The sequence below is a fragment of the Ctenopharyngodon idella genome, chromosome 9 (genome assembly GCF_019924925.1).
Source record: "Ctenopharyngodon idella isolate HZGC_01 chromosome 9, HZGC01, whole genome shotgun sequence".
Lineage (NCBI taxonomy): Eukaryota > Metazoa > Chordata > Actinopteri > Cypriniformes > Xenocyprididae > Ctenopharyngodon > Ctenopharyngodon idella.
In genome coordinates this window covers 42768-186946 of record NC_067228.1, presented here as the reverse complement: position 1 = coordinate 186946, position 144179 = coordinate 42768, and the positions used below count along the sequence as shown (strand labels likewise).

General features: G+C 37.4%; 3 protein-coding genes and 1 long non-coding RNA gene across 45 annotated transcripts; 3 read left to right on the top strand and 1 right to left on the bottom strand.

The window, feature by feature from the left end:
* Positions 1-30270: 30270 nt before the first annotated feature.
* On the bottom strand, positions 30271-44012 carry LOC127518746 (uncharacterized). The gene is made up of 6 exons (XR_007931636.1): positions 43893-44012; positions 34603-34624; positions 34409-34441; positions 34029-34055; positions 32682-32801; positions 30271-31717 (listed from the first exon to the last, which is right to left on the bottom strand). It is a non-coding gene; the product is annotated as an uncharacterized LOC127518746 (long non-coding RNA).
* A 16539-nt stretch (positions 44013-60551) lies between these two features.
* zmp:0000000936 (interleukin-1 receptor type 1) lies at positions 60552-123460 on the top strand. 42 transcript variants are annotated; one of them, XM_051905804.1, is made up of 12 exons: positions 61475-61856; positions 85408-85482; positions 86288-86377; positions 87254-87506; positions 111226-111406; positions 113416-113587; positions 115380-115442; positions 115792-115936; positions 116588-116733; positions 117526-117669; positions 117811-117975; positions 119358-123460. In XM_051905804.1, the coding sequence occupies exons 3-12, from the start codon at positions 86290-86292 to the stop codon at positions 119747-119749; spliced, it is 1749 nt and encodes a 582-aa protein (XP_051761764.1). In that variant the 5' UTR covers positions 61475-61856; positions 85408-85482; positions 86288-86289; the 3' UTR covers positions 119750-123460. The 42 variants fall into 42 exon arrangements, with proteins under 42 accessions (XP_051761752.1, XP_051761728.1, XP_051761727.1 ...); XM_051905802.1 differs by lacking the exon at positions 85408-85482 and adding an exon at positions 65331-65405; XM_051905805.1 differs by lacking the exons at positions 85408-85482; positions 86288-86377 and adding exons at positions 65331-65405; positions 66211-66300.
* Positions 123461-124603: 1143 nt separating this feature from the next.
* On the top strand, positions 124604-131858 carry LOC127518736 (interleukin-1 receptor type 1). The gene is made up of 8 exons (XM_051905807.1): positions 124604-124622; positions 124712-124828; positions 125889-126108; positions 126805-126967; positions 127931-128090; positions 130204-130260; positions 130485-130593; positions 131699-131858. The coding sequence occupies exons 2-8, from the start codon at positions 124771-124773 to the stop codon at positions 131847-131849; spliced, it is 918 nt and encodes a 305-aa protein (XP_051761767.1). The 5' UTR covers positions 124604-124622; positions 124712-124770; the 3' UTR covers positions 131850-131858.
* On the top strand, positions 131856-135649 carry LOC127518358 (interleukin-1 receptor-like 2; the record flags this gene model as incomplete). The annotated part of the gene is made up of 3 exons (XM_051904931.1): positions 131856-132057; positions 133252-133410; positions 134515-135649. Coding segments are annotated over 3 exons (738 nt in total), but the record flags the coding sequence as incomplete, so codon positions are not given.
* Positions 135650-144179: the final 8530 nt, after the last annotated feature.

Below are 144179 nucleotides of genomic sequence, written 5' to 3'. Positions count from 1 at the left end.
CTTCTTCCTCACTGTGAAAAATAAATCTGTGAAGTTTAAGAAAAAAAGGTGTGTTTTTCTGTCTTGTTTTCCAGCACAAATATCTAAACATTCTTAAATCAAGATACATTTACTGGAGAAGCAAAATATTAAGACTTGTTTTTTTTTTTTTTTTTTCTTCTTTTAAAAGATCAAAATGAAGTGAGTTTGTGCTTAAAACGAACAAATATCTGCCAATATATATATTTTTTTATCTTTGAATTAATTTTATATATCTTAGCACAGATTCTTCAAATTCTGGCTTTATATCACGCAATTCTGACTTTATATCTCGCAATTCTGGCTTTATATCACGCAATTCAGACTTTATATCTCGCAATTCTGACTTTATATCTCGCAATTCTGACTTTATATCTCGCAATTCAGACTTTATATCTCGCAATTCTGACTTTATATCACGCAATTCTGGCTTTATATCACGCAATTCAGACTTTATATCTCGCAATTCTGACTTTATATCATGCAATTCCGACTTTATATCTCGCAATTCCGACTTCATATCTCGCAATTCCGACTTTATATCATGCAATTCCGACTTTATATCTCGCAATTCCGACTTTATATCTCACAATTCCGACTTTATATCAGGCAATTCCAACTTTATATCACGCAATTCCGACTTTATATCCTGCAATTCCGACTTTAACTTTATAACTCACAATTCCCCAATCCGAGCGAGATGCTCCTCCATTGAAAGAGACCTGACTTTATAACATGTAATTCTGAGAAAAAAGTCAGAAACAAGCTTCCGTAGCTGACAGTATGTTGGTACTGCGTGTTCTCAGTGTCTATACAGAGAAAACATTAAACACATTAAACACGACTTTCCCTACAGTAAGTTACAGTATGTGTCGTTTGAACACTGTTGTGCTTGAGCACAGTTTAATGTAGACGGATTGAGAACTCAGTAACTCTCTAAATCATAAGAATCTTTTATAAGATCTTTAGCTCTGATTCACCATCAGAATTTAACACTATGTCGCCTTTCTAAGACATTCTAATGACTTCGTAAACATGCTAGTGTGAAGCGGTCATGTCCTGATCAATAATTCAGCTGGAAAGAGTTTAATCAATGAGAACAAGATGAGCGAAACTTTTGCATCAAATCGAACAGAAATCAATCATCATTATGCTTCTGATTAACATTAAAGAAACAGCCAAACTGCTTTTAAAGTGAAGTGTGTAATATTTTCAGTATTAAAATGAGATAAAACACACACTTCAGCTTTAAGTTTTAAATCATGTTTCAGTCAACAGCTCCACGTTTGATTCAGTGGGTTCTGTATTGAAGTCAATTTAAAGAACCTTCATGTCAAATCGGTTCTGTGTAAGGAGAATGTCTTAAATGATTGCAGAATACTGTCATGTTTAACAGGTTATTTCAGTTTATTCTAGTGATTAAAGTATGTAATCATAATATAAATACAGTACAGTCTTTATAAGGTAAATAATGAGAATCAAAAATGTTTGGAAATATTAAAGTAATGAGAATTTGGGGCAAAAATATGTTTAATTGTGTTGTAAATAATGTCACAAAACTGCTCCTAAAAATAAGCTTTCTTTATGCAAAAGATCACGTCTTGTTTGTGCCTTTTGGACATGTTTTCCTGACACACACCCATTAGTAGCAATAAGTCATTTTGCTCTTTACACAAACTCAATAAGGCAACAGTGCACATAAACTGTGTGAATCCCGTCAGACGCACATTTCATCATCTGTGTGTGATTGTCACAACTGAGAATGTGTTTTTGACACTACATGTATGTCGCTCCGCCGCGCTACAAACTAAAAATACAGATGAGTGAAGGAGAGCAGCGAGCGTGGCTTCAGCCTCCGTGGTTTGACAGGCACAGAAGCATCAGCGTAGATCAGACCGAATCGCTCTCCTGAAGCTACGAACGGCAGTTTGATCTCTTCACCGCCAACAGCACAGGTAGATCAAGGTCCGGCGGAGAGACGCCTTATAAAGGGATAAACAAAATCCTTTATCACAATCCAAGCAGCTCTCTCAAGTGCTTCAACATGTCCTTTACTGTATGCGAGCTGGGAAACTAGTTTGTTAGAGGAATCAGACACATACGAGGTGAAGAAACGTGACCTCAGTCTCTTCTGCTCTCCAAAGCTGCATTTATTTGATCAAAAATACAGTAAAAACAGTGAAATATTATTCCAATGTAAATCAGCTGTTTTCTATGTGAATATATAGTAAAGTGTAATTTATTCCTGTGATCAAAGCTGAATTTTCAGCATCATTACTCCAGTCTTCAGTGTCACATGATCCTTCAGAAATCATTCTGATATGATGATTTGAAACATTTATGATTATTATCAGTGTTGAAAAAAACATTATAAAAATGTTTATTTATGAATATCTTTTGAAAGCATGGCCTTTCAGTCATATTTCTAGATGAATTACATTTTTACATTTTTAAAAGCCAAAATAAATGCCCATGATGCAAGATGATGATGTCTTCAACATTTTTGGTCCATTAGGATAATAATGATGCAAACACCATTCCATCAAATCCTGCAGCTTTAAATCCATATTTACAGCTGCAAATGGAAAGCATGAATCCACATTAGGCATGTTCTGGATAACCCCAGTAATTATCCTGAGCTTAAAGCAATGAGATTCGCTCTCGCTGGGAGTCATTAAGCAGCTCAAGTCTTTGCTTTGGTTTCCTGACACTTATTAGTTGAGAATCCCTGTTAAAGTGAGCCGGAGTTTCCATTGGCTGATTATGTGCTTCAATAATTCGACGCCTGATGTTTGCTCGGGTTTCATTTTCACTTTTGGTGTCAATTCTCCACTCTCAATAGAACGTGAAATGGATTCTCTATTTACCGCTACACACTAATAGAACTTTATCATAATCAAATCTGGGAGGAATTGTGGAGAATAATGCGACTCGCGGATTTCCGTACGGACTTCTGTATGGAATACATATCAGAATCTGAGCATTTCTGCAAATCACAAAGCCAGGGAACAAACACCTTATATCAAGTTATTTTCCATTTGAAAAGCAGCGTGAATGGGTTTTTTTATTATTATTGTTATGATTTCACACAGCTTGAGGAGAAAATAAAAAGTTTCCAATGGAAACCTGTTCTATTCTTAAAAGTACAGTTCGTCTTAAAGGAATAGCTCATCCCAAAAATTAATTTATATATTTTTAAATTATATATATATATATATAATTTATATTTTATATCATTTATATTATTTTGTATTATTATTTTTTATAATTTATTATTTGATATATTTTATTTTTTATTATTATATATTTATCTTTATTATTACTACTATTATTTATATTATTTATTGTTTTATATTATATAATTGTTTATTTTATATTTGTGCTCATTTATTTTTTATTATTTTTATTATGTAATTAGTTATTATTTTATATCATTTACATAATTTATATTTTATATCATTTATATTACTGATTTCATTTTATTATTCGTTATTTATATAATTATTATTTTTATTTATTTGTTATTTTTATATTATTGTTTATTGTATTTTGTTTACTTTTACTATTTGTTGTTATTCATTTTATATTGTTTATATTATTTTACTTTTATTATTTATAAATTTATTTATTATTTATATTATTGTTTATTTTATTTTGTGTTTATTTCTTTTTTACTATTATTTATTTTTATTAATTTTATATTTATATTATTATTTTTTATTATATAATTAGTTATTATTTTATATAATTCACATAATTTATATTTTATATCATTTATATTATTAATTAATATTATTATTTGATATTTATATAATTATTATTTTTATTTATGTTATTTTTGTTATTTTTACTATTATTTATATTGTTTATTATTATTTTATTTTTTTTAATTTATATTTTTATATTACTTATATTATTATTTATTATTTTATTTTTAAGTATCATTATTTACTCATTTACTCACTCTCATATTGTTTTAAATCTTTTTTTTCCCCTGTTCTACAGAAAACATCACTTGGATTTGCAGTAAATGATGAATTCGCTTTATTCCTCTCAAATCATATGCTCAACCATCTCAGTCATCCATTATTGTTGAATGTCAGTGTTCCGTCTACAACTGGACCAGAATCCACACGTTCATCGCCAGTGGATCCCGTCCTGGCAGAGCGAGGTCTCTTTCAATGGAGGAGCATCTCGCTCGGATTGGGGAACAATTACAGCTTTATACACGGAGAAACATAATCTGTGAGAGCGTCGATACCAGAAACCCATCAAGGCCCTGACAAAACCCCTAATGAACTTGTTCGGGAAAAATCTGGGCTGCAATCTCAGCGACGCTGAGCAACTCCAGCCGGAGAATGACGACGGAGAAGGCCGACGGGAAAGGGACGGGGACTCGCGTAAGCAGCTTTAGCCTGTTTTTGGAAGAGGAAAGGAATAATCTCTTCAGACTGACAGGAGCTTCTCTTTCTCCGTTCTTTCTCTTTCTCCATGACCGTGGGAGTTCTGCTCCTCTCGCCCAACTCTGCAGGCTGGCATTTTCCTAATGTGCTATCAGTTTCAACAAGCGGAAATAAAGTTTAAACTGTCTCAGGGCATCCGTCTGTCTCGCTCGCTGATATCCCGTGCCGAGAGGAAGAGAGACGGTTGAGTTTTCTTAACCAGCTTACGTCGGAAGCAGGAGCTGACAAAGGTGTGAAGGTTTTGGGTTACGACTGCTGGCTCACCTGGAAGGAGTAGCCTGAGCCTCATGCCTCGTAAATAAGGAGATTTGTCATCTACGCTAAATGGGAGCCCTGTGGTAATCTGAAAATGCCAGACTTGTTCGGATTACATCTCTCGTGAGATGAAAATGAAAAGGATGAAGGCAGGTATCATTATAGAAGCCACTTTCTAACCATGATAATAGCTGTGACACAACAAAAAGCGCTGAAGAGCTGCGAGGCGAGGAAGAGAAGTAGGTCTCCGAGTTGAACCGAGTTACTTTACAAACTGTGCATCTGAAATAAGACGAGAGCTGTATGTTTTCTGACACTCCATCATATAAAGCCACAGGATTTGCTTCAGGAATCACACACTGAGCATCAAGTGGCAACACACACAGAACCAAATCTCTTTGTAGATTTTATTTTATTTGCAATAATTGGCACATTGTGGTCACACGAAGCAGTGCAAATAAACCTGTATTTGATGTTAGATGGCATTTTCCATGATGACGACCTGCTCATACTGACGAAACTCTACCAATCCTTGTGAAAAATTTAAATGTACACTCTAAAAAATCATTTTTGGCTCAACAAAAAACATTAACGAAGCAGTTTTTTTGAGTTATGACAACTTTGAGTGAATTTACCAACAAGATACACTGAGTTAGAGTAACTTAATAATTTGTAGCTTAAACACAAATTTTTAAATTGATTGCTCAAAAAAATTAAGTCGCTCCAACTCTCAGAGTTGTAGCCCTGGATTTAATAATGTTTCCTTCACGTGCTCTCGGAATTATCGTAAATACGAGTTTCCTGGCTAAAAAATTGCACATGAACGCCCTCTCATGTCGAAACTTAAATGCAGTGAGCTCGTAATCACGCTTTATTGCATTTACTTGCACTTCAAATCTTAAACATGTATTTTTTTAAAACTCTCCCTGTAGATAATATAATATCAATAAAATAAAGCCCTTTTCAGCCCAAACCATGAAAATGACATAACGACAAAATATTTGAGTAAAGTTTGTAAACAAAATAGATAGATAGATAGATAGATATTTAAAAATAGATGAAGATGAAGCTTAAATGAGTGGATGCTAGGGTGTTGTTATTCGGTTGCTAGGGTACTTGGGCTGGTTGCTAGGGTGTTGCTATGCGGTTGCTAGTGTATTCTGGGTGGTTGCTATGCAGTTGCTAGGTACTCAGGATGGTTGCTAGGGTGTTGTTATGCAGTTGCTAGAGTACTCAAGGTGGTTGCTAGGGTGTTGCTATGCGGTTGCTAAGATACCATGGGTGGTTGCTAGGGTGTTGCTATGCAGTTACTAGGGTACTCAGGGTTGTCGCTAGGGTGTTGCTATGTGGTTGCTAGGGTATGTGGGCTGGTTGCTAGGTTTTTGCTATGCGGTTGCTAAGGTACTCTGGGTGTAGCCACAAGTCTAAAGTAGTTATGTCAAAGAAAGCACACTTTTATGACTGTGTTGATTTTCAATGATGATTTGTTCGGAGTTTGACAGTGTTTTAGGCTCTACACGGATCGGCAACCTTTTTGCCATTTTTAGGTTTCTTAGTTATTCACTGTGCCAGTAATTCACACTCTTTGGCATTGCAAATCAACGATAGCATTGCAAAAACAACCTAGGGTTAAAATAGTGCTAAGTGTGAAATGTTAACCCAAAGTGGCCTTAACCTGGGCTTAAAGGAAAACCTTAACCCAGGGTTAAGTTTAGCGTGTGCATTTTTAAATATAACATTGTTATCAGTACTTTTTGATTATAAATATATCAATGTTTCTCATTTCATCCGCTATTTTTTCCACAAACTTTGACCATAAGAATTTGTATATTTCGCCAGTAAATCTGTAGATGAAGCAGAACACACGTGTCTTTGTGAGCACACGCTCTCATTACATCACGTCTCGTTACTGATGCTGTAATATAATGTTGTTCTCATTGTCTTTCCTCCGTCACCTTTATTCCTGCGGTGAGTGTTGAAGCTGTTAAACAGCATTAGCATTAGCGCTATCAGCTCCAATCATGCTCGGCTGGCTTTATCAATCACGTTCCACATGGACGGGTTGAATTTCCCAGAGTCAGGCTTACATTGTCTGCAGGAAGCTCGAATGCGAGCGATGGGAACCTGCGGCTAATCAGCGGATCGCGGAAGCTTTGCGGCATCCAACAAAAGACTGCGGAGTGACAGCGAAAATTAATTTCTAAATAATCTTCTAGATCACCATGTCACATCAAAAATGTAAATTGAGACTCTCCTTAGTACAATCCATGCATAAAACCACCATAAAAATGAGGGAAGTATTGAATGAGGAACTAGTATTATTCAAATCTGGCATTAGTCATGGTCAGTACGCTCAGAATCCGGGAAATAAACTGGTTTCCAGTTGAACGGAGTCCAGTGAAGATACTGTATGCCGAAAGTGCTTTGATATGCACATTAATTTAGGACTTCACTTGGCTATCTTAGATTCGAACATCAATAAATCAAACAAACATGAATTATTGTGCACCAACTCAGTATACTACACAGCGATTGGCTGAAATAAACACTGTGAAAGTGGCATTTAGTAAATTAACTGTTTCACAATTTTTTTGTGGGTGTTTGCAGGACACGCAGATGAACACATTTTATACTGCTACATCTTTCTGAAATTTTTTTTTTCTTCTTCTATACAGGGAAACGGCGGAGAGGATCACAGTCCACAGTGATTTCTGCAGAATTTTCTAGGCTTTTTAAGGCTTCAGGTCGAGACCTTCTGTTTTCCAGCTCTTCTAACCTCGGTTCGGCTCTCCTCCTCTCGCTCGGCTCAGGTTCCTGTCAATGTTCAGCACACACACATGCAAATGAAGGCAAATAGATTCACTTCAAAGCTCTTAATTACATTATATGTATTCCATGAATCATAAATTGTATGTTCCAAGGGGGTTTAGTGGCAAAATAATAGCTTTCTTTAATAATTGATTTTCCGAGCGCATATCAAATGGAAAATAACGATGTTACAGTGACACACATATTGATTGGAGTCAAAGGTTACGAGAAATATCAAGAATTCATTAATTTCGGTAAAACGCCTGGCAACAGCAGCATATAATAATATGTAAGTGAGAGCAATAGTAATAATTTTTTGTATAATCTTATTTTTATCTTTTCTGTGTGCAGCAGTGACAGCTGAAAAACTCCTCTCGAGTCAGAGACGCCACTTTAATAGTGCAGCGCTTTAAGTATTCTGTGCAACCGTCATCGTTCTGGGTGAGCTGTTATAGGGCACTGAAATATCTACATTTTTTTGTTGTTATTTATGCACCCTCTTGTTGTTGGACCCTGAGTTTGGATGGTTAGCTTCAGAAATTTAATAACTAACTATACCATAGTTTGTGCAAAAGGTATCATTCGACTTTGACAGAAATATATACATATATATTTGTATATATACACCGACCAGGCATAACATTATGACCACCTTCCTAATATTGTGTTGGTCCCGCTTTTGCTGCCCGGACAGCCCTGACCCGTCGAGGCATGGACTCCTCTAGACCCCTGAAGGTGTGCTGTGGTATCTGCACCAAGATGTTAGCAGCAGATCCTTTAAGTCCTGTAAGTTGCGAGGTGGAGCCTCCATGGATCGGACTTGTTTGTTCAGCACATCCCACAGATGCTCGATTGGATTGAGATCTGGAGAATTTGGAGGCCAAGTCAACACCTCAAACTCGCTGTTGTGCTCCTCAAACCATTCCTGAACCATTTTTGCTTTGTGGCAGGAGCATTATCCTGCTGAAAGAGGCCACAGCCACCAGGGAATACCGTTTCCATGAAAGGGTGTACATGATCTCAACAATGCTTAGGTAGGTGGTACGTGTCAAAGTAACATCCACATGGATGGCAGGACCCAAGGTTTCCCAGCAGAACATTGCCCAAAGCATCACACTGCCTCCGCCGGCTTGCCTTCTTCCCATAGTGCATCCTGGTGCCATGTGTTCTCCAGGTAAGAGACGCACACGCACCCGGCCATCCACGTGATGTAAAAGAAAACGTGATTCATCAGACCAGGCCACCTTCTTCCATTGCTCCATGGTCCAGTTCTGATGCTCACGTGTCCACTGTTGGCTCTTTCGGCGGTGGACAGGGGTCAGCATGGTCACCCTGACTGGTCTGCAGCTCCATACACAACAAACTGATGCACTGTGTATTCTGACACCTTTCTATCAGAACCAGCATTAACTTCTGGAGCAATATGAGCTACAGTAACTCGGTGTATATACATATATACATATATATAAATAATGCTGATGTGTCTAATATTTAGTACACCTGCTGTAGGATGTTTCTGTTCTTTTATCGTCATCTATAAAGCCTATTGTTGTTTGCTTATAATGAATCACTGACCTAAGTAAAATGGGGCAGAAATCAGTTTATTTGCATTAATGATTTTGCAGCGTCCCATTGTGTCTCTGTCCCGACCCTTCCTGCAGTGTTTCTGAGGAGGAACAGGAAGATGCACTAGACCCCGCTGGCATTTCTACTTTTGTTTTACATGTCATGATCTCACAGCGGTGAAGAAAACTGTGTGCAGGCGAAACCTCGGCCGATGGAAACCCTTCACCTTTATGCAAAACTCCCAGAGCTCCTTCAATAGCTCATCTGCATAACATTCTCTCCTTTTGTCTGGATAAAGAAGAGACTAATTGAATTTAAAAGATGGACTCTTGATGTCAGTGAATGTGAAAACATGTTAATTGGTTAACTGTAAGCTACCGTACCATACGGGACCATGACGGTTTCCACAGAAATATGAAGCAGCACAACTGTTTCAACATTGATAATAATCATAAATGTTTCTTGAGCATCAAATCATCATATTAGAATGATTTCTGAAGGATCATGTGACACTGAAGACTGGAGTAATGATGCTGAAAATTCAGTTTTGATCACAGGAATAAATTACACTTTACTATATATTCACATAGAAAACAGCTGATTTACGTTGGAATAATATTTCACTGTTTTTACTGTATTTTTGATCAAATAAATGCAGCTTTGGTGAGCAGAAGAGACTCTTTCAGAAACATTAACAAATCTTACCCCAAACTTTTGACTGATATATCCCACTGATATTATCAAACTAATTTGTGTAATTTGATTTGGAATGTTTTAGCGTGACACAAACCACTTGTTTTCCCACCCAAATTATGTCACTTCCTGGTGCTCAATGCGATTCAAAGAAAGCAAGTTTAAAGGGGTCATGACATAGATTTATATATATATGCAATTAAATAATAAAATATATACAGTATGTGTTCCTTGAGGTTCACTTATAATGTTAAAAAAGTTTTTTGCAGCAAAAAAACAAAAAACAAATATATATAAAATAAATGATTATTTTCAACCCTCAATCTGAGCCTCTGTCTGAAATGATCTGTTTTTAAGGTGCGGCTCCTTTAAGGCTTGTCAGTAAACGCACACTGTTATGATTGGCTAATTTTATTGTATAGAAACAGTATCTACACCCACTCACTATTGCACGAGCGTAAGAGTTTTGAAAACATTATTGACGTTTACACGCAGTCAACTGAACGCCAGTGGGCGGGGCCTGTGATGCGATGATGTGTAACTATTGGTCGATGTCTTGCTCTGGAGGCGGGCATATGTAAATGTTTTTGCCCATGTGATGTCACAAATCACCCAAAATCAAAACGAGCCGTGTTTAGAGCTTGATTAAATAAATGCTTTGCTTATAATGAGGAGGACGTTTTAAGCTCTGAAACTTGCAGGATGTTTTAATGGTACAAAGACCTCTAATATGTCAAACGTGATTTCTCATGCCATGACCACTTTAATATTTTATCCAGTATATTAAGGCATATATATATATAGACATGAGAATAGGAATGACCCGACTGCAGTGTGATTACTGGACTTGGATGCTGCTGTTGTTGAACGTCTCTGGTTTCAGCATCTCTGGCACTTAAGAATACTCAAAAGTGTGCTCAGTAATTCTAGTCCACGGCTGGAACCTTTAGATCACATTATGAGAGAATCAAAACCACACAGCGGTACAGTCACACTATGACTCGACATTTTAAGGACAAAAGAGCACCACTGAGTCACGTGGAGTATGTTTGAATATTCTGGAGCTTTAGAAGAATTTATTTTTACAAGAGGATGGTTGAGATTAGCAGAAATGAGAATGTAAGATTTAATTTAGCTCTTTAATTGCAGACGTTATCTTGTGCTGAAGTCATGATGTCGATCAGAGGGTTTCTGAAGCCGCTCAGATAAAGACTGTTATTATCACTACGAAACGACAGCTGATCCTGAACGTGTCACTATTCACAACATTACTGAATCTGTCTCAGCGTTAAACTATTAGCTAACAGCTGGTGAAGTCAAAACCACCACAGGTTACAGACCAAGAACCAGCAATGGCTCGGATTCTGGCGAAATTTTCGGGTATTTTAGATTTTTTTAAAAACCTACTTTTGCGAACTAGTTCTTGGTCTTTGGCCCGATCGGAACCAAACCAGTGCAGCGAGATTCTCTGGAGTCTGTCAATAATTATCAAAAAATGTTGAAATTTCGATTCACGGTCCCTAAGGGCCGTTTGAAGTGGACGGAGCCACTTTTGCTAAAATGGCTATAACTCGTGAACAGAATGAGATATTTTCACCAAACTTGGTACACCTGTGTAAGAGCTCATTCTGTGGTCACGTGCAAAAGGATACGGTTACTGGCCACTTGGTGGCGCTATAACATAAAAAAAACATGAAAACATCTATAACTACCGTACCATTAGTCCGATTAACTTGAAAATTGGCATGCAGTGTCTTCGTCCAAGGTGCCATGATTGTCTATGAGGACATTGACGCATCTCAAAAAACATGTCCACCATCGGCCAATGAAGTTTGAGCAGCTATCAAACAAGGTTAACGGAGGCGAATGAAACTCACTGGGCCTGTTTGACTCACGGCTCTAGAGGACTGTGAGAAATTTGAAAGAAATCGGCCACAGGGGGGCGCCTTCACGTTTTTCATGTGCGTAAATGATTTTATATTGCATGATTTTCGACGATTCCACAACATTCATACCACATGGTAGAACTCCTCATTCTGAGCAACTTTGCCTCTAGGACCGCCGTTGTCCATCGAATCGGTCGTTAAATATTGGAGATTATTTCAAAAACCAACTTTGGCGAACTAGTCCTAGGTTTTTGGCTCAACCTCGATAACTGTTAAAAAGCTTTAAAAACCATATATTTCCTATGGTAAATTGCCTGTATTTGCTGTAAATGGTCTTTTCCATCTACACTAAAAAATAACTGTAAAAAAACAAAACAAATTAACACAGTAAGATACTGTTTTCCATTGAAACAGTAATATAGCATAAAAACAATGCATTCTGGGTAATATTATTTTTCATTTTAAGAAAAGAGGCCTATAGGCTACTTTCTCAAAAATGACAAATATTACCCAAAATATTACCAGATCATATATGATTTAGATGGTTACAGGTTTACTAATTAAAACATAATAGCTTTTTACACGTGTGTTTAAAAGCGTTAAAGAGCTTGAACCCCAATAATTGCTGCTCGCAGCTCTATTTATTATTAAATGATTGCTATTTTTCACAGTATATGTATGTGTTTGTGTGTGTGTGTGCATAGCGAATACTTAAGTAGGCCTATTCAATAATGTGTTATTTATGCAATGAATGTTTATTCATAAAGCATAAAGTAAATAAACAAATTCAAAGTTAAAAAGTTAAAGTTATATATCATTAGCACTGTTTGTTGTCGCTGTATGCGCTCCTCAGAGGGTCATATGAGTACAAACACGCCTGCAAATTTCATCTGGGTGGGACGGCTGGGCTTGTCCTGGTCCTCTGGGTCCGCTAGTCGCCAGTTCCCCGTTTGATGTGCTCCGCACTGCCCTCTTCCCTCTTTATCACATCAGGATCGGGCCAAACCCTCCCGCGTTACACACAGATGACGGCGATAAGCCCTCGCTCGACCCCTCCTCGCCGCGAGCTGACATTCAGCCGTCCAAACGCCCCTCTTTAGGGCCGCCACATTAACAGGAGGATAAAAGCTTTGTATATAAACAGTTTAAATAAAGCATTATCTCTAATTGCTCCTCTGTAAGAAAAGAAAGCTACTGGAGGCATGCGATACTGAGCCATTGAAGGGAAAAAAGACAATTTGCATCACCGCTGACCCTAAGTGCTTTATTTTGTAGCAGCGATAGTATCGAGTCTTTGATGTCCAAACCGGTTAGGAAAATTCATGTTAATTGGCATGTTTGTGTGTCGTATTGATAGCGATTGTTGTTCCTTCCCAGAGGAGCGGAGGTCTCAGTTATGTTCCATTATCTACTTTGTCTCAGATGTGAATTCCTATAAGGAGACATAAAAACAGACTCCAGTTGATGCGCAGTTGGATTCAGAGATTCAGTGAGTGAGAATTTGACAAGAAATCTTTGAGTTCAATTGGTATCTTGGAAAATCTGAGCACAATCTGAGACATTTTGTTTTCTCAGGAGAAACATCCGAACAGCTTAAACATCATCATCGACTCTATTCATTTTCATAATTCAGCTTCCTGGTTTTATTGTGATTGATTCATTTGCATTTATGCATTTGGCATCCAAAGTGACATTTGATCAGTATTTCAAAAAGAAAAACGGTGTTTGAATCATTCATCAAAATATAATAACTTGCTCCACCTCTTTCTTTTTCAGTGTTTATAAATTTAAAACCAATTTCTTAGCATTGTATACTATGAATATAGTTGGCTCTGTGACGAATCACTTGTCGTTTTCCTCCTTTATAAGTTGCTTCAGATAAAAGCGTTTTTATTTTATAAGTAAGTATTGGCCAATAGTTTGGTGACATGTACTGATAAGATAAGAAATCTATTGACTGAAGTTGAGAGTTGTTTAAATGTAGGATTTGCCATTCTGACTCTTTTGATAATGTCATGGACTCAGATCTGTCTTCACACACTGTTTTACTCTGAAATACAGAGTAACAAATTTACTCTGATTGGTTTGAGAAAGGCGTTTCATATTGACTTTAAGCTAAACTCTGTATTTTCTCTCAGTAATATCACTTATGATTTTTTATTTCCTGCAGGTCATCTGCCCATGGTTTCTGTAGCTGACACTTGTGTGAATGTGTAAACAACACGACTGAATCGTCCTGAAGGCTCAGACTGAGACTCGAGGGTCAGCGGCACAAAGTCTCCTCTTTGTTCAAGGCAGCGACCCCATCCTTTTTTGTTGTGTTTGTGGCCTTTATTTCAGGATCTAAACACCCAGATGCCTGAGCTTTTCTTTCAGGGAATAACTATGGACATCCTTGTCTTTTTTCCCCCCCTTTTCACTTCATGAAGCTGCAGTCAATGTGTCATTGTGTGTGTTCAGAAGGACCCGACAGACACTTTGGTGGTCTCGGTCACTGTCTACACCGCTGCTGCAGTCGTCCGCGGATTACGCTATTGTGCGTTGTGAAAAGGTAAGAGAAGTCACTTATTTGAGCTCAGTGAAGCTGCTCCGTATAGAAATAAGAGACAGGCTTTTGAAACGGCCTCCGTTCCCTTTCCAATAAATCACAAGCACACTCTGGCAGAGATTGCCTCGATACGGCACAGAGACAGAACGACGCATGCAAACTTCACCGTGTGTTTACAGAGAAGAGCAGCTGTACAGATGACTGAGGTCAGCAGCGCTTCATTTCATATTCCTCAAGTGGAATCATTGATGTGTTTTGGTGTGCTGCCCCCTGTAGGCCATCAGCTCCAACAGCACCACATCAGAAATCTCCTGCAAGTCTCAACTAACATTAAAAAAGCAGCAAATGGAGACTTTTGTGTCTCAGATTGGTCTCTGAGCTGAGCAGTGTTATTTTAGTAATATACTGAGATACTATTATAGTTTTATAAAATATTTAATTTCAGTTTTAGTTATTTTAGTACATCAAAACTAAATGAAAATGAGAAATGATGACTAGGTGACTAGCTGAAATAATATAAGTTTTTTTATATTTTATTTTATTTCAAGCATCAAAAATGTTTTTTTTTTTTTTTTTTACGATTTTAGTTTTAGTGAAATATAATAACACTCTGAGCCTAAAATAAGTATAAACAAGCATAAACAACATGATCTGAATGGAAATACTGTGTAGCAAAATAAATTGGACATTTGCCTGACATCAGGTTTGTGTCTCAATTGTTTCTCCAAAAAAGCAGTGAGATTAAATGAGAGTAAATGAAGTCAATTCTTGTTTCTCCTGAGAAAAATATCACATAAATCTCACATTGCTCTCCTCTAGAGATTTCTGTTCATCTTACAGTGTTTTACTCTTGTTGTTTGATAAAAATCCACATATTTTTGATGCTTTCTACACTACCGGTCAAAAGTTTGATTTATCGGTGCACATCATTATTGTGTTAAATTCATGTTCCTGGTAATCTTGAATAAGAATATCTTCTCCTCTCTCTTGCAGCATCTCTTCTCTTCGCAACCTGTCACTCACATGAGATCCACCAATAGCAAACCACAACCATCCAATCAATTCCCCACAAACAAAATCAAGCCCCGCCCTACATTTGTTCTTGTTTGCGAAGCCGTTTTACTCAGATAGACGGCACAATAGAGAAGAAAAGTGCAACTTCCGTTTCTTGCTGACGTTAATGGTAAGTATGGAACACAGATCATCATGTGACAGGGGCGGTGGCTTCTGATAGCTGAGCTCATGAATATTAATTAGATCATCCACTGATATTTTAGCATAAATTCTATTTTTGCTATTTGTTTATTTCCAGGTCAACACTGAAAGGTGAGTAAATAATTTCGTTTTGCGCTCTTCTAAGGATGCTTGCTCTGGGAATGAAGTGCCGGAGGACCACGAGGACTCGTCACCAGCGTAATGACGCAAAAGCTTCTGTCAGGTAACAGTGATCAGGTGGAATGTTTCAGTGTGAATCAGCTCTGATGTGTTCAGAGCCTGAAGGAAGGCCATTCTTTCCTCATTCCTCTGTTTCAGCGTTAATGACAGGCGGCAGAGGAACCCGAGACTCATCCTGCTCCAGTTTCCTTACGCCAAATCCCACAAAACCGCTGGAGATCCCCAACACACTCTCAACGACAGCAGACTCTCTTGATGTTAGTACTTTTATTTCATTGTGATTGATTACTGCACATTATTCCAAAGATTAAAAGGTTTGTTGTCAAAACATGCTCTGAAACAACTTTAATTCCCAGCTGACATCACAAATCCCTTCAAGTGTTTTCATGCATGTGCATAGAGCAAGTTTCAATAAAAACACTTAACAATAAGGTGTCATTTGTTAACATTAGTTAATCCATTAGTTAACTTGAACTAACAACAAGCAATTTATTTTTACAACATTTATTAATTGATTGTTGTTTGTTAGTTCACAGTGCAATAATGTTAACATACGTCTTATATACAGTATTTTATATATATATATATATATATATACAGTCAAACCAAAATGTATTCAGACACCTTGAACATTTCATTCATTAATACAGTTTATTCACTATAGTTTAAAAAAACGGAAATAAAATATGACAAGATCTCAGAGTTAAACTGTGTCAGAAAAAATTAATCTTAAGTATGTCAGAAAACACTTAAGCAAAACATGGTCAGGTCAAAGTGTCGGAATAATTTTTGGTCCCAGATTTTTATCAATTTTACTGGTAGTCCACTGTATGAAGAATTTTTAAAAAATTACTATATGTCTGGCTTAAAATGAACCCAAAATATGTTGTAAATTAAAAATCAGACTCATAATTACTATAGGAAACAATAATAATCAAAAGGTGAACATTTATTAATAAGCCATTTTAATACATTTTTTATTGTTTAATTGTTATTTATTAAACTTATTAATAAATGATCATTTCCAACATACTTTGGGTTCATTTTAAGCAAACAATACAGTAATTTTTAACCAATAGTTGAGTTAAATAAAACTACCCAGCAGGTTGGGTCAAACATTTAACCAAACCACTGTGTTAAAACAACCCAATCGCTGGTTAAAACAGCCCAATCGCTGGGTTAAAACAGCCCAATCACTGGGTTAAAACAGCCCAATCGCGGGGTTAAAACAACCCAATGGCTGGGTTAAAACAGCCCATTCGCTGGGTTAAAACAACCCAATCGCTGGGTTAAAACAGCCCAATCGCTGGGTTAAAACAACCCAATCGCTGGGTTAAAACAGCCCATTCGCTGAGTTAAAACAGCCCATTCGCTGGTTAAAACAACCCAATCGCTGGTTAAAACAGCCCATTTGCTGGGTTAAAACAGCCCAATCGCCGGGTTAAAACAACTCAATCGCTGGTTAAAACAGCCCAATCGCTGGTTAAAACAACCCAATCGCTGGTTAAAACAACCCATTCACTGGGTTAAAACAGCCCAATCGCTGGTTAAAACAACCCAATCGCTGGTTAAAACAGCCCATTCGCTGGGTTAAAACAGCCCAATCGCTGGGTTAAAACAACCCAATCGCTGGTTAAAACAGCCCATTCGCTGGGTTAAAACAGCCCAATCGCCGGGTTAAAACAACCCAATCGCTGGTTAAAACAACCCAATCGCTGAGTTTGTCAATTTTCAACCCAACTTGGGTTGTTTTAACCCAGCGATTGGGTTGTTTTTAGCCCAGCATTTATTAGAGTGTAGAAATGAACATCAACTGAGATTAATGAATGCTGTAGAATTATGGTTCTTTGTTAGTTCAGGTTAATGTAGCTGACAAATGAAACCTTATTCTAAATAGTTGCCCAAAAAATATGTGCTGCCCAGAGTTAGTATTGCTGTAATGTAGTGTGTTTGCTAATTATACGGAGAGTAGGCCCACTATGAGCACACTTAATAGGATATAAGAGAGGCAAAGCTCGGTCGAGGGCCACACGGGGTCCATCCATTGACACTAACCCTGCTATTGTCTTCATGTTTCCCGAAGCACAGTCTGTGACAGTGGAAGCAACCTAGGATTTAAAGGTCACGTCAGCACAAAGGAGAAACTCTCTGCTCTGCCCGAGGTGCTTTATTTGACCTTGCAGTTCTTCTGGGTGCAGGCGAAATCTTTCAATACTCTTAAGTGACTGCTGAATGCGACCCAGGAGAAACACAATATTGGGGAGGCACAGGGTCGCTCCGCTTAAAGGAATCCCCCGCTGGCTGCGGGACGAGGCGAACGCACTGCAAACAAGGCGTTGGAAGGGCCCGGATAAGGATCCCGTTCCCCACGCCGAGAGGCCTCTCCACCGCAAGGAATAAAAGACCAAGCAGTTACGGCTTTTGTTAATGAAGTTTCATTTGATTCCCTCTGACAACCATTGAAACAATGAGCATTGGGAAATGTTCCTCAGCGCGGGCCGTAACAATAGTTTTCGGCGGCGTTTCTGACGAGGCAGAGCACTTTTCACATACAAAGCGAGAGGATCTTCCTACCTAAAAGAACTGAAAGAGTCCTCTATAAAAGGCACCTGCAAACAAGAGTTGAAAAGGGTCAGCAAATGATGCCACTTTTGTTCGGCCGCACAAAGCGTCCGTGATTTCCATTGTGACCCGAGAGCGCATTGTGCGTGAACAATACGTCACCGTACACAGAGTACACAGGAGTAATTGGCTTTATTCTGAGGCTCTTTTGACCAGTCAGTCTGGATCAGCAAAAGCCAGATTGTTGCAAATGGGGCAAATCGTTCAACTTCATTTGAGCGTCAGTGTTAGGAAGCATGTGAACGTTACATTGCAATGCAAACACTCTGAAGCAATGCGGTGGATAGTCAGAACTCAGAAAAGGTCAATATTTAATGCAGTGAAAGACCTCATTGTGTGCTGTAATCACGTTTGTTACTGAATTTCTCCAAACAAATACTCTGGAATATTTTGACTGTATACTTTATTCACGGACACATAAGGAGAAATAAAGTGTGTCATTATCTGATGTAAACAAACGCCATTGAATGTTTTCCAACAGGTTCCCAACTTTTTCGGCTTGCCATTGGTCACCGAACAGTCCCGGCCCAAGAGGATCTGACAGAAAACAGTAGGTGCATTAAAGATTTTTCTGATTTTGGCTCCTGCACCTGTAAAACATCTCAGAGAAAGACAGTGGAAATATAAACAATGAGAGAATGTATAATATGAGCGCGGCCGTTTTTGTTTCTCCTGGGACCGGTATCTGCCGCAAACATCTCTCAGCATTGTGGACGAGAGATTGGCTTTCAGAGCTGCTTTGTTCTGTTCTTTGGGTTTGGTTGATGTGCCACGCCTGCTACTCAACCTCTGAATATGTGCCAGACATTTCCCTCCTTTTGTGAAGTTCATAATACAGGAAGGGAAAAGCTTCAGCCTGTAGCACTGAACAGAGTCTTTCAGATCCACGGAGCACATATATGATACGGACCCCATCCTAAACTTTAAAACGCAGCTTTATATTTGTGTAAAGACCCTATTTATAAATATGTGTAAAATATTATTTGGAAAATATTTAGTTTACTAAGTATTAAGTACTTAATATAGTACTGTGCTGTGTATTATTTATTTATTATTTATTTTAATCTATTTCATTTTTAATTTAACGTTTGTCTGTTTTTTAAATTCATTTATTAATATAATTTTTTATTTTAATCTAATATTTATTTATTTTATTAATTTATATCAAATCTGCATTTTAATCTATTTTCTGTTTAAATCTTTTTATTACACACGGTTTTCCCGTGACCCAATAGCACTTCCTTGTGGCTCCTGAGGGTCCCGGATCCCGCTTTGACAAAAAACGCTTCCCTCTTTGACCTCTGTTTTACTCCCAGTGAGCTATTTTTTCTTTAGAATCAGCAATTATTATTCAGAACTTTTCCATTTAAAAATAAAGTAGCGGACATTGGGTTCCGTGTGGACCGTGTTTCCTGCGATACCGTTAAAGTACAGCAGCGCGACACAGAGATCGGTGTAGCTCGATTGTATTCCCTGTGTGTTTGATTAAAGTATTCCTGCATTTAGATCCACGTCCCTGCCTGCTCATTCACACCCATCATGACAGAATGACTCATGAGTCGGGTCTTTTTAGTGAATATAAAGCGTACAGCACATCTAGTCCAGTTCTAATGAGTCGGCTGTTTTTAATGAATAAAACACATCATGAAACTTACAGTGTTGTTAATGAATTTTTGTTTATATGACAAAGTGTAGTTAAATTATGCATTTATCCATTCTTATGCTAAGAAACTGCTGACTAAATACAATAAATATATATTTTTTATTAAAATTTTGATATCTTTCTCAGGAAGGAAATAAGCTAGGACAGCAAATCTTTTTTTTGGTAAAGTTTTTGGTGATAGCGTAAAGTAATCAAAAGTTACAGCATTTCAAACCTTTTTGTTCAGCCCTTGACGCCCCCTAATGGGCATTTTTAAAATCGTTCCTCCATGAGGAATATTTCGTGATCCATTGGATTTTGTTGATTTTGGACTCATTTTAGTCGTGTAAATATTGATGTGCCATTTCCCTCAATCAGAGCATGTTTCATGAAGTTATGAGCAAAAACGTGACATAAATGCAGCATCGGTTTATTATTTACATACGGATCTTGTGGTCCTTCATGTACAAAAACTCGCTCAAGCCCAAAACAAATAAGCTTGTTGTAATCTACTCCGTGATGCCTTTCAAATGACATATAACACATGATTATCTGAGCTGTATGATGTTTTTGACACATTGCAGTACAGTACAGAAAAGTATTTCATAAATTATGAAAACGCTTCTCAAACGCAGCCGGTCACCTGCCCGACAGTAACTCCCCTCACCTGGGCTGGGAGAGCGGCGGTCAGCAGGTTAAGATGAAGACGGGTGTGTTTGGAGAAAAGGGTGTGAGCAGAGCTTCTCAACTCTTCTCAACTCGAGCTCCACTTTCCTGCAGAGTTAGGGATAACCTCGATCAAACGCTCTAGTAATCCTGAAGAGCTTGATTAGCTTCTTCAGAAGCGTCTGATTACGGTTGGAGCAAAACAAGGATTGAGAACACCTGGTCTAGAGTTTTCATGACTGAATAAATCATGAATTTATTCATAAAAATCATAAATCAAGCAGAAATGTGTCCCGTCAGAACATGAGCAGAGCATTTCTGCATCAACCACATATATTTCTCTTTACTGACAGATCTATGCTTACAACTACAGTCTAAAGAATGCTGGGTTAAAAACAATCCAAAAAAGGACAAACCCAGCGATTGGGTTCAATGTTTGTCCAACCAGTTGGGCAGTTTTATTTAACTCAACTATAGATATTGATTTTATAAGCATAGTTTCTATAGAACTTATTTGCAAATTCTGATATGGACAACCGAATGAAATTAATTTTTTTACATTATAAGCAATTTATCTTAGATGATAACCACTGTGTGTGTGTGTGTGTGTGTGTGTGTGTGTGTGTGTGTGTGTGTGTGAGAGAGAGAGAGAGACAGAGCAGGACAGAGTACAAAGAAAAAGAAACAGTCAATGACTGTATTACATCAGATTGATCAGAGATACATCAGAAGAAGGGAGACAGATGGCATCATTTTACATTAGAGTATGCCATGTGATACTGTAAACACAGGCATTACCACGGTAGAGACACTGTAAGTCACACTTATAAAAGTAAACTACAGTATTGATTCAGTCATATGGTACAGTGAGATCATTTACTGCATTGGCAACAAACTCTGTTCTACACAAAACCTCATGACTGTGTCATACTTCATCACACCTTTAGATAACACTGAATAGATGCTATTACAAACATTATGGATTTTATGTCAATTATGTAATTTAAACAACAAGAAAGTTTTCATTCCCTTTTTATTTATAATGATGTTGCAGCTAGCAGACGATCTCTACAGTAAAGTTGTCCGCGCTCGTCACTCTTTAGCTCCGCCCACGGCACGCCTCCAGGAGCTCGGCTTTATCGGAAAGAATCGGTACAGTGTATCTATCTTTTATAAATATGATAAAACTAAAGACTTTTCGGAGATATGAAGGATGCAATATTACTCTATAGGTACTCAAGATTAACATGAGATTGGCCGAAACTGTCTGTGATACCTACCCTTTAAAGTTATTTTCCAACATACTTTGGGTTCATTTTAAGAAGGCAATAAAGTCATTTTTAAACAATAGTTGAGTTAAATAAAACTACCCAGCAGGTTGGGCAAACATTTAACCCATTAAACAACCCAATCGCTGGGTCAAAACAACCCAATCGCTGGGTTTGTCCATTTTCAACCAAAGGTTGGTTGTTTTTAACCCAGCAGTTTTTTAGAATTACTAAACATTTCTAGGCTCAGAATGTGATGAGAGGAAAACATTCACTCATATCTGAGTCCAACACAAGATCAGTGTTTTTATCAACAGAAAGATTTGATCACACATATATTTCACTGCATCTATTCTGTTGTATTTGTTCAAAGCCGACGATATCAGCTCATGTAGATTTACAGCTCTGTTCATAAAGCAGTTTCACCGATGCCATGAGGTCAAACTTCAGACTTCACCTCGCTCAACACCGTCGGTTCTTTACATCAGTCAATCATCGTCCAGTTGGTACAAGTTAAATAAAGAGCAATATCAGACAAACAGAGAGTCACATCTGAATTCAGCGGTGAATCAGTTTCCCCGTTGGACTCTTTTGTGTGAAAGCAAAGCGTCAAAGCATGAGCGTCGCTGTTCTCATCGCAGTGATGTTAATGCATTTGTCCATTACCTGTCACTGTCTCTGTAGTTTTTCCTCTGAAATCTCAGTGTTTGGATCTCTCTGTCTGTTTATGGGTTTATTTAAATTTACAACTTAATATGACTTGATCAGATCAGATCCATCTTGAATGCATCTTTGGGGAAATTTACACTCTCTTTGCCTTTACATAGTTAATATTATCAGTACTTTCCCAAACGCCCTCTTGTATACAATTTACTACATGTTTTCTGCCCCTTGTGGACTATCTGTGTGCTCGACAGGAAGTAGAAAGACTTTTATCTAATTTCCAAAATGTCTGCCTCTGATGCACTTTTTTTTTTCTAAATTTTTGCAGATTTTTATATAGTTATTTATTAACCCACTATATATTCAATCCAATATAAGCAACTTATACTTAATATTTCATTACATATTTATAGAAGATACTGTTGAAAATATGTGTATCAAATATAAAAACGGTATTTGAGGTATTTTCATTTTAATAAATGCATAATTTTAATGCATTTCAGGATGTATTATGGCACCACAACCATGATAATGACCATCAAAAAGCAATAATCAGTCAATTAAATTAATATAAAATTAAAATAATTTTATTAGTAATTTTACTAATAAAAAATAATATATATATATATACTTTTTCTTCAATGACATTTTATCATCAATGATATACTATTATACCTGTAGTTTTTATGTTTTAAATTAGATTTTATTTTTATATTTTCTGTTTTCATTTAAATCTTTTTTTTTTTTTTCATTATTTAAGTCTTTTTTTTTTTTTAAATATATCTATATTTTTTATTTACTTTCAGTTATTTTAGTACACAAACTAAACAAAATGAGATTTTTTTTTTCACGTTACTTTATTTATGTTAATATATATTTATTAATTTATTATGGATAACTCAGATTCTTGTTAAAATATTGAAGTAGAGATGGTCATTTCAGGCCTTCAGTCACAGCAGCATCAAGCCGTTCCTGACACTGAGACTCCCGGCTGAGATTTGCACCAGTTTCGGTCTTCAGCAGAGTCTGTCACACATCGAGCTGCAGACGTTACCCGTCCCGTCCCGTCCCCTGCTCGCGGCTGCAGATGAACACCAGCAGGGTTTGTTCACTATAGTGCGTGTGGCAAATTGTGGTTCCCTGTTGTAATCTAGATAAGGCCGTGGAGTGTGTGGAGCTCGGCGTGTGCTCCGGGTCTCGGAGGAGATCACAACACACCTGCACCTCCTTCACCTCCGGCTCTGATATATTCTGAAAACCCTTTCTCATTCTCAATGCCAGTGCGCAGCGGTCTCCCCGTGCTGCCTTTCAAGCAATTAAATAGAGGACAGAAGGCTTATATCAGCAGTCCAGCTCAACGCTGGCTTTATACAGGCGTCTGATATCAGCTTCAGCTGTGACGCGCCGCTGCTCACAAAAACAGGAAGGTCAGCATGATGCACGATTGCCATAATTCACCCCAAAAATTAACATTGTGTCATACTCATTATACAAATTGTTTGTTTTAAGCATGTATGTTTAAACAAGCCTTAATATCTGACACAATTTTGCTTCTTAAGTAAATGTCTTGTTTAAAGAATATTTAAAAATACTCTCCTCTGCTCACAAAGGCTTCATTTATTTGATCAAAAATACAGTAAAAACAGTGAAATATTATTCCAATGTAAATCAGCTGTTTTCTATGTGAATATATAGTAAAGTGTAATTTATTCCTGTGATAAAAGCTGAATTTTCAGCATCATTACTCCAGTCTTCAGTGTCACATGATCCTTCAGAAATCATTCTAATATGATGATTTGATGATCAAGAAACATTTATGATTATTATCAATGTTGAAAACAGTCATATTTTTGTGGGAACTGTCATACATTTTATTTTTCAGGATTCTTCGATGAATAGAAAGTTCAGCATTTATTTCAAATAGAATCTGTTGTAACATTATAAACGTATTTACTGTCACTTTTGATCAGTTTAATGCATCTTTGATGAATAAACGTATTTATTTCTTTAAAAAAAACTTTGAATGATAGTGTATTCGTGCATTTATGTATTTATTTATTCCTAAATTTATTTCTAAAATTAATTTTTAGATTTATTTTTTATGTAATATTTCTTTTTTAAATTTGTAACTGTGTTTAAAAGAAGCATTATGTTCAATATGTCCTATAGAAATCACACAGAAAATTCTATTTCAATAGAAGTATTGGCCTCGACAGGGTGTTGCATCAGAAAAAGTGTTTTTGTGCAGTCTTGTTTAATGCCGTACCTTCGGCTCTGTTTACATCTGCTACTAAAAATCCATGACATTAGATGACATGATTTGCATAACTTACTGTAAGGACATGGCAAAGCCAGATCTGTTTAACAATACTTCTAAAAAAAAACCAAACTATGTTTTCAAGTCTGCGCAAACAATGGCGTTCTGTATGCTGTCTTTGTCTGAGAACACATTCGGTGTCTTTTTCACCAGAAACACTGAGCTCCAGAGATCCAGAGCCCGTGACTCATTTGTTCTTGGCAGAGCGTGACCGAACTGTGCCGAGCAACTTGAAATAACCATAACCTTTGCAACTGAAAAGAGATCAGTGATGAAATAACAACAAGTTAAACAGAGCAAACAGTAGTCATGTCGCAGACAATGTAAGCACAATATTGGGTTCATAACTGAAATGAAGCATGCATGTTCTTCAAACACAGCAGACAAAAGCCAAGAGGACCCTGGCATCTGAACATGGCAGCGAGGTGCGTGAGAGGTTCAGCAGCATCATCTCCGCTGATATATGAGTGTGTGTCGAGTGTGTGTACTGAGGGAGGGTTCGACATATTCCTGTGAATAAGAGCAACACATTATATTTGTCTGTTGCATTAGTCACGCTGCTCTTACACTGACTCTGACAGGAAGAGAGATCACTACCGCCCTGAGCTTCTGTTTCAGAGTATAATGATGTACAATGCTGATAAAAACACACTTGTGATGCATATTGTCTAGTAAGGCAACCATACACAGCCTACAGTTACACTAATGCGCCCTAGTCAGGGTAGACATTTTATTTCATTTGATACAAATGACAGAGAGGCACTGAGGAATAGAAGAGTTCAGGCAGAGTTTACCTTGAAAATTAATGTTGTGTCATTACTTACTCAATGGTATGGTGAACAAAACGTGTAAGAATCTTAGTTGTTGATGGTCACAGAGCTTATTTTATGCAGTAATCCAAAAGAAAAATAGTTTTTTGTTGTTGAGGGAATACAGAAATATGGCATCACTCATCTCTCATAAAACTCATAAAACAACTGTACTTGGTGGCCTCGTGTTGATTATTACACGAATTTGAAATAGTTTTGGTGTTAGCATATGTGCTAAAATCCTGAAACATGCTGTACACATGTACACACACACGCATGTAGACGTGAATGTGTTGCTGTGGTCGAAACGAACCTCAAGGGCCGATGCCTGTCATCACGGCCTGTCACTCAGAGGGCCTTTCTGTGTGGAGTTAGCTTGTTCTCCTGAGTCTGTGTGGGATTCCTCCGGTTTCCCTCACAATCCAAAGACACGCAGTGTAGGTCAGTTGGAGACACTAAATTGTTCTTAGGTGTCTCTGTGTGTGTGTGTGTGTGTGTGTGTGTGTGAGCCCTGCGATGGACTGAGGGTGTTTCTCCGCCTGTGGCTCCAGCCCCCTGCCACCAGAATAAGGATAAAGTGGTTTGGATGACGGATGCCTGTCATTACCTCACGTGTTACACTCTAAAAAATCTTGGGTTAATTTTTTAGTGTTGAACCACTTGGGTCATTTTTTTGGGGTTATTTTTCCAGTGTTTGGGTAGTTTTTGTGTTACCCAGATCCTGGGTTGGACGAAACAACCCAGTGTTTTTTAGATGTATATTTATTTACCAAAGCGACTGACACTGCATTCAAGGTTTACATTTGATCAGTTTTATCTTTCTGCTATAAACATATTTGCAGTTTCACTAACTTGAAACAACAGCTGTCTCCATCCACCTATTTTTATGCACATTTTGGGATATCGCATAAAATAACGCTGGACAGAAACACCTTTACACAAAATTCTAAAAATGCGCTTAAAGAACTTGTATGTTTCGTTCAATTGAGGTGGATAAATGTTGAAAGCACATTTACTGAATAAATTTTTCATTAAACTCATGCGACTTTGCCTCAGCAGAGGCTGTGATTGGATAACTGGACTAACCAGCGGACCAATCACATCGCAGCATCTCAAATGTTGGTTTGGTGGTTCTGAAACGCCTGACATCAGAATGATTTGGTTTAATTCCTCCAGAAGCGTCTCACACGATTGTGTTCCCAAACACCAGCATCTGAACGCAAGAGCGTTTGTGTTTTGTCTGACGCTCTGAGACCAACTCATTTATGATGGAGGAAAAAACGTATTACTGATATTTTGTGCCAATTTCCCAGGAAGTGACGATTTTGTTCTCTTGAACACTTGGGATGGAAACACTGCTTTATTCGCAAATGTTTTATGCGATATTCCAGTTTTGTGTGTAAGTTAAATCCATAACTTTTAATGGAAACATAGTTGATGTAACTGATGAGAGCAATGAAATCAGGTCGAATCCTGCTTTCTGCACAGTAAAAATCCCATAAATCGAAGCGTTCATCCATCGGGCCTCACTGGCATCGACGAGCAGTCAGACAGAACATCTACAAACAACACGCGGCGATCCGGGCTTCTGTTGAAGTGCTCTTGTTTGCATTAAAACTGGGAGAACTAAAACAAGGCCCTAATGTCATACAGACCTAATCCCACATAAAGCCACGCCAGCTATTCAACACCCAGAAATTAAATTAGTTGTATTATTGTGTATTTATTATGAGTCATTAGAAGGGATGGGACATCTGTGAGATGTGACTGTGTGAGCGAAAGATTACAGGACAGCCTTGTGAAAATACAAGAGGGGCTCTTGACGATTGATTTGGTGTTTGAGAGCTTAAGTCAATAGTCCCATTGGAACAGATAAATTCCCAGAGCTCTGCTATCATAATCTCCATCAATAGTCGTCCGTGATGAAGGAGTCCCGTGTACACATTGAGACGGGCCGTGTTTGCGCAGATAAGCCCTTACAGTATCTCTCTGGGGTTCGGCGGCACTTGGATGAAGCGCTCAGGTCTGATGTTTGCTTAGTTAAAAGATCATGTCTGCTGACCCAATCCAAACGGCCGCAGCATTAACAGGATAATGCGATAATCAAAGAGCTCTGATACTGTGTACAATACATGTCTTACTCCATTTATCCAGCGCTGAAGAGCAAACTCGTAACCGTAGCTGAGCGCTCTGTCAAACGCTGCTTATTCATGATTCACCGCATTGTTCGAGCTCATGGATAACCGATAGCCTGCCTTCTGGAATATGACGGAGTGTCAGTCGGATTTGTCGGGCAAATAACAGCTGACTAGTTCCACATACGGGTCTGTTGACACGGGCTTTTCTCAATAGCCCTCTTGAATAAACGTTCACAACCTGAAATGATCCCACAGAAAACAGTGAGCGCAAACCAGCTCTGTGTCACGTTCGCTTGAGTTGCCACACAACTGTCAATTAAAATGTGTATTAAAAAGTATGTTTCTATTCATTTGGACATAATAATAATGATTACATTAACCCATTTAATCCCAGTGGTACAACTGTGACCACAATTTTTTCCTCATTTTTTACTGTGATATTAAAAAGCAACTCTTGTTAGCACATGTTCATTTATAATGCAAATTTATGATGTTTACATGAGTTCAGGGCAGGTCTAACATAAATTGGGTTGTTTGGTCATGTGACATTTATTTCCTGGTACTGCCATCCAGTGTTGGCAAGTCAGCGGTTTTCCTGCAGAATTGGGCTACTTTAATAGTGTTGCCACGGGTTGTTTTTCGTGTCTGCGGGTTGAAGCGACCCCAATAATGTGATATTTTAACCCCTGGAATGCCAGGGGAACCCCACCAAAAAACGCGGATTTTACCCCATAAGACACGATTTTTACCAGGATTTTGACACTGAGTTAACTGTTGCCAACAGTGACATTTGAACATTTTGAACTCACACATTTTTTGGAAACATCATCATGAAAGGGTTTTCTATACATGCATATTGAAATTATATTAATACATGGTTTATTCATTTAATAATAATAGGCTTACATTTGTATGTATAAAATGCTTTTCACAAATCCAAAGACTTTCAGATTCAACACAAAACTATTTCTGTAATAATTCCTGAGTCTTAGGGACATTACACTCTCTCTATTGCATTCTCATCTTCTCTTCTTTAACACACACTACATAAGGAACTAGAGGGCCATCTAGTGGAGCATAAATGTAAGTACATCACATATTCCCCTCTTGCTAAAATAAATTCTTCCTGTATCAGTAACTAGCATGAAATCAAAATAAGGCATCGAATCTGTAATGTAGCCACAGTTCACACGTGTCTGAAACATACTCTAAGCAGAATGAATGCAAAGAAATCATTTAAAATAATAAGCAATATGAACCAAACTACTTCCAAATCACTGTTAGTTCCTCAGTGTATGTGTATTTGTCAATTTCTGTACCTAATGAACATAATCCTTTAACCAAACTGGTTCCCGTCTTTGGTGTTTCTCTCTTGAGCAAATATCAGAAGAGACAGAATTTCCAGACACCATAAGAAAAACAACTTTCCATCATATGAAAAATCTTTTTTTGAATAATGATTTGGAAAAGCACTGAAAGACTCCATGGATTCAGTTTTTTACTTCTGTGGCTTTTAATCCATGACTGTCAGATTTAAGGGATGGCTTATAGTCTGATCAACCACAACATTAAAACCACTGACCGCTGAAGTGAATAATATATTGTCTGTCAATGGGTCAGATGATTTAGGCAGAAAGTGAGCAGTCAGTTCTTGACTGGTGTCAGGGTCATGGGTGGATAGAGAAGGCTAGCCGTCTGACCCGGTCACACAGAAGAGCTACTGCAGCTCAAGCTGATAAAAACTTAAAGAAAGGTGTTAGAACACACAGATCATCACAGTTTGATGGCATGATGGCATCTGTCCACCACTGAAAGCACCTACAGTGGGCGCTTGAGCGATGGAGCAGTGAAAGAAGGTGGCCTGGTCTGATGAATCATGTTTTCTTTTAGATCAGGTGGATGGCCGGGTACATGCATGTCGTTTACCTGCAGAAGTGATGGCAACTGGTAGAAACAGTGTTATGTTCTGCTGGAAAACCTCAGGTCCTGGCATTCATGTAGATGTTACTTGGAAACAAGACATCTACCTAAAGTTTGTCACAGACCAGATACACCCTTCATAACAGTGGTGTTCCTGGTGGAAGTGGCCTCTTTCAGCAGGATAATGTGCCCTGCCATACTGTTCAGGAATGGTTTGAGGGACATGATCAAGAGTTCAAGGGGTTGATCTCAATCCAATTCAGCATCTATGGGATGTGCTGGACCAACAAATCTGACCCATGGAGGTCTTAAAGGATCTTCTGCTAATGTCTTATATGATAATGTCTGTATATGTCAGATATCACAGGACTTATTCAGAGGTCTTGTGGAGTCCAGCAGCACGAGAGTTTACTCTAGCGCTCCTCCTCTCCTCCTCTCCATCCCTCGTTCATAGAAGAGTGGTTAAAGATATTCAAACCCAAGCCGTCAAACTGACGTCATCAGAGAGGAAACGCCATTGCTGAGCAGAAGCAAATTTTCAGATTTTGATTAAAGATTACCACGACAGACAACATTTTGATGATACATGATAAAAATGATTTCACATAATTTCTTGGTTCATTTGGGAACATTTTATTAAAACATTTTTTGGACACATTTTTTTTCATTAGTATACAGAATCAGAGATTTATTAACATATCATAAAAATACAAATCATAAGAAAAATCAAAATCACAAATCTTTTCTAATACATCAAAGGGAGGGAAAATAAAACTAAAGTAAAACTATCAACATGTCAGCGGGAATCTTACAGCTCATATCATCCTCTCATGCAGTTATAGATGTGTTTCACTGCAGTCATGTATTTCATCATTTAGGATTTTCTTTTGTAAGGAATGAAAACATATTTTTGATCTTTTTTTTTTTTTATTATCCACAATTATTTTTAAACGTAAGAGCTCCTACAACTGATTGTTTAGCTCAGTGTTTTCACTCTTCAGCTCAGTGATCTTCCTCTCCATTCCGCAGGAACGATTTATTGCAGGCGCAACATATAAATGTAGAAAAATGAAATGACTGGGGAAAAAAGAAATTAAATTAGTTGGTGGCGACAAGTAGTTGTCTTAACGAGTGAATCATTCAATCATTCAGTCAAACAGCTGATTCATTCAGGGACTGCATCTGAAAGCTGTTTCCTGTCAGGCAATGACTTTGCAGGCAGCGTTTGTGCACAAAGTACATCACGAAAATGATTTCAGAGACATCTGAGGCAGCATAATGGTTTAATTAGGCCTATCGACAACAAAATAGAACAAGCGTTGGTGATTACTGATCAAATATTTAAAATTCTGGCTAGAAAAAACATCAAAAGTGGAAAAAGTTGTTAAAAAAAAATGTAGGCACACATCCATATACAGATATAGCCTATGTGTTTTCAGCTCTGCACTGTTGTATAAAAGCAGTAGGCTTCACTTTTGCAATAGTGCTGATGTTCAAAACAACACTTAATATAAACATATAGATATGGGATATTATAAATATTAAAAAGCTTTTATAAAAGACAACAGAGAAAAGAGTGGAGGTGTATTTTTTCAAGCAAATAACCTACTAAATAAAGAGCTGTAAGATGTGATAATGTCTATAATAACGCTGAATTCACAAAACATTCTTAACCCTCTTCTGCAAACATTTTGATGGTACATCAACTGATTCCACATAATTTCTTGGTTCATTTGAGAACATTTTATTGACAAAACACAAAGCATTTTGAATGAAATATACTTCTGCTGAACGAGATGAGAACACATTTTTATAATTTTATGGGTCATGAAGGAGTCTGCATTTGTCATATATTTCATTCTACCTTTAATGCAAAATGCTGTAGTCGTGTATTTCGTCTCTCAGAAATTTTTAATTAAATAAGGAAATTAAATTGTGTATGACTCTTAGAAAATCCAGTCCCTTTCCAATGTATGAGATCTTCCCCAGCTGATTGTTTAGCTCAGTGTTTGTCCTCTTCAGCTCAGTGATCTCCAGCTGCTTTATAAAAAGAGCAATGTAATTATGTTCAGTCGTTCACGTAAAAAAATTCAGCTAATAAGCTATTATTATTATTATTAATGAATTAATAGTTTGTCAAGTGAAAAAAAATATTTTCAATATGTTTTATTAGGCACTATATTGTAAGAATTTTTAGTTATTATCTGAGGCCCTGTTACACCTGGTTTTAAGATGTGTTTTGGTCGATCGGATGACAAACAGACGACTCTAAATACAGGTGTAAACGGATCTAAATCATTTTGAGCTTGTTTACTTTCGACCACTTCCAGAGGTAAAGAAAACACATTCGACCGGATTGCTTTCGTAGTGGAAATGCTCATGTGGTCCAATGTGTTTGCTAGCTAGTCGGGATTTAAACTCTGACAACTGAAAAGACCCGTGTTATTGTAGGTTTGAAGACTAAAAACGTACCAAGCTCAATGTTCTCTCATCATTCCTGATTTCTAACACACACTCACAGCGTTCGGCCGGTCTCACGGCTGTCAGAGCAGAAACAAACTCTCTGTGTGTTTTTCTGTTGTCTCCGGTTGTGTTCATATGTTAATTGCGTTCATTTATTTCATCCATTAGATTGAAAGATCATTTACCCACCTATAGACTCTCCCCTCAAAGAAATCAGGACAGAAGTAGTTAAAGTGGACAGAAGAGACGGATTAAAACACCAGGAGTAAAGGGATATGTGTCTCCCTCATCTAACTGATCCGATTGATCAAACGGATCTTAATACCACGTGTAAACAGGGCCTGAAATACACAATCTTTCACAAACTAGACTTTTTTTGTCAGATTTTGTTGTTTTGAGTTTAAATTTTAATTTACGTGATTCATGTAATGCAGGAGATTTGACAAACAAGGTCAATGACTAAAAATCATACTACACTAGCAGAGTAATCGGCCTCCAAGAAAAAGAAGTCATGAGAGAAATAGTAGCTGTGAATCCTTACCTGGTTGATCAAGATATGTAATATAATTGCTGCCAACATGATCACCAGACTAATAATCATCCAGGTTGGTTTGCGGACTGTTTGAGACGAAGTGGAGTAATGATCTTTGGAGGTGCGAGTCTGCAAAACGAGGAACATTCAGTTCAAGAAACACCTCTCAAGGGAAGATGAGGGAAGTTGTGACTCAAAGGGCAAGAAGCCGGAAAAAAAAAAAAAATGGTAAAAAGGGCCAAGAACCAGAGTTTACTTGTATTTGATGAATTACCCCTTGGGAGATCAATAAAGTATATCTAATCTGATCTAATGATCTCAGCAAGGTAATATTCAGGTACTTTAAGAATACTAGGTTTTGTTATGCGTTCATCAAATGGAAATAATCTGATGAAGCTGTTTAAGAAATGCAAATGAAAATTCTATCATTTATTGACCTTGTTTTTTTGTTTTTTTTTATCCAGCACCATTATTAAAGCGATAGTTCACCCAAAAATGAAAATTACCCCATAATTTACTCACCCTCAAGCCATCCTAGGTGTTTATATGACTTTCTTCTTTCAGTCGAACACAATCAGAGTTATATTAGAAATATCCTGGCTCGTCCAAGCTTTATAATGGGAATGAATGAAGGATGTTTTTGAAGTCCAAAAAAGTGCATCCATCGATCATAAACATACTTCACATGGCTCTGGGGTGTTAATAAAGGCCTTCTGAAGCAAATTGATGTGTTTGTGTAAGACAAATATCCTTATTTAAAACTTTATAAAGTAAAATAACGAGCTTCCGGTGCTTACGCATTCGACTTGAGTCCAAAAAGCATTAATTTCTGTGACTTAGTACAAAATGCCATGACGTTCTACGCTATGTTGTACATCAGGGGTGTCCAGCCCTGCTCCTGGAGATCCAACCCTGCTCTAACACACCTGTCTGTAATGATCAGGCAGCCCTGAACACCTTGAGTAGCTGCTTCAGGTGTGTTTGATTGGGATTGGAGCTGAAATCTGCAGGATGGTAGCTCTCCGGGAGCAGGGTTGAACACCCCTGTCCTACATTATAACGCATAGAACGTCATGTCATTGTGTAATAAGTTAAAGCTTTTTCGACATAAGTCATATGGCTGTTGCACTGAAAGCTTGTTATTTTACTTGGACTTCAAATCCTCCAATCACTCCCATTACAAAGCTTGGAAGAGCCAGGATATTTCTAATATAACTCTGATTGTGTTCGACTGAAAGAAGATAGTCATATACACCAAGGATGGCTTGAGGGTGAGTAAATTATGGGGTAATTTTCATTTTTGGGTGAACTTTAAGCACAGTAAAATATTATGATTGTAATCATTTTTTCACTCACCTCTGCATCTGTCTGTGTCTGAACCATCTGATTCCAGAAACAGAGGAAAACACGCATATTTATCACTGAATTTGGAATTTGATACTCAAATACTTCTCTGAATAATAAATGAAAGACCTCATGAATTCAATATTTTAGTCTTCTGGCTTTTACTCCATGTCTGTCTGCTTTGAAGGTAACATGTTGTTTTCTCAAAAACTGACAAAATAGTTTTGGCTGTTTTGAAAAAAGGGAAAAGCCCTTCAGCATGACCTGCACTAATGTCAGCACACAGGAACACACACACCTCTATAAGGAACAGTGTTGTGATTCCTGTGTTCCCCTTCAGTGCAGGACAGAGACAGTAATACATGATAATATGTGATAAAGTCCAAACACACCTTGAAAAGTACCCCTTATCACACAACTTTGCCCTGAGAAAACAAAAAGAAAAACTGAATTTCTGAACATGCAAAATAAAAAAAAACTTTATAAAACCACACCTTCATACACACACACACACACACACACACACACATATTTTATGTACAGTTCATGTCATTTTAAATAAGATTACAAAAGCAAATAATCTTACCTTCTTCTGACACCTTCTGCTCCTGTGAATGTGTGTCAGACAAAGAAATCCCACTTTAAAATAGTGCTTTATAATAGTGCGGTCACAATACCGAAATTATGACTTCAATACGATGCCTGGATAAAGTACATCGATTCTGAATAGATACCACAGCAAAACAACAACAACAATAAAAAAAATTTAAAAAAGCAATTGAATATGACAGAACTTAAAATTCATTGTTTTATTCGTTGTTTTTTTTTTAATCATGTGTTCAGAGTGTTCCTGCTTCTTGACTTCCCTCCCCTTTATTTGAAAAATAATATTTACATGTGAACGTTCTTAGAGACGTTTGTAACACATTATCAGTCATGCTAACATTCTGAACAGGTTGGGATAGGGGTGGGTGACATGACCAAAATCTTATTACATTATGAGTAATTTAATATTTTTTTAAATGTAATTTTATAATCACATAATTTACTTTGATTTTATCAATATCTTACTTTATCTGCATTAATATGTCACATTCTATTTAAGAGATACGAATTAAAACTTTCTCTTTGCCATAGACTCTCTTTTGACTTAACTTCATTAAACAATTGCCTATCAAATCAGAAACAGATAAAGGAGCAAAATTGTAGACCTAGTAGAAAATGTATGTATCTGAGAAAGGTTACTTTGTTTCTCAGAGACATGCAGAGATGGAGCGTGGTTATTTGATTTGCGATCGTGCCATGCAAATTCAATTAATTCGTGCAAGGTTTACATAAAATAAATATACATAATGAACATGTGTATGATGTGTATTTTAGTCGATATTACTCTTGTCAAGCTCTGATTTCGGAGAGACGCAACAGCAACACCGTTATTTGATTTGTGCTCATTTCATTCATAAAGTTTACACACATTCGCTTCACACTCATATTATTAAGTAGTGATTTTAGAGGTTTATGTATCGCACTATGACCCCCTGCCTCACCTGTTTATCCAGCAAACACGAGGAGTGACTGGCCGTTTCACAATATGCGTTCTTGTCTGCACTTGTGTTCTTGTTGACTTGTGAAACTCATCAGTTGCTGCTTAAGTACTGATCCATTTCAAAGTTCACATCTAGCCAAGTACAGTTCAAATTCCCATGTGTTCTTGATCCACCCCTTTTATCGAGGATGCATCGAGAGGTGACTTGTGCGGACTTGAGACAGCCAGGTATCCCAGAATGCATCTTTCACTGTTATTATGTAATGAAGTGTAGTTTTAAGAGTTTTTCAGGTGAGAATGTAGTTGTTTAAAGTTCAAAATTCAAAGTTTAAAGTATTGCCAGGGCTGGAAATGGCTGAGATTCACTGGGGGAACTGTAGTTGGGAAGATTTTTTTTTTTTCCCCCTCAATGAATTTTACTTTCATGTACTTTCTGACATAATCTTAGTTGCTGCAGTCTATTTACACTGAACAAAATTATAAACGCAACACTTTTGTTTTTGCCCCCATTTTTCTCAAAGATCTAAGACTTTTTCTATGTACACAAAAGGCCTATTTCTCTCAAATATTGTTCACAAATCTGTCTAAATCTGTGTTAGTGAGCACTTCTCCTTTGCCGAGATAATCCGTCCACCTCACAGGTGTGGCATATCAAGATGCTGATTAGACAGCATGATCATTGCACAGTTGTGCCTTAGGCTGGCCACAATAAAAGGCCACTCTAACTGCAATCACTTGTTTACAAAGTGCCATGGAAACTCAAACTATCTTTACTTAAAATTTTCTTATACTGAACATGTTAATTTCCTGTCATGTCTTGGAATACAGCCAGGTTTTTCCTAATGGGCATATCTGTCATATTAGCAGAACACATTTTACACATGGGGAAAATCAATTGTTTAGTCAATAATTCAAGAAGGTCCATACTTTAAAACTCTTGATTCTAACTTGTACTTTGCCAATTAAAAAGTAGTTCTTCTAATTGTTTAACGATAGCATTTGTTACAATAAGGACATAATTACATTGATGGCTCCTCATTGCATGCTTAGGGCAATGTTAACTTTTTTTCTTTCTTTTTTAAATCTATTCCCTTAACAGATTATATTATAAATTCTTTAACAAGTTAGTTAAAATGTACCACAATAAAAACAGAACGTGATAAATTCTAGTAAAGGTGGTCATGAGAAGTTTAAAAAGCTTGCCAGATCCTTATCATGTTTTCCCCTCTTTTCATCAGTCTTTTTACTGGCTGTTTTTAGATCATGTTTGACTCCATAGCGTTTTACTACATTCTCAATAGAATTCAAATGGGTTGCACATTTTATGGTAACACTTTACAATAAGGTTAAGTAGCTAACATTATTTAACTAACATGAACTAATAATGAACTGCACTTATACAGCATTTATTAATCTTTGTTAATGTTAATTTCATCATTTACTAATACATTATTAAAATCTTGTTAACATTAGTTAATGCACTGTGAACTAACATGAACAAACAATGAACAACTGTATTTTCATTAACTAACGTTAACCAAGATTAGTAAATACAGTAACAAATGTACTGCTCATGGTTAGTTGATGTTAGTTAATACATTAAATAATGTTTAACTAATGAACCTTATTGTAAAGTGTTACTGTTTTATCATAGGAACGGCTCGCGCAAATCTTATCACAATTTCGGAACGCGCCTACGGTGATTCGCACGCGGCGCACCACTCATGTTTATAAAAGCTCTGAACGCACAATGTAGGTTATACAATTAATCAATAGCCTGATTCTATGTTTCAGTGTGGGGGTTAGAGAATACCTGCAACATGTGAGAAGTGCAGCCAGTGAGCAAGAAAAAGTGAGGGTACGCTACAGATATAGAATTTCTGCTGTTACCGGCCCACTTCGAGCACTGAGTAAGATCGCGTGGGTGTTTGAATCCAAATCGCTATCTTTTAATGATTAATCATGCAATTTTATTGAGCTATGTTGTTGTGCTGAATTCGTGCCGTTTTCATAGGCTATTGAGAGAATAAATACAGAAATCCTTCATTCCCCCCCTGCAAAAAAAACTATTTTACCTATTTTACCTATTTTAAAATTTTATCTGACGTTTTCGGAGTTGTAAGATCCAGGCGATCACTGGGCGTTCAGCGCTCATGTACCCAGCCGTGAACAGCCTTACCTCGGCTAATCCTTCTGACGTTTGCCACTGGCTCTGATGTCTCTGTAGCGGTTAAACGTGTTTCATCGCCTTAGCATACCAGATAGCTTAGAAGAACTTGATGTTGCAACAGAAACTACTGACTTTCTTTTATCCAGCATATTAGACACAGTTGTTCCTTTGCGCTTTAAGAAGATTAAGGAAATTAGTCCAACGCCGTGGTACAACGAGCACACTCTGGCTCTTAAGAGAGCAGCCAGAAAAATGGAGCGCAGCTGGAAGAAAACAAAACTAGAAGTTTTTCGCATTTCGTGGAGAGAGAGAATGATTGAGTACAGAAAAGCCTTAAAAAATGCTAGATCTGCTTATTTCTCAAAACTTTTAGAAGAAAATAAGCACAACCCTAGGTATTTATTTGATACAGTGGCTAAATTAACAAGAAATAAAGCTTCAACTTCTGATGTTTCCAAAGAGCAGTAATGACTTTATGAACTTCTTTACTTGCAAGATTGACAATATTAGAGAGAAAATTATAACCATGCAACCTACTACAGTATCGCGTCAGACAGTGCATTGTAGTGTCCCTGAGGAAAAATTCAATTCATTCACTGCTTTAGGAGAGGAAGAATTCTCTAAAATTGTTAAATCATCAAAATCAACAACATGTATGTTAGACCCTATACCGACTCAGCTACTGAAAGAGATGCTTCCAGAGGTCATAGATCCTCTTCTTAATATCGTTAATTCGTCTTTATCACTAGGATACATACTGAAAACTTTTAAGCTGGCTATTATTAAACCTCTTATTAAAAAACCACAACTTGATCGTAGAGAATTAGTCAATTACAGGCCGATCTCAAATCTCACTTTTCTGTCAAAAATACTAGAAAAGGCAGTTTCATCACAACTATGTTCCTTTTTTAGAAAGAAATGGTATCAGTGAGGATTTCCAGTCAGGGTTTAGATCGTACCATAGTACTGAGACTGCTCTCATTAGAGTTACTAATGATTTGCTCTTATCATCAGATCGTGGTTGTATCTCTCTATTAGTGTTACTGGATCTTAGTGCTGCATTTGACACTATCGATCACAACATTCTTTTAAATAGACTCGAAAATTATGTTGGCGTTAGTGGAATTGCATTGGCATGGTTCAAATAATATGTAACCCTGGGTTATTTTATACATGGTTATGTTAATTTATTTATTTAATTTAATTTATTTAAGTTTTTTTTTTTTGGAAAATTAGTGAATGCAGAAATGTGCTGCTTGGTGATTAGAGTTTTATTATTAAACGAAAGTGTACCTGTTCAGACATTAATACCAGTAAGTTGTTCAATTTAACATTATTGGCTGGAAAACAGCTTGATCCCGCCTCATGTCAGTTATGGCACCTGTGATTGGACAGTGCTCATGTCAGTCAGAGAGTGTACAAGGTAGCGAGAGGAGTTGTAAAAGAAGTACCTAGTTGATGTTGTCGGAATCTTATAATAAGCACGCTTATTTATTTGTGTGAAAAATAGTCAGAACTGTATTGTTTGAGTGTTAACAAAGTCCCTTTAAGACAAGACATTTCACTTGGTGGCCATCTCTGAAACGTCTCTCTCGGGCATGCAAGAGCAGCTCCTATCTCTTTGAATGGGGAAACATCAAATTCTCCAAAGCTGTTTGCCAAGCTTTTGATTAAATTTCATATTTGAAATCACCAATAAATTCTGACAACATTTGTCTCATAAATTTTGTTTCTAATCGCTTGAATCGTGATAAAAAACGGTATTTTTCAGGCTGGATCAAGCTAATGCGCATGCGTGGTCTTAAATGCGCGTCTCTTGTGCCTTATTTCGGAGGCGCGCGTCTGACTGTTTCTATAGAAACCGGAGCTTCTAACGGCCGCTGCAGTGACGCGATGACTTTACCAATCGGCGATTGACTCTTATTTAGAAGGCGGGACTTATTCTGCCATATTGCGCGTTGCACTTTCTCCCATTCAAAACAATACGAGTGACGCGTCTCGTGTTATTCTATGGTCTTTGATGTTAAGCAGCACAGTAGCCTATTCTGTTGTGAAGTCAACACAATGAAATCAACTGAGAACTGTCAGTTTAAAGGAACACTCCACTTTTTTTGAAAATAGGCTCATTTTCCAACTCCCCTAGAGTTAAACAGTTGAGTCTTACTGTTTTCGAATCCATTCAGCCGATCTCCGGGTCTGGCGGTACCACTTTTAGCATAGCTTAGCATAGTTCATTGAATCTGATTAGACCATTAGCATCTCGCTCTAGAATCTCGTTAGCATCTATTACTCTCATTCCGGCATAATAATCAAGGAACTTTGCTGCCGTACCATGGCTGCAGCAGGTGCAATGATATCACGCAGCGCCTGTGACCCCCTGCTTGCACAGGGAGCGTGCCTTGCAACCATGGAGACATTTGTGAGAGACGCTGCGTAATATCATTGCGCCTGCTGCAGCCATGGTACGGCAGCAAATTTCCTTGATCATTACGCCAGAATGAGAGTGTAGTTCCTAGTCATATCGGCCTAGAAAATCGCAACTTTTCATTTTCCATCTTTCAAAACTCTTTGGTCATTTTTGAGCGAGATGCTAACGGTCTAATCAGATTCAATAAACTATGCTAAGCTATGCTAAAAGTGGTACCGCCAGACCCGGAGATCGGCTGAATGGATTCGAAAACAGTAAGACTCAACTGTTTAACTCTAGGGGAGTTGGAAAATGAGCCTATTTTCAAAAAAAGTGGAGTGTTCCTTTAACGCTTGATCGCCAATGCAGTGAATTAAACTATTCATGGTCCCGGTGAGAAACTTTCATCAAGTTCATCACTTACATCGGCGAATGTAACAACACCAAAGGTGATCTAAATGATTTCCAAGAGCTTTTATAGGATCTGTTGAGTTTGACAGAGTCGCTGAGGACGGAGGAATCCAGCCGAGTGGTTAGGAGTTCCTCTGGCGTCGCAGAAGCATCACAGAGTTTCCTAACTGATGACAGCTTGAAGCTTCACGTGGATGGATCTGACAGGTGACGGAAACCGTTAACTCTTGCCAAGCTCACTCAGGTAACTCTTGCCAGGCCCACAATAAGTTTGTTTTTCTATTGTTGAACGATAAAATGGTTTAATTCTGATTGCTTTGATTCATTGAATATTATTTCAGGGTTACAGTGTTACAGTTTGTATTTCTGATTCAAACTAAAGTTTGTTTACATTCTTTATTTTTGTACTGAGTATTTAAAGATACAGGATTACACTGGTATATTGGGTTACACTAAGTGAAGTCAAATTTGCACTTTGTGTAAAAGAAGTGAAGGTTAATTTAGAGGTGATTCATTGGAAAGCCCTATTTTGATGGGAGTTTAAATAACCCTTTAAGTGTCTGTTGTTGTGCACAAAAGAGCCAATCAAGTACTGTATCTGAAAGTGCTTGTTTATTTAGAAGTTGATTGAGCAGATTTTATTCATATTCAGTTTTTTTTTTTTTTTTTTTTTTTTGCCATTTCCTTTTTATTTTTTATTTTTTTTAAATAAATTGTCATTTTAATTTATATAATATATAAATTCATTGTATATTTCAATTATATAGTGTGATCACTTAAATAGACACTGCCTAACACTTGATGGATGTTCTGTTAAGTCTTCGTCGTCAGTTAGGAACCTGGGTGTGCTCTTTGATACCAATCTCTCATTTGAAGGCCATGTTTCCAGCTAGGCATGTGACGTTATCAAATTTTCATGTTGCGATTAATTGCTGAAGCTTTTATCATGGTATATGGTATTATCACGATATTGCAATAATTTGCAAAAAAAAATTGTTGTCATAGTACAACAGGTTTAAGAATTCTTTTTGTAATAACAAAAAGAACTCTGAATGTGTAAATACAATAATACAATATACAAAAAATATATAAAGTAAAATTTTCAAACAGATTAAAGTGCAAAAGAATTAGACTATAAAGAACAACAGGTAACACTTTACATAAGGTCTCATTATTTAATGCATTAACTAAGATTGAGCAATAGCTACATTTGTTACAGAAAGTAGACCTACTATTTTTTTTGTTAATGTTAGTTAAGAAATACAACTGATCATTGTTAGTTTTATCTCAGGTCCATTAAATAAGCTCTTTTGATTTTAGTAATGTTATTAAACAGTAACTAAGAAATTAACATTAACTAAGAATAATTAATGCTTTATAAGTATTTTTCATTGTCAGTTTGGTAATAATGAATTAACATGTTAACTAATGAAGCCGTATGTCTCAAAGTTTTACTGAACAATAACAAATAATCAGAACATTTCTAATCATTAGGGCATGTTGTAGTTAAAATATAAAAATGTTTAAGTTTGAAAATAGCCTATTAAGTCTTTAAGTATTAAGTATTTGGTGCTGTGATGAACAACATTGAGATTACAAAAAAATGAATGGCTGTTTGAAGCATTTTAAAAACTTCACCAGCACAGTTACTTTGTTTGCGGGGTTTCCGGGGTAACCGCTGCATTCTGCTGTTCCATCAGCGCCCTCTGCTGTCAGAGAGTGAACTGCACTTTCATTCAGCGCGTCTCCTTCACTCGTTCCGCCATGTGCTTCTCGTGCACGTTGGGCTTGTTTACATCTGAGCGCGTGTCCCTTTGACGCAGAATACAGCGGTGTTGTGCATTTTATACGGTTGATGGGGAAAGTATTCTTAAATGCATTATAAAAATTGTAATAATTGGTTATAAAGTGGGCACTAACAATACTATCGTGCATATTCAATATCGTGATATATCCATTACCGCATATCAGCACATGTCTATTTCCAGCATTTGTAAAACGCATTTTTCCATCTTAAAAATATATCTAAACTACGACATATGCTCACAATGACAAATGCAGAACAGTTAGTTCATGCGTTCATGTCCTCAAGGCTAGATTATGAGCTCTTAATTCATTATAGTCCTTCACGTCTATTGCGATCTCAGAATTCAGGCCAGCTGATAATACCTAGAATATCAAAATAAACCGCAGGCGGTAGATCCTTCTCCTGTTTGGCACCTAAACTCTGGAACAATCTTCCCATACACATAACACATTACCAATTTATATTTTCAAATCAGTTAAATGATTGTTAGGCTGCATAAATTAGGTCAGCCGGAACCGGGAACACTTCCTATAACACCAGATGTACTCGTTACATCAGAAGAAGAATGGCATCTACGCTAATATTAGTCTTTCTGTTTATCTAATTCAACAGTGCATCGACACCACTGTATGCGAACTGAACTGAGCTGGATGATGACATCACTGTTTACTCCAGTGCTGATATAGATAAATTAACTAAATTAATAACTATTGATTTTTAATAAATAAATTAAAGACAGGAGTCATGTTAATTTTGAAATGTAATACTTCATTTTAAACTACAGTTTTAGTAGATTTATAAGCTGTTTAACAGGCTAAAGAGTGAAGAATAATTTGCAGGATATTGTTAAATAACTAAATAATATTCTCTGGAATATTGGAACATAACAAACAAAACATCGTATTTTATTGCATTTCTCAACTGGTAGGCCTATGTTATATCAGAATTATTAGTAATGTTTTTGTCGTTCTAGATTATGAAATATCTGCTGACAAAGCGCTGTTTATCTGCATTTACACAGAACTATACTCAAACTGCGATCGCTCGCGGAGATAACAAATAATTAATTTCCGCAGAGTTGCGTTTACTTGGATGTTTATTAGCGAATTAATGGTTATATAGTAAATATTTATATAATTACGGTGTTTTAAACAAGTGAATCTTGTTAAAAGTTGCGGTGGCCGTGGAGCATATCCTGATCAGCCCGCTGAGTGAACAGCAAAATGCAGACGACTTCACGAGACTAATGATGAGCATAGACAACAGAGAGAGAGAATTAAATTCAGCGCTTTTATTTCCAACATGTGCTCATTCATGGCTGCATTATTTAATTCATGTAAAGTTACATCTTTATTGTGACAGGACATGACGGATTATCTTACACGACTCCGTGAGCTTGTCTCTATTTCTTAGATACAAGTTGCATAAACTAGCTACATTTAAGGCATTTATGTAACACATCTAATTTGTGCATTAATGGCTGTTATTTTAAATAAAGTTTACTAATTACAGCAAAGCAGGTAAGTATACTTTACCTGTGCACGAAGTTGTCTCGTCTCCCCTCAGATGCGCTGTGATGGCGATCCTGCGCGCAATTCTCCAAACACCCACAAGATGGCGGCGTTAGGACACAACATTAGGAAGGTGGTCATAATGTTATGCCTGATCGGTGTATAAAGCTCTGCACTGTTGCATAAAATCAGTAGGCTTCATGTTAATAGTGCTGATGGTCAAAACATCACTCAATATAAACATATAAATATATGGGATATTATAAATATTAAAAACAAGAACTCATACAGCAACATTTTTCACCCTATACATCTTGAATTTCAGGTGCCCAATCCCCGATCATTTCTAAATCTGGTGTGATGGTGGGGCTCTTTTTCGAGCAGAAGTGGAGGCCCCTTCTGTTGTGAGGCCCGTTTAAGGGAAACGGGTGAAACATAGCAAAGACCGCTACTGAGCAAAGATAACAGTTTTTTGCTACAATATTTTAATACAATCATGAAAAGGTCTTTTATAAAAGATAACAGAGAAACAAGTGGCAAATAACCTACTAAATAAAGACCTGTAAGATGTAACATCTTGAATTCAATGCTGAATTAAACATGATACAAATCATGTACCATCATGTACCAAAATAAAAAATAAAAAAAATTAATTGCTTTAGGGCAACGTTGTGCAACAATGGTACAGAATCAGAGAAAATTATTAATTCACATATCATAAGACTTCAAAAAGCAGTTCTTCTCTGCTGTGAAACTGAGGTGTACGTTACACTTTTTTGCACACGACTTTGAGTGTTCCTGTGCACCATGAACCCTGCATCTTCCCTTCTTGTTACACATTATTTACCAGTGTGAGTTATTGTCCAAGCGGTTAGGGATGGGAGCCCTGGGCTCTCGCTTCCTCCTCTTCTCCTCATACTGTTGGAAAAATCCACCACTGGTTTCCACCACTCTCTTCCTGGCATCTTTCATGGATTTGCATCGACTGTGTGCACTAATACATGTGATAATGTCAAACACATTGACACTAAAGACTTCCTTGAAAAGTGCCCATTATCACACAACATTGCCCTGAGGCAGCTTTAAAAAGAAAACAAGAATTTCTGAACATGCAAAATAAAAAATTAACTTCATAAACCATGACAAAACACTTCTCTACACCTTCTCACATACATAACCCCTGCTGCTCGAGCCACCCACTCCAGTGCCCGTTTCACACATACTCCATTTGCGTGTTGCAGTATGGATGTGTTGCAGGATCAGCATATGCTGCTTTCACACATGCTACGTTTGCAGTGCGCAACTGATCCATGGCTGTATATCACAAACACAGCATTGTTTTTCTTTCAAATCCAAAAGTTGTTATTGAATATGGCTTGTCAGAATTGTGATTCTCTTTGTACACAGGCTACGCTCTTTCATACGTATCAAGTTTACACTCACTACATTTAAACATTTTATTCAATTCATTACTTTATATTTATATAAAGAAATACTTAATTGAGCATTGTAATATATAAATCTTAAGTTCAGGCTATATGTTAAAATCACAAACATTTTAAATTAAAACTTACAATAGACGAAATCATCCAGATTTTGTCTTTTCTTTCGCTTTTATATCTTTATAGAGAAATCCTGCAGGTTATAAAGAACATTTGTTTTCCCCCTTCAACCCAATTTCAACCCAAACTGACATGGTTCCTAGAGAGGTTTTGCGGAGAGAAAAAAAAGTGGAAGACTTAAACACAAAGTCTGTATAATAAACAGTTAAAAGGATTTGATGATCACTAGTCTAGTGTTGTATGTTATTCTGTGTTGTCATCATTCAGGTTTTCAGCTTTAATGTACTTTTTTTTTTAAACAAAGAGCCTGATATGGCATTCATATTACTTGGACACAAGACATCTACCTAAAGTTTGTTACAGACCAGATACACCAGGGATGGGCAATTTCGAAAGTGACGAGGGCCAACATTTTTTCTCCTTAATACCAGGGGGCCAGATTACTAATGTACACTTTTTCACCGTCTTACACCGTCTTACTCAATTTACTTTTTAATAAAGGAAATCAATGTACAATTAATGTAATTTTTTTTAAAAAGATTTTATGAACTGTTAAACTTTTTTTAGCAGTTTTGCTAATACAAATAGGAAACTTTGTTTTTAGTTGACAAGCAATATTACTCCAACAAGCAAATGTAAACATCTCGATTGCATTATCTGTAAATTTGCAACAAACAAATGTCCTATTTTTGATTACAAGCCTAGAGAACATTTTCAACTCAGCCTCGTTAAAAAGTGCTTATTTAAAAATAGTTGTTCCATATGGCATTACCATAATCCACATCCACATATTACCATGAAAATACTATTTTTATTTTTTTTTTAAATGTATAAGAACATAATTAAGTGCATGCATTTCTGTCATTCATTTGGCAGAAAATGGTTTTGTTGACTATGCATTTTACCTTTGAAATCTTAGACAAGTGCAACTCTGCGTCACGTGTATCTTTCATGCTTCTCGTTAGCCGCTTTTCCACCGTTGGGCCAAACCGTTCTCTTTGCTTTACTGTTCCATTCCGTGCCGATCTGATCCGAGCCGGCCGGTATGGATATGGTTTCGTTTTCCACTGTGGGGCTGATAACGGAGCTCTTCAGTCGTTGCCTTAGCAAGAGTCTACACGCGATATGCGATGTAAATAGTGACTGCGTTATGTAGGATGATCAGTTATTTCTTTTCATTGTATGATTAATTTGTGTTCACGTTGCTCAAATAGGCTATGTTTAGCAAGCTATGGAGAAACCGGCAGCCAGGCAACAGACAAGTGACCGATCCTGAGTGACGACGTCACTACTCGCATTATAGCAGAACGGTTGGCTAATTCTGGGCGGAGAACGGTTTGTAATCGTACTGTACCGTACCAGGCTCAAGTGGAAATACAACTGGAACCGTTCCTTACCGTTTATCCGTTCGGCCTGACGGTGGAAAGCGGATTTTGTGAGCAGTGCAGTGGTGTAATGGCAATTTACAATAAAATGTTTCATTACAGATTTCGTTTCCAAACATAACAAACATAATCTGATTGGATGTGAAAACACGATTTTTATTTTTTCATTTATTTTTGCTAATTTTAGTAAACTTTCACATTAGCGTGCACATCCTACGCTGTTATTGATACGGGATCGGCTGGAAAAGTGACCTCTCCTGGACTGATTTAGTATTAACATTATAATCTGAATGCAATCTTTACATTACTTGCTTTTCAAATGTCCAGCGGGCCGTATTTAAAGACATGGTGGGCCGTATGTGGCCTGCGGGCCGCCAGTTGCCCATCCCTGAGATACACCCTTCATAACAGTGGTGTTCCTGGTGGAAGTGGCCTCTTTCAGCAGGATAATGTGCCCTGCCACACTGTTCAGGAATGGTTTGAGGGACATGATCAAGAGTTCAAGAGGTTGATCTCAATCCAATTCAGCATCTATGGGATGTGCTGGACCAACAAATCTGACCCATGGAGATCTTAAAGGATCTTCTGCTAATGTCTTGGTACCACAACTGTCTTGTGGAGTCCAGCAGCACGAGAGGGTCCTGTACAATTAGACAAGTGTTTTTAATGTTGTGGCTAAAATTTACTTTCAGTCTACAGCACACCTATAAGTTTATAATCTTTCTCTAAAGCCCGGGATACACTGCATGATTTTTGGCTGTCCCAGACGAAAGATGGCCATCATGAAACAATCGTGGCGATTTGTGTGATTGTGGCTCTTAATCGGTGGTCCTATATCGTACAGTGAGAGAGGTTCAAAGACAGCCATTTTCCCAGTCTTGCGACCAAAGATAGCCTACGATAGTTTTATGACAGTGTCAGAAATTGAGCATGATCATCACACAGTGTGTTTGCTGCTACGACCTACGTCTACTGACCAGCCAATAAAAAAGCGACATGAAATCAACGCAACATGGCGCTAAAACTTAAAACTGCTTACCTCAAGCTCTTTTCCCTTCTTCTTTCGCCGCTTCCTTTTTATTTTCAACACATAAAAACTACAACTGCCAAAGTGTGATTCAACATGGTATTTTTGTTAACCACTAGCGCATGCTGATGACGTTTTATTCTTCTATAGAAACTTGCATCATAGCCTACGAGTCAATAGGTGTCATCATCGTACAGACTACATGCATGTCGTGCCCGAGTTCAGTTGGATCCATGTCGCACAGTGTGATTTGTAATGATCTTAAAGGATTGCAAAAATCGTGCAGTGTATCCCGGGCTTTATGGAAAAGAGATCAAAAATGTTAATGACTCGTCTCATTTTACACAAGTGTCAGTTCAGTCAAACTGGCTGAAAGAAAAGGTAAAAGCCCTTGAACATGACCTGCACTAATGTCAACACACAGGATGCATTGGGGATCATGAGGTGTTTAAAGTGTTTTGGTGGTTACTCTTAAAAAAAATAAGAATTTCATTGTACGTAGTAAATATGACAATAAAGATCTTGAAGTTGAACTTACCTTCTTCTCCTCTATAGGAACAGTGTTGTGATTCCTGTGTTCTCCTTCAGTGCAGGACAGACACACACGCGTCAGCTCCAGAAGTCTCTTGTGTTTCTGGCGTATATAATCCTCCAGGTTTTCCACAGTGTTGATCAGTGTGTGTTTCTTTAGACGTGAGACTCTGTGATGAGGCTCCTGATGATCATCACAGTAAGAAGTTTGCCATGTCAGGCAGGACTTCACAGCTTTCTGCTTACTGTCACCACAGACGTCACAGAACATCTCAGATTCTTCTAGACTGAGCTTCTCCTGAAAGTGTTCCACAACCTCTCTCTCAAGATCAAATCTGAACGTCTCTTTACAGACTGGACAGAGAAAGGTCTCTGTGTTCGTCAGGCAGGTTCTGCAGAAGTTCTGTCCACATGGAGTGGTGACTGGATCAGTGAACACTTCAAGACAGATGGAGCAATGGAGCTCCTCATTTAGTGGACCGCTGGAGGACACCATTACTGAAAAGATAAGTAATGACAATTTATAATCAAGAAGCAATCTATAATTGAAGAAGTTATGTGCAATAAATAATTTAGTTTGTGTACTAATATGGATGTTGCATGGTTAAAGCTTTTATAAGTAAAAACTAATGAAAACTGAAATGTAGTCTGGGGAAGGTGACAGAGCTAGTGACCGTGACTGTACTCCCCCCTCCAGGTAGGCGCGTCCTCGCGCCATAGATGGAACAACCAGGAAGGGAGGGTGGACATCCTGGAGTCTTGACCAGAGAGTGACGGAGCAGGTAGATCTGACGACTCCAGGACGGAGCCATGGCGGGTCAAGGGTTTCTGGGCACCATGGCGGAGAAGGCCCTTCGGGAGACCATGGCGATGCTGGCCGTTCAGGAGGCCATGGCGGGGCAGGCTCCTTGGGATGCCATGGCGGGTCAGGCCCCTCAGGTTCTGTGGCCTTGGCCCAGACCCCAGGCTTGACCACCAAGGTCAGGGATGGATAGCCCCATGGAAAATGAAAAAAACTTCATAAAAACTTCATAAAGGCTTGTCTACACCTTCATTCACACACACACACACATACATTTTTATGTACAGTTCATGTCATTTTAAATAAGATTACTAAAGCAAATAATCTTACCTTCTTCTCACACCTCCTGCTCCTGTGAATGTGTGTCAGAAAAGGAAGTCCTGCTTTAAATAGTGCATGATATTAGTGCAGTCACGATACTGAAGTTATGACTTCGATACGATGCCTGACTAAAATACCTTGATACCCATACTGAATCGATACCACGGCAAAAAAAAAAAAAAAAAAAAAACTAAATTAGTAAAAGTAATTGAATATGACAGAACTTAAAATTCATTGTTTTATTCATTGTTTTTTTTTATACACTGATTTATACACTATACACTGATTCTTAAAAATATTTATTAAAGTTATTCAGTCAAGCATTGGGTGATTTTAAGTTTTTTGTTGTTGTTTGATTGACATTAATCACAGACAGCAGCTGGTTTATTAGGCTACTGTCACTTTAAGAGCTGCACGGACCCAATACACTGGAAGTCAAGTCAAGTCAGCTTTATTTATAAAGCGCTTTTTACAATGCAGATTGTGTCAAAGCAGCTTTACAGTGATAAATGTAAAAACACATCTGATTTCCTTCTCAACTTTTTTGTTCATTAGTAAAGACATTCTCGACTCAGTCGACTGTGCATGTGCATTTTGACATATTTTTGACACGCACAGCTCTTACCGGCCTACGTCCGTTACACTCACACATTTTTATGTACAGTTCATGACATTGTAAATAACACCATGTTCGGTTCTGAACGAATCGCTGATCCTGATGAGTTGACACTGCACAAGCCTGATGCGCAATGTTAGCTTCTTTAACAGACAAAATGTACTGGAAATACGCTTATAACTGGTTTTATTAAATAGGCCTTCATTTTTATTAAAACTTGAAAAAAACTAAATTTTACTGTGGCTCATTATGTGTGCAAATTATATTTTAAATCAAAGAAATATATAAGCACAATAATCAAGCAGTTAAGATGGTTTACTCATTTTATACAGTATACTTCAGACATAAAGAACATATCCGCGAACTCATCCAAGACGTATAGGTGCATAGAAATTAAACTCTGAGCACAAACATTAACTTAAGTGAATGAAGGACAATATCAAAATGCATTCACACAAATAACTTTATTTGAATGTTTCTATACACATATTTCTTTATTTGAATGTTTTCTTGATATAACATGACACTGGTTTGTTTAAAAAGAAATGCAAAGACATCATTGTATGATGACATCAGGAACGTATGAAACGGCTGAAAAGAACCGGTTCACGGAAATGAATCAGACTTTGTAATGCATCACTAGTTCCCATTCAGTCGGTCACGTTCGACGTACGTCGGACAGACCGACGAATAGGAATCTCGCTAGAGAGGCCAATCTACTTCGAGTGTAACTACAACGAGCCAATGCACATTGGCATGCAATCATATGCATCAGCTGCTCGCCTCGCAGCGCGGGTATATAACGAGCAGCAGGTGCGTTGCATCTTCAGCTTTTCGCTTCGGAGCCGAACGGTGTTGTTCCTGTTCTCTGCAAGCAAGTGTCTGCTAGAAGACGAGTCAAGCTTTTTGGTTGAACTTCTCTTTTTTTTCGAGTGCGGGCGAACAGCACAGCAGCGGGGTCGAAGTCCTCTCTTTATTTTCTGTTTTTTGTTTCGTTTGCCGTTATAGAGCAAATAGCTGTTTTGACAGCGTCAGAAGGCTGTTCTCACGGCCGGTACGGTGCGCTTCGAGCGCTGAACGCCGTTTTTACGGCTGGTAAGAGTGAGCGCCTTCAAAGAGAGAAAGAGCACACGACAGGCTGCACACAATCCCTGTCTGTGTTGCGGCGGCCGTTCCCCTGCGTGCTTCAGCACTCTAAAAGAGTAAAGTCCCTAAAAGAGCTTACACAAGTAGAGCTTGCGTCTTTTTAAAGATGACATTCTATTTGTGTGTTTCTGGATGCGGTCGTTTCCTGTCCTCACTGACGGCCACGATCACTGTTTCACATGTCTGGGCGCGTGCTGAAACGATGTTCGTGGGTGGTTCATGTTTTCGTATGAGAACATGATCACGTCGACACGCCGGTCGTGACTCTTCTTTCTCCGGGAAGCTTGAGTCCCCTCTGTTGTTGGCCAGCTGCCGCTTGTGTGTAAAAGCACAGCCGCGGGTCTGCCCGACACTCTGGGAGACCGCGGAGATCAGCGAGAGCAAACCTCTCGCTCCTCTGCGTGTCGTGTGCCGTCGAGCTGTCGGGCTGCAGCGCGGGTTGTCACGGCAACCCAGCGCTCGCTCGGCGCTCTAGATGCGCGGTCTCCTTGCCTAATCTCCATTGTAGCGCCCTCTCTGGTGCACCAGAAGAGGTCTACTTTGGTGAAATGGCTTGGGTGTCTTGAGGTTGAGGGGTTCCTTCGGGGAACCAACCCCCTAGGGCCCCTCCCTCTAGCGCATTACATGCTGTGCAGCTTCTGGATTGGATTGCTGGTCCTCTTCATAGGGGAACCTAGCATTCCATTTAGGGCTCCAGCTGAGGGTCAGATGTCGATTGCAGCATCGGAGAGAGGGCTGTTATGCTCTGGAAATGAGGGTGACGCTGCCCACTGTAATGGTGTGTGCTTATGCTGACTCAGATTCAGAGTTTACAGCCATGCTTTCCCTGGTGTTCCGGATGTGCATGAAAAACTTGGCAGTATGGAGCTATATTGGTGCCATAAATATGGAATGCCAAAAGTGCCAAAATCTGCATAAGTTTTTACTCTCTCACTACCCTTATGGGTGGGGTGGCTGTTCACAGACCACACCCACCCTGCATGTGAGGCCAAGGCACTCTTTATGCATGAGGGTAGTTCTGAGCCGGGGTTGAGCTGCGCTTGTTGACTAACCGTGATCAAAGTCACGGCGCAGGCCTTCGGCCAGACGATGTCCACCTCAGTGGTCCAGAAGCGCCCCCCTGGCTTACCTTGCTGAGGTGCAAGAGGTCGTCAAGCTAAACGCTTTCTCGACACTCCCATCTCACAAGGTGGCCTTTTCGGTGACACTGTCGGGGACTGAGCCCAGCAGTTCTCCTCAGTTAGTGGCAGACCGGGGAGCCTCCCCCGACAAACCATTGAGTTCCTCGTGGGCCCTCAGTCTGCTCGTCGCCAAGGGTGTCGTCCCCTGCAGAATAAAAAAAAAAAAAAAAAACTCCGGCCCAGTCTGCTCTACTGTGTCCGCTGCAGGAAGATGACACCTCCCGTCTCTGCTACTGTTTAAGTGGTTAGTGAAAAATCACCCCTGAGACGGGTGACCCAGAGACGGGTGGGGCTGCTCTCCCCCCCCCCCCCCCCCCCCGGAGGAGGGCCGGGTGGTAAATCCTGTTGGTTGGGTTTGTTTCTGTTCTCCCGCTGGTCCAACAGCCAGCGGTACCCAAATTTTCAAAAAGAGAGCAGTTCCTCCATCTCTGGGTCTGAAGAGGGCTCGGAGAGCAGTGGGAGGAGAAAAGCCTCACCACTCTCATCCCCCTCTTCCTTCGCCAGAGGGCAGCAGCGTGCAGTCGAGAAGGCAGCAAAGCCTCTCCTGCGCCCCCTGCCCAACCGTGGAACCAGGTAGGTGTTGCACAGCACACTCTGACCCCGCTTCGGGCCGCCTCGCAGAGAGAGCCTCCCGAGCTGCGTCCCTGTGTTCCACCTCGCTGCCTCACTGCGGGTACGCCTGCGGTCCCTTTGATCCCGCCTGTACGGTCTCTGTGAGCCTGGTTAGCGCTCCCCAGTCCGTCTTGCTGGCTCATTCGGACCATCGGGCTCGGCTATGCGATTCAGTTCGCCCGGCGTCCCCCCAAGTTCAGGGGTGTCCACCTCACTGCAGTGAAGGCTGTCGATGCCCGTGTCTTGCGTGCGGAGATCGCGGTCCTACTGGCGAAGGACGCGATAGAGCCGGTCCCTCCAGCCGATATGAGGTCAGGGTTCTACAGTCCCTACTTCATTGTACCCAAGAAAAGCGGTGGGTTACGACCGATCCTGGATCTGCGAGTTTTGAATCGGAGCCTTCACAAGCTACCGTTCAAAATGCTCACGCAGAAATGCATTTTCGAGTGCATCCGTCCCCAGGATTGGTTTGCAGCGATCGACCTGAAGGACGTGTACTTTCATGTTCGATTCTTCCGCGACACAGGCCATTCCTGCGTTTTTGCGTTCGAAGGTCAAGCATATCAGTACAGAGTCTTACCCTTCGGGCTGGCCCTGTCTCCACGAAGGTCGTGGAGGGAGCCCTTGTTCCCATGAGAGAACAGGGTGTTCGCATCCTTAACTATCTCGACGACTGGCTCATTCTGGCACAGTCCCGGGATCAGTGGTGCGAACACAGGGATTTGGTGCTCAGACACCTCAGCCAGTTGGGTCTTCAGGTCAACTGGGAAAAGAGCAAACTCGCCCCGGTGCAGAGGATCTCTTTTCTCGGTATGGAGTTGGATTCGGTCGAACAGATAGCACGCCTCACAGAGGAACGTGCTCAGTCGGTGTTGAACTGCCTGAATACGTTCAACGGCAGGACAGCGGTTCCACTGAAATTTTTTCAGAGGCTCCTGGGGCATATGGCAGCCGCAGCGGCAGTAACCCCGCTCGGTCTGCTTCATATGAGACCGCTTCAACACTGGCTCCACGGCCGGATCCCGAGATGGGCGTGGCAACGCGGCACGTTCCGGGTGGCAATCACTCAGGAGTGCCGCCAAACCTTCAGCCCGTGGTCGGACCCCTTGTTTCTTCGGGCTGGAGTACCCCTAGAGCAGGTGTCCCGGCATGCTGTGGTATTCACGGATGCCTCTGCCACAGGCTGGGGTGCCACGTACAACGGGCATGCAGTGTCAGGGGTTGGACGGGCCCCCATCTGCATTGGCACATCAACTGCCTCGAGTTGCTAGCGGTACGCCTTGCCCTGAGCCGCCTCAAAGGGCCGCTACGGGGCAAGCATGTACTGGTCCGGACGGACAACACTGCGACCGTTGCGTACATCAACCGTCAAGGTGGTCTACGCTCCCGTCGCATGTCGCAACTCGCCCGCCATCTCCTCCTCTGGAGTCAGAAGCATCTGAGGTCGCTTCGTGCCATTCATATTCCCGGTGTGCTCAACCGTGTGGCCCACGAGCTATCACGAGCTGCGCGGCCAGGAGAGTGGCGACTCCACCCCCAGGTGGTCCAGCTGATTTGGAGAGAGTTCGGAGAGGCTCAGGTAGACCTGTTTGCCTCACCAGAAACCTCCCATTGCCGGTTGTTTTACTCCCTGTCCGGGGAACACTTGGAACAGACGCACTGGCGCTCAGCTGGCCCCGGGGCCTTCGCAAATATGCGTTTCCCCCAGTGAGCCTACTTGCACAGACCCTGTGCAAAGTCAGGGAGGACGAGGAGCAGGTTCTGCTAGTTGCGCCCTATTGGCCCAACCGGACCTGGTTCCCAGAACTCTCACTCCTCGCGACAGCCCCTCCCTGGCCCATTCCTCTGAGGAAGGACCTTCTTTCTCAGAGACGGGGCACTCTCTGGCACCCGCGTCCAGACCTCTGGAAACTCCATGTCTGGTCCCTGGACGGGACGCGGAGGTTCTAGGTGACTTACCCCCCGAGGTACTTAACACCATCGCTTCGGCACGTGCTCCGTCTACGAGACGGGCTTACGCCTTGAAGTGGAACCTGTTCGTCGAGTGGTGTTCTTCTCGTCGAGAGGACCCCCGAAGATGCTCGATCGGTGTCGTGCTTTCCTTCTTGCAGCAGGGGTTGGAGCGTAGGCTGTCCCCCTCCACCCTCAAAGTCCATACTGCTGCTATCTCCGCATATCATGACCACATAGATGGCAAATCTGTTGGTCAGCACGACCTGGTCGTCAGGTTCCTTAGGGGGGCGAGGCGGTTAAATCCTCCTCGTCCTCCCTCCATACCCTCTTGGGACCTTGCTCTGGTGCTGAGAGCACTTCAGATTGCTCCCTTTGAGCCCTTGCAATCAGCAGACTTAAAGATTCTGTCTATGAAGACTTTGCTGCTGGTTGCATTGGCCTCCATCAAGAGGGTAGGGGACCTGCAGTCTTTTTCGGTCGACGAATCGTGCCTGGAGTTCGGGCCGGGTGACGGCCATGTGGTACTGAGACCCCGGCCTGGCTTGTGCCCAAGGTTCCTACCACTCCCTTCAGGGACCAGGTAGTGAGCCTGCAAGCGCTGCCCTCGGAGGAGGCAGACCCAGCCCTGGCTTTGCTCTGTCCAGTTCGCGCTTTGCGACTGTACATAGACAGAACTCAAAGCTTCAGGACCTCAGACCAGCTCTTGTCTGTTACGGAGGCCAGCAGAAGGGAAAGGCTGTCTCCAAGCAGAGGATGGCCCACTGGATAGTGGATGCCATCGCCCTGGCTTACCAAGCTCAGGGCGTGCCCTGCCCGCTCAGGTTGCATGCGCACTCCACGAGAGGCGTCGCATCTTCCTGGGCGCTGGTTCGTGGCGCCTCGCTACAGACATCTGTAGAGCTGCGGGCTGGGCGACACCTAACACGTTCGCTAGATTCTATAGCCTTCGTGTCGAGCCGGTCTCCTCCCGTGTTCTCACCTCAGGTCAGAGGCACGGAGAGGCCCCGGCTTAGTGTCGGCTTGCTGCGCTTACATGCGCTTTTTTCTCCAGAGAGTCCCTACAAGGCAGACCCTGTTGAGTCCTCCGATCTCCCTTCGGCAGCCGACGTGGCGGAACGTCTGGCGCTAGGCCTATACTCCGTTGTATCCTTGAGAACCGGGTTTAGGCTGGGTACCATATGTGTGACCCTACTGGGATCCCATATGTCTAGTTCCACGGTTGCTCCTAAACGAAGCCCGTGTCTTTCCCTCTGGGAGAACCCACCTCTCATCGAGTTGGAGTCACCCCAGTTCTTCCATATGTAGTACAGCCTACGGGTTAGTCCATATGTACTTCTCCACTTAACTCCTTCGGGAAGGATGTGGCTTCCGCAGCGTTCCTTTCCCAGCGGAAGGGTACGCTTTCCCAGCGTTATCCAATAGTCTCACTGAATGGGTTTTGGGGAACAGCAGTGATTGACACTCTCTGTGTTAGCCCTGTCCCACCGTCCGTAGGCAAGGGGGTTCAGGTGGCTTACAACAGAGCGCTGGAAGAGGGCAGCCCCTGTGGCGCTTTGGTAGGGATTCCTATTCGTCGGTCTGTCCGACGTACGTCGAACGTGACCGACTGAATGGGAACGTCTCGGTTACAAAGGTAACCCTCGTTCCCTGAAGGAGGGAACGGAGACGTACGTCCCGTCGCCACAGTCGCTGTACCCCGCTGATGCTGCCGCCTATCCGGTTCGGCTCCTCAGCGAAAACCTGAAGATGCAACGCACCTGCTGCTCGTTATATACCCGCGCTGCGAGGCGAGCAGCTGATGCATATGATTGCATGCCAATGTGCATTGGCTCGTTGTAGTTACACTCGAAGTAGATTGGCCTCTCTAGCGAGATTCCTATTCGTCGGTCTGTCCGACGTACGTCTCCGTTCCCTCCTTCAGGGAACGAGGGTTACCTTTGTAACCGAGACGTTTTTTGTTTGTACTGAACTCAGAAATCAGTGAAATTGTGCCCTCTAGTGGTAGAAATAAATCATTTTATTATTTTTTTTAAAACAGTTCATTAAATGTCATGTGACTGATCACGCTAAATCAGAACTGTCTACCAGTGTTATTTTATTATCATTGATGGTTTTTGTTAATATTTTGAAAAAAAATTCTTTTTATATGTTCTGTTTTAGTCATTTTGTTGTGCAGTTTTCCATTATCATTTTTATTAGCTTTTGTTTTTTTAACAAAAAATATGTGAATAGATATTACTGTTTTTATGTATGTGTTTTAGTTTATTTAGTTTTAATACTTTTAAAACTTTTCAAATGAAAATGAGAAATGTTGCCTTGGCAACTAGCTGAAATATAATATGTTTTTTAAATATTTATGATTTTAGTTTTAGTTGAGGATAATAACTCTATCTGTAAAACACACATCTGTTTCACTGCTGCACATCTATATATTTATATGTTATACAGTATGTTGATTTCAAAACGCAGCTTATACCAAAAAGAAGACGCTGCAAACAATCATGTCAGGAATCAACAATATAGTTCTCACTGTAATTACTGATTCAACCAAAACATACAGATCCACACACAGTGAGACTTTATTCTGTCCGCTTCTAAAGCTTCTAAGGACTCTGAGCTTTCACTGAGATGTAATGGGAAGAATGGAAAGGTGAGCCTTGAAGGTAGCAGATTTTTCCAGGAACGCTTGAGGAAACAAGAGAAACAAACGGTCCAGATGAGGTTGACTGGACTCTTCCTCTTCTCTAAAGCAGCCCAACATGGCCACACCCCCTTTGTTGTGTGTTCTTGGGGGCGGGGTTTATGTAAATTTTAGGGTTAGTGATGTCACTAACACAGGAAGAAGCTCGTTGTAGTCCCTACCAGCCGTTTAAAATGTGTTTTCTGTAAAGAAAATCTCTCTTTGCATTGAACTTTGAGAGTCTTAACTTTGCAGATGTTGTTTATGATCAAACAGCAACATTACACACTAACTAAAGTTAAAAAAAAGTCAAATCATAATCAACCACCCCTTTAAATTAACAGTGTTAATTATTTGTTGTAATAATTATAGTAATTAATGAATTGTTGCATTGTAACTCATGAAATTTCTCTGTTGTGTGACTGTTGAATGTCTTTACATTTTCTGTCATTCTTATTCAACATTCTATGATTTGAAAAGGAGCTGAAATGCATAATTTTGCCCAAATCTTGTGTGTTTTTTTTAGCAATCGCTCTCCCATCGCTTCTGCAAAGATATCACGTTATGTTGTGGTGATTTCCAAGAAGTGCCTATAAACATGCAATATAGATTTACAGAAGTGGTTAAGAGACGCCAGAGAAGTGGTTGCAAACAAACCAACACAGCGCTAGAAGTGATATGACTGGTCAGGAATTGATGAAGAATTGCACAAACACTGTAGATAAAGTCACTTAGCACTGGCACTAAATTGGCAGCACTGATTACATAGGAGAAGGTTATTGCTACAGCTATGGTTGTAAGTATATGCACGGCGAGGAAGATGAAGGAATAACAGTCTTTAATAAATCCACAGGCAAGGAAATCCACAAACTGGCACACAGGAAACACAACCATACATAGAACAATACTGAACTGAAAACACAAGACTTAAATACGCAGACAAACGAGGCGGGTAATTGAACACAGCTGGTAGTGATGATGAAGGTGATCAGTAACTATGGTGACAGACTAGTGGCGGGAAATGGTGCAACAGAGGAGTCCAAACAGGGTGAACACGTGACAGTTATTACCTTCTCCTTTGTATTCAGTGCTGCCAATTTAGTGATCTGCGTCACTGATTTTAATCACAAATCACTGGTTAGGAAATGGTCATGAATTGCACAAATACTGTAGATGAGGTAGCTTTGCACGGAATAACCTTCTCCTTTGTTTTCTTCAGAGGTTTAAGCCGTGTGAGTAAACTGCAGACAGCTTTTTACAGGAAGAAGAGTCAGTTTTTCCACTCAATGTTAATGGCTTCAAACTGTTGAAAGATATCTCCCAGTTCATTCGAGTTTAATCTGAGACCAAATATTCACTGTAGGTTCAGATCTGGACTCTGACCGGACAAACATGAGCCCGATGGACTCGTTCTCAAGCCACTTCATGCTTGTCTTTCCAGTTTGAGCAGGAGCAAAAATAACATCTGATCATTCCTCTTTACATAACAACTTTTCATTTGTGGGAAGCAGGTCATTCTGTCATTTTCTCCTGAACTCTGAGGCATTAAATGTCTTTTCACTCCGTGACTCTGATGAACCTCTGAATCAAACTTCTTGTTTGAAAAGAAACACTTTTTATAAACTTTAACACATAAACTTTCCATCGTTTTACATTCTTATACTGTAGTGATAATCACAGTGACTCTGAATACAATCACAAAAACAGTCAAAGTAAAATATTATTCCTGCATTTCTCAATTCATCCGGACTATTGCTGTTTTCTGATCTAGTTTTTCTTCTGATTAATTCGATCATAATGCCGAGCAGTGTGTGTTCATCAAGACAAGAATACAGTGAGCCAAAGTTATTGAATGACATTAAAGTGGACAGATGAAAGTTTTCGCCCTCTAGTGGACATAACAAATTTATGTTTATCAGATTTTTGGGCTCTACATGGAAAAACGTTTCTGTTTGGCACTCCTTTCTTGTTTAATACAAAATGAATCAGTGTGATGATCTGAATGAAAATGAAGATGGGTGTGAGAATGTGTTTCAGCAGAACTGGAGCTGATTGAAAGAGCTTCAGTGGAAGAACTGCTGACCGTATGTACAGTCACATGATCAATGATACTCATTTACTTACATCTGAGAAATACAACCAAATCTCAAATATTTCTTCTTATTTTATGTCTAATTTTTTGTCACATTTTGTCGCATCAAAGTCCTGAAACTCAGAACAGAAGCATGTTATAAAGCGCTGACGGACTGCCGTTTATTCGTCTTCCCAGCGAACAGGGAACGTTCCCTCGAGGTTCCCTCAAAGTTATGAACAAACGTTCTCCCAGTAACATTAAGAGAACATTCATTCAAAGTTATCTGGTCTTTGATAATGTTCTCAAAACATTTGTGCAAAAACATTTATTTTATACATTATATAACATTTTATACATTAAATGTTACTTGCAGAATGATCAACTGGAACATTTCTTTGATGTTTGCATAAAACAACAAGGAAAAACATTTTAAAATGTTTTTAAAAATGGAACATTCAGCAATAATCTTTTTATAACTTAATGGGAACATTAGCAAATAGTTCTTAGAACATATTTTGGTTAGCTGGCTTATGACTTGAGCAGTATTTTCCCACAGCCGTTCAGACACAGAGTGAGGAATCATGGGAAGAGGAACAGAGTCTTGCTCCTCAATCTGGAGGAAAAGTCCTTGGCCATGATGTGTCCCTGCAGAAGATGAAAGATAGAGGGGAAAATATGAAGGAAAAAAGATTTATTTCTGTATTATATAAGAACAGGAAGTGGGAGGTTCTTTTCCCAGGCCTTCTCAAGAATCAGGATCTGATGAATCCCCTGCTGATGATTACATTCTGACAGACAGAAGAAACATGAGACTCCTGAAGAACAGCAGAAGTGAATGAAGGTCAGTCAAGAGCATCAATTCTTACACTGAAATAGTTTCAGCTGAACAAGAACAGTTAAAATCCTCATTCAGTGTATCTGAAGCTCAATTCCACAGGGATAATCCTGGATAATATTCAGGACGCTGCTGGATAAACTGTTCTGATTTTCTTCTGTTATAATTTTACAGCCTGTAAAGTGCAGAGAGAACAAACCTGGACGACTGACCCCAAATAATAACAGAATCAGACATCATAAATTCTTTTTCTCTTTTTGCTACTAAAAACAAATTTCTATTTTTATTTAGATTTTTTATTTAGAGAAAAAAGCTTTTTTTCTCTCACACGCCAAACTTTTGCTTTATATTTACTTAATCTGTTTAGATTTTCTGTTTTATTAATATCGCTTATTCAAGTAGTCTCTTTTAAAATGTGCATTGTTGATTTATTGCACATTTTATTTTTCACTTCATTTCTTTTTATTACTTGTTTATTTTCACTATTCTTCATTGTATTTTATATATTATATTCACAGTATTTTAATATAAACAAATTAAGAAGTGACAGTTTTACATGTAGCTTACACTCTAAAAAAGCTGTCCATTTTGTCCATTTCCAACCCAACTTGGGTTGTTTTTTAACCCAGCTTTTTATTAATGCATTTAGCAGAAATGTAAATGTAAAATGTTCATTTGTTTGCACTATTGTTCATTGTATTTCATATTCGCTGTATTTTATGTCTGATTGGTTTGGCAGCACATGTAATACAAACAATAAGCCTTCAGTTTTTGACCTGTTGTTACACCAGCTCTAGTTCACTTCATTGACCCGAAAGCGCTTCTGCTGCCCCCTGCAGAACGGAGGCAGTAACTGCACACGTGGTTTCTGTGAGGTGATTTGACCGGGATTAAATCGCATGTGAGGTTAAAGTTAACTCCAGTACTTCAACCCTTAAAACATTAGGTTGTTAAAACGAAGAAGCCGTTTTAGTCGAAGTGACAAAATGATTCAGTTTCAGTGAAAGCAGACTTAAATCAAATCAGATCTCCGCCTCGTTCATTCATTGCGCAACTCTGAGGCGTTGGAGAGGAAGCTTCCCAAACGCTCGAAGGATATTGCAAAATGTGCCTTTCCTGTGAATATGGAGAAGTGGCACGACAGTTCTGAGGTATAGGAGTCCGGTGAAGACACGCTGTCTCTTTAAGTTAAAGAAATGTACAAGACTGGAACAGACAGCGACTTCATTGAAGGGAATCATGATGCCTTGGGAAGGACTGTAGGTAAGACTCGACTTTACTCTCTATGATCCCGGTCTGGTTTCAGAGCAGAAGCGGTGACTGGCACCATCTGATTCATTTATCCATGCCTGAACTTCTGTTCTGCTTAGAAGATTTCCCAGATTTCCTCTGTAAACATGCGGTCAGGACAAATCCTTACCATTTAACTTGATGACTGTTTATGTTTGTTCAACGGATTCCTGTCTGTTTTTAGATCTGGAAAAATCTGAACTGGGATTCAGAAGTTTGGACACGCTTATTCATTCTTTATTACGACCTTTCCCAACATTTTAGAATAACAGTGAAGCCAAAAAAAAAAACCATGTCATATATGCAGTTATTGGAATTATGTAGTGAGAAAAGAAAAAATAAAAAAAGAAAGAAAGAAAGAAAGGAAAAATTCCAGTTTAACCAAATGAAAGCTGTCTATATTCAAGCTCTGTTCCCTCATCAACATCTTCATGAGGTGCTTTAGGAACATGTTTCATGTTTTCTGCACTTCTGATGTTTGTGATTTGAGTTGCATGAAAAAATTCAAACACAGACAAATTTACATTTCTGCATTACATTAATAACACACTCGATCCAATCATTTAAGCAGGAACCTTGAGATTAACAGATCTTTAAGATCATGTGAAACTGCAGACTGGTGTGAATGGACAATAGAGCGGTCAGTAACTGTAGATTCGTGGCTTTAACAGTGTTTTATTAGTTTGGCTCTAGATATTAAACTGACTCAGCACAGAAGTTATGGAAAGATGAACTCATTCTGTGTGGTTTTATGGTCATCAGTGTTCTTATACACCTCATCCACATCCTCATTAATTCACATTTCATTTCAAATATTAGCAGACTCAGGGTCAATTAGAATGAAAAACAAACACAATAAAAACACTTCGTTCTGACTGGTGTAAATAACTCTAACCACACAATCAAATCATTTTATGCACATCTCTTTTTGTTCATTTATCTTCTGGCTTTAAATGGCTTTGATATTATAACATTTTAAAATACCAAATACAGGTGGGTTATTTGTATTTATTGAGCCATCTTAAACACTGTTTATGTGAAAGAAAGTTTCAAATCTTGCGGCAATTACTTTGAAAACACCAAAACAGGCTGAAAAAGGCCCGTTTTATAGAAAGCCCCTTGTGTAATGTGAAGATGGTGCAATGAAGTGTTTGCGTAGTACAGCATGTCCTCACACGTGTTTGACTGAATCAGACGAGGCTTCAGGCCTTCTGTGCTTGTGGGAACAACACTTGCGGTTTTCTCTGAGATGGACATGTTGTTGACTTGAGCTTCACCCTGTCAGGAAGTTGTTGAACTTTTATAATAATGTTGGAAATAGTTTTCCCAGGTCAGTAATGCTCACAGATGACAGCTCTTCATTGTCGTTTCTTTAAACTAGCACCACCCTAAATGCAGTTTGCTGTACTTGACAATCAGGTTGGTTCTGGTCATCCATCAGAGCTGCTCTTTTTTACTTTTTCCAGTTCTCAGCAGAAATTGTCAAACCGGAATACAAATATTTATGTGAATCAACCCCAAATTATGCAGCACACCTTTAACAGTCACAGGGTGTTTTTGACCTGCAGGAGTCTAATGTACATTTGTGACCCTGGAGCACAAAACCAGTCATAAGTCACACGGGTGTATTTGCAGCAATCAGAATGATCAATTTTTTCTTTTATGCCAAAAATCATTAGGATATTAAGTAAAGATAATGTTCCATGAAGATATTTTGTAAATTTCCTACCATAAATTTATATAAAAATGTATTTTTGTGAGTGGATATGTATTGCTAAGGACATTTTGTACAACTTTAAGGGTGATTTTCTCAATATTTAGATTTTTTTGCGCCCTCAGATTCCAGATTTTCAAAAAGTTGTATCTCAAACAAATATTATCCGATCATAACAAACCACACACCAATGGAAATTCAGATGATGTGTAAATCTCAACTCCAAAAAATTGACCCTTATGACTGGTTTTGTGGTCCAGGGTCACCACAAAAAATCTGCATTCATAATAAATAAACCGTCCACAAACTCTGGACCATTCATACAAACTCTTTTACTGGAGTGAAGTAATGAAATAAACAGAATGTTTTTAATCTTTAGATTAAATATTTCACTCTCATTCATGGAGTTAAGCACTCAAATTACATAAACTCATTATCCACAAAAATGAAATGAATTTAGCAATATTTGTAGTGAATGCCCTGATTTTGAATACCATTGTATTTGAAGGAAACCATAAGATTTGCACATTTTATTTTTAAAATGTTTTGTCAGATAATTGTATTTACACTGAAAAAAATAAAATCTGTTTCCAATAAAAATATACTGTATAAACATCCTAAATACCATATAGGCAAAATTGCACACATATTAGTTGCTTAAAACAATTAAAAATACCATTTGGCCTAACTCTTCTCTATAAACTTTCTCTGAGAAGTATTTTATACAGTTTTGCTTTTACGGATATTTCGATATATTTATTCTAAAACAAGACAAGGATACTGAATGATTTTTAGTAATCTGACGGCACAAGTGACATTTATAGTCCATATATTTCCTAATGTCTTGTTCCGTTAAACATGTTATCACGTGGCTATGCATATGGAAATGATATGCAGATGAGGATGGGGTTAAAGCAAGGCGTTGTAATCAGTTATTTCCGGAGGAGACGGCTGGAGACGCAGGTACGCTCAATCTTCCGCTAACTGGCTTTTATAAAGGGAATTTTACACCGGTTTTGTCAAAATCTGTTTTTTGTGTGTACGCACACTTTTACACTGTAAAAAAGACTGACTGGAAACAGGAGGAGCTGGGGATGGAGGAGGGTGATTAGCTCCTGAGCAATGCGATAAAGCTGCTGATAATACTGGATGGACCGTATATATATATATATACGAATGCAGCGATAGGCGTCGTATTCCTATAGGTCAATGTTAATCAGCTGATGCGAGCTTGACTGACGTGACCTGTCAGAACTAACGCTACGCTTGATGTGATTTGACAAAAGAAATAATGTTGTGATAACAAATCACGAAAATAATCTACATCATACATACATCATACGTTTTATATTTATACATTTAGACCCCTGGTCATCTTAACTAAAATGGAAAATTGACCTCAAAGAGACAATTCACCCAAAAATAAAAATCTTGTCATCACCCTCAAGAACATATTAAAAAAAAGTGTTTATTGATTAGAAAAATCAGGAACAAAACAGCTGTCATTGAATGTGGATGATGATGTAAACATTGTGTAGTGGACTCGGTTGACGTCATCGTCATTAAAAACATTTACTAAAGGTGAAGTAAATATTTATGAGTGCAGGAGAAATCTGGATGAGGTGTGGATGAAGGTTTGGCTGGTTAGTTTAGACCAGGGTTAATTTAGGGCATACTCTTAGATTCTGTTTAATTACGGAGCGTTCCCTTTTTCTCTTACTTTCGTTCCTCAGATTCCCAGTTTTTACGCTGAGCAAGCACATGAAGTTCCTCTGAAACGTCTGCTCTTTAAAGAAGAAAACTCTTGTGTAAGAATGACAGCTCAGTTTTAACCAGTCGAATGGTGGATCGCTTCAGCTCTAGTCAGCACTTCCCATGGATCTGGATGGAGAAGAGGGAAGCGAGAGCAGAAATTCAACATTTTGCAATCTTATTTTCAAAAATGTCTGTTTTGTAGTTAGGGCCTGAGCATGCGTGGGTGCGTGGACCCTCTTGGAATTGCTCTGTTTATTTCAGCTGCTCTTTTGAACCTTTATTTGCTGCTTTCCTGATCTGACAGTGCAAGATACAATACATAATTCTATTTGACATGTATTTGTGTAGAGAATATACAGTACGTTTCATAAATATAGTGAAAAAATATCATGTCAATGTTCTTTTCCTGGGCCGGATCAGGGTTGACCTTTGTTTCCAGTGTTCCAGTAAACATGAGGCTCAAAGATCATCAAACATGACTAACAACACCATAAAAGCTCAAGAGGGCCTGAATATTATTTATGGGGTTCTCTAATATTATATACAGGAAATTGCAAATAACAAGGAAATTTAAAGTTGTGATTGAAGGCTGATATTTGAGCACATAATTTCTAGTCATGCTCAGATTTTTTCCTGTGATCAGTTATTGCTCTTGATATTGTTTATTAATATCATCTTCTGTAATGTTCTAGATATGAATACCTGTTTATGATAACCTTTTATGAATTTCTTAAACAATTCTGTATTCTGTTTGCTATCTCAATTCACATTCTGTAGTTTAGTTCTCATTCTCAGTTCATTTCTGAATGTCACACATTTATTCTAGTGGTTATTAATTCTCGACTCTCTCTGTCTCAGATATGGGTCGGTTGTCCCTCGTTTTTCTGCTGGCTTTTCTTCGGGCAGCTGAATGTGCCGTAATATCAAACAAGGACCCTTCAGGTTCAGGTGAGAATCTGTTTGCCTTATTAACTTAACTGCCTGAATGATATACTCATGCTTGTAAATGAAATAGAAAGATGTTTGATTTACTGTCGCTCATAAACTCTGTGTACAGAACAGCTTTTTTGTGAGTTATGATACGTACAGTACATGGTGCTTTACTGAGGGATTGTGGGAGTCTTTACATAAGGAATATTGATCATCCCAAAGTGGGTCACAAATCTGACAGTTCATGTATGAAAAACTGAGAATATTGACAATATATATTACATTTCTGAACAAGTAAGATAAATAACTAGACTGGATTTGAGTTTAATTCCTAGAAAACATTTCCCTCGCGACTGAATGATGAAATTAAAAAACACAAGTATTTTTTCTACTTTTTGAAACATTTTGAATTTTTTCAGCATTATTTTACACCTGCATACTTGAGACCAGTGATCATTTAGTATCATTTATATACTGTTATAGTTTTTGTTAATATTTTGAATTAGATTAATATATATTTTATTATGATTATTATATTTTCTGTTTTCATTCTAATTTTAAAGCTTTAGTAATTTTTAATATGTATATATAAATATTTATATAATCTATTTTTAAGTTTAATTTTTTTTGCCTTGGTTTATTTAGTTTTAGTTATTTTAGTACTTAAACTAAACAATAAGAGAAATGTTGCCTTGGCAACTAGCTACTTTTTAAGTAATGACAATGTTCATTATTTTAGCTTTAAAATATAATAACACTTCTTAAAGCAGAAACTGTAGCATTGGTGCACATCAACACGAGCCTCTGTGTTTTTGCACACAGTGTATATTCACAGGTTATTATTCTGTACATTCTGTCTTGGTCACTACCGGTCATCATCGTGTCTCTCCACAGACTCCTGCAAGGACTATGGACAGGCGTTTGAACGGATTTTCGCAGTTCCGGGGGAATCGCCGCTATTGGAGTGTCCGTTGCAGATCCAGTCTTTCTTCGATCCTGCAGAAACGCCGTACAATGTCACATGGCTGGAGGAGAGGAATGGCTCTGAGGTCATGAAGGGTCAGCCGAGCGTCGTGGTCAGAAAACAATCGCTGTGGTTCCCCAACATCAGCATGGAGCAGCAGGGAACGTACACATGTGTGATCTGGTATGAACCCAATTCTAAATGTTTATCCATAATGCATCATGAGAGGCACCAAACCGGTTCACTTGCATTGAGTGTTTTCTTCATAGTAGGAAGAAATTACATGAAATCCATCCTAAAATTCCCAGCAGAGCTTTATTCCCTTTCAAAAGGAGGTTTGATGAGTTCACTGGGTGTCGTTTCTACTGAACAGTCAAAAAAACCTTTTTTATTAAAGGTGCAATATGTAAGAATTTTGCAGTAAAATATCCAAAAGCCACTAGGCCAGTGTTATATATTTTGTTCACTTGAGTACTTACAATATCCCAAATCTTTGCAACTATTTGTAAATCGTGAGAAAATTGCAATTTTAACAAGGCTCCGGGACGTGTGAGGAGTCGCCTGTCAATTGCGTCATACCCGTGTTACCCTCGGTTTCCAGTTTTATTTTGTAGAAACCATGGAAACACCAAAGACGCTTTAATATTTACATGTTTTAATAGACAAGGGAGCAACTGTTTTGATATATTTATAGACAGAAAAACAAATTGTTGTTATATAGCTCAACACGTTTAGTCTTATTGTTTAAATCTAATTTTCTTGATTTTTTGCGAGTACCATGCTTTACCATGCCTCAGAGAAAAACACTATTTTGTGAAGTAGCTAACATAATATAATCAGATGCAGCTTTATTTTTAGTAACAGTAATACAGCATTTTCTCCATCATACAATACGTTTTAAAATTCATTTCATGCCATTTATCAACACAAGCCATCCAGAATTTAATATGATAATCTAAAATCGATCTATCTTACTGCAGTGTGTAACAGTGTCTCACAGCAGCCGCCGAGCGAACGCTCAGAGTAACGCTATAACATCATTTTCAACACACTCAAATGTATCTAATATGATAAACAGAGCTGTGTTACCTCATACTCATGACCGGAAAAGCGGAAGTGGCGCCGGCGGCTGTGTCATAATAAAAGTCCCGCTGCTCGTGAGGCGTGTGTTGCGCAATCGCTCCAGCGGCCTCGTTCAGCTCCCACAACACTCGGTCCTGCTCTGCTTCATACTACAGTAACGTTAATAATCGCATCCATGAACATGATTTCCTTTGTTTTGAATAGGCCTCTAGCGACCTCTAGCGGACAGAAAATATTACATATTGCACCTTTAAATATAAAAAAAATATAAATTGGACAGACAACATTTTCATTTAGTGAGCTCTCTTTTACCAGCACAAGTATTTGATCATATGTAAATGTAAAGCATCTTGTGTAATTTTAAACTGCTGTATTTTTCTGTTTATATATATATATATATATATATATATATATATAATGTATATATGTTTGCAACTCTTGTGTAACTTGTAACTTAGCTCTTGACATGAAAATCGCATTAACATTTCTTCTACAGCTACATATAGCAGGAATTATGGGTGTGACAAAAGATCACATCTCTGGGATTTTGACGATAATGATAATTCAACAATATTTTGCAGGTTTTGACTGGTCTAGGCCTGCCGTGTCACCTGAGCTTTTCATATTCTTCATATTCTTCATATTCTGTGCGGTGACAGAAATGTACTTTTTTATTAAGCGTGATATTTGCCTCTAAATTGATTTCCAGGGAAATTGTTAACTTTATAAGGTCATTTTCCTCCTGACCTTATTAGATGTATGTATTTTACATTGTCTTTTATGTAAAATTCTTACATTAAATCAATGAATTCAGTCAGAATAATGAGAAACTATAATCTGTTACCAATCAAATGAAATCAGTATCAATAAAATCCACGTTTCTGCAGAAGTTACACAGAAGCTGCAAACACAACTGCATACTGCCAGTAATACTTTGATTATTGTTTTAAAAATAATATTTTAAATTATTAAAATTTTAAATATGAAACTAAAGTCACTGTCTCATTGGACGAGTCATTAATTTAATCGATTTATTCAAATGTATCATAGAATCACTAGAAACACTGAAACTTCCTCCTGTGACAACTGTTTTGAAACTGGATGTTTTGTTACCATGGAAACATGGACTTTCAGTCTTTTTAGCAGGTCTCCCTCTAGTGGACGGTGTCATGTTTCATATTACAATATTTACTGCTCTATTTTAAAACACAAATCTGAAACTTGATATATATAATAATTATTCATTTAAATTACATTAAAATATTACATTATTTTTTGTAAATTTAGAATAAATTTTAGTGCAGAAGTTGTTGATGGATCATGATTTGTGTACACAGACGTACAGTTAGTGAACGAGACTCACTGCTTTGTTCACTTTGTTCTTCATATACTGAATTTTGGAGTTACTGTAACTGTGTTGCAGGATGAGGTTTATTGTCAGAAACAACTGGTTTGGAAGTGAAATGTTTTTAGAAAAGCTTGAGCAGAGGATGTGGTGAATCTGTTAAATTCGGGGTGGCGGGCCTCCTGCGCCTCTGAAAGAAATATGAGCTGTCACTTTCCTTGAAGAACTAGAAGCCTATTTTTAATGCCAAGACGTTAAGATTTTCCAGTGTGAGCTCGATGTTCTCGTGAGGTTCAGTCGAGCTTCAGCGCTCTGTTGACTGAAGAAATAAATGGATGGAAAGATCGGGATGTGTGGAGTTTCCAGGACGGTGAGAAGAGCTTCAGTTCAGTGTTGAACAGATGTTGAAGATCCTGACCTTTAAACACGCTGTGAGCGAAAGAAAACATGATAAACTCATTAGTTTAATGGAGAATACAGAGAATAAAAGGTGAAGATGTGCTTGACTGTTCTTGTGTGTAATATGGTAAAACATTACATAAAAATTGCACCTACAAACACAGCTATCATCGTTTACACACAATGACTCAAAAGTGTTCACAAAAAAAAAGAAAGAAACGCCCTCTCACTTTCAACTGCTTTTTTCCCAGCGTTTTCTTTAACAGATTTCCAGTAAACTGCTCTTCAAAAGCAAATGCAATGAGTTTGATTCCTTTTTTTGTTACTGATGGACTGTGAGGAACGACTAGCCAAATAAAAGATTGAGAAATACTGAACTAGAGCTTAAACTGTCAGCAGAGGGCAGCATTAGTTACACTGCCCTCGTGTGTGTGTGTGTGTGTGTGTGTGTGTGTGTGTGTGTGTGATCCATTTCTTGTTTCCATTATATCTTATTGTTTCCATGCTACTGCTGTGTGTGAAATCTGACTGCCGAATACTGTAACAAAACTTTTACATTTGATTTTAAGACACTGCTTTTAATGATATAATGATATAAATGATTTTTAAATAGCACACATAAAATGTCTGCACTACCTGATAGGTGAATTATACAGCTGTAGTATAGCGTGTTATGTGGTTAGTTAACAACACTGAGTGAAGCTACACAGTGAACTTGAGCTCCAGATGAATACATATAAGGGTAATGAAGAATATAAGGATAATATTTGATAGTTTTGTATGTTGATATAAAGCGGTCATTGTGTCGTTGTGAGACGTGTGTGTGTGTGTGTTGTTTCCTCACAGGACTCAGAGCCAGTGCTTCAGACAGGCAGCAGTGCTGGTCGTGAGCGAGATGACGTCAGGACAGTGTGAGCGACCGCAGAGTGGAATCCAGATGATCAGCGCTCATGTGAACAACGTCCTCTCCTGCCCTCTGAGGAGATATCTCAAGAGCGTGGATCATCCCTCCATCCAGTGGTACAAGGTAAAAAACACATTATTAATCTCCATACGCGCAGACAAAAATAAAACTTATTTACTCGCCTCTCATGTTGTTGTTTTCTGTTGAACAAAATTCATATTCATTGTAAAAATTCCCATGACTTTTTATGATTAGTTTAAAAAAAAACTTTAAATAAATAAATGTATCCATTTGAGCTGTATATAAAATGTCCATTCATTTGGATTACACAGTTTTAACAGATAAACTCAATGTGATTAATGTACGTCAGCCGTAATGAAACAGAATTTGTGAAAATCTTACATAATGTTGCCATTCTTAACCGTTCATACTTTTTAACTGAATAGATTTACTTTTCACAGTGCTGGTTCTTCAGTAAATGCATTTTTAAAATATGATTATTTAAATAAATTAATAGATCATTAAGTATTTATTTATATTAAAACTGTGATCTGAATGGATGGACATTTTATATACAATTTTATATAAATTCATAAATGTAGGCCTAAACATTTCTGAGTGCAGGAACGCTGGTTCTTCAGTGAAATGGCAGATGTTTAGGAACAGATGAAGTCTTGTGCTCTAAGAGAAATTCTAGGATCGTTCTGTTCCGGTCAATTCTACTTTAATTGTTGCGGCCACAACAAAAACTCCATGTATTTATAGATCATTTGCACACAAATGGGCAAAAGCAGTCAACGGAAAATAATTAAATCAGTAAGTCTGGGCAGGAGCTGAGGGTGAATTCAGTCTAGACGGCGAGAGAGAGGAGAAAACAACACTGAAAGAAAAGAAAAACAAAACTGGCACTGCAGCCTAGAAACAGAACAAACATTTAACTTGAATAGACGAGATTACGGCTGAAACAATCTGGCACAAGACAGCGAACACGAGAGGAATGAACGGGAGCTAATGAGGGAGGCTAACCAATGACAAGTGAGAGCAGTGAATGATAATGATTGATAACGAGAGGGCGGGGTGAAGCGGATCACGTGACCACCTGTCAAAACAAAACCACATGCACCAAGACAACAAACACAAGAGACGACACAAACTGAACTGATCAGACCGAAGGCATGACAATACAAAACAGTAAACCTTTAACATTAGTACTTCTCACACGTCACAAAAAAGTAAACATGAGAACATATGACTTTAAAAAATGCATTTAACAACTATTTTTAAACGCTTGTTTTTCACAAAATGTATTTTTTTCTTTAAATTAAAAAAAAATTGTATATGTACTGTGTGTGTGTGTGTGTGTGTGAGAGAGAGAGAGAGAGAGAGAGAGAGAGTGAGTGTGTGTGTGTATGTGTGCTCTTCCCAAGCTCAAACAGTAGAACAGGCGTTAGCAACACCACATCATGGGTTCAATTCCCGGCAGAATTCTCATGGATGGACCGATAAAACATTTACGCCTTCAACGCAGTGAATAAAAGCGTCTGCCAAATAGTGTTTATTCGTTAATGAAAACTATGATAAAAAAATGTTCATTGACTACGTTTTTCCATGAATAAGACACCAAAGTTTTCTGTTAAAAGGAAACATTTTCTGCCTGGTGTTTTACTTAATCTTTGCAATCTGGCAACCCACGCTCTCTCTCTACACTGGAAAATCCGTTGATGATCTGAAAACCCTGAAAAACATGTAAGTTGGAGTTTATCGATCTCCTCTGAGATATTCTGCTCAAATGAAAGTGTCATTCAGTCAGTCTGCGTTCCTTCACGCGCCTCTTGTGCTTTTTACTGCCACTAAATCTGCCATCAAACCTTCTCAGTGATGAACTGTAATAAATCCAAACATGAATCTTGATTAGATTGTTATAATAAATGCACTTACGCAACCGCTTTGTGACAATACAAAGTCTTTTTTTTTTTGCTGTTGTTTTAGTTCAGAAAATGACAACATTTCATAATTTGTATTTTGGATCTCTCCTTTAAGCATGAACCGTGCGTCTCAGTCTGAATGAAGGAGTAATGTGAACTCTGTTTCTGTCTCGTCTGTGTCTGCTGTCCTTTCCTCTGATTCCCAGAACTGTGAGCCTCTTCCAGAAGATGAGAAGTTTGTTCTAAACAAGGATAAGGATATACTAAACATACGCAATGTACATCTCGATGACGCTGGATTCTACACCTGCAAAATGACCTTTAGTTTAGATGGAGTCGTCGGTGAAATGGCTGAAAGCATAGAGTGTTTAGTTCACGGTGAGCATTATGGGTATTATGTGAGGTTATTTGTGTACATCTAGGCTCTGTTTATGCATTTCATATCCAGGTTGCATTTACACCTTCATTCCAATGCTTCTCTAGCATGATCAGAGTTACCTGTGCAAAATGCAAATCGACTCTTATATACACTATATTGCCAAAAGTATTGGGACACCCCTCCAAATCATTGAATTCAGGTGTTCCAATCACTTCCATGGCCACAGGTGTATAAAATCAAGCACCTAGGCATGCAGACTGCTTCTACAAACATTTGTGAAAGAATGCGTCGCTCTCAGGAGCTCAGTGAATTCAAGTGTGGTAGCGTGGTCAATAGCTACAGACCTCCAGACTTCGTGTGGCCTTCAGATTAGCTCAAGAACAGTGCGTAGAGAGCGTCATGGAATGGGTTTCCATGGCCGAGCAGCTGTATCCAAGCCTTACATCACCAAGTGCAATGCAAAGCGTCGGATGCAGTGGTGTAAAGCACGCCGCCACTGGACTCTAGAGCAGTGGAGACGTGTTCTCTGGAGTGACCAATCACGCTTCTCTGTCTGACAATCCGATGGACGAGTCTGGGTTTGGTGGTTTTCAGGAGAACGGTACTTGCCTGACTGCATTGTGCCAAGTGTAATGTTTGGTGGAGGGGGGATTATGGTGTGGGGTTGTTTTTCAGGGGTTGGGCTTGGACCCTTAGTTCCAGTGAAAGGAACTCTTAATGCTTCAGCATACCAAGACATTTTGGACAATTTCATGCTCCCAACTTTGTGGGAACAGTTTGGGGATGGCCCATTCCTGTTCCAACATGACTGCGCACCAGTGCACAAAGCAAGGTCCATAAAGACATGGATATGAGCGAGTTTGGTGTGGAGGAACTTGACTGGCCTGCACAGAGTCCTGACCTCAACCCGATAGAACACCTTTGGGATGAATTAGAGCGGAGACTGTGAGCCAGGCCTTCTCGCCAACATCAGTGCCTGACCTCACAAATGCGCTTCTAGAAGAATGGTCAAAAATTCCCATGAACACACTCCTAAACCTTGTGGAAAGCCTTCCCAGAAGAGTTGATTCTGTTATAGCTGCAAAGGGTGGGCCAACTCCATATTAAACCCTACGGATTAAGAATGGGATGTCATTAAAGTTCATGTGCATGTAAAGGCAGGCGTCCCAAAACTTTTGGCAATATAGTGTATTACACAGGAGGTGCATTAACTCCATAATCTGACAAAATGTTTTCCATCACTCTGTGTTTCCTTACGAAACCTTCAGGAAAGGATGTTAATAGAGATAAAAAGTAAAGGAAAGCTGAGAAGTTTTAAAGTGCTTTCTTTTTTTTGGAAGTGAAAAGGTTTAATCCTGTTTTCTTTTATTTGTTTAAATTGTTGAGAACATCACCAGAGCCCGTATCAAAGAAACAGTTCAAGTGATTCATTAGAAAGATTCGTTCACAAACACAGTGGCTGTACTGTGGATTATTTGGAATTATTTTCATTGGTGAAATAGAGCAAAAACAGACAATATTCTGAGTCATCTATAGGCCTAATATTAACTTCTTGTTTATTGAACTGTTGTATAAAATTAATATCACATTTGCTCTTGCTCATGTGGCATTGCTTAACCAACTTTATCCTTTATAAATATTAAAAACAAGAACTCGCGCATAACGGATAACTGCTGCAAAAAATGCTTTGTTGACTTAATCTCAATTTAATTAATAAAAAACTAAAAATAAAGTATTTTCTCAGTATTTTCTCAATTTGCTTTTTTAAAGTTTTGTTTTATTACTATTATTGCAGATGAATATTTAGAGAAACCACGAGTGATCGAGCCGGCTGGTGAGATCATCAGAGTCGAGAGCGGTGAGCTGGACGCTTCATCTCTTTATTTCTGCATTATCTTTGTGTTTATTTCTAAACTCGTGGTAACATAATACATTATTAAAATCTAAAGTTGTATCTGATAATATCCTTTAATGGACCTAACAAGAACTAGCAATGAACGGTTGTATTTTCAGTTAATAGTGTTAACAAAGATGAAGAAATACTGTAAAAAGTGTATTGCTCATTGTTATTTAATGTTAGTTAATGAATTATCTAATGTTACTTAATGGGACTTTATTGTAAAACGTTACTAAATTGACGTCTGTCACTGCTGAAACTGTACGGTGTGTCCGTCACAGAACATTATAAACTGTTTGTTTGTTTTCAGGTTCATCCATAAGGAAGAATTGTGTGGTTGTTGTGGCGGGCAATGGTGGTCCCATGGTTGAAGTGCTGTGGAAAATTCCCTTGGAATTTGAAGAGGTTTTCGTCTCCCAAAACATGTCGGATCGCATTCATCAGGAACCCATGAAGTACGTACCGAATGTAGTTGTGTTTCAGATGAGGGTTAAACTTTAACCTGCTCAGTTTTGGTGAATTTGCGAAACTAATTTTAAATTTAATTTAAGGTATCATTTGTTGCTTGAAACAATACAGACTAGGCTTATGCATTTTTTATTATTATGAATAATCTTTTGATAAAGTTCCTACTATAAAAAAAGTATATATGATATATGATATATATGATATATATATATGATGATATTACTTCGATATAAGATTTCAGTCATACCAGCTGTGCCTGACACAGACCTGAAGACATAATCTCATGTAGTTTCTTCATGGATGCATCCTTCATGAGTCACAACAGACGCAAGGAAAATAGATAATGTAAAAGATGACAAATTGACTTTATTGTCAGGAAAACCATACTTATATTGACTAAAAGCAAGTTAAAACAATAAATGTACAAAGTAGGTAAATATTGTTATATTGGTGAATAATAATTAATATAATTGTGTGGTTGAGTTGAAAGAGTAACTGTGTGTCTTTTCCTCTTGAAGTGAAAGCAAAACGGAGAATGGTTATGTTTTTGTGCGCACACTGTCCGTGTCAGACGTATCGTGGGAAGATTTCTATTTAAACTTCATCTGTATGGCGTCCAGCAGCCGAGGACACCTGACCGGACACTTCACACTCGTCCCCATGGGTACGGCAGAAGCACAAACGTCTTTCTCTATCAGACAGTTCAATCGATGACATTGACATGATGATATTTTTGACACGCACAGCTCTTACCGGCCTACGTCCGTTACACTCACACATTTTTATGTACAGTTCATGACATTGTAAATAACACCATGTTCGGTTCTGAACGAATCGCTGATCCTGATGAGTTGACACTGCACAAGCCTGATGCGCAATGTTAGCTTCTTTAACAGACAAAATGTACTGGAAATACGCTTATAACTGGTTTTATTAAATAGGCCTTCATTTTTATTAAAACTTGAAAAAAACTAAATTTTACTGTGGCTCATTATGTGTGCAAATTATATTTTAAATCAAAGAAATATATAAGCACAATAATCAAGCAGTTAAGATGGTTTACTCATTTTATACAGTATACTTCAGACATAAAGAACATATCCGCGAACTCATCCAAGACGTATAGGTGCATAGAAATTAAACTCTGAGCACAAACATTAACTTAAGTGAATGAAGGACAATATCAAAATGCATTCACACAAATAACTTTATTTGAATGTTTCTATACACATATTTCTTTATTTGAATGTTTTCTTGATATAACATGACACTGGTTTGTTTAAAAAGAAATGCAAAGACATCATTGTATGATGACATCAGGAACGTATGAAACGGCTGAAAAGAACCGGTTCACGGAAATGAATCAGACTTTGTAATGCATCACTAGTTTTTTGTTTGTACTGAACTCAGAAATCAGTGAAATTGTGCCCTCTAGTGGTAGAAATAAATCATTTTATTATTTTTTTTAAAACAGTTCATTAAATGTCATGTGACTGATCACGCTAAATCAGAACTGTCTACCAGTGTTATTTTATTATCATTGATGGTTTTTGTTAATATTTTGAAAAAAAATTCTTTTTATATGTTCTGTTTTAGTCATTTTGTTGTGCAGTTTTCCATTATCATTTTTATTAGCTTTTGTTTTTTTAACAAAAAATATGTGAATAGATATTACTGTTTTTATGTATGTGTTTTAGTTTATTTAGTTTTAATACTTTTAAAACTTTTCAAATGAAAATGAGAAATGTTGCCTTGGCAACTAGCTGAAATATAATATGTTTTTTAAATATTTATGATTTTAGTTTTAGTTGAGGATAATAACTCTATCTGTAAAACACACATCTGTTTCACTGCTGCACATCTATATATTTATATGTTATACAGTATGTTGATTTCAAAACGCAGCTTATACCAAAAAGAAGACGCTGCAAACAATCATGTCAGGAATCAACAATATAGTTCTCACTGTAATTACTGATTCAACCAAAACATACAGATCCACACACAGTGAGACTTTATTCTGTCCGCTTCTAAAGCTTCTAAGGACTCTGAGCTTTCACTGAGATGTAATGGGAAGAATGGAAAGGTGAGCCTTGAAGGTAGCAGATTTTTCCAGGAACGCTTGAGGAAACAAGAGAAACAAACGGTCCAGATGAGGTTGACTGGACTCTTCCTCTTCTCTAAAGCAGCCCAACATGGCCACACCCCCTTTGTTGTGTGTTCTTGGGGGCGGGGTTTATGTAAATTTTAGGGTTAGTGATGTCACTAACACAGGAAGAAGCTCGTTGTAGTCCCTACCAGCCGTTTAAAATGTGTTTTCTGTAAAGAAAATCTCTCTTTGCATTGAACTTTGAGAGTCTTAACTTTGCAGATGTTGTTTATGATCAAACAGCAACATTACACACTAACTAAAGTTAAAAAAAAGTCAAATCATAATCAACCACCCCTTTAAATTAACAGTGTTAATTATTTGTTGTAATAATTATAGTAATTAATGAATTGTTGCATTGTAACTCATGAAATTTCTCTGTTGTGTGACTGTTGAATGTCTTTACATTTTCTGTCATTCTTATTCAACATTCTATGATTTGAAAAGGAGCTGAAATGCATAATTTTGCCCAAATCTTGTGTGTTTTTTTTAGCAATCGCTCTCCCATCGCTTCTGCAAAGATATCACGTTATGTTGTGGTGATTTCCAAGAAGTGCCTATAAACATGCAATATAGATTTACAGAAGTGGTTAAGAGACGCCAGAGAAGTGGTTGCAAACAAACCAACACAGCGCTAGAAGTGATATGACTGGTCAGGAATTGATGAAGAATTGCACAAACACTGTAGATAAAGTCACTTAGCACTGGCACTAAATTGGCAGCACTGATTACATAGGAGAAGGTTATTGCTACAGCTATGGTTGTAAGTATATGCACGGCGAGGAAGATGAAGGAATAACAGTCTTTAATAAATCCACAGGCAAGGAAATCCACAAACTGGCACACAGGAAACACAACCATACATAGAACAATACTGAACTGAAAACACAAGACTTAAATACGCAGACAAACGAGGCGGGTAATTGAACACAGCTGGTAGTGATGATGAAGGTGATCAGTAACTATGGTGACAGACTAGTGGCGGGAAATGGTGCAACAGAGGAGTCCAAACAGGGTGAACACGTGACAGTTATTACCTTCTCCTTTGTATTCAGTGCTGCCAATTTAGTGATCTGCGTCACTGATTTTAATCACAAATCACTGGTTAGGAAATGGTCATGAATTGCACAAATACTGTAGATGAGGTAGCTTTGCACGGAATAACCTTCTCCTTTGTTTTCTTCAGAGGTTTAAGCCGTGTGAGTAAACTGCAGACAGCTTTTTACAGGAAGAAGAGTCAGTTTTTCCACTCAATGTTAATGGCTTCAAACTGTTGAAAGATATCTCCCAGTTCATTCGAGTTTAATCTGAGACCAAATATTCACTGTAGGTTCAGATCTGGACTCTGACCGGACAAACATGAGCCCGATGGACTCGTTCTCAAGCCACTTCATGCTTGTCTTTCCAGTTTGAGCAGGAGCAAAAATAACATCTGATCATTCCTCTTTACATAACAACTTTTCATTTGTGGGAAGCAGGTCATTCTGTCATTTTCTCCTGAACTCTGAGGCATTAAATGTCTTTTCACTCCGTGACTCTGATGAACCTCTGAATCAAACTTCTTGTTTGAAAAGAAACACTTTTTATAAACTTTAACACATAAACTTTCCATCGTTTTACATTCTTATACTGTAGTGATAATCACAGTGACTCTGAATACAATCACAAAAACAGTCAAAGTAAAATATTATTCCTGCATTTCTCAATTCATCCGGACTATTGCTGTTTTCTGATCTAGTTTTTCTTCTGATTAATTCGATCATAATGCCGAGCAGTGTGTGTTCATCAAGACAAGAATACAGTGAGCCAAAGTTATTGAATGACATTAAAGTGGACAGATGAAAGTTTTCGCCCTCTAGTGGACATAACAAATTTATGTTTATCAGATTTTTGGGCTCTACATGGAAAAACGTTTCTGTTTGGCACTCCTTTCTTGTTTAATACAAAATGAATCAGTGTGATGATCTGAATGAAAATGAAGATGGGTGTGAGAATGTGTTTCAGCAGAACTGGAGCTGATTGAAAGAGCTTCAGTGGAAGAACTGCTGACCGTATGTACAGTCACATGATCAATGATACTCATTTACTTACATCTGAGAAATACAACCAAATCTCAAATATTTCTTCTTATTTTATGTCTAATTTTTTGTCACATTTTGTCGCATCAAAGTCCTGAAACTCAGAACAGAAGCATGTTATAAAGCGCTGACGGACTGCCGTTTATTCGTCTTCCCAGCGAACAGGGAACGTTCCCTCGAGGTTCCCTCAAAGTTATGAACAAACGTTCTCCCAGTAACATTAAGAGAACATTCATTCAAAGTTATCTGGTCTTTGATAATGTTCTCAAAACATTTGTGCAAAAACATTTATTTTATACATTATATAACATTTTATACATTAAATGTTACTTGCAGAATGATCAACTGGAACATTTCTTTGATGTTTGCATAAAACAACAAGGAAAAACATTTTAAAATGTTTTTAAAAATGGAACATTCAGCAATAATGTTTTTATAACTTAATGGGAACATTAGCAAATAGTTCTTAGAACATATTTTGGTTAGCTGGCTTATGACTTGAGCAGTATTTTCCCACAGCCGTTCAGACACAGAGTGAGGAATCATGGGAAGAGGAACAGAGTCTTGCTCCTCAATCTGGAGGAAAAGTCCTTGGCCATGATGTGTCCCTGCAGAAGATGAAAGATAGAGGGGAAAATATGAAGGAAAAAAGATTTATTTCTGTATTATATAAGAACAGGAAGTGGGAGGTTCTTTTCCCAGGCCTTCTCAAGAATCAGGATCTGATGAATCCCCTGCTGATGATTACATTCTGACAGACAGAAGAAACATGAGACTCCTGAAGAACAGCAGAAGTGAATGAAGGTCAGTCAAGAGCATCAATTCTTACACTGAAATAGTTTCAGCTGAACAAGAACAGTTAAAATCCTCATTCAGTGTATCTGAAGCTCAATTCCACAGGGATAATCCTGGATAATATTCAGGACGCTGCTGGATAAACTGTTCTGATTTTCTTCTGTTATAATTTTACAGCCTGTAAAGTGCAGAGAGAACAAACCTGGACGACTGACCCCAAATAATAACAGAATCAGACATCATAAATTCTTTTTCTCTTTTTGCTACTAAAAACAAATTTCTATTTTTATTTAGATTTTTTATTTAGAGAAAAAAGCTTTTTTTCTCTCACACGCCAAACTTTTGCTTTATATTTACTTAATCTGTTTAGATTTTCTGTTTTATTAATATCGCTTATTCAAGTAGTCTCTTTTAAAATGTGCATTGTTGATTTATTGCACATTTTATTTTTCACTTCATTTCTTTTTATTACTTGTTTATTTTCACTATTCTTCATTGTATTTTATATATTATATTCACAGTATTTTAATATAAACAAATTAAGAAGTGACAGTTTTACATGTAGCTTACACTCTAAAAAAGCTGTCCATTTTGTCCATTTCCAACCCAACTTGGGTTGTTTTTTAACCCAGCTTTTTATTAATGCATTTAGCAGAAATGTAAATGTAAAATGTTCATTTGTTTGCACTATTGTTCATTGTATTTCATATTCGCTGTATTTTATGTCTGATTGGTTTGGCAGCACATGTAATACAAACAATAAGCCTTCAGTTTTTGACCTGTTGTTACACCAGCTCTAGTTCACTTCATTGACCCGAAAGCGCTTCTGCTGCCCCCTGCAGAACGGAGGCAGTAACTGCACACGTGGTTTCTGTGAGGTGATTTGACCGGGATTAAATCGCATGTGAGGTTAAAGTTAACTCCAGTACTTCAACCCTTAAAACATTAGGTTGTTAAAACGAAGAAGCCGTTTTAGTCGAAGTGACAAAATGATTCAGTTTCAGTGAAAGCAGACTTAAATCAAATCAGATCTCCGCCTCGTTCATTCATTGCGCAACTCTGAGGCGTTGGAGAGGAAGCTTCCCAAACGCTCGAAGGATATTGCAAAACGTGCCTTTCCTGTGAATATGGAGAAGTGGCACGACAGTTCTGAGGTATAGGAGTCCGGTGAAGACACGCTGTCTCTTTAAGTTAAAGAAATGTACAAGACTGGAGCAGACAGAGCGACTTCATTGAAGGGAATCATGATGCCTTGGGAAGGACTGTAGGTAAGACTCGACTTTACTCTCTATGATCCCGGTCTGGTTTCAGAGCAGAAGCGGTGACTGGCACCATCTGATTCATTTATCCATGCCTGAACTTCTGTTCTGCTTAGAAGATTTCCCAGATTTCCTCTGTAAACATGCGGTCAGGACAAATCCTTACCATTTAACTTGATGACTGTTTATGTTTGTTCAACGGATTCCTGTCTGTTTTTTGATCTGGAAAAATCTGAACTGGGATTCAGAAGTTTGGACACGCTTATTCATTCTTTATTACGACCTTTCCCAACATTTTAGAATAACAGTGAAGCCAAAAAAAAAACCATGTCATATATGCAGTTATTGGAATTATGTAGTGAGAAAAGAAAAAAGAAAAAAAGAAAGAAAGAAAGAAAGGAAAAATTCCAGTTTAACCAAATGAAAGCTGTCTATATTCAAGCTCTGTTCCCTCATCAACATCTTCATGAGGTGCTTTAGGAACATGTTTCATGTTTTCTGCACTTCTGATGTTTGTGATTTGAGTTGCATGAAAAAATTCAAACACAGACAAATTTACATTTCTGCATTACATTAATAACACACTCGATCCAATCATTTAAGCAGGAACCTTGAGATTAACAGATCTTTAAGATCATGTGAAACTGCAGACTGGTGTGAATGGACAATAGAGCGGTCAGTAACTGTAGATTCGTGGCTTTAACAGTGTTTTATTAGTTTGGCTCTAGATATTAAACTGACTCAGCACAGAAGTTATGGAAAGATGAACTCATTCTGTGTGGTTTTATGGTCATCAGTGTTCTTATACACCTCATCCACATCCTCATTAATTCACATTTCATTTCAAATATTAGCAGACTCAGGGTCAATTAGAATGAAAAACAAACACAATAAAAACACTTCGTTCTGACTGGTGTAAATAACTCTAACCACACAATCAAATCATTTTATGCACATCTCTTTTTGTTCATTTATCTTCTGGCTTTAAATGGCTTTGATATTATAACATTTTAAAATACCAAATACAGGTGGGTTATTTGTATTTATTGAGCCATCTTAAACACTGTTTATGTGAAAGAAAGTTTCAAATCTTGCGGCAATTACTTTGAAAACACCAAAACAGGCTGAAAAAGGCCCGTTTTATAGAAAGCCCCTTGTGTAATGTGAAGATGGTGCAATGAAGTGTTTGCGTAGTACAGCATGTCCTCACACGTGTTTGACTGAATCAGACGAGGCTTCAGGCCTTCTGTGCTTGTGGGAACAACACTTGCGGTTTTCTCTGAGATGGACATGTTGTTGACTTGAGCTTCACCCTGTCAGGAAGTTGTTGAACTTTTATAATAATGTTGGAAATAGTTTTCCCAGGTCAGTAATGCTCACAGATGACAGCTCTTCATTGTCGTTTCTTTAAACTAGCACCACCCTAAATGCAGTTTGCTGTACTTGACAATCAGGTTGGTTCTGGTCATCCATCAGAGCTGCTCTTTTTTACTTTTTCCAGTTCTCAGCAGAAATTGTCAAACCGGAATACAAATATTTATGTGAATCAACCCCAAATTATGCAGCACACCTTTAACAGTCACAGGGTGTTTTTGACCTGCAGGAGTCTAATGTACATTTGTGACCCTGGAGCACAAAACCAGTCATAAGTCACACGGGTGTATTTGCAGCAATCAGAATGATCAATTTTTTCTTTTATGCCAAAAATCATTAGGATATTAAGTAAAGATAATGTTCCATGAAGATATTTTGTAAATTTCCTACCATAAATTTATATAAAAATGTATTTTTGTGAGTGGATATGTATTGCTAAGGACATTTTGTACAACTTTAAGGGTGATTTTCTCAATATTTAGATTTTTTTGCGCCCTCAGATTCCAGATTTTCAAAAAGTTGTATCTCAAACAAATATTATCCGATCATAACAAACCACACACCAATGGAAATTCAGATGATGTGTAAATCTCAACTCCAAAAAATTGACCCTTATGACTGGTTTTGTGGTCCAGGGTCACCACAAAAAATCTGCATTCATAATAAATAAACCGTCCACAAACTCTGGACCATTCATACAAACTCTTTTACTGGAGTGAAGTAATGAAATAAACAGAATGTTTTTAATCTTTAGATTAAATATTTCACTCTCATTCATGGAGTTAAGCACTCAAATTACATAAACTCATTATCCACAAAAATGAAATGAATTTAGCAATATTTGTAGTGAATGCCCTGATTTTGAATACCATTGTATTTGAAGGAAACCATAAGATTTGCACATTTTATTTTTAAAATGTTTTGTCAGATAATTGTATTTACACTGAAAAAAATAAAATCTGTTTCCAATAAAAATATACTGTATAAACATCCTAAATACCATATAGGCAAAATTGCATACATATTAGTTGCTTAAAACAATTAAAAATACCATTTGGCCTAACTCTTCTCTATAAACTTTCTCTGAGAAGTATTTTATACAGTTTTGCTTTTACGGATATTTCGATATATTTATTCTAAAACAAGACAAGGATACTGAATGATTTTTAGTAATCTGACGGCACAAGTGACATTTATAGTCCATATATTTCCTAATGTCTTGTTCCGTTAAACATGTTATCACGTGGCTATGCATATGGAAATGATATGCAGATGAGGATAGGGTTAAAGCAAGGCGTTGTAATCAGTTATTTCCGGAGGAGACGGCTGGAGACGCAGGTACGCTCAATCTTCCGCTAACTGGCTTTTATAAAGGGAATTTTACACCGGTTTTGTCAAAATCTGTTTTTTGTGTGTACGCACACTTTTACACTGTAAAAAAGACTGACTGGAAACAGGAGGAGCTGGGGATGGAGGAGGGTGATTAGCTCCTGAGCAATGCGATAAAGCTGCTGATAATACTGGATGGACCGTATATATATATATACGAATGCAGCGATAGGCGTCGTATTCCTATAGGTCAATGTTAATCAGCTGATGCGAGCTTGACTGACGTGACCTGTCAGAACTAACGCTACGCTTGATGTGATTTGACAAAAGAAATAATGTTGTGATAACAAATCACGAAAATAATCTACATCATACATACATCATACGTTTTATATTTATACATTTAGACCCCTGGTCATCTTAACTAAAATGGAAAATTGACCTCAAAGAGACAATTCACCCAAAAATAAAAATCTTGTCATCACCCTCAAGAACATATTAAAAAAAAGTGTTTATTGATTAGAAAAATCAGGAACAAAACAGCTGTCATTGAATGTGGATGATGATGTAAACATTGTGTAGTGGACTCGGTTGACGTCATCGTCATTAAAAACATTTACTAAAGGTGAAGTAAATATTTATGAGTGCAGGAGAAATCTGGATGAGGTGTGGATGAAGGTTTGGCTGGTTAGTTTAGACCAGGGTTAATTTAGGGCATACTCTTAGATCCTGTTTAATTACGGAGCGTTCCCTTTTTCTCTTACTTTCATTCCTCAGATTCCCAGTTTTTACGCTGAGCAAGCACATGAAGTTCCTCTGAAACGTCTGCTCTTTAAAGAAGAAAACTCTTGTGTAAGAATGACAGCTCAGTTTTAACCAGTCGAATGGTGGATCGCTTCAGCTCTAGTCAGCACTTCCCATGGATCTGGATGGAGAAGAGGGAAGCGAGAGCAGAAATTCAACATTTTGCAATCTTATTTTCAAAAATGTCTGTTTTGTAGTTAGGGCCTGAGCATGCGTGGGTGCGTGGACCCTCTTGGAATTGCTCTGTTTATTTCAGCTGCTCTTTTGAACCTTTATTTGCTGCTTTCCTGATCTGACAGTGCAAGATACAATACATAATTCTATTTGACATGTATTTGTGTAGAGAATATACAGTACGTTTCATAAATATAGTGAGAAAATATCATGTCAATGTTCTTTTCCTGGGCCGGATCAGGGTTGACCTTTGTTTCCAGTGTTCCAGTAAACATGAGGCTCAAAGATCATCAAACATGACTAACAACACCATAAAAGCTCAAGAGGGCCTGAATATTATTTATGGGGTTCTCTAATATTATATACAGGAAATTGCAAATAACAAGGAAATTTAAAGTTGTGATTGAAGGCTGATATTTGAGCACATAATTTCTAGTCATGCTCAGATTTTTTCCTGTGATCAGTTATTGCTCTTGATATTGTTTATTAATATCATCTTCTGTAATGTTCTAGATATGAATACCTGTTTATGATAACCTTTTATGAATTTCTTAAACAATTCTGTATTCTGTTTGCTATCTCAATTCACATTCTGTAGTTTAGTTCTCATTCTCAGTTCATTTCTGAATGTCACACATTTATTCTAGTGGTTATTAATTCTCGACTCTCTCTGTCTCAGATATGGGTCGGTTGTCCCTCGTTTTTCTGCTGGCTTTTCTTCGGGCAGCTGAATGTGCCGTAATATCAAACAAGGACCCTTCAGGTTCAGGTGAGAATCTGTTTGCCTTATTAACTTAACTGCCTGAATGATATACTCATGCTTGTAAATGAAATAGAAAGATGTTTGATTTACTGTCGCTCATAAACTCTGTGTACAGAACAGCTTTTTTGTGAGTTATGATACGTACAGTACATGGTGCTTTACTGAGGGATTGTGGGAGTCTTTACATAAGGAATATTGATCATCCCAAAGTGGGTCACAAATCTGACAGTTCATGTATGAAAAACTGAGAATATTGACAATATATATTACATTTCTGAACAAGTAAGATAAATAACTAGACTGGATTTGAGTTTAATTCCTAGAAAACATTTCCCTCGCGACTGAATGATGAAATTAAAAAACACAAGTATTTTTTCTACTTTTTGAAACATTTTGAATTTTTTCAGCATTATTTTACACCTGCATACTTGAGACCAGTGATCATTTAGTATCATTTATATACTGTTATAGTTTTTGTTAATATTTTGAATTAGATTAATATATATTTTATTATGATTATTATATTTTCTGTTTTCATTCTAATTTTAAAGCTTTAGTAATTTTTAATATGTATATATAAATATTTATATAATCTATTTTTAAGTTTAATTTTTTTTGCCTTGGTTTATTTAGTTTTAGTTATTTTAGTACTTAAACTAAACAATAAGAGAAATGTTGCCTTGGCAACTAGCTACTTTTTAAGTAATGACAATGTTCATTATTTTAGCTTTAAAATATAATAACACTTCTTAAAGCAGAAACTGTAGCATTGGTGCACATCAACACGAGCCTCTGTGTTTTTGCACACAGTGTATATTCACAGGTTATTATTCTGTACATTCTGTCTTGGTCACTACCGGTCATCATCGTGTCTCTCCACAGACTCCTGCAAGGACTATGGACAGGCGTTTGAACGGATTTTCGCAGTTCCGGGGGAATCGCCGCTATTGGAGTGTCCGTTGCAGATCCAGTATTTCTTCGATCCTGCAGAAACGCCGTACAATGTCACATGGCTGGAGGAGAGGAATGGCTCTGAGGTCATGAAGGGTCAGCCGAGCGTCGTGGTCAGAAAACAATCGCTGTGGTTCCCCAACATCAGCATGGAGCAGCAGGGAACGTACACATGTGTGATCTGGTATGAACCCAATTCTAAATGTTTATCCATAATGCATCATGAGAGGCACCAAACCGGTTCACTTGCATTGAGTGTTTTCTTCATAGTAGGAAGAAATTACATGAAATCCATCCTAAAATTCCCAGCAGAGCTTTATTCCCTTTCAAAAGGAGGTTTGATGAGTTCACTGGGTGTCGTTTCTACTGAACAGTCAAAAAAACCTTTTTTATTAAAGGTGCAATATGTAAGAATTTTGCAGTAAAATATCCAAAAGCCACTAGGCCAGTGTTATATATTTTGTTCACTTGAGTACTTACAATATCCCAAATCTTTGCAACTATTTGTAAATCGTGAGAAAATTGCAATTTTAACAAGGCTCCGGGACGTGTGAGGAGTCGCCTGTCAATTGCGTCATACCCGTGTTACCCTCGGTTTCCAGTTTTATTTTGTAGAAACCATGGAAACACCAAAGACGCTTTAATATTTACATGTTTTAATAGACAAGGGAGCAACTGTTTTGATATATTTATAGACAGAAAAACAAATTGTTGTTATATAGCTCAACACGTTTAGTCTTATTGTTTAAATCTAATTTTCTTGATTTTTTGCGAGTACCATGCTTTACCATGCCTCAGAGAAAAACACTATTTTGTGAAGTAGCTAACATAATATAATCAGATGCAGCTTTATTTTTAGTAACAGTAATACAGCATTTTCTCCATCATACAATACGTTTTAAAATTCATTTCATGCCATTTATCAACACAAGCCATCCAGAATTTAATATGATAATCTAAAATCGATCTATCTTACTGCAGTGTGTAACAGTGTCTCACAGCAGCCGCCTGAGCGAACGCTCAGAGTAACGCTATAACATCATTTTCAACACACTCAAATGTATCTAATATGATAAACAGAGCTGTGTTACCTCATACTCATGACCGGAAAAGCGGAAGTGGCGCCGGCGGCTGTGTCATAATAAAAGTCCCGCTGCTCGTGAGGCGTGTGTTGCGCAATCGCTCCAGCGGCCTCGTTCAGCTCCCACAACACTCGGTCCTGCTCTGCTTCATACTACAGTAACGTTAATAATCGCATCCATGAACATGATTTCCTTTGTTTTGAATAGGCCTCTAGCGACCTCTAGCGGACAGAAAATATTACATATTGCACCTTTAAATATAAAAAAAATATAAATTGGACAGACAACATTTTCATTTAGTGAGCTCTCTTTTACCAGCACAAGTATTTGATCATATGTAAATGTAAAGCATCTTGTGTAATTTTAAACTGCTGTATTTTTCTGTTTATATATATATATATATATATATATATATATATATATATATATATAATGTATATATGTTTGCAACTCTTGTGTAACTTGTAACTTAGCTCTTGACATGAAAATCGCATTAACATTTCTTCTACAGCTACGTATAGCAGGAATTATGGGTGTGACAAAAGATCACATCTCTGGGATTTTGACGATAATGATAATTCAACAATATTTTGCAGGTTTTGACTGGTCTAGGCCTGCCGTGTCACCTGAGCTTTTCATATTCTTCATATTCTTCATATTCTGTGCGGTGACAGAAATGTACTTTTTTATTAAGCGTGATATTTGCCTCTAAATTGATTTCCAGGGAAATTGTTAACTTTATAAGGTCATTTTCCTCCTGACCTTATTAGATGTATGTATTTTACATTGTCTTTTATGTAAAATTCTTACATTAAATCAATGAATTCAGTCAGAATAATGAGAAACTATAATCTGTTACCAATCAAATGAAATCAGTATCAATAAAATCCACGTTTCTGCAGAAGTTACACAGAAGCTGCAAACACAACTGCATACTGCCAGTAATACTTTGATTATTGTTTTAAAAATAATATTTTAAATTATTAAAATTTTAAATATGAAACTAAAGTCACTGTCTCATTGGACGAGTCATTAATTTAATCGATTTATTCAAATGTATCATAGAATCACTAGAAACACTGAAACTTCCTCCTGTGACAACTGTTTTGAAACTGGATGTTTTGTTACCATGGAAACATGGACTTTCAGTCTTTTTAGCAGGTCTCCCTCTAGTGGACGGTGTCATGTTTCATATTACAATATTTACTGCTCTATTTTAAAACACAAATCATTGGAAAGGTCTGAAACTTGATATATATAATAATTATTCATTTAAATTACATTAAAATATTACATTATTTTTTGTAAATTTAGAATAAATTTTAGTGCAGAAGTTGTTGATGGATCATGATTTGTGTACACAGACGTACGGTTAGTGAACGAGACTCACTGCTTTGTTCACTTTGTTCTTCATATACTGAATTTTGGAGTTACTGTAACTGTGTTGCAGGATGAGGTTTATTGTCACAAACAACTGGTTTGGAAGTGAAATGTTTTTAGAAAAGCTTGAGCAGAGGATGTGGTGAATCTGTTAAATTCGGGGTGGCGGGCCTCCTGCGCCTCTGAAAGAAATATGAGCTGTCACTTTCCTTGAAGAACTAGAAGCCTATTTTTAATGCCAAGACGTTAAGATTTTCCAGTGTGAGCTCGATGTTCTCGTGAGGTTCAGTCGAGCTTCAGCGCTCTGTTGACTGAAGAAATAAATGGATGGAAAGATCGGGATGTGTGGAGTTTCCAGGACGGTGAGAAGAGCTTCAGTTCAGTGTTGAACAGATGTTGAAGATCCTGACCTTTAAACACGCTGTGAGCGAAAGAAAACATGATAAACTCATTAGTTTAATGGAGAATACAGAGAATAAAAGGTGAAGATGTGCTTGACTGTTCTTGTGTGTAATATGGTAAAACATTACATAAAAATTGCACCTACAAACACAGCTATCATCGTTTACACACAATGACTCAAAAGTGTTCACAAAAAAAAAAGAAAGAAACGCCCTCTCACTTTCAACTGCTTTTTTCCCAGCGTTTTCTTTAACAGATTTCCAGTAAACTGCTCTTCAAAAGCAAATGCAATGAGTTTGATTCCTTTTTTTGTTACTGATGGACTGTGAGGAACGACTAGCCAAATAAAAGATTGAGAAATACTGAACTAGAGCTTAAACTGTCAGCAGAGGGCAGCATTAGTTACACTGCCCTCGTGTGTGTGTGTGTGTGTGTGTGTGTGTGTGTGTGTGTGTGTGTGTGATCCATTTCTTGTTTCCATTATATCTTATTGTTTCCATGCTACTGCTGTGTGTGAAATCTGACTGCCGAATACTGTAACAAAACTTTTACATTTGATTTTAAGACACTGCTTTTAATGATATAATGATATAAATGATTTTTAAATAGCACACATAAAATGTCTGCACTACCTGATAGGTGAATTATACAGCTGTAGTATAGCGTGTTATGTGGTTAGTTAACAACACTGAGTGAAGCTACACAGTGAACTTGAGCTCCAGATGAATACATATAAGGGTAATGAAGAATATAAGGATAATATTTGATAGTTTTGTATGTTGATATAAAGCGGTCATTGTGTCGTTGTGAGACGTGTGTGTGTGTGTGTTGTTTCCTCACAGGACTCAGAGCCAGTGCTTCAGACAGGCAGCAGTGCTGGTCGTGAGCGAGATGACGTCAGGACAGTGTGAGCGACCGCAGAGTGGAATCCAGATGATCAGCGCTCATGTGAACGACGTCCTCTCCTGCCCTCTGAGGAGATATCTCAAGAGCGTGGATCATCCCTCCATCCAGTGGTACAAGGTAAAAAACACATTATTAATCTCCATACGCGCAGACAAAAATAAAACTTATTTACTCGCCTCTCATGTTGTTGTTTTCTGTTGAACAAAATTCATATTCATTGTAAAAATTCCCATGACTTTTTATGATTAGTTTAAAAAAAAACTTTAAATAAATAAATGTATCCATTTGAGCTGTATATAAAATGTCCATTCATTTGGATTACACAGTTTTAACAGATAAACTCAATGTGATTAATGTACGTCAGCCGTAATGAAACAGAATTTGTGAAAATCTTACATAATGTTGCCATTCTTAACCGTTCATACTTTTTAACTGAATAGATTTACTTTTCACAGTGCTGGTTCTTCAGTAAATGCATTTTTAAAATATGATTATTTAAATAAATTAATAGATCATTAAGTATTTATTTATATTAAAACTGTGATCTGAATGGATGGACATTTTATATACAATTTTATATAAATTCATAAATGTAGGCCTAAACATTTCTGAGTGCAGGAACGCTGGTTCTTCAGTGAAATGGCAGATGTTTAGGAACAGATGAAGTCTTGTGCTCTAAGAGAAATTCTAGGATCGTTCTGTTCCGGTCAATTCTACTTTAATTGTTGCGGCCACAACAAAAACTCCATGTATTTATAGATCATTTGCACACAAATGGGCAAAAGCAGTCAACGGAAAATAATTAAATCAGTAAGTCTGGGCAGGAGCTGAGGGTGAATTCAGTCTAGACGGCGAGAGAGAGGAGAAAACAACACTGAAAGAAAAGAAAAACAAAACTGGCACTGCAGCCTAGAAACAGAACAAACATTTAACTTGAATAGACGAGATTACGGCTGAAACAATCTGGCACAAGACAGCGAACACGAGAGGAATGAACGGGAGCTAATGAGGGAGGCTAACCAATGACAAGTGAGAGCAGTGAATGATAATGATTGATAACGAGAGGGCGGGGTGAAGCGGATCACGTGACCACCTGTCAAAACAAAACCACATGCACCAAGACAACAAACACAAGAGACGACACAAACTGAACTGATCAGACCGAAGGCATGACAATACAAAACAGTAAACCTTTAACATTAGTACTTCTCACACGTCACAAAAAAGTAAACATGAGAACATATGACTTTAAAAAATGCATTTAACAACTATTTTTAAACGCTTGTTTTTCACAAAATGTATTTTTTTCTTTAAATTAAAAAAAAATGTATATGTACTGTGTGTGTGTGTGTGTGTGAGAGAGAGAGAGAGAGAGAGAGAGAGAGTGAGTGTGTGTGTGTATGTGTGCTCTTCCCAAGCTCAAACAGTAGAACAGGCGTTAGCAACACCACATCATGGGTTCAATTCCCGGCAGAATTCTCATGGATGGACCGATAAAACATTTACGCCTTCAACGCAGTGAATAAAAGCGTCTGCCAAATAGTGTTTATTCGTTAATGAAAACTATGATAAAAAAATGTTCATTGACTACGTTTTTCCATGAATAAGACACCAAAGTTTTCTGTTAAAAGGAAACATTTTCTGCCTGGTGTTTTACTTAATCTTTGCAATCTGGCAACCCACGCTCTCTCTCTACACTGGAAAATCCGTTGATGATCTGAAAACCCTGAAAAACATGTAAGTTGGAGTTTATCGATCTCCTCTGAGATATTCTGCTCAAATGAAAGTGTCATTCAGTCAGTCTGCGTTCCTTCACGCGCCTCTTGTGCTTTTTACTGCCACTAAATCTGCCATCAAACCTTCTCAGTGATGAACTGTAATAAATCCAAACATGAATCTTGATTAGATTGTTATAATAAATGCACTTACGCAACCGCTTTTTTTTTGCTGTTGTTTTAGTTCAGAAAATGACAACATTTCATAATTTGTATTTTGGATCTCTCCTTTAAGCATGAACCGTGCGTCTCAGTCTGAATGAAGGAGTAATGTGAACTCTGTTTCTGTCTCGTCTGTGTCTGCTGTCCTTTCCTCTGATTCCCAGAACTGTGAGCCTCTTCCAGAAGATGAGAAGTTTGTTCTAAACAAGGATAAGGATATACTAAACATACGCAATGTACATCTCGATGACGCTGGATTCTACACCTGCAAAATGACCTTTAGTTTAGATGGAGTCGTCGGTGAAATGGCTGAAAGCATAGAGTGTTTAGTTCACGGTGAGCATTATGGGTATTATGTGAGGTTATTTGTGTACATCTAGGCTCTGTTTATGCATTTCATATCCAGGTTGCATTTACACCTTCATTCCAATGCTTCTCTAGCATGATCAGAGTTACCTGTGCAAAATGCAAATCGACTCTTATATACACTATATTGCCAAAAGTATTGGGACACCCCTCCAAATCATTGAATTCAGGTGTTCCAATCACTTCCATGGCCACAGGTGTATAAAATCAAGCACCTAGGCATGCAGACTGCTTCTACAAACATTTGTGAAAGAATGCGTCGCTCTCAGGAGCTCAGTGAATTCAAGTGTGGTAGCGTGGTCAATAGCTACAGACCTCCAGACTTCGTGTGGCCTTCAGATTAGCTCAAGAACAGTGCGTAGAGAGCGTCATGGAATGGGTTTCCATGGCCGAGCAGCTGTATCCAAGCCTTACATCACCAAGTGCACTGCAAAGCGTCGGATGCAGTGGTGTAAAGCACGCCGCCACTGGACTCTAGAGCAGTGGAGACGTGTTCTCTGGAGTGACCAATCACGCTTCTCTGTCTGACAATCCGATGGACGAGTCTGGGTTTGGTGGTTTTCAGGAGAACGGTACTTGCCTGACTGCATTGTGCCAAGTGTAATGTTTGGTGGAGGGGGGATTATGGTGTGGGGTTGTTTTTCAGGGGTTGGGCTTGGACCCTTAGTTCCAGTGAAAGGAACTCTTAATGCTTCAGCATACCAAGACATTTTGGACAATTTCATGCTCCCAACTTTGTGGGAACAGTTTGGGGATGGCCCATTCCTGTTCCAACATGACTGCGCACCAGTGCACAAAGCAAGGTCCATAAAGACATGGATATGAGCGAGTTTGGTGTGGAGGAACTTGACTGGCCTGCACAGAGTCCTGACCTCAACCCGATAGAACACCTTTGGGATGAATTAGAGCGGAGACTGTGAGCCAGGCCTTCTCGCCAACATCAGTGCCTGACCTCACAAATGCGCTTCTAGAAGAATGGTCAAAAATTCCCATGAACACACTCCTAAACCTTGTGGAAAGCCTTCCCAGAAGAGTTGATTCTGTTATAGCTGCAAAGGGTGGGCCAACTCCATATTAAACCCTACGGATTAAGAATGGGATGTCATTAAAGTTCATGTGCATGTAAAGGCAGGCGTCCCAAAACTTTTGGCAATATAGTGTATTACACAGGAGGTGCATTAACTCCATAATCTGACAAAATGTTTTCCATCACTCTGTGTTTCCTTACGAAACCTTCAGGAAAGGATGTTAATAGAGATAAAAAGTAAAGGAAAGCTGAGAAGTTTTAAAGTGCTTTCTTTTTTTTGGAAGTGAAAAGGTTTAATCCTGTTTTCTTTTATTTGTTTAAATTGTTGAGAACATCACCAGAGCCCGTATCAAAGAAACAGTTCAAGTGATTCATTAGAAAGATTCGTTCACAAACACAGTGGCTGTACTGTGGATTATTTGGAATTATTTTCATTGGTGAAATAGAGCAAAAACAGACAATATTCTGAGTCATCTATAGGCCTAATATTAACTTCTTGTTTATTGAACTGTTGTATAAAATTAATATCACATTTGCTCTTGCTCATGTGGCATTGCTTAACCAACTTTATCCTTTATAAATATTAAAAACAAGAACTCGCGCATAACGGATAACTGCTGCAAAAAATGCTTTGTTGACTTAATCTCAATTTAATTAATAAAAAACTAAAAATAAAGTATTTTCTCAGTATTTTCTCAATTTGCTTTTTTAAAGTTTTGTTTTATTACTATTATTGCAGATGAATATTTAGAGAAACCACGAGTGATCGAGCCGGCTGGTGAGATCATCAGAGTCGAGAGCGGTGAGCTGGACGCTTCATCTCTTTATTTCTGCATTATCTTTGTGTTTATTTCTAAACTCGTGGTAACATAATACATTATTAAAATCTAAAGTTGTATCTGATAATATCCTTTAATGGACCTAACAAGAACTAGCAATGAACGGTTGTATTTTCAGTTAATAGTGTTAACAAAGATGAAGAAATACTGTAAAAAGTGTATTGCTCATTGTTATTTAATGTTAGTTAATGAATTATCTAATGTTACTTAATGGGACTTTATTGTAAAACGTTACTAAATTGACGTCTGTCACTGCTGAAACTGTACGGTGTGTCCGTCACAGAACATTATAAACTGTTTGTTTGTTTTCAGGTTCATCCATAAGGAAGAATTGTGTGGTTGTTGTGGCGGGCAATGGTGGTCCCATGGTTGAAGTGCTGTGGAAAATTCCCTTGGAATTTGAAGAGGTTTTCGTCTCCCAAAACATGTCGGATCGCATTCATCAGGAACCCATGAAGTACGTACCGAATGTAGTTGTGTTTCAGATGAGGGTTAAACTTTAACCTGCTCAGTTTTGGTGAATTTGCGAAACTAATTTTAAATTTAATTTAAGGTATCATTTGTTGCTTGAAACAATACAGACTAGGCTTATGCATTTTTTATTATTATGAATAATCTTTTGATAAAGTTCCTACTATAAAAAAAGTGAAAATACTCTAAATAAATGAAGCACCTTTCATTTGTGACGCATTTCAATTAGATAATACAAAAATAGCTGTTACCACATGATTATTTCATATATAAAACATTTTCATTGATTTTTCCCTGTCAGAACTGTCACAATTATATATATGATGATATTACTTCGATATAAGATTTCAGTCATACCAGCCGTGCCTGACACAGACCTGAAGACATAATCTCATGTAGTTTCTTCATGGATGCATCCTTCATGAGTCACAACAGACGCAAGGAAAATAGATAATGTAAAAGATGACAAATTGACTTTATTGTCAGGAAAACCATACTTATATTGACTAAAAGCAAGTTAAAACAATAAATGTACAAAGTAGGTAAATATTGTTATATTGGTGAATAATAATTAATATAATTGTGTGGTTGAGTTGAAAGAGTAACTGTGTGTCTTTTCCTCTTGAAGTGAAAGCAAAACGGAGAATGGTTATGTTTTTGTGCGCACACTGTCCGTGTCAGACGTATCGTGGGAAGATTTCTATTTAAACTTCATCTGTATGGCGTCCAGCAGCCGAGGACACCTGACCGGACACTTCACACTCGTCCCCATGGGTACGGCAGAAGCACAAACGTCTTTCTCTATCAGACAGTTCAATCGATGACATTGACATGATGATATTTTTGACACGCACAGCTCTTACCGGCCTACGTCCGTTACACTCACACATTTTTATGTACAGTTCATGACATTGTAAATAACACCATGTTCGGTTCTGAACGAATCGCTGATCCTGATGAGTTGACACTGCACAAGCCTGATGCGCAATGTTAGCTTCTTTAACAGACAAAATGTACTGGAAATACGCTTATAACTGGTTTTATTAAATAGGCCTTCATTTTTATTAAAACTTGAAAAAAACTAAATTTTACTGTGGCTCATTATGTGTGCAAATTATATTTTAAATCAAAGAAATATATAAGCACAATAATCAAGCAGTTAAGATGGTTTACTCATTTTATACAGTATACTTCAGACATAAAGAACATATCCGCGAACTCATCCAAGACGTATAGGTGCATAGAAATTAAACTCTGAGCACAAACATTAACTTAAGTGAATGAAGGACAATATCAAAATGCATTCACACAAATAACTTTATTTGAATGTTTCTATACACATATTTCTTTATTTGAATGTTTTCTTGATATAACATGACACTGGTTTGTTTAAAAAGAAATGCAAAGACATCATTGTATGATGACATCAGGAACGTATGAAACGGCTTTTTGAACCGGTTCATTGAGCCGAACTGTCTGAAAAGAACCGGTTCACGGAAATGAATCAGACTTTGTAATGCATCACTAGTTTTTTGTTTGTACTGAACTCAGAAATCAGTGAAATTGTGCCCTCTAGTGGTAGAAATAAATCATTTTATTATTTTTTTTAAAACAGTTCATTAAATGTCATGTGACTGATCACGCTAAATCAGAACTGTCTACCAGTGTTATTTTATTATCATTGATGGTTTTTGTTAATATTTTGAAAAAAAATTCTTTTTATATGTTCTGTTTTAGTCATTTTGTTGTGCAGTTTTCCATTATCATTTTTATTAGCTTTTGTTTTTTTAACAAAAAATATGTGAATAGATATTACTGTTTTTATGTATGTGTTTTAGTTTATTTAGTTTTAATACTTTTAAAACTTTTCAAATGAAAATGAGAAATGTTGCCTTGGCAACTAGCTGAAATATAATATGTTTTTTAAATATTTATGATTTTAGTTTTAGTTGAGGATAATAACTCTATCTGTAAAACACACATCTGTTTCACTGCTGCACATCTATATATTTATATGTTATACAGTATGTTGATTTCAAAACGCAGCTTATACCAAAAAGAAGACGCTGCAAACAATCATGTCAGGAATCAACAATATAGTTCTCACTGTAATTACTGATTCAACCAAAACATACAGATCCACACACAGTGAGACTTTATTCTGTCCGCTTCTAAAGCTTCTAAGGACTCTGAGCTTTCACTGAGATGTAATGGGAAGAATGGAAAGGTGAGCCTTGAAGGTAGCAGATTTTTCCAGGAACGCTTGAGGAAACAAGAGAAACAAACGGTCCAGATGAGGTTGACTGGACTCTTCCTCTTCTCTAAAGCAGCCCAACATGGCCACACCCCCTTTGTTGTGTGTTCTTGGGGGCGGGGTTTATGTAAATTTTAGGGTTAGTGATGTCACTAACACAGGAAGAAGCTCGTTGTAGTCCCTACCAGCCGTTTAAAATGTGTTTTCTGTAAAGAAAATCTCTCTTTGCATTGAACTTTGAGAGTCTTAACTTTGCAGATGTTGTTTATGATCAAACAGCAACATTACACACTAACTAAAGTTAAAAAAAAGTCAAATCATAATCAACCACCCCTTTAAATTAACAGTGTTAATTATTTGTTGTAATAATTATAGTAATTAATGAATTGTTGCATTGTAACTCATGAAATTTCTCTGTTGTGTGACTGTTGAATGTCTTTACATTTTCTGTCATTCTTATTCAACATTCTATGATTTGAAAAGGAGCTGAAATGCATAATTTTGCCCAAATCTTGTGTGTTTTTTTTAGCAATCGCTCTCCCATCGCTTCTGCAAAGATATCACGTTATGTTGTGGTGATTTCCAAGAAGTGCCTATAAACATGCAATATAGATTTACAGAAGTGGTTAAGAGACGCCAGAGAAGTGGTTGCAAACAAACCAACACAGCGCTAGAAGTGATATGACTGGTCAGGAATTGATGAAGAATTGCACAAACACTGTAGATAAAGTCACTTAGCACTGGCACTAAATTGGCAGCACTGATTACATAGGAGAAGGTTATTGCTACAGCTATGGTTGTAAGTATATGCACGGCGAGGAAGATGAAGGAATAACAGTCTTTAATAAATCCACAGGCAAGGAAATCCACAAACTGGCACACAGGAAACACAACCATACATAGAACAATACTGAACTGAAAACACAAGACTTAAATACGCAGACAAACGAGGCGGGTAATTGAACACAGCTGGTAGTGATGATGAAGGTGATCAGTAACTATGGTGACAGACTAGTGGCGGGAAATGGTGCAACAGAGGAGTCCAAACAGGGTGAACACGTGACAGTTATTACCTTCTCCTTTGTATTCAGTGCTGCCAATTTAGTGATCTGCGTCACTGATTTTAATCACAAATCACTGGTTAGGAAATGGTCATGAATTGCACAAATACTGTAGATGAGGTAGCTTTGCACGGAATAACCTTCTCCTTTGTTTTCTTCAGAGGTTTAAGCCGTGTGAGTAAACTGCAGACAGCTTTTTACAGGAAGAAGAGTCAGTTTTTCCACTCAATGTTAATGGCTTCAAACTGTTGAAAGATATCTCCCAGTTCATTCGAGTTTAATCTGAGACCAAATATTCACTGTAGGTTCAGATCTGGACTCTGACCGGACAAACATGAGCCCGATGGACTCGTTCTCAAGCCACTTCATGCTTGTCTTTCCAGTTTGAGCAGGAGCAAAAATAACATCTGATCATTCCTCTTTACATAACAACTTTTCATTTGTGGGAAGCAGGTCATTCTGTCATTTTCTCCTGAACTCTGAGGCATTAAATGTCTTTTCACTCCGTGACTCTGATGAACCTCTGAATCAAACTTCTTGTTTGAAAAGAAACACTTTTTATAAACTTTAACACATAAACTTTCCATCGTTTTACATTCTTATACTGTAGTGATAATCACAGTGACTCTGAATACAATCACAAAAACAGTCAAAGTAAAATATTATTCCTGCATTTCTCAATTCATCCGGACTATTGCTGTTTTCTGATCTAGTTTTTCTTCTGATTAATTCGATCATAATGCCGAGCAGTGTGTGTTCATCAAGACAAGAATACAGTGAGCCAAAGTTATTGAATGACATTAAAGTGGACAGATGAAAGTTTTCGCCCTCTAGTGGACATAACAAATTTATGTTTATCAGATTTTTGGGCTCTACATGGAAAAACGTTTCTGTTTGGCACTCCTTTCTTGTTTAATACAAAATGAATCAGTGTGATGATCTGAATGAAAATGAAGATGGGTGTGAGAATGTGTTTCAGCAGAACTGGAGCTGATTGAAAGAGCTTCAGTGGAAGAACTGCTGACCGTATGTACAGTCACATGATCAATGATACTCATTTACTTACATCTGAGAAATACAACCAAATCTCAAATATTTCTTCTTATTTTATGTCTAATTTTTTGTCACATTTTGTCGCATCAAAGTCCTGAAACTCAGAACAGAAGCATGTTATAAAGCGCTGACGGACTGCCGTTTATTCGTCTTCCCAGCGAACAGGGAACGTTCCCTCGAGGTTCCCTCAAAGTTATGAACAAACGTTCTCCCAGTAACATTAAGAGAACATTCATTCAAAGTTATCTGGTCTTTGATAATGTTCTCAAAACATTTGTGCAAAAACATTTATTTTATACATTATATAACATTTTATACATTAAATGTTACTTGCAGAATGATCAACTGGAACATTTCTTTGATGTTTGCATAAAACAACAAGGAAAAACATTTTAAAATGTTTTTAAAAATGGAACATTCAGCAATAATGTTTTTATAACTTAATGGGAACATTAGCAAATAGTTCTTAGAACATATTTTGGTTAGCTGGCTTATGACTTGAGCAGTATTTTCCCACAGCCGTTCAGACACAGAGTGAGGAATCATGGGAAGAGGAACAGAGTCTTGCTCCTCAATCTGGAGGAAAAGTCCTTGGCCATGATGTGTCCCTGCAGAAGATGAAAGATAGAGGGGAAAATATGAAGGAAAAAAGATTTATTTCTGTATTATATAAGAACAGGAAGTGGGAGGTTCTTTTCCCAGGCCTTCTCAAGAATCAGGATCTGATGAATCCCCTGCTGATGATTACATTCTGACAGACAGAAGAAACATGAGACTCCTGAAGAACAGCAGAAGTGAATGAAGGTCAGTCAAGAGCATCAATTCTTACACTGAAATAGTTTCAGCTGAACAAGAACAGTTAAAATCCTCATTCAGTGTATCTGAAGCTCAATTCCACAGGGATAATCCTGGATAATATTCAGGACGCTGCTGGATAAACTGTTCTGATTTTCTTCTGTTATAATTTTACAGCCTGTAAAGTGCAGAGAGAACAAACCTGGACGACTGACCCCAAATAATAACAGAATCAGACATCATAAATTCTTTTTCTCTTTTTGCTACTAAAAACAAATTTCTATTTTTATTTAGATTTTTTATTTAGAGAAAAAAGCTTTTTTTTCTCTCACACGCCAAACTTTTGCTTTATATTTACTTAATCTGTTTAGATTTTCTGTTTTATTAATATCGCTTATTCAAGTAGTCTCTTTTAAAATGTGCATTGTTGATTTATTGCACATTTTATTTTTCACTTCATTTCTTTTTATTACTTGTTTATTTTCACTATTCTTCATTGTATTTTATATATTATATTCACAGTATTTTAATATAAACAAATTAAGAAGTGACAGTTTTACATGTAGCTTACACTCTAAAAAAGCTGTCCATTTTGTCCATTTCCAACCCAACTTGGGTTGTTTTTTAACCCAGCTTTTTATTAATGCATTTAGCAGAAATGTAAATGTAAAATGTTCATTTGTTTGCACTATTGTTCATTGTATTTCATATTCGCTGTATTTTATGTCTGATTGGTTTGGCAGCACATGTAATACAAACAATAAGCCTTCAGTTTTTGACCTGTTGTTACACCAGCTCTAGTTCACTTCATTGACCCGAAAGCGCTTCTGCTGCCCCCTGCAGAACGGAGGCAGTAACTGCACACGTGGTTTCTGTGAGGTGATTTGACCGGGATTAAATCGCATGTGAGGTTAAAGTTAACTCCAGTACTTCAACCCTTAAAACATTAGGTTGTTAAAACGAAGAAGCCGTTTTAGTCGAAGTGACAAAATGATTCAGTTTCAGTGAAAGCAGACTTAAATCAAATCAGATCTCCGCCTCGTTCATTCATTGCGCAACTCTGAGGCGTTGGAGAGGAAGCTTCCCAAACGCTCGAAGGATATTGCAAAACGTGCCTTTCCTGTGAATATGGAGAAGTGGCACGACAGTTCTGAGGTATAGGAGTCCGGTGAAGACACGCTGTCTCTTTAAGTTAAAGAAATGTACAAGACTGGAGCAGACAGAGCGACTTCATTGAAGGGAATCATGATGCCTTGGGAAGGACTGTAGGTAAGACTCGACTTTACTCTCTATGATCCCGGTCTGGTTTCAGAGCAGAAGCGGTGACTGGCACCATCTGATTCATTTATCCATGCCTGAACTTCTGTTCTGCTTAGAAGATTTCCCAGATTTCCTCTGTAAACATGCGGTCAGGACAAATCCTTACCATTTAACTTGATGACTGTTTATGTTTGTTCAACGGATTCCTGTCTGTTTTTTGATCTGGAAAAATCTGAACTGGGATTCAGAAGTTTGGACACGCTTATTCATTCTTTATTACGACCTTTCCCAACATTTTAGAATAACAGTGAAGCCAAAAAAAAAACCATGTCATATATGCAGTTATTGGAATTATGTAGTGAGAAAAGAAAAAATAAAAAAAGAAAGAAAGGAAAAATTCCAGTTTAACCAAATGAAAGCTGTCTATATTCAAGCTCTGTTCCCTCATCAACATCTTCATGAGGTGCTTTAGGAACATGTTTCATGTTTTCTGCACTTCTGATGTTTGTGATTTGAGTTGCATGAAAAAATTCAAACACAGACAAATTTACATTTCTGCATTACATTAATAACACACTCGATCCAATCATTTAAGCAGGAACCTTGAGATTAACAGATCTTTAAGATCATGTGAAACTGCAGACTGGTGTGAATGGACAATAGAGCGGTCAGTAACTGTAGATTCGTGGCTTTAACAGTGTTTTATTAGTTTGGCTCTAGATATTAAACTGACTCAGCACAGAAGTTATGGAAAGATGAACTCATTCTGTGTGGTTTTATGGTCATCAGTGTTCTTATACACCTCATCCACATCCTCATTAATTCACATTTCATTTCAAATATTAGCAGACTCAGGGTCAATTAGAATGAAAAACAAACACAATAAAAACACTTCGTTCTGACTGGTGTAAATAACTCTAACCACACAATCAAATCATTTTATGCACATCTCTTTTTGTTCATTTATCTTCTGGCTTTAAATGGCTTTGATATTATAACATTTTAAAATACCAAATACAGGTGGGTTATTTGTATTTATTGAGCCATCTTAAACACTGTTTATGTGAAAGAAAGTTTCAAATCTTGCGGCAATTACTTTGAAAACACCAAAACAGGCTGAAAAAGGCCCGTTTTATAGAAAGCCCCTTGTGTAATGTGAAGATGGTGCAATGAAGTGTTTGCGTAGTACAGCATGTCCTCACACGTGTTTGACTGAATCAGACGAGGCTTCAGGCCTTCTGTGCTTGTGGGAACAACACTTGCGGTTTTCTCTGAGATGGACATGTTGTTGACTTGAGCTTCACCCTGTCAGGAAGTTGTTGAACTTTTATAATAATGTTGGAAATAGTTTTCCCAGGTCAGTAATGCTCACAGATGACAGCTCTTCATTGTCGTTTCTTTAAACTAGCACCACCCTAAATGCAGTTTGCTGTACTTGACAATCAGGTTGGTTCTGGTCATCCATCAGAGCTGCTCTTTTTTACTTTTTCCAGTTCTCAGCAGAAATTGTCAAACCGGAATACAAATATTTATGTGAATCAACCCCAAATTATGCAGCACACCTTTAACAGTCACAGGGTGTTTTTGACCTGCAGGAGTCTAATGTACATTTGTGACCCTGGAGCACAAAACCAGTCATAAGTCACACGGGTGTATTTGCAGCAATCAGAATGATCAATTTTTTCTTTTATGCCAAAAATCATTAGGATATTAAGTAAAGATAATGTTCCATGAAGATATTTTGTAAATTTCCTACCATAAATTTATATAAAAATGTATTTTTGTGAGTGGATATGTATTGCTAAGGACATTTTGTACAACTTTAAGGGTGATTTTCTCAATATTTAGATTTTTTTGCGCCCTCAGATTCCAGATTTTCAAAAAGTTGTATCTCAAACAAATATTATCCGATCATAACAAACCACACACCAATGGAAATTCAGATGATGTGTAAATCTCAACTCCAAAAAATTGACCCTTATGACTGGTTTTGTGGTCCAGGGTCACCACAAAAAATCTGCATTCATAATAAATAAACCGTCCACAAACTCTGGACCATTCATACAAACTCTTTTACTGGAGTGAAGTAATGAAATAAACAGAATGTTTTTAATCTTTAGATTAAATATTTCACTCTCATTCATGGAGTTAAGCACTCAAATTACATAAACTCATTATCCACAAAAATGAAATGAATTTAGCAATATTTGTAGTGAATGCCCTGATTTTGAATACCATTGTATTTGAAGGAAACCATAAGATTTGCACATTTTATTTTTAAAATGTTTTGTCAGATAATTGTATTTACACTGAAAAAAATAAAATCTGTTTCCAATAAAAATATACTGTATAAACATCCTAAATACCATATAGGCAAAATTGCATACATATTAGTTGCTTAAAACAATTAAAAATACCATTTGGCCTAACTCTTCTCTATAAACTTTCTCTGAGAAGTATTTTATACAGTTTTGCTTTTACGGATATTTCGATATATTTATTCTAAAACAAGACAAGGATACTGAATGATTTTTAGTAATCTGACGGCACAAGTGACATTTATAGTCCATATATTTCCTAATGTCTTGTTCCGTTAAACATGTTATCACGTGGCTATGCATATGGAAATGATATGCAGATGAGGATAGGGTTAAAGCAAGGCGTTGTAATCAGTTATTTCCGGAGGAGACGGCTGGAGACGCAGGTACGCTCAATCTTCCGCTAACTGGCTTTTATAAAGGGAATTTTACACCGGTTTTGTCAAAATCTGTTTTTTGTGTGTACGCACACTTTTACACTGTAAAAAAGACTGACTGGAAACAGGAGGAGCTGGGGATGGAGGAGGGTGATTAGCTCCTGAGCAATGCGATAAAGCTGCTGATAATACTGGATGGACCGTATATATATATATATACGAATGCAGCGATAGGCGTCGTATTCCTATAGGTCAATGTTAATCAGCTGATGCGAGCTTGACTGACGTGACCTGTCAGAACTAACGCTACGCTTGATGTGATTTGACAAAAGAAATAATGTTGTGATAACAAATCACGAAAATAATCTACATCATACATACATCATACGTTTTATATTTATACATTTAGACCCCTGGTCATCTTAACTAAAATGGAAAATTGACCTCAAAGAGACAATTCACCCAAAAATAAAAATCTTGTCATCACCCTCAAGAACATATTAAAAAAAAGTGTTTATTGATTAGAAAAATCAGGAACAAAACAGCTGTCATTGAATGTGGATGATGATGTAAACATTGTGTAGTGGACTCGGTTGACGTCATCGTCATTAAAAACATTTACTAAAGGTGAAGTAAATATTTATGAGTGCAGGAGAAATCTGGATGAGGTGTGGATGAAGGTTTGGCTGGTTAGTTTAGACCAGGGTTAATTTAGGGCATACTCTTAGATCCTGTTTAATTACGGAGCGTTCCCTTTTTCTCTTACTTTCATTCCTCAGATTCCCAGTTTTTACGCTGAGCAAGCACATGAAGTTCCTCTGAAACGTCTGCTCTTTAAAGAAGAAAACTCTTGTGTAAGAATGACAGCTCAGTTTTAACCAGTCGAATGGTGGATCGCTTCAGCTCTAGTCAGCACTTCCCATGGATCTGGATGGAGAAGAGGGAAGCGAGAGCAGAAATTCAACATTTTGCAATCTTATTTTCAAAAATGTCTGTTTTGTAGTTAGGGCCTGAGCATGCGTGGGTGCGTGGACCCTCTTGGAATTGCTCTGTTTATTTCAGCTGCTCTTTTGAACCTTTATTTGCTGCTTTCCTGATCTGACAGTGCAAGATACAATACATAATTCTATTTGACATGTATTTGTGTAGAGAATATACAGTACGTTTCATAAATATAGTGAGAAAATATCATGTCAATGTTCTTTTCCTGGGCCGGATCAGGGTTGACCTTTGTTTCCAGTGTTCCAGTAAACATGAGGCTCAAAGATCATCAAACATGACTAACAACACCATAAAAGCTCAAGAGGGCCTGAATATTATTTATGGGGTTCTCTAATATTATATACAGGAAATTGCAAATAACAAGGAAATTTAAAGTTGTGATTGAAGGCTGATATTTGAGCACATAATTTCTAGTCATGCTCAGATTTTTTCCTGTGATCAGTTATTGCTCTTGATATTGTTTATTAATATCATCTTCTGTAATGTTCTAGATATGAATACCTGTTTATGATAACCTTTTATGAATTTCTTAAACAATTCTGTATTCTGTTTGCTATCTCAATTCACATTCTGTAGTTTAGTTCTCATTCTCAGTTCATTTCTGAATGTCACACATTTATTCTAGTGGTTATTAATTCTCGACTCTCTCTGTCTCAGATATGGGTCGGTTGTCCCTCGTTTTTCTGCTGGCTTTTCTTCGGGCAGCTGAATGTGCCGTAATATCAAACAAGGACCCTTCAGGTTCAGGTGAGAATCTGTTTGCCTTATTAACTTAACTGCCTGAATGATATACTCATGCTTGTAAATGAAATAGAAAGATGTTTGATTTACTGTCGCTCATAAACTCTGTGTACAGAACAGCTTTTTTGTGAGTTATGATACGTACAGTACATGGTGCTTTACTGAGGGATTGTGGGAGTCTTTACATAAGGAATATTGATCATCCCAAAGTGGGTCACAAATCTGACAGTTCATGTATGAAAAACTGAGAATATTGACAATATATATTACATTTCTGAACAAGTAAGATAAATAACTAGACTGGATTTGAGTTTAATTCCTAGAAAACATTTCCCTCGCGACTGAATGATGAAATTAAAAAACACAAGTATTTTTTCTACTTTTTGAAACATTTTGAATTTTTTCAGCATTATTTTACACCTGCATACTTGAGACCAGTGATCATTTAGTATCATTTATATACTGTTATAGTTTTTGTTAATATTTTGAATTAGATTAATATATATTTTATTATGATTATTATATTTTCTGTTTTCATTCTAATTTTAAAGCTTTAGTAATTTTTAATATGTATATATAAATATTTATATAATCTATTTTTAAGTTTAATTTTTTTTGCCTTGGTTTATTTAGTTTTAGTTATTTTAGTACTTAAACTAAACAATAAGAGAAATGTTGCCTTGGCAACTAGCTACTTTTTAAGTAATGACAATGTTCATTATTTTAGCTTTAAAATATAATAACACTTCTTAAAGCAGAAACTGTAGCATTGGTGCACATCAACACGAGCCTCTGTGTTTTTGCACACAGTGTATATTCACAGGTTATTATTCTGTACATTCTGTCTTGGTCACTACCGGTCATCATCGTGTCTCTCCACAGACTCCTGCAAGGACTATGGACAGGCGTTTGAACGGATTTTCGCAGTTCCGGGGGAATCGCCGCTATTGGAGTGTCCGTTGCAGATCCAGTATTTCTTCGATCCTGCAGAAACGCCGTACAATGTCACATGGCTGGAGGAGAGGAATGGCTCTGAGGTCATGAAGGGTCAGCCGAGCGTCGTGGTCAGAAAACAATCGCTGTGGTTCCCCAACATCAGCATGGAGCAGCAGGGAACGTACACATGTGTGATCTGGTATGAACCCAATTCTAAATGTTTATCCATAATGCATCATGAGAGGCACCAAACCGGTTCACTTGCATTGAGTGTTTTCTTCATAGTAGGAAGAAATTACATGAAATCCATCCTAAAATTCCCAGCAGAGCTTTATTCCCTTTCAAAAGGAGGTTTGATGAGTTCACTGGGTGTCGTTTCTACTGAACAGTCAAAAAAACCTTTTTTATTAAAGGTGCAATATGTAAGAATTTTGCAGTAAAATATCCAAAAGCCACTAGGCCAGTGTTATATATTTTGTTCACTTGAGTACTTACAATATCCCAAATCTTTGCAACTATTTGTAAATCGTGAGAAAATTGCAATTTTAACAAGGCTCCGGGACGTGTGAGGAGTCGCCTGTCAATTGCGTCATACCCGTGTTACCCTCGGTTTCCAGTTTTATTTTGTAGAAACCATGGAAACACCAAAGACGCTTTAATATTTACATGTTTTAATAGACAAGGGAGCAACTGTTTTGATATATTTATAGACAGAAAAACAAATTGTTGTTATATAGCTCAACACGTTTAGTCTTATTGTTTAAATCTAATTTTCTTGATTTTTTGCGAGTACCATGCTTTACCATGCCTCAGAGAAAAACACTATTTTGTGAAGTAGCTAACATAATATAATCAGATGCAGCTTTATTTTTAGTAACAGTAATACAGCATTTTCTCCATCATACAATACGTTTTAAAATTCATTTCATGCCATTTATCAACACAAGCCATCCAGAATTTAATATGATAATCTAAAATCGATCTATCTTACTGCAGTGTGTAACAGTGTCTCACAGCAGCCGCCGAGCGAACGCTCAGAGTAACGCTATAACATCATTTTCAACACACTCAAATGTATCTAATATGATAAACAGAGCTGTGTTACCTCATACTCATGACCGGAAAAGCGGAAGTGGCGCCGGCGGCTGTGTCATAATAAAAGTCCCGCTGCTCGTGAGGCGTGTGTTGCGCAATCGCTCCAGCGGCCTCGTTCAGCTCCCACAACACTCGGTCCTGCTCTGCTTCATACTACAGTAACGTTAATAATCGCATCCATGAACATGATTTCCTTTGTTTTGAATAGGCCTCTAGCGACCTCTAGCGGACAGAAAATATTACATATTGCACCTTTAAATATAAAAAAAATATAAATTGGACAGACAACATTTTCATTTAGTGAGCTCTCTTTTACCAGCACAAGTATTTGATCATATGTAAATGTAAAGCATCTTGTGTAATTTTAAACTGCTGTATTTTTCTGTTTATATATATATATATATATATATATATAATGTATATATGTTTGCAACTCTTGTGTAACTTGTAACTTAGCTCTTGACATGAAAATCGCATTAACATTTCTTCTACAGCTACGTATAGCAGGAATTATGGGTGTGACAAAAGATCACATCTCTGGGATTTTGACGATAATGATAATTCAACAATATTTTGCAGGTTTTGACTGGTCTAGGCCTGCCGTGTCACCTGAGCTTTTCATATTCTTCATATTCTTCATATTCTGTGCGGTGACAGAAATGTACTTTTTTATTAAGCGTGATATTTGCCTCTAAATTGATTTCCAGGGAAATTGTTAACTTTATAAGGTCATTTTCCTCCTGACCTTATTAGATGTATGTATTTTACATTGTCTTTTATGTAAAATTCTTACATTAAATCAATGAATTCAGTCAGAATAATGAGAAACTATAATCTGTTACCAATCAAATGAAATCAGTATCAATAAAATCCACGTTTCTGCAGAAGTTACACAGAAGCTGCAAACACAACTGCATACTGCCAGTAATACTTTGATTATTGTTTTAAAAATAATATTTTAAATTATTAAAATTTTAAATATGAAACTAAAGTCACTGTCTCATTGGACGAGTCATTAATTTAATCGATTTATTCAAATGTATCATAGAATCACTAGAAACACTGAAACTTCCTCCTGTGACAACTGTTTTGAAACTGGATGTTTTGTTACCATGGAAACATGGACTTTCAGTCTTTTTAGCAGGTCTCCCTCTAGTGGACGGTGTCATGTTTCATATTACAATATTTACTGCTCTATTTTAAAACACAAATCATTGGAAAGGTCTGAAACTTGATATATATAATAATTATTCATTTAAATTACATTAAAATATTACATTATTTTTTGTAAATTTAGAATAAATTTTAGTGCAGAAGTTGTAGATGGATCATGATTTGTGTACACAGACGTACGGTTAGTGAACGAGACTCACTGCTTTGTTCACTTTGTTCTTCATATACTGAATTTTGGAGTTACTGTAACTGTGTTGCAGGATGAGGTTTATTGTCACAAACAACTGGTTTGGAAGTGAAATGTTTTTAGAAAAGCTTGAGCAGAGGATGTGGTGAATCTGTTAAATTCGGGGTGGCGGGCCTCCTGCGCCTCTGAAAGAAATATGAGCTGTCACTTTCCTTGAAGAACTAGAAGCCTATTTTTAATGCCAAGACGTTAAGATTTTCCAGTGTGAGCTCGATGTTCTCGTGAGGTTCAGTCGAGCTTCAGCGCTCTGTTGACTGAAGAAATAAATGGATGGAAAGATCGGGATGTGTGGAGTTTCCAGGACGGTGAGAAGAGCTTCAGTTCAGTGTTGAACAGATGTTGAAGATCCTGACCTTTAAACACGCTGTGAGCGAAAGAAAACATGATAAACTCATTAGTTTAATGGAGAATACAGAGAATAAAAGGTGAAGATGTGCTTGACTGTTCTTGTGTGTAATATGGTAAAACATTACATAAAAATTGCACCTACAAACACAGCTATCATCGTTTACACACAATGACTCAAAAGTGTTCACAAAAAAAAAAGAAAGAAACGCCCTCTCACTTTCAACTGCTTTTTTCCCAGCGTTTTCTTTAACAGATTTCCAGTAAACTGCTCTTCAAAAGCAAATGCAATGAGTTTGATTCCTTTTTTTGTTACTGATGGACTGTGAGGAACGACTAGCCAAATAAAAGATTGAGAAATACTGAACTAGAGCTTAAACTGTCAGCAGAGGGCAGCATTAGTTACACTGCCCTCGTGTGTGTGTGTGTGTGTGTGTGTGTGTGTGTGTGTGTGTGATCCATTTCTTGTTTCCATTATATCTTATTGTTTCCATGCTACTGCTGTGTGTGAAATCTGACTGCCGAATACTGTAACAAAACTTTTACATTTGATTTTAAGACACTGCTTTTAATGATATAATGATATAAATGATTTTTAAATAGCACACATAAAATGTCTGCACTACCTGATAGGTGAATTATACAGCTGTAGTATAGCGTGTTATGTGGTTAGTTAACAACACTGAGTGAAGCTACACAGTGAACTTGAGCTCCAGATGAATACATATAAGGGTAATGAAGAATATAAGGATAATATTTGATAGTTTTGTATGTTGATATAAAGCGGTCATTGTGTCGTTGTGAGACGTGTGTGTGTGTGTGTTGTTTCCTCACAGGACTCAGAGCCAGTGCTTCAGACAGGCAGCAGTGCTGGTCGTGAGCGAGATGACGTCAGGACAGTGTGAGCGACCGCAGAGTGGAATCCAGATGATCAGCGCTCATGTGAACGACGTCCTCTCCTGCCCTCTGAGGAGATATCTCAAGAGCGTGGATCATCCCTCCATCCAGTGGTACAAGGTAAAAAACACATTATTAATCTCCATACGCGCAGACAAAAATAAAACTTATTTACTCGCCTCTCATGTTGTTGTTTTCTGTTGAACAAAATTCATATTCATTGTAAAAATTCCCATGACTTTTTATGATTAGTTTAAAAAAAAAAACTTTAAATAAATAAATGTATCCATTTGAGCTGTATATAAAATGTCCATTCATTTGGATTACACAGTTTTAACAGATAAACTCAATGTGATTAATGTACGTCAGCCGTAATGAAACAGAATTTGTGAAAATCTTACATAATGTTGCCATTCTTAACCGTTCATACTTTTTAACTGAATAGATTTACTTTTCACAGTGCTGGTTCTTCAGTAAATGCATTTTTAAAATATGATTATTTAAATAAATTAATAGATCATTAAGTATTTATTTATATTAAAACTGTGATCTGAATGGATGGACATTTTATATACAATTTTATATAAATTCATAAATGTAGGCCTAAACATTTCTGAGTGCAGGAACGCTGGTTCTTCAGTGAAATGGCAGATGTTTAGGAACAGATGAAGTCTTGTGCTCTAAGAGAAATTCTAGGATCGTTCTGTTCCGGTCAATTCTACTTTAATTGTTGCGGCCACAACAAAAACTCCATGTATTTATAGATCATTTGCACACAAATGGGCAAAAGCAGTCAACGGAAAATAATTAAATCAGTAAGTCTGGGCAGGAGCTGAGGGTGAATTCAGTCTAGACGGCGAGAGAGAGGAGAAAACAACACTGAAAGAAAAGAAAAACAAAACTGGCACTGCAGCCTAGAAACAGAACAAACATTTAACTTGAATAGACGAGATTACGGCTGAAACAATCTGGCACAAGACAGCGAACACGAGAGGAATGAACGGGAGCTAATGAGGGAGGCTAACCAATGACAAGTGAGAGAGCAGTGAATGATAATGATTGATAACGAGAGGGCGGGGTGAAGCGGATCACGTGACCACCTGTCAAAACAAAACCACATGCACCAAGACAACAAACACAAGAGACGACACAAACTGAACTGATCAGACCGAAGGCATGACAATACAAAACAGTAAACCTTTAACATTAGTACTTCTCACACGTCACAAAAAAGTAAACATGAGAACATATGACTTTAAAAAATGCATTTAACAACTATTTTTAAACGCTTGTTTTTCACAAAATGTATTTTTTTCTTTAAATTAAAAAAAAATTGTATATGTACTGTGTGTGTGTGTGTGTGTGTGAGAGAGAGAGAGAGAGAGAGAGAGAGTGAGTGTGTGTGTGTATGTGTGCTCTTCCCAAGCTCAAACAGTAGAACAGGCGTTAGCAACACCACATCATGGGTTCAATTCCCGGCAGAATTCTCATGGATGGACCGATAAAACATTTACGCCTTCAACGCAGTGAATAAAAGCGTCTGCCAAATAGTGTTTATTCGTTAATGAAAACTATGATAAAAAAATGTTCATTGACTACGTTTTTCCATGAATAAGACACCAAAGTTTTCTGTTAAAAGGAAACATTTTCTGCCTGGTGTTTTACTTAATCTTTGCAATCTGGCAACCCACGCTCTCTCTCTACACTGGAAAATCCGTTGATGATCTGAAAACCCTGAAAAACATGTAAGTTGGAGTTTATCGATCTCCTCTGAGATATTCTGCTCAAATGAAAGTGTCATTCAGTCAGTCTGCGTTCCTTCACGCGCCTCTTGTGCTTTTTACTGCCACTAAATCTGCCATCAAACCTTCTCAGTGATGAACTGTAATAAATCCAAACATGAATCTTGATTAGATTGTTATAATAAATGCACTTACGCAACCGCTTTGTGACAATACAAAGTCTTTTTTTTTTGCTGTTGTTTTAGTTCAGAAAATGACAACATTTCATAATTTGTATTTTGGATCTCTCCTTTAAGCATGAACCGTGCGTCTCAGTCTGAATGAAGGAGTAATGTGAACTCTGTTTCTGTCTCGTCTGTGTCTGCTGTCCTTTCCTCTGATTCCCAGAACTGTGAGCCTCTTCCAGAAGATGAGAAGTTTGTTCTAAACAAGGATAAGGATATACTAAACATACGCAATGTACATCTCGATGACGCTGGATTCTACACCTGCAAAATGACCTTTAGTTTAGATGGAGTCGTCGGTGAAATGGCTGAAAGCATAGAGTGTTTAGTTCACGGTGAGCATTATGGGTATTATGTGAGGTTATTTGTGTACATCTAGGCTCTGTTTATGCATTTCATATCCAGGTTGCATTTACACCTTCATTCCAATGCTTCTCTAGCATGATCAGAGTTACCTGTGCAAAATGCAAATCGACTCTTATATACACTATATTGCCAAAAGTATTGGGACACCCCTCCAAATCATTGAATTCAGGTGTTCCAATCACTTCCATGGCCACAGGTGTATAAAATCAAGCACCTAGGCATGCAGACTGCTTCTACAAACATTTGTGAAAGAATGCGTCGCTCTCAGGAGCTCAGTGAATTCAAGTGTGGTAGCGTGGTCAATAGCTACAGACCTCCAGACTTCGTGTGGCCTTCAGATTAGCTCAAGAACAGTGCGTAGAGAGCGTCATGGAATGGGTTTCCATGGCCGAGCAGCTGTATCCAAGCCTTACATCACCAAGTGCAATGCAAAGCGTCGGATGCAGTGGTGTAAAGCACGCCGCCACTGGACTCTAGAGCAGTGGAGACGTGTTCTCTGGAGTGACCAATCACGCTTCTCTGGCAATCCGATGGACGAGTCTGGGTTTGGCGGTTTTCAGGAGAACGGTACTTGCCTGACTGCATTGTGCCAAGTGTAAAGTTTGGTGGAGGGGAGATTATGGTGTGGGGTTGTTTTTCAGGGGTTGGGCTTGACCCCTTAGTTCCAGTGAAAGGAACTCTTAATGCTTCAGCATACCAAGACATTTTGGACAATTTCATGCTCCCAACTTTGTGGGAACAGTTTGGGGATGGCCCATTCCTGTTCCAACATGACTGCGCACCAGTGCACAAAGCAAGGTCCATAAAGACATGGATATGAGCGAGTTTGGTGTGGAGGAACTTGACTGGCCTGCACAGAGTCCTGACCTCAACCCGATAGAACACCTTTGGGATGAATTAGAGCGGAGACTGTGAGCCAGGCCTTCTCGCCAACATCAGTGCCTGACCTCACAAATGCGCTTCTAGAAGAATGGTCAAAAATTCCCATGAACACACTCCTAAACCTTGTGGAAAGCCTTCCCAGAAGAGTTGATTCTGTTATAGCTGCAAAGGGTGGGCCAACTCCATATTAAACCCTACGGATTAAGAATGGGATGTCATTAAAGTTCATGTGCATGTAAAGGCAGGCGTCCCAAAACTTTTGGCAATATAGTGTATTACACAGGAGGTGCATTAACTCCATAATCTGACAAAATGTTTTCCATCACTCTGTGTTTCCTTACGAAACCTTCAGGAAAGGATGTTAATAGAGATAAAAAGTAAAGGAAAGCTGAGAAGTTTTAAAGTGCTTTCTTTTTTTTGGAAGTGAAAAGGTTTAATCCTGTTTTCTTTTATTTGTTTAAATTGTTGAGAACATCACCAGAGCCCGTATCAAAGAAACAGTTCAAGTGATTCATTAGAAAGATTCGTTCACAAACACAGTGGCTGTACTGTGGATTATTTGGAATTATTTTCATTGGTGAAATAGAGCAAAAACAGACAATATTCTGAGTCATCTATAGGCCTAATATTAACTTCTTGTTTATTGAACTGTTGTATAAAATTAATATCACATTTGCTCTTGCTCATGTGGCATTGCTTAACCAACTTTATCCTTTATAAATATTAAAAACAAGAACTCGCGCATAACGGATAACTGCTGCAAAAAATGCTTTGTTGACTTAATCTCAATTTAATTAATAAAAAACTAAAAATAAAGTATTTTCTCAGTATTTTCTCAATTTGCTTTTTTAAAGTTTTGTTTTATTACTATTATTGCAGATGAATATTTAGAGAAACCACGAGTGATCGAGCCGGCTGGTGAGATCATCAGAGTCGAGAGCGGTGAGCTGGACGCTTCATCTCTTTATTTCTGCATTATCTTTGTGTTTATTTCTAAACTCGTGGTAACATAATACATTATTAAAATCTAAAGTTGTATCTGATAATATCCTTTAATGGACCTAACAAGAACTAGCAATGAACGGTTGTATTTTCAGTTAATAGTGTTAACAAAGATGAAGAAATACTGTAAAAAGTGTATTGCTCATTGTTATTTAATGTTGGTTAATGAATTATCTAATGTTACTTAATGGGACTTTATTGTAAAACGTTACTAAATTGACGTCTGTCACTGCTGAAACTGTACGGTGTGTCCGTCACAGAACATTATAAACTGTTTGTTTGTTTTCAGGTTCATCCATAAGGAAGAATTGTGTGGTTGTTGTGGCGGGCAATGGTGGTCCCATGGTTGAAGTGCTGTGGAAAATTCCCTTGGAATTTGAAGAGGTTTTCGTCTCCCAAAACATGTCGGATCGCATTCATCAGGAACCCATGAAGTACGTACCGAATGTAGTTGTGTTTCAGATGAGGGTTAAACTTTAACCTGCTCAGTTTTGGTGAATTTGCTGAATTTGTGAAACTAATTTTAAATTTAATTTAAGGTATCATTTGTTGCTTGAAACAATACAGACTAGGCTTATGCATTTTTTATTATTATGAATAATCTTTTGATAAAGTTCCTACTATAAAAAAAGTGAAAATACTCTAAATAAATGAAGCACCTTTCATTTGTGACGCATTTCAATTAGATAATACAAAAATAGCTGTTACCACATGATTATTTCATATATAAAACATTTTCATTGATTTTTCCCTGTCAGAACTGTCACAATTATATATATGATGATATTACTTCGATATAAGATTTCAGTCATACCAGCCGTGCCTGACACAGACCTGAAGACATAATCTCATGTAGTTTCTTCATGGATGCATCCTTCATGAGTCACAACAGACGCAAGGAAAATAGATAATGTAAAAGATGACAAATTGACTTTATTGTCAGGAAAACCATACTTATATTGACTAAAAGCAAGTTAAAACAATAAATGTACAAAGTAGGTAAATATTGTTATATTGGTGAATAATAATTAATATAATTGTGTGGTTGAGTTGAAAGAGTAACTGTGTGTCTTTTCCTCTTGAAGTGAAAGCAAAACGGAGAATGGTTATGTTTTTGTGCGCACACTGTCCGTGTCAGACGTATCGTGGGAAGATTTCTATTTAAACTTCATCTGTATGGCGTCCAGCAGCCGAGGACACCCGACCGGACACTTCACACTCGTCCCCATGGGTACGGCAGAAGCACAAACGTCTTTCTCTATCAGACAGTTCAATCGATGAATGACATAAACAGAGAACATTAACATTTTATTGGTCCAAAATCTTGCTACTGCACATCAAATATGTTGTGTAGCATTTTCACTTTGAGTGTCGACAGACGAGTGACTAGTAGCTGGAAACGTGTTATCTGGTTAAGAGAGCAGTGGCGTTTCTCATGAAGTCCCGAGATTTGTGTGCGTGAACAACAAACCATCAAACCCACAAACCTTCACCTTTATTGTGGTTTATTGTAGGAAAATGTAGTGGTTTGTCTAAAGTTTTAATAGTTGACTTTAAATTAAATAATTTAAATAATCATTTTTATTCAAAAATTGTTATTTTTGAACATATTAAATGAATGATTATACCTCATTTATGTTGATTCTACATAAAGATATGGGGACTCAACGTGTTAATGTTTTTAATATTTTTATTATTAAATCACAACCCTAGTTCATTTACATTTTTAAATTACATTTTAAATGCGCTTTTCTCCATTTTATTAACTAGTTTATTTAGTTTATTTAACAAATCAATGTATTTAAATATCAGATACTGGCATCGTTTGTTATTTATTTATTAAATTCTTATCTATTCTGTGTTTTCAGAATGACATGTTTTAAAGTTTGTATTGCTTTCAAATGATTTTGAAGATCGGTCAGTGGAAAATAACATGTCTATGATGAAGCGTATGATCTTCTCTCGCTGTCTGTTACACTAGCAGCACATGAACAGTTTGTTTTTGCTCTCCCCACATCAACAGGGCCGAACCTGCTCTTGCTTCTCGGGCTTCTCCTGGGCTCGGTGGCGGTGCTTTTCGTTGTTGGAGTGCTTGTGTGTACCATATTCAAGGTGGAGCTGGTCTTGTGGCTCCGGACTATGTTTCCATTCCTCTACAAAACCACAGGTACACATATAAACAGGATGTTGCACGTTAGCAGTGTCGCCCAGTTACTTGGAAATGCTCAGGTTACATTAACTAGAGTTCACACCTTCCAGATGCTAAAAATGTTTTTTTTTTTTTTTTTTCTTTGGTTGTTTCTTGTAGATGGAGATGGTAAGCAGTATGACGCCTACATCGCCTATCCGAGAGTCCTTGAAGGCTCAAGTGAAAAGGCTGAGATCTTTGCGATGAGTACTTTGCCGCAGGTCTTGGAGGGACTGTATGGTTATAAGCTTTTCATCCTGGGCCGGGACGGTCTACCCGGAGAAGGTAAAGCGCTTACAACAAAATAAAGCACTGTGATATAAACCAGTTCTTGTAATTGCAAATTGGATATCAGTACAAACATTAAAGTAGGGTTGTCACAATTCCTCGATTAAATTTGAGTTATCGATTTTAAAAAATCCTTGATGCAACGAGCTTCTTCCCGTGTTGGTGACATCACGAACCCTAAAATTTACATAAACCCCGCCCCGAGAACACACAACAAAGGGGGCGGGGCCATGTTGGGCTGCTTTAGAGAAGAGGAAGAGTTGTTGTAGTAGAGTGTTGTTGTCATGCCATCATTTTACACCGGACTGCTTCACAAACGAGGGTCAATTCAACACAAAAGATTAACATGACGGCACATGCTAGTGGATGAGTTGAATCAACTCCACAGCAACTACATAAATTTATCCACTAACCATTCAGAAACGTCTAAAAGTTGTAACTTCATCCTGAGTCTCTCCATCAGTGTCGACTCCAGTTTGAACAATGTAAGGCTGAACACCGTTACTGACAATCCTCATTTTGTCTGCTTGAGATTCTCCAGCTTTGTTGTTGTTGAGCTGTTAAAGCTCCGCCCTCTTCTGGAAAGGGGGCGGGAGCAGCAGCTCATTTGCATTTAAAGGGACACACACAAAAATGGCGTGTTTTTGCTCACACCCAAATAGGGGCAAATTTGACAAGCTATAATAAATGATCTGTGGGGTATTTTGAGCTGAAACTTCACAGACACATTCTGGAGACACCAGAGACTTATATTACATCTGGTGAAAGGGGCGTTATAGGTGCCCTTCAAACAAGGATTTGATCTGCTGTCAAGTATAACAATCACCAGGCCGCTGGCGCCCTCTGCAGGCATTTGTTATAATACATAATACACATAAGTAGATTATTTATATTATGTATATTATGCATTTGAACACTGTTGTTCTATAAAACCATATGATTACTTGCTTTTGATACTTTATTTGAACCAAAAATTATTGCCTCATTGTTATTATATATGTATTTTAACTGGCTATTGTTTTTATTAGATCTATTGTTATTTCTACAAAAAATATCCGATTATTTCTTGATTAATCGTCAAAATAATCGACCGATTACTCGATTACCAAAATAATCGTTATATTAAAGTAGTCTGGGTTGGGGCTGCATCACATTACTAAAAATATTAAACAAAATTAGAAATATTACCGTTTTAATATTTCACTGTAAAATAAAAAATAAATTGAGTAATCAAAAAAATAATATAATTCATTGGTGCATGTTATTTCATGTCCAAAGCTGTGTAATAACTCACTTCAGTCTTTAGTGATATAAATCATACATTTCACGTTTCCATCATGACGTACTTTAAAGGCTCATTTCTCTCTGGTGTTTTCCAGCTGTGGTGGATGTAGTTCAGGACGCTCTGAGCCGCTGTCGCAGACTTCTGCTGCTCTACACGGCGTCTTCGCTCTGCAGCCCGGAGGCGCAGGAATGGGCCGAGCAGCAGACGGGTCTGTACCAAGCTATCGTGGAGAACTCCATGAGCATCGTTCTCCTGGAGCTGGAGGAGATCCGTGAGCCCGGCCGGCTGCCTCCCTCTGTGCGTCTCCTCAAGGAAAAACAGGGAGCATTGCAAGCCTGGAAAAGAAGGAAGAGGTGGATGGGCTGGGACAGGAAGTTGGAGGACCGTTCGACCTCACTTGACCCTCCGGCATGCTTCTGGAGGGAGGTACGCTACCATATGCCTGTCAGAGGCAAAGCAAAAGAGAGAAATTGGTTTAGTTTCTGAACGCAGTTACTCAGGGTCGAGCTGTACTGCTTGAAATTATGCAGTCAACCATCTGGAGGTGAAAAGGAGCTTTATCTTTGTCTTCACTATAGAGTACAGGATGACCGGACACTTTTCAGCAGCCTTTGTACCAGAGAAACTAGTAAAGAAATATAAACAGCCAAAAACAGTCAGCTCCAACATGAATTACAACATTGAAGTCTTTTCTCTTCTCTTTATTTTATTTTATTTTTTTTTTGTCATCCTTGGCCAGGACGAGACTAACCATTCATGCCATGAGGCATTTTGAAAATATATACGTATCTTTGTTTTATGGAGGAACATTATTTTGATTTTTACTTCTGGAAGCCAGCTGTTCCTCTGATTATAAGCAGAACTCTTGCCGGGAAGACCCAGAGATCTGACCTGAGGTCTGTCGAACATGAAAGCAGGATTGATGTGATTCTCAGTGTTCTCAGGTTTATGTGGGAGGTGAAAGTGAGCTCCTGCACACCAATCATTCTGTGGACACAAAACAGAAAGCTGTAAATACAATGTCAGATGTAAAATTTACAAAAAAAAAAAAAAAATACAGAAAATATGAAAATATGTATATAAAAACAAAATGATTTTTATGATTTTGTGCTGCATACATACTGTGCTCTCATCTGTTTATAATGCAAAATTGGATTCACACACAATCTGTTCTGCAGTAATGTGTTTCTTGCTGGGTTTTTTTTTTTTTTACTTTCATGATTTTTACTCCAAATATTTTTAATTTTTTTAATGTACAGTATGAATTACGTATTTACTATGAATATGAAGAGACAGACGTTTTTCAAGTGCCCCTGTTGTGCTTCTTCAGATATTCCCTTTCATGCAGTGTGTAAAAACGCTGTTTGTGAATGTAGAACATCTCAAAGATCAAAGTGCAGATAAATGGAGTTAGGCTGAATCTCAAATGGCACCCTAAACCCTCACGGTCTTCCTCTGAGTCCACACTTTCGTGACGTAATGTCACTTTGACTGCTGGGTAAAGTCCTCTGCGTAGCTCGCAAACTTGCGGGCTCAGTTGAAGTGCGCATAGAGGGCGCACGGCGGCCGCAAAGGTGGCATTTGCGAGCACACTTGATGAATGGGACACCCTACGGTCTCGTGGACTTAACGGATGTGCACGCGACAGCCATTGTAAGACCACAAGACCGAAAGTGCATAGGAGTGTGCCATTTGGGATTCAGCCTTAGTGGCACACTTGTGGTCTTGAGGACTTAGAATGTGCACTTTAAGTCCACAAGACCGTAGGGTGTCTCATTTGTCATTTTAGGGTACTCGCGGGCAGTGTTGGGTAGGACTGGGACAATATGTCGATTCTTGATTCGTAATACAAAGAATCTGGAGCGATTCTGATATTTTCCGTATGTATCGCGATCCTCTCTCAAATCGATTCTGAGCTTAGTTTTTAACAGCAGATGGCACTACGTGCTTTAGAAACACCCGTTCTCTGCTTACTTCCAGTTCCTTACACACATCACTTAAACCTAATATAATCATTCATAAAGTTGGAAAAGGTTGAAGCAAATTGCAAGGGTGTTTGCAGTGGACTGTGTTTACATTCATCTGCCATCATAAAAGCGTTCTGAGCCGAGGTGTATTTAACCTGACATGACTCAGCCGAACGCTCGAGCGCTGTCCAGCTCTCTTCTTTGTGAGCATTTGAGTGTGCGGTTAAAAACTAGCCTAGAGCGCCATCTGCTGTTAAAAGTTAAGCTCAGAATTGATTCGAAAGAGAAAATATCATTGTATTGTCCCCGCCCTAGTGTTGGGGTAACGCATTACAAGTAACGTGAGTTACGGAATCAGATTACTTTTCCCAAGTAACTAGTAAAGTAATGCATTACTTTTAAATTTACAGGAAAAGTTACTTTTTCAAACAATTAACGCAAGTTACTTTGTTTTCCCATTTATTAACTGACAGCTCTCCTGTCATGTTGAGAGGAATCATGAGTGTCGAGGTGTTGTGTGCAAACATGATGGTTATTGTAGTTCTAGACTAAATGTGAGCAGGCATTTACTCATCTCACTTGCACAAAAACAGATTCAGTATTCCTCAAAATGAATAAAAACAGTGAAATGCAAACTCAGAATATTACACAGACCTGCAATAATTAAATGTTAAATAATACAAATATACTTTATGTATTTAATCTCACTTTATTAACCAATGTCTTTGCTGCTGACCTTCAATGATCCAATTCAACCATACTAATATGCAGAAGTAACTTTAGCTAAACATCACATTTGTGTTTAATTGTTTGTTTTTGTTTTTGAAGAGTGCTGAACTTTCTTGCCTGAGCTGCGCCCTCTACTGTACAGGCGTGAATTTGGATTTCATTATTCGTTTCACTTATGGTGTGAAAGGGCCTTGCCAAAAATAGAACTTTTTTGTTGTTATTAAAAAACAAACAAGCCAAGTCCAAATGAGAAAAAGTAAAGCAAAAGTAACGTAACACATTACTTTACATAAAAAGTAATGCAATTAGTTAAATTTTTAGGGAGAAACGCAATATTGTAATGCATTACTTGTAAAAGTAACTTTGCCAAACACTGCTCGCAAACGCCCCGTTTGAGACCGATATGTGCCCTCGATGTTCACCTTCGCCGGTCCCTGAGTTTACAGCAGTCTTCTACCCAGCAGTCAAAGCGGCATGACATGAGTGAACGCGGAGGAAGATCATGAGGGCTTAGCGTTCTATTTGGGACAGGGCCATTGTCTCCCAAATGAAAGAAGCGATTCTGAACTGCCTCAAATGAGGTGTCAGTAATTCTAGTCTCACTTCCTGCTCAAACCTACGTATGTTTGTAACTCATTTGCACAATGCCAGAATATGGTCTTCATTGGCTGCCTGCGAACAATGACGCCATCCTAACGAGAGAGACCGGATTCTTCATCGCTGAGAGAAAAGAGCTGATGCTGCAGACCTTGACCTTGGATGAATGTGAACCTGTTGAAGGAGACTCCAAAACAACATTAGCAACCTTTAAAATAGCATAATAAGGACACTTTAATCTTAAAATACCGGGTTTATCCATTGGTAGTTTGACTTTCTGAAAAGTGTAATGCTTAAGTTGAAAACATTGCTCTGTTTGTTTTGCATCCCATTTGCCCCAACCAATGACAAACTAAACCTGTTTGAGGACAGTCATTGGTTTTGCTATTCCGTTTGGGTGTGAGAAGTACAGAAATGACACAGAAGATTTACAGAAAAGGTGACAACCACAAAGAGTGACCCAGATAGTGTTCCACAGGTTTCCGTTCAATGCTGCCAGTTTCTGTGCTGAGACTTCACTTGTGTTCAAGAGACTACAGGCAACAAAATGTTATTTTGTAACAAAAAAAAACTTTTTTAAACAAATGTAATTTTACTCTGTTTATTAATGTTTTTCCTCCACATTTGTGCAGTTTTTTGGAGGATTTATGATATCTTTTAAATTTATATAAATAAATGTAAAACTATTTTTTCTTTCACTCATGGGATAACATGGATAATTTGTCATGGTTTAGTGTAAGATTTTTGCCCATCTTTTGGAAAAGTAAAAAATTATTACTTTATCCAGTAGACGGCTGCAGAGCTCCACTCTTTGCTATCTGACTAGTTTTTTTCAGTTGGATTCATATCTACATATTATGAAATTACAAATATAACAATAAAACTTACTTTTTGTCAAAGTTTAGCATTGTTTGTACTGAAAAAATCAATTTTTCAATAATGTTACATTACGATTAGAATCAAACCAAGATGTTACAAAGAGAAAAGTTGGAGTTTTTAGAGTTTATCATTTATTTCAAACATCTGTTTTTCATATAAATCTACAAATTTAATCTACACTTCATTTATTAACTGTAACAGAACAAAAATGAACAGTTATATTACATAAAGAGTACAAATACACGACATGAACATCAAAATGCAATGAACTGAACAGCAAAAATGAGCAAATAAAGCACATGGATTGTCTGTGCGTGCGTGCGTGCGTGCGTGCATGTGTGTGCGCGTGCGTGCATTATCATTTTGCATTGTTGGAAGTGTGCCACTTCATTTCAGCTCTGCATAGTTTCTGTTTTTGAGGATGAATTTTGTCCATTTTCTAAGCGGGGTCTCTGAAGGCCCTGAGTGTGACTTTTTTTTTTTTCCACACTAACATAAAAACAGATATCTTTCCAATTTTCTCATGCCATTTGGACAAAGAGAACTTTTATATATATATATATATATATATATATATATATATATATATATATATATATATATATATATAATAGAGCCTACATAAAAGTGGACTACATAACAGCACTGATGCTCTGACGACTGAAGACTGTTTCCGGGAGCAGCGGTGGGCCGGTGGGAAGCTGTACTCTCCACAGTTGCGTCAAAACCGCAGTGTTCAGCAGAAAAACTGTATAATCGTGTCTGTTTGGAGGAAATTCCGAGAAAGCGCTGCTGAGGTCAAACTGCACGATCCTACGCAAGGTAAGACGCTTCTGCTGCTGTTCTCAACACAGTTTCATTCTTCTCTAAGCAAACAAGTATTTCTATACGTTTGTGTTTCTGTACTATTAGTCTAACTAAATCCGTCATGCTTTACTGTGACGATCATCCTCGACACACATACACTGACATCTCTGTGGAGAACACACAAGAATACGTCATTTGTCGTGACTGAGCATCACTTTGAAGTTTTAATTCTTGCTGATCATTTATGGTACTTTTATAAGCGTAAATAGTTTAACTTGCCCAGAGAATGTCGCGTGCCAACTGGCATGAATGCCGCCCTGTAGGTGTTTGCCATGTTTCTCAGGAGAAAACGGGAAATGTGACAGCTAGATGGCTTTGTAGTTGAGTTTCGTATCCAGACCTAATGTCAGTCACGAGGGATGAAGTTTCTTTCTTTCTGAAGTTTGCCTCTGTTTTTATTGTCTTGCAGGCGCTGCTGTTGAAACCGGTCCGACCGCTGCTGGAAAACTGCCCGTAAATGCCACGAAAATGAGCTTTTCCACAATTTATTTGCGATGGATTTTACTACCCGCCCTTTGGGTTGCAGGTAAGAGTCGCTGTTTTCAGTGAATCCTATGGTTATGGTATTATTTGCCCGTTTTCATGTTGGCTTCAGGAGGAAAGTTGTATTCGAGTCCGAGTTTGTTTCGTGCATGTTTGTCTGTCGCGGTCGCTGTTAATTGACGTTCAAACAACCGAAAGAATGAATAAAGTTGAAGATTAATATCTATGCATTGGACGGAGCTTGATTAGCGATTGATTAGAGTTTATCATGATAGATGTTGAAGTTTTATTTATAACTGTGTGTAGGCTGCAAGCTCCCCAATTCATGAGCTCAGTGACTGTTTACATACTGACTTAAAAACGTGTTCTGTGCTCTCCTCAGTTGTGCTTGAATACTGAACTTTTTAAAAATGCTCACATTGGTTAGAAATCAGGTCGGACAGTATAGACTGTTTTACTTTCCTTTTAACCACGAAGCTATAAAGGTCAGACTTCGTGCTCGAGCATAATCCGTGCACGTAAATCGCGCATGTAAACGCACTGTATAATAGATTTACACAACAACACACAAGCCTTTGTTTTGTTGTTGTTGTTGTTGTTTTAAACGCGTTAAATGTGCAATGTGTGTTTTTTTTATTTATTAAAAATAAAAAATAAATGAAAAGCCGAATCCGAAATCACATACTTTCACTAGCTGTAAAAAATATAAAATGCATATTTTTCATATTTCAGAGAATTTATTGAATTAGTATGGGCTCCCTGAGATATAAAGGTTGGGCATACGCGAAGTCCCTTAACACTAGGTGTTCATGTAGCATATACCTTAAAGCACAGCTCTGCCTGTACGGGACACACTCCTCCACTTTGATGTCTGTAAATGCGGGAGAACGGTTAGCAACCCTGTGTGCAAGTGTTGCCATTTGTCCTGATGTTCTTTGTCTAATGATGTGCTAACCATAATCGTAAAAATAATTTACGGTTGTTATTGTTAAACAGGTCAAATTGAATGATGTGGAATAACTGGTACTTCTGTAATTTGAACATAGTCCTCTACACATGTATTAAAACAGCAATTAGTCCCTCACTAACACATTTCCTTTCAGGTTTTCCTCTTGAAGAGAGTAAGACAGATCGCAAGAAAGTTGACTTCGTTGCTGGTCTCGTATTTAGACTTGAATGCATCAGTAACAGTCAGAATGTGAGCTGGAGTCGTGTTCCCAGTCAGAGCTTGGAAAACATCAGTGGAATAACCATTAAAGACGACACGCTATGGTTCCTCCCTGCTCGGCCCGTCCACAGCGGAGAATACTCTTGTCTCAGCAGGTATTGATTCAATTCAAGTTTTTGTTGATTTGGTTTTGACACGTACTGGAGCCCACTTGTTTATCCACAAACCGTGTTGTTTTTTTCCCGCTAAGGTCCATTTATAATCTTAATAAAGTTGAAAATGCACATTCGGTCATTTTAATACTCTGTTAGCATTAACAAGCCTCTTTTGAAATGAAAATGAAATGGCCAAATGATCAGGGTTCTTGTTCAAAACAAATATCCTCCTCTTGTCTTCAGAAGAATCTGACTTTCTGAACTTTCTGAATAGAAATCGTTGACATGTATGTTCAGACGTTTATGTGTTTAAACAGTCTGTTGAGAACAAGCCATTTTTGCAGTTCAGTTTCTATAAATGCTCTTTTTTTCAGTAGGTGATTTTGAGTTTTGAATATACATTATATTTTATAGTAAATTTAAGGAAATCCAAGGATATTAAATTTCTCATGACATGACCTTCATACTCATACTGAAATACAGCATTATTCTTGCATACTTAGAAGAACCAGGGACAAAACCTTGAACCTTGAACCAAATATTGAAAATTAAACTGAAAATTATCAATTAAAATGAAAGGTGTAGAGCATAAAGATGCTAACATACATTAAAACACTTTGCACTGTCTCATTTGTGTTCAGGATATTGGCCGTTCTTTCATCCCAACTGTTGTTCTTCTCGTGTTCTGTTTGGCAGAGAAGGCAATGACACCTGGGAAACAATATATGACGTCTCCGTTCAGAATAAAACATGCCCCACTAGGAACAGAATGCAAGAAGTAATGAGCACAAAGGAATTTGAATGTTTCCTTCCTCACATCTTTGAGTTGGACCCTGGAGCTCAAGTAACCTGGCGAAATGTAAGTGTGAAAATGTGTCTGCAGAACCATAAATGACACACATATCATATGCCACGTTCACACTACAGGTAAATACGGTTGTAACAGTGTCCTGACCGAACATGCCGCAACATGCCATTTCTGTTTTAGAAAGTTTCTATTTCTGCAATGTCATGGCTGGAGCAACAACATACACAGTATGACAGTGATAATCTCAGGTATTGATTATGTGCTTTTTTTAAGCATCTAAAGTGAGTCTGAATATAATTTATATCTGTACTGAAACGGTTTATGGATAATTCACCTCAGATCTTGACAATAAATGAAAGGAAACAAGAACTTTCAAACTGTGAACAAACAAGTGTGTTCTCTGACAGATTTTTTCAGTCACTCAGTATGTGTTTTTAATAATATTAAAAAGGTGTGCATTGCGCTTGCAGAGAGACTCCGCCCACACGCTCTTCTGATTGGCTGTGATTTTCGATTGATTTGGTTGTCACTTCTGGTGTGGATAGATAAATTGCTTGTTGCCGAATCGTATCACATCGCGTCTGGTATGGATGTGGTGCAGGTCCTTGTCTAAGCGTTTCTTGTTAGGGTTAGGGTTCAGTTATAGTTACAGGACTGGCGAACATATGAAATCTGCGTGGCATAAACAAAACTGAACTGTGCATTGCTGAAAAGACCAGCTCAGACCAGCCTGCTAAAAATGACTAAAAATCATTTGATTTTAATACATCGGGTGGTTAATATTACTTTCATCAAAAATAGCATGCATCAGGCAAGTTGTTTTGTTTCTGTAAGATGGGAAAACATTGCTTTAGTCATCAGTATGCTACGCATTGTGGGTTCTGAAGTTGCAGACGTACACAGTCTTCTCATTTAAAGGATTCACTTTCACATTTAAATGTTTCTGTGCGTGTGTGTACATGCTCACTGTAATCTCTTGGTTTGCTAATCTCTTTTTTTTTTCTCCCTCTGTAGAACTGCCATCCACTCAATGTGACGTACAGTAAGGTTTTTCCGGTAAACAGATCCTCGGAGATGGAAGGACTGTACACTTGCTTTGTGAACTTTACTTTTGAAGGGCAAAACTACTTTGCTGCCCAGACTACAAAAATCTACTTCCAGTCTAAAGACTTTGGTAAATAACAATTCACAACTCTAGTGGCTATATTAAAAACCTAGGTAGCTGTCTATCATTATAGTCTACAATTATTATAAACTAAATTTAACTATGTTTATATTTGACACGTTTTCACTGAAATTGTCACAATGCATTCTGGGATGCGTTAGAATTTGTCCAAAAGCAGGTCACTTAGAAAGTAATTTGAATTATTAGCATCAGGCACCTATGATGCCTTAACATGCTGCCTATGTAGGCTGGAACAGACAACAAAGAATTAATTAAATGTTTTTGGATTTAATTAGTAATGCTCTCTTTTATAAACATGAAGACTTGTAATTAAATTATAATTATTAAATAATTATATTAAATAATATCATGTTTTAAAGTAAAATTGTAGCACTCAAAATATATTTTGTGCTAAATATATTCCTCCCCTGATACATGAGTTGCACACGCAGCCCAACCGACTCAAGAGAATGCTGTTCCTGCGGGAAAATGCAAATATTGAGTTTATCTTGCATAAATAGCATTTTTTGTTTATATGAAGAACAGTTACACTAACAATTAGATGTCTATTATTATATAGTGTCCTCATAAAAACATAATCGCAATGCCTAGTAATCTGTCGAGTTACAGACAGCAATCAATAAGGCAACAACAACATTAGAGAATTATATTTGTGTCAAGACATGACAACCTAGCAGAGCTTCAGACACAGATGATAAAGTCCCGCCCTCACCTGTGCCGCGCGTCGCTATTGGCTGAAGCGACACACCCGCTGGCCAAAGGTCAGAAACGTCCCGTGGCAATTCAACAAGAAAGTAAGAAACTACAGGCACTTCTAGTGTATCATGAGTGATGATTTTTGTGAGTCTATCCTTTTATTTTTTTATTGTTTGAAAATCCTTCATAGTGCACCTTTAACTTGATGTACTAAAATTAAAAACTCTAGCCCTAACTCTTAAAACTGAAATAAAAATTCATAAAAACAATAGACATGTTTTAAAAAAAAAAAAAAAAAAAGCCAAACCAAACTATTAAAAAAATGACTAAAGCTTTAAAATAAAAATGGAAAATATAAAAAAGTAATTCAAAATAATAGTAAAACCATAATAATATCTCAGTTAAACTAAAACTCTGTAGGTGATGTTATCCTCACTGAAAAAAATGATTTTTGCTGTTTGTTCAAATTACTTAATTAAAATGAGCTAAAGCAACACAATTCCTACTCATTTTGTCCTAACTTAATTTCATCATGTTTAATCCAGGTAAATATATCTAGTATTGAAGTTTACTTAATCTGTTTGTGTTGGGATTACATGAATGAATTTTGTTCCATTAACTGAAAATGGGCGGTGCTTCTTAGTTCCCAGCATGCATTGCATATGGCTGGATAAAGAGAGAAAATGTTTAAAAATTTGATTTTATGTGTTTTGCAGTAAGATGAAAGCAGGATGCTTGATAGTGTTTAATAGTGTTCAGTGTTCACTTTTATTGTAATTATTAGAATGTTTTAAATTTCACCGGGTTACCATTGTGGAGAAGAGTGGGGCATTTGCTTAGGCTGTGGACTGGTGCTTCACATTCGAATTCAGCTTTGAACATTTAACGTGCTAGTGTGTTCACTGTTGTTAGCTAATAGACTATTGATTACCTAGTCCAGTCTAAAGAATGACTCACATAACACATACATGAATTGAATGAAAGAACATATTGGATTGTTTTGAAAGAATGAATCATAAATCAACAAACCTTACAAAATTCACTTTGAGACTACTTAATTTCGTCACCTAAAAAGGACTTAATTTCATCATGTTGGAGTTACATGAATCAATTCAATATAATTTGTTAATGTGGGACCGATGTACACTATTAAATCATGTAAATTCAACACACTTTTTTTCAGTGCTCAATGGGTTTTAAACAGTTTAGCGCTATTATAAAGATGCCTGAAATAAGAAATAAGATTTGAAAGTTTGTTCACTTAAGAAATGCCCTAATAATATCCACACACAGTAGATGGCAGTATAGAGCTGAAGTGACAGTTGAGGTGGAGAGATTTGTGTTTCTGTGGTTTGATGGAAGAGATGATGTGATGTGTGTGTGTTTTTGTGGGTAATCTTCACAGTGGTGACGCAGCCTAAAATTATCTACCCAAAGGAAGAAACAGTCGCAGTAACACTTGGTGAGTGAGGATGACATATTTAACTTTTCACTCAGGGCTATTTATGTGTTTTCTGTGATCTGTGAAAAGAGTTATGCAAAAATCTCAGCGTTTAAGAACTGTCTTTTATTTCATGAGTGGGAATTTAAATCGAATTGGTCACAAAACACAGCATGTTAAATTAAAATTGAAAGTCGTGAAATCGAATCATTTTGAAAAGTGCAATAATATTCATGTCACCACAGGTGAAAGTTACAATCTGAGCTGCAAAGCTCTTGTTGGGAAGAACGACATGGAAGAAACTTCCCTATACTGGTTTGGTGGATCTCTCACTCTGAGCTACAAGAGCACCACGTAAGGACTAAAGAAATGTTGGTAACAAGACCATGCTTATAATGAATTATAGCTCCATTTATACTTATTTAGAAGCAAGTATTACTATTCTATAAATATATTTATAAAGACTCATTAAGACCTATGAGAACAGTTATAGTTACATTTATATTATTTTTATAATTACTTAAGTCATGCATTTTGCTTTTCAATGCAAGTTCATAATTCATTATACACTGATTTATAAGTATTAATTAGTCCGTCGTGTGGTTCCATGAATGTACTTATAAAGATGCAGCTTGCATTGCTATAATGTTATTATATTATAGTTACAAATGACTTTTTATTCAGATTTATTTGTCAAATAATTGAATATATTGTTATTAATAGCCGTGTTGTGTTCTTATAAATACTTATTGTGAGTAATAATAGCTACTAATCTCTATAAATGCATTAAGTAAAGTGAAATGTTAAGAAATCACAAATATGTGCTCATTTTACATTTTCAGTTGCTTACTTGTAAATGTAACTAATGAACAACAATTCCTGGAATAAAAAAAATAAATAAATCAATAATACAAACAGTTGAAATAAAGTATATTTTTTAATGTTACATACTAGCAAAAACCTGCAACAATATATTTTTTAAAGTATAATTCCAACCTGCTATAAGAAATACCATGCAAATGGCTGAGGAGATATAGATTTTAACAAATCAAAATTACCATTCATCACCTCTAATGCAAACTTTAGCCATTAAAGACATAATAACTAGTTGATACAGCAAACAAGTGTGTCTGGAACTATTTTATATGTGATCATTTATAAATCAGTGTATAATGGATTTTGAACATTCACATTGAAAAAGCAAATGCATGGCTTATAAGTAATTATAAAAAATAATATAAATGTATCTATGACTGTTCTTATAATGCATTATAGATGAGTCTTTATAAATATATTTATAGAATAGTAATACTTACTTATTAATAAGTATAAATGTGGCTAAAGAAGATGAAGGTGTTACCGAAACGTTTGCTCTTTATATGTAAATAACGAGAGAGAGAGAGTTTTCTCTATGATGTGACTATAAACCATTTTGCTTCTGCATGTCTCGTTTTTCCAGCTTAAAGGAGAATGACCGGAAGTACATGCTGTCTGTTTTATCCATCTCAGAAGTCACAGCTGAATATCTGTACAGGAATCTCACCTGTATGGTTCAACATCCAACAGGTTTCGATTCTGGAAGAATCATACTCATCCCAGGCGAGCTCTAGGTTATATTGTATATTATTGATTTTGTTCCCTCTTTTCCAGCCTGCTTCATTCTGTTTTTCTCTCCAGCTAGTCAGAAGGAGCGTAATTATTGGATCGGTCTCGGTCTGGTGGCTCTTGTCTTTTTGCTGGGTGCCGTGGCGTTTCTCTGTAGACTCGATCTGGTTCTGGCTTACAGGCGTTTGTGTCCGTCTGCTGCCGGATGCAGTGGTATGTGTTTACCGACTGTTTTCTGTAGAGATGCTGTCAGTTAGACTGACTCCAGTGACCATCGCAGTGCTTTTGTTTAAAAATCAAACTGATTTGATTATAAATGGCAATAAATGTTTATTCTGAGATGCAAGTGGGTGAATTTCACATCAAACATATATTATTTTTACCAAAATCAAAAGAAAAAAAAAATAGAAATGATATATGTTGCATTTTTTTCTGCATTGTGGCATTATTTTCATGACAATTAAGTGCTATCATGTTTCATGTCTTTTATTGTGAAATTTAGTCACGTTCCCTGTTTGCCGTGTGCTTCCCTTGCTCCTTTTGTATCTTGCAATCATGTGATCGTGTCTTGTTCTGATTAGTCTTTGTGTATAAATAGCCCTCATGTTTCCATTGTATCTTGTCTAGCTTTGTTCACTGTAAGTTTGTTTCTGTTTCAAGTCAAGTCTTTGTTTGTTTTATGTTTGGAATGAATAAACTGCACTTGGGTTCTTCGAGCTCGCCTTCAGGGGATCATTATTACAAGTGCATTTTAAAATGATCATAATCATAATGCATCTGAATGTTTTTTTTTTTAGTTACCTTTCTCATTAGATTGTCAAAAAATCTCTGCTGCAAAAATTTAAGGCATTACAACAAATAGTACCTTTAAGTATGTAAACTTAATCAAAGATGAACTGCATGATTGTTCGATACAAGCATGAATCAGATACGAAAGAAATTCGGTAACACTTTACAATGAGGTTCATTAGGTAAACATTAGTTAATGTATTAACTAACATCAACTAACCATGAGCAGTACATTTGTTACTGTGTTTACTAATCTTGGTTAACGTTAGTTAATTAAAATACAGTTGTTCATTGTTTGTTCATGTTAGTTCACAGTGCATTAACTAATGTTAACAAGATTTTAATAATTATTAGTAAATGTTGAAATTAACATTAACAAAGATTAATAAATGCTGTAGAAATGCAGTTCATTATTAGTTCATGTTAACTAATGAACCTTATTGTAAAGTGTTACCAGGAATTCTTTGACATAAACTTCAAGTTCCAAAAAGGCCAATTAATCAGTGCAAACTGCTTGTTCATCATTATTTTTCATCAAATTATATAATTATACAATTATTATATAGTAATTTAATTATTTTTTTATTGCGTATTGATTATTCTCATGCTTCATTCAAGATGGAAAGTCATATGATGCATATGTGAGTTATCTCCATGGTGATCAACTCAGCTCATCTTCCGCAAAGACCTTTGCCCAGCATTTCCTTCCTGCAGTGCTTGAAGATCTTTATGGTTACAAACTGTTCATCAGTGGTCGTGATGATCTTCCTGGGGAAGGTAAACATCCTGTCACATGAACATAACCACTTTCAGCCTTTAGACAGAATTCAGTCTATGTATTTGCTCTGAAATAGCTTAATTTCTGCCCCACAAGATTCTCTCAATCATTTCATCAAATCAGTCAATAATAAAATCCTGTTCAAATTATGACACTGTTTTTCACTAAATGAACAAGATGAATAATCATATTTAATTATTGTCATGCACCAATATAACAACACAGTCATAAACAGTAATATTTACCTACAGATACTTCTACTAAAATATTGAAATATACGAATACTTCCATGTGGAAACATCAGTGAACAGTCATGCTGGGGTTTTGGAATAAATCATTGAAACATCTAAATAAAATAAAAACTGCATAAAAAAATCACTGTAATATTCACAATTTTCACAATTCACAAACATTGAGAATAATTGTCAGCAGATAGGCCTACTCAAAAATAAAAAAATAAAAAAATTGTAAGCCTAAATGTAAGCTTTATGGATTTGAATTGCATATAAAATTTCCATCTATTTGGATTAGTCTCATAAACTTACTGTGGTGCGTATTTGTCAGTCATAAACACTGCCGTTCAAAAGTTTGGGATCGGTAAGATCTTTAATGTGTTTGAAAGTCTCTTCTTCTTACCAAACTGCATTTATTTGATCAAAAATACAATTAAAACGAAGTGAAGTGAAGCGTATGTGAAGTATATGTGAATATATAGTAAAGTGTAATTTATTCCTGTGATCAAAGCTGAATTTTCAGCATCATTACTCCAGTCTTCAGTGTCGCATGATCCTTCAGAAATCATTCTAATATGATGATTTGCTGCTCAAGAAACATTTATGATTATTATCAATGTTGAAAAGAGTTGTAAATATATTTATATTATATATATTTATTTATTTATTAACTTTTTTTTCAGGATTCTTTGACAGAAAGTTAAAAAGAACAGCATTTATATGAATTTCTTTTGAAAAAAACTTTTTTTTTTTTTGGAAAGAAATTAAATACTTTTATACAGCAAGGATGCATTAAATTGATATTGTGTATATTGTAAGGCAGTCATACTAAGAAACAAGAGTTTGACACTAATCAACTCTCTTTTTCAGCGGTGCATGAAGTGGTGGCTGACAGAATGAGCCGAAGTCGAAGGCTGATCATTGTTCTTACATCACAGAGCTGTGCGGCGTCTCAGACCGACACTACCAAGAAACCCCTCGTATCAGAGTACGGCGTGCGACTGGAAGAATCGTCCTCGGCTTACGAGCAGCGAGTGGGTCTCTATGACGCTCTTGTGAAGCAGGGTCTGAAAGTCATCCTGGTGCAGGTGGAGGACGGCGTTAAAGAGGCTCTGCTGCCCGAGTCTCTGCGGTACATCTGCCGCACCAGAGGCATCCTGAGATGGAGGCAGAACGGCAGTGGTCATGCAAACAGAAGGTTCTGGAAATACATGCGTTACCACATGCCTCCAGCTCAGAAGTGCTAAACGCAGCGTGATGAACTAGTGCAGCCGCACAGTTTGTGTTTACAACAGCCAGAACTTTCTGTTCTTTTTATTTGTTATTGTTTTTATTTTTCCTTGATTTGTTATTAATTATAATTATTATATTAATTTTTCTAGAATTTTTATAAAGAAAATAGTGAACTTTTATAAGTAAATTTTGACTACAGTTAATTTCAGAAAAGTTATTGTTAATTATTTTTACAGAAAATAAAAAACAATGCAATAAAAACATTCACTGATTTTTTTTTTTTTTTTTTTTTTCATGTCATAGCCTAATCTAATATGGTGCAAATTTAAATAATAATAATTTCTCAAAAAAAAAAAAAAAAAATTATGAAAATTCTTTTTTTTATTATTTGGTGGAAGAATAATTTATAGAAATTTTTATTATAATAGTGAAAAATGTAACTATTGCATGTTATGAAAGCAATGTGATATTAGTTCAGTGTTTTTTTTTTACACTAAACATCATGTTATTTATTTAACACACATACTTATTTACATTTCTAATTTACACCTAACATATCTGTACATAGTAAATTGCCTATTTGAATTTATTTTAATTTGTATATTGTGTCTTTGCTATTTTGCACATTGTCTGTATATTTGTATGTTGTTCTTTTTATTATCTGTGTCTTGTCTTGTCGCTGTCACTCTGGTGCACTGTGGAGCTTCTGTCACTAAAACTAATTCCTAGTATGTTTAAATATACCCGGCAATAAAGCTCTTTCTCATTCTCATTCTCTCATTCTCATGTAAGAGCAGCCTTACCCTTGAGAAATTACCACTGTCACTGTGGTACGTTTCACACTTTTCTTGTAACTAACTTTTCTTTGCCCTTTAGAGAAAACAGGAAGTTGTTGCTCTGCTTGCTTCTTGTCTGTCCATGGCTTTTTGTTTTTCATCTTTCTTGATTTCCAAGTCATCACCTTCATTTATTTAGCTCTGTTTACAATACAGATTGTTTCAAAGCAGCTTTACAGTGATAGCAGGAAAATAATGTAGCAAAAGTCATTTTGGCTTCACAGCAGCTCTAGAAGAAAATAGTGTCATGGTCCACCTTATGAAAGTTCACTGATTCATTTCCATTGAAAAAATCAGTAATTTAATTCATTTATCTACACAGCAGCTCAGTTCAGTTCTCGCTGTTTTCTCCAGAGCTGCTGTATACTTTACACTGTGACATTTATATTTGCACCGGAACAGTGGATTCGAGGGCATTTGGACTTCTTCTTCCAAACTGTCTGTAGTTGTCAGCAAAACACTATAACGCCTTAAATAACGTCTTTTTTCACCTGTCGATAACTGCTCTGTGTAGGAACTGCAGATGACATCATGATCGCCAAAATGTTGGTGACATTCATTATCATGTAAACATAATGAGCGATATATTACATCACCAAAAATGATTGAGATCATGTACATATATTGCGTGATAAGTCGATATATTGATTATTGCGACAGGCCTAATAATGTCTGCTAATTAATGGGAAACATTTGGAAGTAACAATGTAGGGTTTTCTCTAATGCTGTAACCAACTTTTGCTCCTTCCATGCCTAACAACACTCACTTACATCCCTTCTTGATTTGTTTTATATGCTAATCTGTCATTTTTTTAGATTGACTCTAGTATGTGAATCTGATGGAGTATGTGGGTACAACAAATACTGAAGCTTTCTCAGTTATTTCAGTGTAAGAGGCTAAAATTCAAACTGCATCCCTATGGAACACTTTGCTGAAATACGAAGTGATTCTGCACAGGACGGATGACAAACCACACACTGAAAAACACGGATCCAGTTTCAGTCAAAATCATGACCGTGTTTGTGTACATCGTGTTAGTTATGTCACTTACAGTCATGATTTTGATTAAACTGGATCAGTGTTTGTCATCTGTCCGTCCACACAGTTTAACTCCAAAGAGAGTGAGATATTAGCTTACCTGTCTTCATTCTTCATTCAGGATATGTTTTGGATAAGCCAGGTTGAGTATATCAAACTAAGAAGCAGGACACAAGCAGAGGCGACTGAGATCAGTTCACTCAGAACCTTCACTGCTTCAATAACAGTGCCAATGTCTGCAGGCGGTTCTTGATTTTCTTCCCTTCCTTATGAATAACAAACACTGCCATGATGAGCTGCTCCAGGACACTTTCAGCTCTTCTGCTGCAAATCCTAGTGTACATGAAACAAAAAACAATAATTTGCAGTGTCTTATGCCATCAAAACTAAAAGACGCATACTGAAAAGCATCTTGTCTGATAAACGCACATCAAGTCATATACATTAAAGGGTTAGTTCACCCAAAAAATTAAGATATTTTGATCAAATCCGAGAGGTATATGACTTGTCCATAGACAGCAATATAATCAACACTTTCAAGGTCCAGAAAGATACTAAAGACATCGTTAAAACAGTCATGTGACTGCAGTGGTTCAACCTTAATGTTATGAAGAGACGAGAATACTTTTTGCGCACAAAAACAAAAATAATGACATTGTTCAGTCCAAACTGTAAAAGATTGTTGAATAATTTTCTAGCGGGTGTTCAAAATACGTAGTTTTGTTTTTTATATTGTGTATGTCTCCAGCTAACTCATGTTATTACTGTCTTACTGAAACACTTCTGCTGAGCAGCTGTGGCCCACTATTACCTAAAATTGTGTCCATTAATGTAGATTGTCTGTCATTTTTACTACTTTGAGTAAAAGTAAATGAACAAGATTTAAGAATGGAGCAAGATGTTTTACAAACTTTAATGTTACATCAGTCTTCACGTTAATGCTCGGCTAACGCATGCGCTGTTATTGATACAGTTAATGATGCAGTTCCCACATGTGCACCGCAATAAATTTGAAATAAACACACCGATTTGTTGATGGACGTACACATGTTGCACCTGTAATTCCTCACCATCAGCAATAACAACTCATGAACGTCAAACTGAGTAGCGCATCACTGAGAAACGCCCTGGTTTGGATTGATATGGTAAAATTGACGCCATACTGTCTTTACAGCGTGTACAATCGCTGAGCTTTAGGAAGCCTATATGTATGTATATGGGTAGTTGACAAATAGGCAGTAAAAAAAATGCTTTTTTCAAGAAAAAAATACATATTTATGTAGTGTGAAGTCTGATGTTTGAGAAAATATGAGGGGTCACTAACGATCAATTCTTTCACTGTATTTTTTAAACATTTTTTTTCCATAAATTTGTCCTATGGGGTGAAATAGCAAAAATAAGGGAAAAAAAAAAACCTCTTAATAACATTGTTACGGACAGAAGGGAGCGGAGACACTGGTAAGTGTAATCAGGTTTATTTGAGGAAACAACAGAGCGTGCAAGCAGAGTGCAGGTGAGTTGGAGCAGATCATAATGTTGTCGAGACGTGATACTGGATCTGAAACTTGTCTTTGTTTTCTTAGGGAGCGAGGATGCAGAGTGGCGTGGAGAAGACGAACACACTGGAACTCACAGGAGACGTGGAGACACAAGGGATCACAGGAGACGCTGGAGACAGGTAAGTAGCTGTTTCAGGGAGTCCTGGAGGTAAGCATAACAACTGATATGCATAAACGAGACCGGACAGTGACTGTGTGATCTGGCGTGTCTTTTATGTGGCTGTGGTGATGAGTGCTGAATGAGCGTCAGGTGTGGCTTGTTAATACTCAGGAGAGGGAGTGCATTGTGATTGGGTGAGTGTAGAGCCTGGCGTGTCTGTGACAAACATACAAACAGCATGAGAGAGATTTATCTTCATTGTTAGACACTTTTCATATAGTGCTATTTGTTTAATATGAAATTATGAACATTATTTTTCCCCAAGACTTGTAGGACATTTTCAATAATTACGAGACAAACTTTGCTGTCATCCTTTCAAAACTGCTGAAAATTATACCATTTTAAGATGAGTGATGATTATATCTCCCAAAATTCAATACTCAACTGTTGTTTTAAGATATTGAGATAAAAACAAATCTGCAGTTCTTTTATATTTGTCACACCATTATGTCACACTAAAGGACAGAAATGGTAGTTATTGCATTAAAGAGAGTGAGGGATATTACATTAAAGTATTTATATTTAACTTTGAATGTCAAAAAAAAAAAAAGTTTAATTTTGACACAAACAATATCGACGTGTTTTTTGTTTTTTTAAATCAACAAAATGAGCCATGACTCCTTGACAGAGCAAATATCCTTGAAACTTTAACACCCAAAATCTTTTTTAATGTAACTCATTTGTTTGTTAAAGAAGAAGTAACATTTCATTTTGTCACGTCATCAACCACGTTTTTAAAAATCAAATTTTTTATAGTACATGGCTGCTCTTTTTAAATCATCATTCTGATTCTATTTACTTTGTGTCATTCTCTAGGATCTTTTCTCTTGTGTGGATCCCTGTTCATTTTCTCTCTGTATTTCCATGTCTTCTCCCTCACACTCATTTCTCTCCCTCAATTCTTTCTCTCAAAAACAAAGTATCACATTTTATACTTACTTTCATGATACTTTATAACAGTGCAAATTTTCTGCAAAACATCAGAATTTTTTTTTATTTAATGTAATTATTGCGTTTTACTACGGAGCCCCTAAAGGGACATTTGAAAAATTGACAGTGGCTGCGTCCGAAACCGCCTACTTCTCTACTATTTAGTAGGGGAAAAGCAGTAGGCGAGCGAATAAGTATGTCCGAAGCAAAAAGAGTAGGCGAAAATTACCTGGGTGACGTACTAATTCTCGCGAGATGCAGACTTGCGTCTACTTAAAGTGCGTCCGAAACCGCCTACTTCTCTACTATATAACAGGGAAAAAGCAGTAGGCGAGCAATTAAGTATGTCAGAAACCTCAGTAATCATAAATGAGTAGTCGAGAAGTTCCCGGATGGCCTACTGCTTCCGCCCAGATTCTGAAGTGTTCCTCGATCGATACTTTTCTATCCCAGGAGGCCACGGGAGAGGATACGTCATAATTGAACACGGAGGAGAAAAGCGGCGCGGATGCTGTCAAATGTGAGTATTGAAAACTAAAAACACGGTTCCTTGTAATAAAATAGCATTTGTTGAACTACTGTAGAGTAAACCGCTGAATGTGTAAAGATGCTAGACACTATTGTTGTGATTTTACAGTAAAAACACGATTTATTATGATAACAGGGGAGCTCTAGTAAACACACATAACTTAATTCTCCGAAGTGGATTTACATATTCTAAACCACATCTTAAAGAAGATGTTCCTATCAGATGTTAAATAAACATTTAATAAGCACCTTTAAGTATTATGGCTTATGAGTGATGGATTATGTATGAGTGATGTATGTGTGCTATTATGTAGAATTCACTGTTGTCAACACTGCTTACATTACATGAATGAAAATAACGTAAACAAATAAATCTACATAAAATATAAGTTTAATCTATTTTATTTGTCCATTAGTACTGTTGGTAAATTAAGGAACATTTGTATTGGATAAAAAGAGTATAAACATGTAAATGTAGTATTGAGCACATAAATCTCAGAGGAAACTTGAATCTTGTCTGATGTTACAGGGACAGATGATCACACGCGTGTTTATCCGGTGATGAAGGAATGCTGCCATCAAAGGCTTTGAGTGACGATACTACAGAAATGAGTAAGTCTATTTAAATCTAAAGTCTAGTTTATTTTAATTATTGTAATTTAAACAGAGTTATTACAGCACTTTTCTGAATCTTGATTTCTGTGCATTTGCTGCAGAGCTTTGTGGTGAAGCAGGACCTACAAGACAAGGTGACTGCAGCAAAAAAGGAAAACCTGAAACAAAAATATAAAGTAAGATCATTTTGTTACTTCTAATACAGAAATCAAATGACACTGTGCTGTTAAGATGACTGCTTTTGTATTATATTTGTGCATTATTGTAGGATGTGAAATGTCCTCAGACTGGTGTGAGCACTGAGGATGGAGAGCCACAGCAGGTCCTGGAAATGGTGTAGAGCCATGGACGAGACCCTCCTTCCAAGTGACTTGATCAAGGACACACTGGAGGTGATGCTGCAGAGATTGAACTAGCAACCTTCTGCTGACCAGCTCAGTGGTTTAGCCCACCACACCACAAAAGTAATGAAGCTACGACAAAAATTAGCGAGTAATTGTAAAAATATTAAATGAAATATGGCAAGAAACAGAATGCTGACATTAATGAATTGTAAAATGTTTTAATCTGTTTTAGTCATGCTGATGGAGAGCACATGAATGTTTGCAGCAGACACAGCAGCAGCCAGATTGTCCTGCACATCTTCTCCCACTCTTGCTTCAAGGTTGTGGGGTTCAGGGGTCCATCATCATCATCATCATCTTCCTCATCCTCTGGATCAACGATGTCCCCACTGAGAAGAGCAGCAGTGAGGGACATGATGGCTGAAGGTGTTCATCAGAATAAAGCTGCAGAACTGGCACAGCTTTGTGAGATGGCAGTAGGATTGTAAATACATGATTGTTAGATCAATACATTTGAATAAAGCTTTGTTTTATGTGTTGTTGACTTGTATATGCATTTATTTATTGTCATTATTACTTTTATTAATTTTTTTTACTTTTTTTTATTAATTATGCTATTATTATCAGTACATTTATATATTTTATTAAGCAATGAATTAATGCATGAATTGACTGTAAATTGAGATGTATTCACATCAGCTGTATTTGTCTAGTGTGTATTCAGGCATAGCTATGTCATATGACAAAACATTACATTTTGGTTGTTTTACTAAAGAAGTAAAATGAAAAGTAATATAATGAAGTATTGGTCAGCATTTATCAATATCATTGTGTGTAAGTGTTGGGGTGGGCTAGCAAAGCAGTTCATTCTGGGGTAATCTTAATTTTAAGTAGTTATACTTACATTTTTTTGAGGATAAAATCAGTCTTCTCCAAAGGCGAGATCTTCGAGCAGCTGCTGATATCTTCTTTGGCATCAGACATTGCTAACACTGAAGAAAACCGAACTAGGTAACAATAAACAATAATAATGACAAAAAACAAACATACATCATAGTTTGAGATTATATACACAGACATAAAGCATGATGATAAGGTTAAATATTTTGAATACATCATAATGCATAAAAGTATTTATTTTATTTATTATTTATAAGCCTGAGGGATGAAACTAGAGCTAATTCAACAACAAAAAAAGGAAAACAAATGAAATGTATGCCACTTTTGCTTGTGGATGAACATTTTTGCATATAAAATAAAGAAATTAACAACATATTCAACAAAAAATAAACTCACATTATAAAAATATAAGAACTTTAACCCAAAATATATTAGTTGTACTACAATTACAAAATTACTGGCAGCTGTTTCTTCAACAAGACCACAAAATAAGCAAGTGTGATCAATATCAAGATATTTACAGATAGATGAATTAAACCTGTCACTCATCTTTTAAGTTGTTGCGTTTGTGATAACGTCGTAGGTCACATGATAACGTCAACATGGCGGATTATTTTCGGATCGCATTCATACTCAACGAGATTTGGCAATTAAGTACCTACTCTTTTAGCGCTCGTTAAGTAAGTACTTATTGAAATTAAGTACCTACTCATTGAGTAGGCGGTTTCGGACGCAGCCTGTGTGTTAGCTGAGAGTTATGGCGAACAGCGCGCATCTAATAATATTATCTAATAATGCCTCATTTTCTTATCGGATCCATATCTTTAAAAATTAGCATTTATCGGCCGATGGGCCTATCTCGTGCATATATGTGTGTGTGTGTGTGTGTGTGTGTTTCACAGGACAACTTAAACCAAAAGCAGCCCATTCAATCTTTAGAAAACTTCACCTCACTCTGGACCGATTCACATTCAAAGAACCCGAAACAGCTTCAGAACAGAACTCTTATAATCTGCCACCTGTGCAGCGGTGCATCATGGGAGGTGGAAGAGACCAAGTGTCTAGGCTGAAGGGGGTTGTTTGTTGTTTTAAAACCGAACTCCTTTACAATGGTGAAATAAGTGTCTGTTAAATAATAATGTGTTAGTTAGGGCATGAACAGAAGCTTGCAGAGTTGAGGTCCAGTTATTTGCCGAGTTTAATCTCTGGTTGTTCGCGTGTCAATGGTTGTGTCCGCGACTATAACTATCACGAGCGTGCGCCGCGCGCTCCCACTTCAGTGGATGCTGAACGAGAGAAGATGAAAGACTGTGGTGATCCACTTCTTCATTTGTTTGGTAAGTTAATTGTCCTGCTTTTGTTGTGTAGAACCTGTAATGGTGCGTTTTTTATTTTTGTTTGTTCTAATTTAGTTTGAGTGTCACAGTCAGGCAGTGTATTATCAGCTCATAAATCCTTTTTCTAACTGGTTTAATAAGGGCATTGAAGCAATCGTGGAGATTTATATTCTTACTTATAGATGTTAATTGTATGAATTTATATTTTTGAGAAACTTCTTTACTGCCAATTCAATTATTAAAGTGCTTTTACTGGTTAGCTTTTTACCCAAATATTAACTTTAATGGTCGGTGCCAAACATTTGTTTAATAAGGTAAAATAAGTGCGTTCAAAAATATTCACTATTACTCTTGTAATTAAAATCTGTCAACTGATTGCCATCCGAGCTCCTTAAAATCCTGGAAGCGCAGTAGTTTTGGCCTACTGTATTATACTGAAAAGTAACAATACACAAATAACATTTTAAGTTACTTCCATCTTCACCTTACTTTTATAATTTAATGAATGAATAATTCAAAAATAAAATATAACCTATGCAGTTTAATTTCAAATAAGGAAAATAAAGTGGATTGATTACAAGGCGCTCTAAAATAATTTTAGGATGTTCACCTGAGGGCAGGCGCGCTCCCGCTGATGCTCCGTTGCTCCAGTTCTTTCAAACTTTTTAAGCGCGACCCTTTTTTTTTCTTTTCTTTTTAATTGACGCGATCCATGATGTATACTGCCGTTCAAAAGTTTGAGGTCGTTAAGCTTTATATATATTAAGTCTCTTACCAAGGCTGCAATTATTTGGTTTAAAAATACAAAACAAGCAATATTATTGTGAAATTTTACATTTTAAAAACTGTTTTCTGTTTGAATATATTTTAAAATGTCATTTATTCCTTCCTGTGTTGGCAAAGCTGATGCCCTGTCCAGATACCTGCATATGAAGGTATATTTGGTGCAAAACAACTGAGCATCTGTGACAGTGGAATTTGTAGTTGTAGAGAATAGCCACATGTGTATCAGTAAATTTGAAGCCACCGAAAAATGTTTTAAGAGTTGCAAACT

What these genes read in the sequence shown, in the direction of transcription:
- LOC127518736 (XM_051905807.1), top strand. Translation starts at nt 124,771, where the DNA reads ATGAGCTTTTCCACAATTTATTTGCGATGGATTTTACTACCCGCCCTT. An exon ending in GAATACTCTTGTCTCAGCAG is followed by an intron (nt 126,109 to 126,804) that starts GTATTGATTCAA and finishes TCTGTTTGGCAG; the next exon opens with AGAAGGCAATGACACCTGGG. An exon ending in AACAGTCGCAGTAACACTTG is followed by an intron (nt 130,261 to 130,484) that starts GTGAGTGAGGAT and finishes ATGTCACCACAG; the next exon opens with GTGAAAGTTACAATCTGAGC.
- zmp:0000000936 (XM_051905768.1), top strand. Translation starts at nt 61,790, where the DNA reads ATGTACAAGACTGGAACAGACAGCGACTTCATTGAAGGGAATCATGAT. An exon ending in CATAGAGTGTTTAGTTCACG is followed by an intron (nt 73,281 to 95,161) that starts GTGAGCATTATG and finishes CTATTATTGCAG; the next exon opens with ATGAATATTTAGAGAAACCA. An exon ending in CTTCACACTCGTCCCCATGG is followed by an intron (nt 116,734 to 117,525) that starts GTACGGCAGAAG and finishes CCACATCAACAG; the next exon opens with GGCCGAACCTGCTCTTGCTT.